Source organism: Carcharodon carcharias, chromosome 5 (genome assembly GCF_017639515.1).
Source record: "Carcharodon carcharias isolate sCarCar2 chromosome 5, sCarCar2.pri, whole genome shotgun sequence".
In the NCBI taxonomy this organism is placed as follows: Eukaryota; Metazoa; Chordata; class Chondrichthyes; order Lamniformes; family Lamnidae; genus Carcharodon; species Carcharodon carcharias.
This window is the reverse complement of record NC_054471.1, coordinates 67,134,083-67,278,261: the sequence shown is the minus strand read 5'-3', so window position 1 is coordinate 67,278,261 and position 144,179 is coordinate 67,134,083. Positions and strand designations below refer to the sequence as shown.

Genomic DNA, 144,179 nt, shown 5'->3' with positions numbered 1-144,179 from the left:
GCCAGTGCACCCAGCTTTAGAGACCCTACACTTTGTTTTTATCTCCATTTTTCTCTGTTACTGTCCTAAATAGGTTCAATGGCACCTCAGGCACCAGCGAGGCTGTAACCATGAAGACTTTTTACAGAGATAAATGTGGCCGTCCAGTTTGTTTTGTTGTCCATTGTAGGGTTACAAATCAGGAGATGGGTCATTGCCACTTTAAATGACTTTCTTTGCAGTAGCTCGACTGAACTGCATTTCTTATTTTAACAAATCACAAGACGGAGAAATGTTACTGAGGTAGCTGTCATTGGCTTAATCCTGTCTAGTACCTTATCTAAGTAGCCATTCTTTATGAGAGACAAGAGGTAAGGCCTTCAGAGTTAGCAGGCAAGTCCATGTATAGGAAGCAACACAGCCAAGCTTGATACTGTCCATGCATGATGTTCACACACACATAAACTCTTCCAGGAGGAGTTGATGATTACTAGCAGGGCATGACTGAATTTTTACCCCTTGTTAGTGCAGGTGTGTTGACATTTGTTGGGATTCAGCTAAACATCTTGGCCTGCACAGCCTCATTCCATACTGGGCAGTATACATTCCAACTGTGGCACTGAGAGGGTAAAGAGTTGCTGCTGTCCTTCAAAGCTGTTGGCTCGGAACCACTACAAAATAATTGCAGTACAGGTTTGTATTTAGCATTGAGATTCCTGAGTACAAGTTGAGTTGAGACCATGGAATGGAGCTACCTCCATTTACCTCTCCCTGCCCTGGATTGTAAGGAGGATCTCTCAGAGGTGAGTACTTCATAAGGTACCGGGGCTCCAATACCCTGTTTTTTTTTTACTGAAACCAAAGAGTACAAATGCTGTAAAACTAAGCAGAAGCCTGGTCCTTTTTGAGTGACTAGTACTGACATGTGACAATGCGCTATGTTTACTATGCTGTTTATCAATTGGATGTCAAGTCTATTATGTAGCTGGCTATTTTTATTTTTTTGTTCTGGCTGAAAAAGTAAAATAATATGCTGATTTTAAAAAACAACAGACTCATTTGTGGCTCTAATAAGAAAATAATGTATTTCTGAAATGCTGAAAATATTTTGCACTCCATTTTGCACAGACACAACCACTCACAAAATGAAACAGAAGCAGGACTTTTGCCAAGTATACCAACATGCATGCCCAACCCAAGACAGGCAAACTAGAAGCCCACCTACATGCATGTCTCGCCCTTTGCTCAAGGCACACCTGAGCCCAGTTGTAATGCTTGACAATAAATTTAAACAATTGAAACTGATTCAGTAGATCTGAAACTCTTCCAGCAAAGGATACTGTTGTTCATTTTTGCTTCTCTACCTTGTTCCTCTATTTTTGTTTCTTTGTACACTTACACTTCTGATTTTTCTCCCTTTTCTTCCTCTTCTCTCCTACTTTTTCATCCTCCCTCCAATTTTGTTTCTCTTCAATGTTGTCTCTCTCCCTTCACTTTTCACACCTTTTTTTATCTTTTCCTTTCCTATTTATCTTTTCAGCCTCTGGAATGGTTTTTCATGGTTCCCTCAGTCTCGACAACAGGTCACTCTCTCTGCAGGTATTTTCTTTCTTCTTCCATCTTTCCTGCATCTCCACTGGAGTCAGGGTTTTCTGCCTAACACACAAGGCTCTTGCAGTCAAAATTTCCTGCTGTGTCTCTGTCCCAGTCCTGCTTCTCAGCCTTTCTTACATTCATCCTCCCTTCCCTAGTTCCAACTCTCTCCACTCATCTTAGAGTTTCTCCCCTAGCACTTTTCAGCTTTATATTTCTTTCCCTCCTTGAGTCATTGCTGATGCTTCATTTTATCATTTATTTTTCCAATGTGGAATTTCCTTTGCATGTCTATGATTTCTCAAACAGTTGTACCAATTGTCCCTGACTGATTCCTGCAATCTTTGCTCCTCTCTTTCTCCACCCTCTCCCCCAAAGCTTTTTATGTCTGCCTTTAGGTTGTGCAGAGGGAATGTTTTTCCTGTTAATGTTTGTCTGTAAATAATATCTCTCAAAAATAAATGAACAGATTTGAACAAAATTTGATATATAATAATAAATGGCCCAAGGAAAAACTGGTCCATTAACATTGGGAGATAGGGTGAATTGACTTTTTTTTATCTCCACCACTGAAGGTGAGCTGAAGTAATGTTTTCGCCCCTGTTTGTTAGTTTGTTTGTCTGTAAGAAATTTATCTAAAAAATTAATGGATGGACTTCAATGAAATTTGGTACAGAGATAAGGATGGCCCAAAGAAGAGCTGAGTAGTTTATGATGAAGACACGTATCCAAATCCAGATCCTGGAATATATTTCGCATCAACATTGGGAAAAGGGACAAATTGACTTTTTCCTTTTAGAAATTTGTGGGTTGCTTGAATTAGAATATTGTTGATTGTTTTAGAATGTTGTTGGTTGTCTCAGCTGCTGTGGTGGAATTTGTCACACAAAATGTGATCAGAGTTTTCTGAGCAGGTGGTTGGACGTGGATTGACCTGGAGCCTCTTCAGTGAGATCGAAGCTCTTAATATAAGATTTATTTTTTGAGCTTTGTAATTACAGAGCATCAGCCAGGCAGGGAAAAGCTCAAGGAAGAGCTGCGTAATTGTAATAACGGTGAATTAACACAGCCTGGTGAAGGTATGCGCCCTACCTAGTGCCATCTCTACTTGTCTGTTGATGTTCTCCCCATGCAGGTTCTGCCTCTTGGGTAGGAAGAGTATCCAGACAAATTTGAATCATTTTAACCCTCATGCTAAATGTTGGGGGCAATTTCCCTGACCATCCCGATTGGTGGTTGCACCACTGCCATTTTGTGTGGTGTTAGATTGGGCTCCAGTTTTTTGACATTGCAGTATTGCGCATGTGACTGAGTCTTGAAATATTATTTACATGTTGCATTTTTTCAATAAATAAAATGTCATTTGAACTTGGGAGAATTCCGACTTCGGCTACAGTCAAACTAAACACTTAGACTGTCCTTTCCGTTGCCTCATGGCACATGGGCAGACAAAGCAAATGCTGTTTTCATGGCTAGTTAATGAAAATACTAAATTAGGGAGGTGGCTAGCAAATGTTAAGAGTGGGGCTCTACCTTAAATTTTCTCAGCACTAGATTGCTTGTCAGACATGTTCTACATACCAGGTGGATTTTTATTATTTCAATGAGGAAGCACAAAGTGTGCTTGAAGTCATTACTGTAAGGCAAAGAAATAAAGGAAACCAAGAATCTGTAATTGATTTTAAAAATCTCAAGCTTAGTAGCTATCATTTTGTTGCTTTCAGGATACCCAACAGAAAGGAATAAAGGTAGAAAATGCTGCAAAAGCTCAGCATGTCTGACAGCATCTGTGGAGAGAGAAACAGAGTTAATGTTTCAAGTCCATATGAGTCTTCAGAACTAAAGCGAAGTAGAAATGTGATGGAATTTATACTGTTTAGGGGGGGTGGAGCTGGTGAAGCTGGATAGAAGGTCAGTGATAGGTGGGGGCTAAGGAGAGATTGACAAAGATGTAATGGACACAAGACAAAGGGAGTGTCAATGGTAGTGGTAAGGGCTAAAGAAGGTACTGATAGTGGCATAAAGGTAAGAAAACAGAAAATGTTAATAGCAGAACAAGAGTAAGCACTCTGTGAAAGAACAACATGGAACAAGTAATAGATGGCCCTTTTGGGGCTGGAGTCTGGGAAGGGAGCAGTAGTTGGGGAAAAGGATAGAAACAGGGATGAAACAATGGATAAATGAATAAAAATAAGTAAATAAAAATAAATTTTAAAAAAATTAAAAAAGGGGTGAAGATAGAGGAATAAGTTCATGGTCTGAAGTTGTTGAACTCAATGTTAAGGCTGGAAGGCTGTATAGTACTTAATCGGGAGATGAGGTGCTCTTCCTCCAGTTTGCGTTGGACTTCACTGTGGAACATTGCAGCAGGCCAAGGACAGACATGTGGGCATGAGAGCAGGATGGCATGTTGAAATAGCAAACAACAGGAAGGTCTGGGTTATGCTTGCGGGCAGAGGGAAAGTGTTCCGCAAAGTGGTCACCCAGTCTGCGGTTGGTCTCTCCAATATAGAGGAGACCGCATTGGGAGCAGCGAATGCAGGAGACCAAATTGAAGGAGGTGCAAGTAAGTGAAGCACTATTTCACCTGAAAGGAGTGCTTGGGCCCTTGGACAATGAGGAGGGAGGAGGTAAAGGGGCAGGTGTTGCACCTTCTGCGATTGCATGGGAAGGTGCTGTGGGAAGTGTATGAGGTGTTGGGGTGAATGGACCAGGGTGCCCTGGAGGGAACTGGTGGAATGCTGACGGGAGGGGGTGAGGAGATGTGTTTGGTGGTGGAATCATGCTGGAGTTGGCGTAAATGGTGGAGGATGATCCTTTGAAATGCAGAGGCTGGTGGGGGTGAAAAGTGAAGACAAGGGGGACCCTATCATAGTTCTGGGAGGGAGATAGGGGAAGGTGTGAGGGCAGAGGTGTGGGAGATGGGGCCCACACGGTTGAGGGCCCCGACAATCACCGGGGTGGGGGTGGGGGACCTCGATTAAGGAAGAAGGAAGACATGACAAAGTGTTTTTATTTCAGATTTCCAGCATCTGCAGTATTTTGCTTTGATGAAAGTTACAAAAATTGCTAAAACGTTAGCTTCCGAAAAAAAGTTCCAGGTTATCCATCCAACCCTGCATATTGAATTAAGCAACCCTGGCTAGTTACTTTGAAGGCATCATTACCATCTCAGCAGTTCATTCTACAATTTCGGCAGCCTGACTATAACTTAGTACTTCAAATTCTCTTCTGTTTTGGGTTGGAAAGCTTTTGACACATTACGGGTCGGGGCTCACACGCTCGGAGATGTTCGACCTCGATGTCTTTTTCCGTTAAATTTGTATTTCCGCTCGGTTTTTTAACATATATTTGACGACTTTTATCTGGGGAAAGAGGGCGTTGAATCAAAAGTGATCATGCCGCAGCTACAAGCGTCAGTCATTGTGACTGTCAACCTTGATTTTGCATTTACAAAACGCGACCCGTGAGCATGCTCGTGTATCAAATGCAGCTCTATGCTCTTGAATGGTCTGGGTATACCCGGAAAGTTCTTTCTGGAGCTGGATCCCAATTGATTCAGGTCTTGCTGGACGAGCGCCGCGCTCTCTTCCTGTTCGCTTCTCATTGGAGGAAACGGGGCGGGAGGTGGGCGTGGAGGTCTGCGCCGGATCCACCAAGTTACTGCCACGTCACAAAAGGTCAAACATCCGCTCGCGCTCCGCGGGGCGAGTTTGCGAGTGGGCTCTTCAAGAGCTGGGCGCGGGGTCAGTACGGGATTGGGGTGGGTGCGTGAGACGCTGCAGTGTCCGCGAGCGCAGGGGGGTGTGTGTGACGTTGCAGTGTCCGCGAGTCGAAGCCGGTGAAGCGGCCGGAGCGCCGTGAACAACGACACCAACAACATGGAGGGTCAGTACAACCTGAGGAACCCGGGTGAGTGACACATCGACACCGGAATCTGGAAAACCGAATCTCATTCTCTCTTCCCCACCACCCCTCTTTCTGAATCCGATCCAGGAGCATAGCTGCTGGGCTGGGCCCGGCCCCGGCCCTCTGCTGCTCTGAAGCCCAGTCTGGTGTCTCTGACTGACTGTCTCTGCCCTCCCCCCCCGGATGCTGTAATCTGTACTCAGCGGCTGCGCCCGGGTCCCTCACTGTGACTGGTGACAAGTGGCTCTCTTACTTTCTGCCCACGTATTGAAGGCCCGACTTGCGCCCTATTCCCAGCAATGCCTCCAGAATCCTTTTGCTGTTGTTGGATAACCTGGTCAGTGTCTCCCCTTCCTCGGCCGAATGAAACACTGATCTTTAACTTGCCTTGGGGGGGGGGGGGGGGGGTGGTTACGGATCAGTCCTTGGCCTTTTTGCTCATTTACAGGCTCCCCTTAAGATGTAAAAAGGCGCTGACAACACCTAGCTCTATCTCAATGCCACCTCTCCAGTACTTTGGTGCCATCATCTTGGAATAGTTAAACATCGGGAAGACCAAAGCTATGCTCCTTGGAACCACTTCTCATTACTAGCATTCCCTTCTGTGGTAACTGTCTCAGTTTAAAGTAGACTGCTCACAACCTATTCAACTGTAAGCTGAAATTCTGACTCCGTATGTCATCCATTACAAAAAAAAAGTTTCTACCTCTCACATAACCTACCTCAGTCCTTAAACCCTCATCTGTGCCTTTGTTACCTCCAGACTGAACTATTTGTGTGTTCAGACCTGACTCAAGGTCATTGACCTGAATGTTAACATTACTTTCCTCTCTCTGCAAATGCTACCTGACCTGCTGAGTGCTTTCAGAAATACCTGTTTATTTTTGATTTCCAGCAGTGCAATACTTTACTGTCATGTTTTATTTCAGTGTTGCCCTGGCTGGCATTTTCTCCTTCACTCTCTGTCAACATCAGCATTCAAAATTCTGCTACCCTTGCTTCCCGTACCAAATCCCACTCACCCTGTTCTTGTCAGTTTTAAAATTCTGATCCATGTCTAGCTTCCCATGAATATCTCTGAAATTTCCTTGTGAACCATGCCAAGCACCCAAAACAAATCCTTTTTTTAAACTACAGACATGAAGTGTGCTAGATTCCAGGTGGGGTACAATCCAGCATTCTGTCTAAAAAGGAGCGGTGCAATGCTTTGAGACATACATGAAACTGTCAAGGACAGTTCAAGATGGGCAACAAATGGTGGTCTTGCAGAGAAATCCACGCTCCACGAGAGCCTTTTTTTTATTCCATGTAACAAAAAATAAGTTGATACATGTGATTGCTGGTGGAAGGTTTGCATTGTTCTTTGCGGATATCTTCCCCATGCTGTCAATCTTCACTCTTCAGTTAAAGTTGACATTTTGTTTTAAAAGAAATTCAATAGACTGAGTGCAATTTCTCATCAGCTTTGTGCATCAATTAATAAACTTGAAGGAACTGCATAGTTATTAATTATTCATTCTGGATGAAGGCAATCAGTATGTGTCTTAATGACCACTGGATAGTGGGTACTAGAATACTGGCCTTTGCCAGGAAAATATAATAATTTTCATAATGCTATTGGAATTTATTGTAAGGTAGGAATAGTGTGTGTGTGACTTAATTGAATTAAAGGCAGCTGGTCTGAAGGCTTTGATATATCAGAAGATAAGCTAGCTTTGTGATGTTAAATAGGTAAACATGGATGAAGTTTTAGAATGAGAGGTGTAAAGAGAAAATGTGCATTTTTAGATGAACCAAAGTAATTTTAATTTCAAAAGAGATGGTGAAATGTTACACTTAGCCAGAAGAAGCTAAACAGTGTATTTATTTTTCCCAAAGCTTCCTGATAAAAATCTTTCATAATACCAATTTTATTAGAAAAGTAGAGTTGAACAGACATTAGAACAATGGGATTTACATTAAAAAGGGAGAAACCTGCATAAAAGAGATGAGGTTACATGTAAGAGGAAGGCATTCTAAGGTCCAAAAAGTGTGAAAGCCTTCAGCCTCTAAGCCTCAAGTTGTTGTCTACACGAACTGAAGTGAAGAAACCTCACTTTGAATTAACTGCTCAGGGTATCGTGTTACTTTGCCTGGGTCTTTTAAAACCTGTGTTTTGCTATTGCCTTAACGGAGGTGTAACTAGGAGTTAGATTAACATGCAGAGCTAGGAGTTATCATAGTAAATTGTAAACCTATTTATGTGCTTAAAATCATTTTTTTAATAAAGGATTTAGTTTTGTAAGAAACCTATAAGATTCAGTGGTATTATTATTGAATTCAAGGCACGCATCTCGAAATAAATACAAATTGTAAAATAGTTGTGGCAGTTGTTTCAAGTTTCTGGAATTTGAACAGCTCAGCATTTACCATCTGCTGTACCATAACACCTTTGGAACTAGTTTTTGACCACCCAGGGATTTGATTTGTAAGCCAATGAATCCATTGCCAATAAGAGCAGTAGGATGGAGGACAGCAGGTGTTAATATTCTTAATCTTAATATTGTGTATATGAGAATGTGGTGGAAAACAGTTGAGCAGTTTTATGTTTTTATGGTTTGGTGCAGTTTAGTAGTGTTACTGCTGACATCTCACTTGTTGCTATGGTAGCAATGTAAAATATTTTTTCTTAAATTTGCCAGCTGAAATGCCAGCCATTTATTTTAATGGTTGACACAGAGTGTGCAAAACTTTGTGGAGTTGTTGGCATTCTAAGAGTGTTTTGATCATGGAGCTTGGAACTAATTTAGGATCATATATTAAGGGAATCCCTGTGCATTTTGTTGTGGTTGTTTACTGTTTACTTGTAAGTGGCAATTCTGTTCAGATAAGGGCTGGATTGTAGCTAAGTTCAGAAATAGCTTTCATTGGTAAACCAAGTTAACACGTTAAAGGAAGTTTTATCGTCTGGAATTAATGTTTGCATGGATTGTCAAATAGGTAACAATTCAAAAGCAAAATATTGGGGATGCTGGAAATCTAAAAGAAAAACGGAAAATGCTGGTAATACTTCGCAGGTCAGGCAGCATCTGTGGAGAGAAAAACAGAGTTACCATTTCAGGTTTGTGACCATCCATCAGGATTGCTTCTGACAGAAGATCATAGACCTGAAATGTTAAATTGGTTTTTCTCTCCACAGATGCTGCTTGACCTGAGTATATCCATCATTGTCTGTAGATAACTGTTCAAGTGGATGAAATAAGTGTCATATGTGAATTTTCATGGTGTCAACGTAAATTGTGATGCACTGTCATGATCATAAATTTGGATTTGCATTTACTACTCAAAAGTTAAACTTTTTAAAAACGAATTTACTGTAGGATTATTGAACACAAACTAAATGAGTTCACTTTTATCAATTAGTTTGCTTTTGTATAAGACTTTTTTTAGTTTCGTTTGAAAATATGAATTTCTTTAGCCTTACTTAGGCTAGAAGCACAGCGACATTATACAATGTAAAATAATTTACCTTTATAAGCAACAAAACTCATGTTGAAATGCATGCATATGTCATTTACTGTTAAGGTTGCTTATTGGAATCCTGGCTTTGTCTAACAAGCCAACTGAAATGGAGGTATTATAGAATCACTGTGTGCAGCACTTAGAGCTAAAGCATTCAGCTTTACAACTTCACAAAAGAGAGGTGGGTGCAGGAGTCAATGTGTGAATTATCTAAGAATCATTGTTTTTAAAAAGTTAAAATTTGCTTTATTTGCACCTTGCTTAGAGCTGTTCCAGTTTGCGGTAACTTCTAATACTTGCAACTGTTGTGAAAATAGAAGTCAGGCCTGAGAGTCAGTTACATGGGTACATTAAATTTGCCCTGGTTAGGATAAATTTGGCATATAGAGAGTGAAAAAGGGAAGTGTGTTACAGCTTGTGCTTTGTGTGTCTTAAAATATATTAGAGAGATGTGCCTGTCTTATTCATCATAAATGCTTGAAGTTGATTGGGTTTCATTTTGATTTTTAACAACAACAAATGACAATCTAAACAAATAGAGGACATGTGAATAAAGCCCAAGGAAAGCAGGCTTTTACATTTCTAATGAGAAACTATTAAGGATGTATGAAAACATCTCAAGCCCCAGTAGCCTGCAAAGTTTACTAATAAAATAATAGAAACAATGGACTTTGTCATTTTTTCCCAAAAAGATGAGCATTTACTAATTGTAAATAAGGTCTGTAATATACAACAGGTTAAAAAAAATTGATATACAAGATTATTAAACTTAAGAATACTGTTTTTATAGTGTCTAGTTTCTTTAGATTGGCTTCTCGGCTTATCCCAACATTGCAGTTTTACAAAGCACTGGCAGACCCTGGGAGTCTGAACTGCAAGGAATGAGAGTCCAGAAGCTGGATTCTTAGCACATTCCTTCCATTGCTCGGAAGCAAAAGAAATCCCCATACTTGCCACCATTAGATCACATCAAATTGGCATCACAGCAGAATTTATGGATATAGTCTGCTGAACTCAGCATATTGTTTCACTTTTGGCACAGAGTTCCTACTTTGCTATTTTTGTGGCTTCATTCAGATATCTGAACAACTCAACATTTTATAGTAAAGAATACTTTGAATTATCAGGAGTGTTTTTCTCTTAAACTGTTTAATAGAGCTCTTTAGATGCAATATTTTTCCCATTGTATAAAAATTGAACTAAAGTGCACTGGATTAAGTGAAATGCATAAACAGTAAACTTGTTCACCTGAGTCAAAATACAAAAGGAAAATACCATCTTAATAGATTTGCTACTATTCTTTGGAACTGGAAGTATATATCATACAAGACTATCTGAATTATTTTTGTAAAGTGAGCAATCTTATTGAAAGACTAGGTGTGTTCCATTGAGAGTGGTGGCTTGCATGCCGCCTTGTCTGTGACCTGATCTTGTTTCATAGGCAGTATGTGGTACAAGGGCAGATCTGATGGGCTATATGACATCTGCCACTACCTGACTTGTATAGAAACAGACATTAGAAGGGAAAGAGTACACTCTCTTTAAGAACAGTGTGGTTGCTGTTAATTTTTTTTTAAGAACCACTGAACTGGTTGCAAATTGCAAGTTTTGTCAGGGCACAGTTCGATTTCTAGGAATAGTGATGGATAACCTGTTAAAATAAATCATGAAACAATGAAGAAATAGAAGGGTGGGGGGAGAAGACTGCCCATCAGAAATAGTGTTTAACTAAAGCTGCTTATTAAGAACAGTAATAGCAGTAAACCAATCTTGGAACCTGTGTACCTTTAGTGTAACATTGAAATGTTTGTGTTATAGTGCATGAGATAAAAATTGGCCTGCCCAAAGAATCAATAGTTGGCTTGAGTTGCCACCAAGTTACGGCTTAAAAATAACTTCAGTAATACTGCTATGTACTTGTTTAGGGAGAGACCCTGGTGATGTGGATAACATGAGAAAATTACGTTTATGAGAAAATGATGTGTATGAGAGGCCTCTGGTGACCTACAGCTGGAGCAATGCAGGCACATGATATACAAGCCAGCCAAGGAATGGAACTTTGTTTTATAGATTAACATATCCTGTTGTTCCTGGTTTTACTCTTTGTTCCACACCTTAATGACAGCTGTGAATGATGAGAACATTAGTTTCCATTAAAGTTAATTTTAGTTGCACTTTAGTTACATTCCTTACAGCCACAAGGTGTGTAGAGATGAGGCTATTTCTGCTATTGCATCCTGAAAGAACTTGTATTTCCTCCATTTTCAAGTTTTTGCTCCAGCAAGAAGTCTGTTCTGATGATGTTGATCAGTTTTTGTACAACTTCCTTGCGTTTATCCTAAAAATTCCTTTCATAATTTTAACTTGTCCCTGCCTCTTTTTATCCATTTGCCACATTTTAATTGAAAATGTTCCAGTGACTGAAGTCAGACCATCTGTCAGGCACCTCCTTTGCTGAAGACAACGTTTCTCAAGTCTTTGCTCACTGTTTTCAGTTGCAGTCATGTGTGTTTTCTTAGCATGAATTGATGCTTACAATTTTTTCCCAACAATATACTTTATTCATAAAATTTCTAAAGGCACATTAGAGAACATTTCAACTTGCACATTACAGGAAGTGCCATTATAGCTCAGCTTTCCTCCATACAGTGTCTTCCATGTTTTGGTGCGATACTTGCTTATCTTCCATTGTGTTCATTTGACACAGTACACAGTATGGCCTGGCCAATGCACTACTCAGTTTAACTACGTCGCCTCTACTGTTTTACTTATGTTGTTAAGTGTTCGGTTTGTTGAGTTATTGGGCATATTTAATAACACGACCTCTAAATCTCATCAACCTTCGCCTTTTCAAAATCATTCATGAGTATGTATATATTTTTAAAAGTGTTCAGTACTAAAGGAAAGATAGAATAGCATTTAGAGTGTTTTCATGGCCTCAGGTTGTCCTAAAATGCTTGATACCCACTGAAGCTCTTTTAAAGTGTGGTCACTGTTGTATCATAGGAAACATGTAGCCAGTTTACACACAGCAAGGTGCAACAAAGGGCCCTCTGTTTTTTTTATTTTGGATGAGGTATAAATATTTGCCTAGATAGGTGCAGCTTCCCTGCTCTTATTAGAATGGGACACTTCACATCCGTCCAGGAGCAAAAAGGGCCTTGGTTTAACACTGCATCTGAAAGATGCCACCTTCAGTGGTGCAGCACTCAGCACTGTACTGAAGTATCATTCTAGATTGTGCTCAATTCTCTGGAGTGGAGATTAAACCCACAGCTCTGCCATAACTGCTTTTTGCATGCCAACTTATGACAATCTAGTTTTGTAATAGGGAACATTAAAGCATCACCATTAAAAGTTAATCAGCTACATAGCTGATTGGAGGTGAGACTGAATTGAAGTTTACACTTGTCTGTTCTGTCCATCCAAATAGTTTCTGGGAGATATTAAAATTCCTATTATTACTCTGGAGTAGGCCTCTGTTACTTTATAAAAGTTTGCCTGAATACAGTTTGCAGTATGAATGATTGTAACAAAGTGGGAACATCGCAGTAGGAAAAGTAGCCTAAGGCCGCATTACGACAGAAATGCCTGTAAAGGATTGTCTAATTTATGTGTGCTTTACAATAGTATTCAAAATAGGGGAAAGTGCCTTTGAAGATTTAGAATAGATATAAACAAAAGAGTTTCTCAGCTAGGGGGAATATTTCTGCATAGCTGATTTTTTTTCTTAACTGGTGTTTTAAGCTTTGCCTGGGAGAACATTGGCTATAGAGAGAGGTTCCTTTTAAAGTTGATAATTAGTGAAATGAATTTCCTGCTACAGATCACTTTTATATTTTCAGATGTGTTCTAGTTTTTAGAACACTTTAGTTGGAGAAATGGTGGGTCTTGTCAGTCTGTCAAGGTTTTTTACAATTACGTGATTGAAATCGATAATTCAGGCCAAACAAGAAAAAGACAAAATATAGCGGATGCTGGAAATCTGAAATATAAATAGAAAATGCTGGGAAAACTCAGCAGGTCTGGCAGCATCTGTGGAGAGAGAAATAGTTAACTTTTCGAGTCTATATGACTCCTCTTCAATCTCTGCTGGAAATTGTTGAGGGCTATGTCTTTGTTTTAGTTAAATTAAAGTAATTAAGCATATCTGATGCTAACTGTTTGCATATATGAAGTTAACTGGACCATGTCCCCACCACTGAACATCAGGCCATTGTTTCCAGGACTGTCATCTTCCCCTCATCTTCCGACTAGGCACTTTACAGCCTTCCGGACTGAATATTGAATTCAACAACTTTAGGTCGTGAGCTCCCTCCCCCATCCCCACCCCCTTTCTGTTTCCCCCTTCCTTTTTTTTCCAATAAATTATATAGATTTTTCTTTTCCCACCTATTTCCATTATTTTTAAATATCTTAAAATCTTTTATGCTCTGCCCACCCCCACTAGAGCTATACCTTGAGTGCCCTACCATCCATTCTTAATTAGCACATTCGTTTAGATAATATCACCAACTTTAACACCTATGTGTTCTATTGTTGTTGACATCTTTTGATGATCTTCTATCACTGCTTGTTTGTCCCTACAACCACACACCCCCTTCCACTTCTCTCTCTCTCTCTCTCTCTCTCTCTCTCTCTCTCTCTCTCTCTCTCTCTCTCTCTCTCTCTCCACGCCCCCCCACACACCTTAAACCAGCTTATATTTCAACTCTTTCTTGGACTCGAACTCAAGTTCTGTCGAAGGGTCATGAGGACTCGAAACGTCAACTCTTTTCTTCTCCGCCGATGCTGCCACACCTGCTGAGTTTTTCCAGGTAATTCTGTTTTTGTTTTGAAGTTCATCAATGTTGCCAGACCTGAGTATTTCCAGCATTTTCTGTAGAAATTCCATTATTGTACAAAAATGACTTTGTAAAGAGTACACTCGAAGCCAAATAAGTTCAACTTTTTGCACTACATTTTAGCTACCTTTGAAGCTTCCCTCAAAGAGAGACTTGTATGTTAATGCCTTGCAACAGTTAGCAACAACAAACAATATTTGTGATAAAAGCAATATTTGTGGATTGGGATAATGGAAAAATGAGGTGTTAGTGTGGAAAAACAGATGGATCTCTTCTAAATGTAATGCATCCAACTGACTGGCAGAAATCTAATTGTTTTTATTTTATACTTTTTGTAACTGGATTGCTTCTCATACTGCTAACATATTTACGCCTGTGACAATATTAGCCAAAAGCAATTTTTTTTTACACACCTCTTTAAGGAAACACTTTCAACCTCTGAGAGTTAGGGTCCCAGTTAGGCTTTTATTTCCTTATGGAAATTTTATGTGGGAGCACAATAGCTATATTTGATCCTTACTGCTCTGATATTCTGTTGCAACATTTGCAGCAGTGTTATATTTGTCTTATAATTAACTTCAAACAAATTTTCTGCCATGGTTTTTAAATTAGCCTTTGTTAACTGTTGCAATGCATTAACATACAAGTCTCTCTTTGAGGAAAGCTTCAGCAATTGACATAGCCATTTTAACCTTTAAATGCAGCAAACGTCGCTTTGAAATCTTATTTGTTTAAAACTCTAGACAAATCCACTGTATTCATGCAGGGCATTCTGAAGGGGAAGGGTCGCCAGAGGTCGTGGTCAATGTTGGGACCAATGGCATAGGAAGAAATAGAAATAAGGCCTTACAAGCAGAGTTTAGGGAGTTGGGTAGGAAATTGTAAAGCAGTACTTCAAAGGTAATATTCTCTGAATTACTCCCGGTGCCACGCAGTAGTGAGTATAGAAGGATAAAGCAGATGAATGTGTGGCTGGAGAGATGGTGCAGGAGGGAGGGCTTTAGATTCCTGGGGCATTGGGAAGGTTTCTGGGGGAGGTGGGACCTGTACAAGTTGGACGGGTTACATCTGATCAGGAATGGGACCAACATCCTCGTGGGAGGTTTGCCAATGCTGTTGGGACGGATTTAAACTAAATTAGTGAGGACATGGGATCCTGAAAAGTAGTTCAGAGAGGAGAGAAGCTATGATGGAATTAGAAGTTAAAATGCTAGTAAGTAAAGGCAAAAGAAATATAGGCCAGATAAGAAAGAAGTGAGTTTAGCAAGACTAAATGGAATATATTTTAATGCAAGGAACTTGAGGAATGAGACAGATGAGCTGAGGGCATAGATAAGCATGTGGGCGTATGATATAGCTATGCCCAAGACTTTGATTAAAAGGGCAAGATTGGCAGCTCAACATTCCTGGTTATAGGGTATACAGACGAGATAGAGAGGGGGATGGGGGGGGGTGCGGGGATTGATCAAGGAATCAATTATAGCAGTGAGGAGGGATGATATCTTGGAAGCCTCATCAAATGAGGCCATATGGGTAGAAGTAAAAAGCATAAAAGGGGCATGAGTACTCTTGGCCCCCAAACAGTAAAGGGAGAGAGCAGTTCAAATATGTAATCAAATTTCAGGGAAGTTTAAGAAAAATAAGGCATTAATAATAGGGGATTTTAACTACCCCAATATTAACTGGGATAGTTTGCGTGCAAGGGAGGGAAAGAGCAAAATTCTTTAAGTTGCATCCAGGAGAACTTTTTTTAGCCAGTACGTAGAAAGCCCAGCAAGGGAGGTGGCAGTTCTGGGCCTAATATTTGGAAATGAGCCCAAGGAGCTGAAAGGCTTATCAGTGGGGGAGCATCTTGGAGATAGTGACTATAACTCAATTAAGAGTTAGGATAGTTATGGGAAAGGATAAGGTTAGGCCAGGAATAAAAGTTCTAAACTGGAGAAAGTCTAATTTTACTAAGATGAGATAGGATTTGGACTGGGAGCAGCTACTTGCAGATAAAATTGTGTCAGAGCAGTGGGAGGCGTTCCAGGAGGAAATAGCGAGAGTACAGGGCAAATATGTTCCCGTAAAGACAAAGGGTAGGGAGGGGGGAATCCAAGTCCAGACAACCTTGGATGTCAAGGGACATAAAGGTTAGTATTAAGGAAAAAAGAGAAACGTATGGCCGACACCCTGGGCTCAATATGGCCGACACCCTGGGCTCAATATGGCCGACACCCTGGGCTAGAAAAAAAAGTGTAGAGGGAACTTAGAAAGGAAATTAGGAAAGCTAAGAGAGTGCATGAGAAAGCATTGGTGGGTAAATAAAGGAAAATCCAAAGGGGATTTTTAAATATATAAAGAGCAAATGAATAACTAGGGAAGGAATGGGGCCAATTATGGACCATAGAGGTAATCTTTGTGTGGACGCGGAAGACGTGGGAACAGTCCTCAATGCTTTGCGTCAGTCTTCACAATGGAAAAGGACTACCCAGGTCTAGACATCAAGACAGAGGACTGAAATATTAGAGGAAATTAACATAGAGGAGGTACAAGCGGGTTTAGTGGCCGTAAAAGTGGATAAATCCGCAGGCCTGGATGAGATGTATCCCAGAATTACCTGGAAAAACTCAGCAGGTCTGGCAGCATCGGCGGAGAAGAAAAGAGTTGACGTTTCGAGTCCTCATGACCCTTCAAAAGTCATGAGGACTCGAAACGTCAACTCTTTTCGTCTCCGCCGATGCTGCCAGACCTGCTGAGTTTTTCCAGGTAATTCTGTTTTAGTTTTGGATTTCCAGCATCCGCAGTTTTTTGTTTTTATCTGAGATGTATCCCAGGCTGTTGAGGAAGGTAAAGGAAGAAATATCGGGCCCTGGCAGTAATTTTCAAATCCTCTCTGGTCACAGGTGAGGTGCCAGAGGACTGGAGGACTGCTAACATTGTCCCATTATTTAAAAAAAGGAGGAAGAAATTGATTACAGGCCAGTCAGTCTAACCTCAGTTACTACAAAGAATTCTGAAGGACAGAATATATCTGCACTTGAAGAGCCCCTAATTAATCTGGGATAGTTAGTATGGATTTGTTAAGGGAAGGTTGTGTTTGATTAATTTAATTTTTTGAGGAGCTAACCAGGAGTGTTGATGTGGGTAATGCATTTGATGTCTAAATGGACTTTAGCAAGGCTTTTGATAAGGTCCCTCATGGCAGACTGGTCAAGAAAGTAAAAGCCCATGGGAAAGCCTTGAATTAGCTGAGAGACAGGATGATGATAGACTGATGTTTCTGTGACTGGAAGTCTGTTTCCAGTGGGGTTCCGCAGGGCTTGGTGCTGGGGCCCTTGCTGTTTGTGGTGTACATAAATGATTTGAACTCCTATCCCCTACATTTGATCAAGAAGTTTGCGGATGACATGAAAATTGATAGGGTAAATAGTGAGGAGGATAGCCGTAAACTGCAGGAGGATATCAATGGACTGGTAAGGTGGGCAGAGAAGTGGCAAATGGAATTCAACTCGGGAAAAGTTTGAGGTAATGCACTTGGGGAGGGCTAACAAGGCAAGGGACTACACTATGAACGGTAGGAGCCTGGAAAGTACTGACGATCAGAGGGTCATTTAGTGTGCAAATCCACAGATCCCTGAAGGTAGCAGGACAGCAAATAAGGTGGTTAAGAAGGCAAATGGGATACTTGTATTTATTAGACTAGGCATAGAATACAGTAGCAGAGGGGTTATGCTGGAACTGTGTAAAACACTGGTTGGGCCACAGCTAGAGTACTACGTGCAGTCCTGGTCACCATATTATAGGAAGAATGAGATTGCACTGGAGGGTGAGAGATTTACCAAGATGCTGCCTGAGCTGGAGGGTCTGAGCTATGAGCAAAGATTGGATAGGGTGGGGTTGTTTTGCTTGGAGCAGCGAAGTCTGAGAGGGGACCTGATAAAGGTATATAAGATTGAGGGGCATAGATAGGATGGATAAGAAGGCACTTTTTCCATTAGTAGTGAGGTCAGTAGCCGGTGGGCATAGATTTAAGGTAAGAGGAAGAAGGTTATGAGTGGCATTGAGAAATTTTTTCACCCAGAGGGTAGTGGGAGTCTGGAACTCACTGCCTGAAAAGGTGGTTGAGTCAGAAACTCTCGTAACATTTAAGTATTTAGATATTCGCTTGCATTGCCATAGCCTCCACGGCAAAGTGCTGGAACATTGGATTAGTATAATCAGAATCAGTTCAAAATGATTCTTAGCTCCTGAAGGTTTACTTCCGATCATTTTTCTTCCCAGCCTGGGAACTTTTAACTTCAGAACTGTGTTTCACAGTGTGAGTTCTCCTGGAGACTTCTCCCTCTTGCCTGCCTGTGATATTCAGTGATAGGAAAGTTTGTAACCTGATATCTCGATTGTTTCCTCTGAAACCCTCCCATCTCAAAGTTCATCACCACTGGTTGGGCCACAACTGGAGTACTGCATGGCAATGTTAATCATATGGGCCTTGTATTCTTGAGATCCCAAAAGTCTCAGGGAAGGGTTATCTTTCCACTGGCATCCCGGCTGCCTTTGCCATTATCTGCAAATATGAATATCTTGCACCCTTTCCTTAGTAAAACAGTCTAGGTTTTCTTTTAATCTTTAGCAGCCCCATCGCCCAGGCTTGTTGTCAGGTAGTTGCTGGTGGGACAAAGGCAGCAGCACCTGCATTTGCAGTGATTAAACTACTAGTCTCCAAAACCCCAGGAAGGTGTTGCGAATGTCGGATTGTAAACATTTATTCTTAAAATGTCCATTTACTTCCAAGATAGAACAGAATTGGGGCCTAAAGAATAGCTAAACAGTATTTCTAACTGGATACAAGGCCCATGTGATTCACATTGCCATGGAGATGAGCTTTGAGAGGAGAAAGATTTCTGAGAAATCTTAAGCAGACAAAGGCACTCTGTCAGGGAGAAAGGGAGCAGCAAGGAACTGACCACCGCACAGGAATGTGGATGGGAGCTTGCACTCAGATTAAAAGGACCAAATTCATGAGGGTTTGAAATGATGCTGGAAGATTTGCCAAGCTTGAAATTGAGGGAGAATCTCCAGAAAGAACACTCATGTTGAAAGGCAGTTCTGGGGTAAAAGCCGCTGGGCTGGGAATGGAAAAGAATGGAAGTAAATCCTCGGTAACCATGATTCACTTTGGATTGGTAAACTTCCAATCTGATACTGAAGTTTAAAAATTATATTTTTGTTTTAACAGCTGTCAAACGTTTAATGAAAGAAGCACAAGAACTGAAAGACCCAACAGAACAATACCATGCGCAGCCTTTGGAGGTAAGACTAGAAGTAACTTCAAGTTGAAACAGAGAATTGTTTGGAATGTATGTTTTTGCTGATGGAATGGAGAAATGAAAGCCCACATCATTTCTGTGTTGTCCAGCAGGTATCGTTTTTCTTCAATCCTCAGGGCACTGCTCACTTGAGTTTTTAACATGCATTTTGATGTTTTCTCCTTCCCTTCCCTCACCTTGGGTGGAATCTTGTATCCACCCTGTGGCAGGAGGTGCATTTAATCAGGCTGGAAGGTGGCAGGTGGGGACCTCACCACCTTCCTGCTTCCACCCCAGTTAAGTCTGTGGCAGGAAGACCATCCACAGGCTTCCTGCTACAGATTTAGAGAGGAAGCAGGAAGGTGGTGGGGAGTGAAGACTGTCCATAGGCTTCCTGCCTGCTGCCATTTGAGACCTTAAGTGGGCAATTAATGCCCCCTTAAGGGCCCCAACCCACTGCTGTTATTAACTCATTATTAACCCTGTCATGTTTGTTTGTGGGCTCTCGGTGGCCGGAGGTCTATTGTTCAACAGCGTGCTGTGCCTGAAGGAAGCAACATTGGGATGTAGGGGGGACATTGAGAGCCAACCCCTGCCCTGCTGCCTCTACCTCCCCTGTGTCCCTCACCCTGTGAACTTCTTCCTGCCCTCCTTCACCTGTGCCAGGGGCCCTCCTTGATATGAGACCTTGGGTGGGTGTAATACTGGAAGCAGCCGCCACCTCTGTGGTTGCACTGCCAAGTTCAGAAGAGAGCAGCTGTCCTCTGATTTGCCAGCAGCTCTCAGTGGGCGGGACATCAGCCCCCAGTGTCCTTGAGCTCAGTGGTTTGGGGGGGGTGGTGGTGGAAGGCCCACCTTTGGCCTGTCATGTACCCAGGTGGCACAAGGTGCAGCAGGCCTTCTCAAAGAGGCAACATAGTTGTATTGCCAGTTCTCTAGCTGGCAGCTCAGACTCCCTTCACCATTGCAAGATTCCTTTCCCCCACCCATTTCTACCATGGAAATGTTTTGCCTCCATCTAGTGTTTTGGTTTTTTTGTCATTTTCAAACTCCCCCCATGAATAGATTGGTTAATATGAGAAAGTTGCCATGGAATGAATTACAGACAATATTTTCTTGAAATTAAAGCTTGTTGAAATCTGATGCATTGTGTATGTATTTAAAATGAAATTGGTGAAAGGTGAGATTCTAATAGCAGTAACCAATTCTTTTTGTTTAGTGGCTTAATGAGATAGGAGTTGTGGCCAATCTATCTCAGTTGTGCATCAAACCATCTGCAGTGATCCTGTCATTTTTTTTTCCCATATGAAAGGTGGTATATAATGCCACAGATGAGGATAGTTAGGGTATTAATGAAAGTAGGAAAGGAATTATGATACTTTGTGGAAATCTGGGTAGGTGGTGTAGCCAACCAATCATCTATTTATCATATGTTGCTCATGTTGAAGAGTTGAAATAAAATGAACTGTAATAGTCATGAACTGTAGTAACTAATAACCGTGGTGAACTATAAATGAGTGGTCAAAGGGCTAGTAGGATTACAAGGGGAAGTTGGAATACTAATTTCATTCCAGATGCTCTCTTATTGAAGGGTATGCTGGTTAGAACAAACATCTACCTTGAGTGATTCAATGTATAACCATGCTATTTAGACTTGCTATCATAAGGATACAGGATGCTTTGGAGGAAACATGGTGTCTTTGATGAGAACATAAGAAATAGGAATAGAAAGGGCCTTTGACCCTGCGCCACCATTCAGAATTGACCAAGTCATAAGGGAGGTCAAAGGAATTGGTCTTGAAGTCAATCCGCCTGACAATGCCATATAGGGTGTGTTACTTTTGTAGCAAACAACATGTATAAATATAGGAATGAGAGATTAATCCCCCTTGTTCCTACTACCTGTTTTAATGTTACCCTTGCATTGTATAGATTGATGTGCAATAAACTCTGTTCTGTACACTCAATTGTCTGTTTTGTGTTTACTCAGCATGTTGTTGTGAGTTATAGAATGGAGGTGATTAACATCATGACATCTTTAGTATATTATTTTGAATATCCAAAGCCTTTAGTGCTGAATACCACCATTGTAGATGATTATGTAGATCTATTAATAGGATAAAAGTTTAAGATGTTTAATTTGTTGAAGTCAAATTAATGAGCAGATTATAACTTGATGCACATCCCTTTATTCCAGAATTATCACATTAGATTGGAAAAATGCTAACGTTGCTCCATTATTTAAGAAGCGTGAAGAGAGAAACAAGGAAATTATAGATTTACTAGCCTAATGTTTGTTGTGCAGAAATTACTAGAATCTGTTACAAGGGACAGTGTAGCTGAGCACTTGGACAACTATGAACTGATCAAAGAGAGCCATCTGTGTTTTGTGAAAGATAAGTTATATCCAGCAAACCTAGTTGAATTTTTTGTGGAGGTTACTAACAATGTAGATGAGGAAGTGTCTATATTGGTTAAATGGACATCCAGAAGATTTTTAATAAGATTCTAAACAGGAGACTGTTAACAAAAATTAAAATGCATGGAATTGGAGGCAACCAATTTACATGGCTAGGAAATTAGCTTGGAGGTAGAAGACAGAGTAGGGATAACAAACATGTACTACAGGTGGCAAGATGTGATGGGTGATGTCCCCCCAGTGATCTGTACTGAGGCCTTATCTTTTCGCTATATTGAGTAATAGCTTTCATTGAAGATACTTTTTTAAAAAAAATTCTCCCTCCTGCTCCATATTCTTGCCAGTACTACTCTGAAGCAAATTGAATCAATCTAAGAGAGAGCAGCCTCAGTTTGATTCTTATTCCCTTGATCAGTGCTACTTGGGGTCATCTTCCCATGGCAGTAAAGCTGATGCCAAAAATCGTTCTAGACATAGTCTTGCACTGCAATACCATGCACTGATGAATTATCACTTTTTTTTGGGGTTTATTGTACTGTACTTGCTGGCAAGTACCCTATTGATCAGTTGTTGTTATGGCTATATAAAATATGGACAAGATAATGTAATATTAATGGCGAGCTATCAGCATCTGGCGTCTGCACACCCAATATAGAAGTTGCTGTCACAGATATCCTGTTCCTCGACATCAAAAACTTAGCACTAAAACCACTGTAGTGCTGAGAGTTTCAGGCACTTGCCCATTAGTTCTGTATTAAAGACAGCTAGAAACGTTAGGGCTGGAGCATTTCAGAATAATTGTGTTTCTAGCAGCAAAATAAGTGATAATTACTGCTGAACACCCTCTGTGGGGGTTCTGAAAGTTAATATTACAAATTATAATTTTTAGTGTTTGTTTGTCCATTATCTTTTTCTCTCTCTCTCTCTCTCTCTCTCTCCCTTTTGATCCCATGTGTATTTATCAAGCATTATTTTGCTTTCTCTACATCATTTAAATCAAATTTATAGTTCCCATTTATAGTTCTGGATTTAGCCTCTGTCTCAATAAAGATACTTCAGTCTGATTAATTGGTTGAAGAGCCTTGCTTTTGCTTTCCCTATTCGGACACCACAGATACCTTGTAGAGGCTGGAAAAGATGCCAGATTTGTGGAAACCTCCATGAAAAGTCTGGACAGTTGTTAGTGAAGTGAATGGCAAAAGGTATTCCTTCACTGCTGAGAACAAAATCTGGTCCATTGTAACCCAGTATTGGTTTTGTAAAGGTTAGGGTAGAGATCACACATCTCCTTCAACAGGTATATGCTTATATATTGCACATAAATGGCATGCATACTTAATGGCATATACTTTGTGACTTAGCTTTGCTTTTTAAGATTCAGCCTCCTAATTTAACCAAAATGGTCAGATTTCTAATTAGATTTTAAACAGTTTTTGTATTTCTTGTCACTTTTAGGATAATCTCTTTGAATGGCATTTCACTGTCCGGGGTCCTCCAGACTCTGATTTTGACGGTGGCGTTTACCATGGCCGAATTGTGCTTCCGCCAGAATATCCCATGAAACCACCCAGCATTATTCTCCTAACGGTAAGAGCTTTTTAAGTTTAAGCATTGTGATATTGAGGTTGTATCAATACACAACAGTGGAACCCTTGAATGAAAGCAGCCCTTACTTTTACATTTCAGTTAGGAAACAATTGTGATTTTGATTGTTGCATTCTGTTTCATTATTTTGTTCCCATCACGTAAAATTTACTCAGGTCTCAGGTTTGAATTTACCATTTTGTATGTATGTTTCTTGGTCAGGATCTTCTCCCTGAGAAGGTAAAAGTCTGTCATTCTTAGAGAACTCTGTTATGCTTCTTCTAACTGGCTACTATATTCTGTATAACAGTTTTAAAATTCCTTTTCAAAAGAGAGAGTTATGATCCTAGGCCTCACCACCCCCATTCTCTTCCCCTGCCACCCCCCCCCCCCCAAGTTTTTGGAATGATCTGATTAGGGACCAATAACATTTTGTTTACAGTAAACAAAATTTGAGATTCAAGATACTTGTTCGGTGAATAAAGCCACAAGATTCCACAGATTTTGAACAAACAAAAATAAACTTTACCGTAGAAGGTCAGAAAGATGAAACAATTTACAGTGTCTATCTTTAACGTTCATTTGAGGTACGAGTGAATTAATAGACAAACTGTGATTGTGTTATGACACAGCAGTTGTAAAGGTGGAGTTGTTTAAACCCCAGAGGGAAACTTGAACAACTGTCATAACTTATATTTTCAATTGGTACGTTTGAAATGCAGCTCTGAACTCAGGAAGAAGACCACCGAGCCTCGAGGTTTTTTTATATAAAACTAAAGTAAACATTTATTAATTTACAACAAATTAAATACTTGCACATGTCTACAAATTACTTCCATAATAACTTCTAAACAACTCCCCAAATTAATCACTCCCAGGAAAATCTCTACCAAGGCAACAGTAAACCATAGGCCAGAATCTTCCATTTGGCGTGTGGGGGAAGGGCTCGCATAAAATGACATGAGTTGACATCAGGTGTGTGCCATGACGTCACTGCGCGTCATTCCGATCTTCAGGTTGTGGGCGTACACCGGTGTCGTCTGTGCGCCCACCGAACTGTCAAAGGCTTGTTAAGGTAATTAATTAACTAATTAAACTGATTGTCAGGGTTGCCTGTCCAACCTTGAGGTTGGCGGGCAGGCAAATTGCCCAGGCAGCCTTCGCATTTTTCATGAAACCTCAGCCACGGGCAGGATGAGATTTCATGAAGTGTTTATTAATTAAATAAAATGTCTTCTGAAAATTCTTAAACATGTCTCAGCTCATGTGACAATGTCACGAGGGGATATGCCTGAGTATTTTTTTCTTTTTTGCAACGTCTTATTAAATTAATCTCCCCTGAGGCAGCTCCATCCCTCAGATTTCTGCGCTATTTCGCGCACGTGCGTGAAAGAGTGCGTGCCCCAACTCTTCCCCCCCCCCCCCCACCCCCCCCAAACACAGGTAGTGCTGAGCGTTTCCAGGTGCATGTCATGCTAGACGGGCCTTAATTAGCCAGCCCACACAAAATGGCGGCATGCAGCCAATCACAGGCAACAATCGGCTCCACACCCGCTCCCGAACCGCATGCCTGAGGGGGTGAAAATTCTCCGTAGACTTTAAACAGACACCAGACAAATCACGTTTGACCGTACGAATTCAAAATGAGGTTCCTCGCAATTTGGTTCCTTTGCAGACACAGTTGTAAGCTTACAGGCTGGTTAGATCTTAAATCCCTCTGCCTTACACACAACTCCTTTCTGTTTTATACCTAGCTTTTCCTTTTGAATGTAAATTTTCAGTTGTATTACTAGGCTTTTAACGTTACATCTCCTAACAATATCCTTTCATTCCACCAATTTTATTAGTATTATAAACACATTACTTGGCATCTCCCAGCTAGGAGCAAGGTTTTACTCCCACTCTTGAATGCTTTATTCAACAAATGCAAATTTACACTTTACCTTTTAACTTCCTTACTGTTTATCTAATTAACATCTCAAAAACTACTATACATCAAAGCACCCAGACTAGCTGGCTTTAATCCAATTAAGACACACAAATAGATACAGACCCCACTACAATTCCATTTTAAAAATAATTTCCAGTAACATTATTGACATTACTATCCCTTCATGACGGGTTGAATGCACAGTCCTACACAATAAATGGCAGATGTGATCAAGATAGATCCCACAGATTTCTCAGTAACTCACCCAGACTTTCAAAGATAAGCCTCTGAATTCCCTCAAAACTGCTCCAACTCAGACTGCCTCAGTGACTGCATACCTCCAAATTTTCAGTCTCATCTCCTAAGACTCTGTTCCCTTGAATTCCTGAGTCTGCACTCCAGCCTCTACTTGTGCAATTTCAGCCCTTCAGTAGCCAGCTAGCTTCACTGGGCTCCAATCTTCCCAGCTACACCAAGCTATAAATGACTCCTAGGGCTGCTTCTGAGCCCTAACCCTTTCCAGCATGGAGACAGTGACCTTCCACCTTCCAGCTCCCCAGGACTTCTCCTGAACCCTAACTGCATGGAGTTATCAAATGGCTCTTGGGACTTCTCCTGAGCCCCAACTACATTGAGCCTGCTACCAACAACACTTTTTGCTACCTGGAGCCTGCTAACAGCAACACCTTTTGTGGTATGGCCTTTTCCCTTTGCTGCAGAACACTCACTTCCCCAGCAAACACAGATAAATTTTTTTGACCTTTTTAGAACCTTTTTGACCTCCACCCATCTCCACAACGATATAGCCTTCCAGGGCACACTGAAAGTTTTTTAAACCGTTTGAAGGTCTAACTACAAAAACAAACAACTCTCTGAGCTGTATTTCTTTGCAAGCAGTATAGACACCTGTTCTCCAATTCTCCATCAAAGTAAGCCCACCTGCTGTTTTATAATCTTAACCTTAGCTGTTAACCCTTTAGGTCAACATGGCCCCAGCCTTTTAAGTGGGATAGTCTTCAAGCTGCTTTACTTGCATCTATCTTATTTTCTACAGTTAAGGTTTAATCTTCCCAGAACTAAAAAATATCTCTAAAGTATTACTATGAGCCATGAACTAGGTATTTATAACGAGTTACGTGATGATGATGCTGACATCAAAATTAACATCCATCAAGTCTGTTAGGCACTCATCGATTTGAGGGGCAAAAAGGCTTTTCCCCTTGAACTTGTGGGTTTTGACCATCAATTTGAGCAGACTGTCAGTTATTTAAATGCCAATAATTGGGGGAGGAAGTGCTGTAGCGTAACAAGGAAGTACTAAGGAAATTTGTGGCAGATTGTGCATATTGTAAGGGTATTTTAACACTCCTTGCATGCGTTTAGTAATCAATCAATTTAGTGATCTTTTTATAATAATCCACCTTGTTCTGCCTTTCACCAGTAGATAAGGTTAAATAGTAAAGCCTCAGTTTCCGGAGCTGCAGATATAAGCTTAATCTGTCCCAGTTGTATTCTGCTGTTTTCTCAATTAGTGCTGTTGAAATGCAGATGAGCTGATCTATATTTCTGCTTATTCTCCCTAATATGTGAAAATGTTAATTTTATAAGCCTTCAAATCCACAGGCACAATCAATTTATTTTTAAGTCTTGTATTTATCAAACATATTATGACATTTTGGGATATTTCAACATGCTTCACAGCCATTGAATTGCTTTTGAACTAAGTTATATAGACACATGGCAATGCCCCACAAATGACAGGCAGAATATACTGCCAGTAATTTTTTTTTACTGCTTTGGGTAGGTGATAAATATTGGCTAGAGCATTTGGCAAACTCTTGATTCCTCTTCAGAGAGTGCCAGGGTATATTTTATGTTCAATTGAACGGGTAGGGTGGATCTCCCATTTGATGCCCCATCCAAAAGACGACAGCTCCAGCAATGTCAATACTGCACTGAAGTGTTGATGTAGGTTATAAGAACATAAATAGGAGCAGGAGTACACCAAATTGCTCCTCAAAACTGCACCACCATACATAGCTGATCTTATGCCTCAATATCCCATATGTTTGCAGGTGTTGTGTAATGCCTGATTTGTTCATAGGATGTGGGTGTCGTTGGCTAGGCCAGCATTTATTGCCCATCCCTAATTGCCCTTGTTCAGAGTGCATTTAAGAATCAACCACATTGCTGGTGATCTGGAGTCGCATGTAGGCCAGACCAGGTAAGGACAGCAGATTTTCTTCCCTAAAGGACATGAGTGAACTGTGACATTCGGCAATGTGGTTAGACTTTTAATTCCAGATTTTTATTGAATTCAAATTTTCACCATCTGCCTTGGTGGGATTTAAACCTGGGTCTCTGGAATACTAATCCAGTGATAATACCACTATGCCACCAACTCCCCATGCAGCCTTGGATGATGATATTGCTGTCATCTAAGGCTAAAGGTTATGTAATCAAGCTCGTGCGAGGCATCCTGATGAGTGCAAGATGAAAAGCTTAGGCATGTCTTTTTTTCAGCAACACTCAAGTTCTGTACTACCAAATGACAACCTGTTACCTTGTTTTTACGAGGGCAGGTATGTTGAATTATGTTTTTCCCTGCTTTAAAATGGGGGGTAATAGGGAAGGAAGATGAATCTTTCCCTACCTAACAATTTTCCTTTTCCAAAGAACACTTTCCCTATTGTGCGGCTTAATTGTTCCTACCAATCTTTTTTATAACAAGAGCACCAAATTTATTCACTAGTGTGTTACATAATTGTCATTGCTAAGAACAGCTTTGAGAGTTTCCAAACTTTCGTTTAAACTTGTTTTTCATAATATCCAAAATGACTGGATTGTGAAATGGAACAAATTTAATGCACAAGTACATTTTGTCCTTCACGTGGTTTGTTCTTGTCAACTGTACTTTCACAGGGATACACTGAATGAAGACAGTACAGTTTTGTGTCCACAAACCATCCCCTCTCCATAATTCTGGCTCTAAGAGGGAAGGAAAGTCAGTTATCTGAAGCACCCCTGCATATTTCCTAGGACCTGATTGTAAAGTATAATTGGCTAAGGCTCAGGAATAGGTACATAGTCCATACCATTAGCTGTCAAAGTTAATGTATGTGACGTGGAAAGATTTTAGGATGTGCAAGAATTAGCTTTCCCTTAAAGAGATGCATAAGATGCGCTTAGCTTGGCATGCTTGCTTTGCCCAGACATTCTTTATAAAGAAATTGGAACAAGCAAGTAATCTGAAACATTTTGGTAATTCACATACAATTATTTAGGAAATATTGAGGGTAGTTGGAAACTAGCAGGAATTTCATACCCAGCCATCTGTTTGCTAAAAGTTTATTTACTATTTAGTACTGCTACTTGAACAGGTCTTTTTGTTTCAGCCTAATGGAAGGTTTGAAGTAGGAAAAAAGATATGTTTGAGCATCTCAGGACATCACCCTGAAACTTGGCAACCCTCCTGGAGCAGTGAGTATCACCCAGAATTCTGATCATAAACCTGAACCATCATCTAATAGCTGTAGCATTAAAACAAAACAATTTGCATTTATATAGTGCTTTTCATGACCACCAGATGTCTCGAAGTGCTTACAGCAATGCAGTAATTTTGAAGTATAGTCACTGTTGTAACGTTAAGAAACGGGGCAGCTAATTTGTGCTCGGCAAACTCCCAAAAACAGCAATATGATAATGACCAGGTAATCTATTGTTTTTGTAGAGGGATAAATATTAGCCAGGACACTGGAGATACTGTTCTTCTTTGAATTAGTATCATCAGTTCACACAAGCAGGCACTCCAACTGTGCAGCATTCCCTCAGCGCTGTACTGTAGTGTCAGCCTTGAATTTTGTGTTCAAGCCCTTGAGCAGGACTTGAACCTGGAACCTTGTGATTTAGAGGAGAATGTGCTACCAACTGAGCCAGGGCTGACACCTATTAACACGTTGGTTACTGGAAATAGCATTGTGTTGACTTGTGTGGGGTAACAGTTTTAATTCCAGTACAATCTACTATGGAGTGATAAATACAGGGTTACATGTGATTCTTTGGAAAGTTTCCAACTTGAACTATGCCACAGTAGGAAGGTTCTGAATAGGTACCAGGTTGATTCTTCTCTTCCTACTTCACTCACTCCCTTGGGTACAAGAAGCAAGGTTAAACAAAATTGCAGTTGTGCACTTCTTAAATTAGCAATGGAGCTTTTCAATCTGTTGTCTAATCTGTTCTCTTAGCTGTTATGTTGCTTAGTGCATATATGGACCCCTAGAGGGAAAGTGGGAAACAAAAATAGCTTACAAAAAAAGCAGTTTTAAATTATGTTATATTTATTCCTAGTACGGACAGCATTGTTGGCCATTATTGGGTTCATGCCAACAAAGGGAGAAGGAGCCATTGGTTCTCTGGATTACACTCCTGATGAGAGGAAAGCACTAGCCAAAAAGTAAGATTTTGTTTTATCTATTTACATTAAGCAGAAAGATAGTTCCTTGTTATTTGGAGGATATTATGTTTCCCTTCCTTTCTCTCCAAAAAATAATGTAAGAAGAAAATAGACATTTGCTAAAATCTGTAATATCAGAACAATGCTTAATCCTGCATATTATGCAGGAAGCATGGGATTAAAGATTTCCAATAAGTAATATATTAGAGTATCAAATTATCTCAATTGGGTTTCAATTTAACCAAGCCAATTGGTTAAACAGTGTACACGAAAGCTAGACAAGGTAACAGATTGCTATATACCAGGGCTATTCAGGATGATTTTGAACAAAGACGTATTAACTCTCTACTTTGCTTAACATCTATATCATCATTGATATCATCCTAATAATGATTGAAGTAAAGTAATTGGCTGCTGCTTTCAAACAACAGAATTTAAGTCCTCATAGCCACAACATTAATAAACGTATCAAAAATTTAAAATGTTTTCATAATTTAGGTCACAAGATTTTAACTGTGAAATTTGTGGCTCTCACATGAGGACAGCCCTGCTTCCATGCACAGCAAGTAGCATTCCAAGTCTGGCTGATGTGGAGGCGAAAGAATTGGCAAAACAAATCAATTTTAAGGTATGTTGGTTTGTGTATTGTTAGTTGAGCCTATCCATTTTAGCTCATAAACCAAAAGAGTGGATGGCTTGCATGATCTTCGGAAAACTTCATGATGTTGTAAGCTGTACTATTCTTTGAAACATTCTAGTGACAAAGGAAAGGATTAACTTGCATTAAATTAGTATTTAAATGCATCCCAATTGTTTAACTTCAAATTAATTGCTTTTGGAGTATTGTTACTGTTACTTGGTGGCCAATTTGCATGCAGCAAGATCCAGGCAGAAAATGATGTAAGGGGTCATTTAATTTATTTTTAGTATTAATTGAGGGAGAAATGTTGGCCAGGGCTGGCTTTTACGTTTGATGGGCAGACAGGGTCTTGGTTTACTGTCTCATTTGAAAGATGGCACTTGGTAATGCAGCATTCCTTTAATGTGTTGAAATGTTGGCCTAGACTATATAGTGTGTGATGCAGTTAAAACCATAACTCCAGAATCAGAGACAAGTAGATTGCCAACAATTGAGCCAAGCTAACTGTCTTTCAAGTTTATAACTGCATCATTTATTTTTCATTAGGCAGAGACAAGTGCTGCTACCATTGCTGCTGAACCTGCTCCAGCACCGACGCTTATAAAAAGTGCAAACCAAGAAACTCAAGTTCCTAATCAGCTTCCATTCACTCAAAACAATCCAGAAACTGAAGATGTAAGAGTGGTGTGTAATCCAATTTGTCTCCTATCTTTATAACCTTACCTGCACATTGAATTTTTGTTGGAACAGATCTATTTTCATGGAGACTAATAATTCATGAGATGTTTCTATTTAGCTGGAGAGCTGAGGGCAACTATTCATATTAACTTAATCCTAATCTGTCTTTTAGAACATGGATTATCAGGAAATGTCAATGTCGTAACATATTTTAATGCCTTTTATATTAACATTCAAGTTCCCAGACACTACCTCACCAATTGCTTTTTTTCATCTTTTAGTTGCCATTATATAGATTAATTTTGCCCTCAAGGTTGAGGACATCATCGCCTTAGGGTGGTTCACTTAATCCAATCTTTGGAACCAAAGCATAAAATGTTGATTAATTTGTTGAAGTCAAATTGATGAGCAGATTGTAACTTGATAAGGCGTGTCAGATGTCTTGCATATCTTTTGATTCAGGAATTAATCCTACTGGATTAGAAAATTGCTAATGTCACTCCATTATTTAGAAGCACAGAAGAAATAAACCAAGAAATTATAGACTTGCTAGCCTAGTGCTTGTTGTGGGGAAATAACTTCACATTTGAGTGGCACCAAAATAAATATCCTGACATTATTTGTACATTTGCATGCACAATTGGGTTGCTGCTATATGATCTGACTTGATCCTATTTGAATTTTTTTTAAATTGGTTCTCGTCCTGGAAACAGTTTCAGAAATGTTTGGTTTGCCATGTATATAATGACAAATAGATGTTGTTTTGTTTGGTGCGATACAATGCCAATTCGGATCAAACACTGTCTTAGCTCAAACATTTCTCTAAACAAATAGCATTACTAATATGTGACTGATAATTATAAATAAAACTTATTTTCTATGCACATCTAAATTGATAAGTGCTAAATTAACGTAAAGCAGTTCTGTATATTTATATTTACAGGAGAGAGCACTTGTTTTGATGTCTCATTTAATGTCTACCTGGATGATTTTCTCTGGTCCCTTGTCTTTTCTGTTCATTGAGAATGGCCATCATCCTTTTTTACTGACTTGAATCTAGGCCTCTCTGGTCTGATAGTTTTCCGTTCACGGATCCAATCCTGCCGTCATAAAAGGGGGTGCCATTCTTTAGTTCAAAGATCTGACTTCACTTCAGCTGTATTGATGATTGTTGATGCTTTTCTGTAATTGTTCTGATTCCAGAATTTCATTCACTGCTCCTAAATCTGGTCCATCTATTACCTTGTTTAACGTGGTCCATTCTTTGATTCTTTTTCTTCCCATCCTGAACTTATTTCAATGCTTAAATGTTTATATAATGCACATTATCAAAAGCCCACTGACTCTATCTTCTGCCTAAATTATCATTCTTTTCTCTCTCTATTTCATTTTTCTCTGATTCGACTTTCTACAAAGCTTTTGACTGCCCTCCTAAAGATATCCTTACTCATTCTCACACATCTGAATTATTGGTTCTTTTCTTGGCACCACTGCAACACCTGTTCTGTTTGTTATTCTTTTTCTCAACTGAGGTTCAACCTCCATGGTGGACAACAGGAACCTCGACCAACACATTTTCCCAAGCCTATGTTTTTATTTCCACCCCCCCATCAGGATACTACTTACCTTCACCTTCCACCACCACCACCAGCCTTTACATTTGTCCAATCATTTTGTGCCATCTACTGTATGATCTTGGCACCAGGCATAGCTCCTCCCTTCCCTTCCCCGCTTTTCAGAGGAACTGCCCTCCTAAGATATCCTTGCCCATTCTCACGTATCAGAATTAGTGGATCTTTTCTTGACACCATTGCATCACTGGTCCATTTACCTCCTCCCATGTCACGTCATCCAGGCTGAAAGTTCTCTCTTCATAGAAGGCAGCATTTCAATGTACTCTTTGAAATCTAGTATGCTGTATTTGTTGCTCTTTACAGTGTGGAGACCAAGTTCAAATTGCATGACCATTTTAGCAAAACACCTCTTCTATCCACATGTGTGACTCTGACCCCCCCTGTTCACTGCTTTTAGTTGGGTTTCCCCATTCATTGTTCTCTAGGCCAGTCTGAAATCCTCTGGTCTGAGTATTGACTGTAGTAGCCTTAGATTTTAGTTACACTTTGGTAAATCGCTGAGCTATTTTAAATGTGTACTATTCTAAATGTATACAATCCTCATCCAAGGGTCTACTGTCTACAGGAATGCAGTTAACTCTGAAGTAGTTGTAATATTCTGTGCCGGCTGCATATGCCGCAAAAGGATATTTTTGACACATGCTGTCCTTCATGCTAGTTAACACTTAATGCTTTTTGCTCATGTCAAGTTTCCTAGCTTAGTCATTTTAGCCATTACCCCAAAAACGTATAGTTAGTTCAAGAATTATTTAAGCGACTATTTGTCCCATTGAACTTCTGAACTCTTTTATCTGGATGTATTCCTTAAAATATCGTTCAGTTTTACACAACCATATAGCGTGTTTATAAACCAAATGAATGCCACTTTAACTTAAAAAAAAAACATGTATTAACCAGGATCATAAACCGTTGAATTTCCATCGTTCTAATATTATGAATTTCGACAGACTTGGAATGTTTTTGGCATTTTTTTAAATGAACGGGCTAAATTCATTCGAATTAGTGTATGAAATATATAGTAAGTTCTCCAATATTGGTATACTGTAATTATTTATTGGATTGAGTATTTATGTAACACTCATCCGTTATGAAAGACTGTGGCCTGGAGCTCAGCCAAGATGGGTTTGGTGGTAGGATGCTTCAGCTCGAATTTGCAGATAAATTGTGGTCAAAATCCAGGATAAGCTGTGGTTCAGAAATGACGAAGACTGGAGATTGTTTTAGCAAAAACAAATCCAGTAACGTTGGTCCATCTGCTCATCTTCAGAGAAAGTGAAGGTAGGAAAGCTAAACTGAATCAACAACTGGTACCAGGAAATTCTGCCTAGTTAAGCGCTTGTGTGTTTTACTTTCTAATTAGTTTAATCTATTTTGTACCTTCACAATTGGGTAGTCTACAGTATCAGCACTTACATTGTTTTGAACGTGGGGGTAAGTAGTTCTGCAAAAAAATACTCGCTCCCCCCAAAAAATAGCAATTAAAGCTTTCTAATGTTAATTAATATTAACACAGCTGCCTTTACCTAAGAAGCTTTTAAAGTAAGGTCTTATGGAAGATGGTTCTCATTACTGTTAACCATATTATTGAAATGTATTTTTTGCTCTGTTTTGCTGTCTGAGTACTTTATTTTCTCTCTCCGCATTAACTCTGTCTCACTGTGCAAGTCAAATAAGACTTGATTTTGTATTAATGTTATCTATGTTGCTTGATGGGCTTATTCTCTCTGCAATGGCTGAGAGTCATAGACTGTTCAGTGGCCACTTTGTCTCCTTTAGCATGAAATTGAGTCATCTGATAGTGGGGTATGTGGCAATGAACTTCACAGTAGCTAAGTGTGAAATCTTGCATTTTGGTAAGGGTAAATAAGGTCTTGTGTTAGTTGGAAAATAAGAGGCTTAATAGGGATTGAAGTACCAATACATCATAAAGTAGCAGCACTGGTTAACAGGACCATGAGAAAGGCTAAACGTACACTGGTGCTTATTACTGATAATTTTTTTAAATGGACAATAGCATTAGAAAATAGAGATGTTATATAAATTTGTATTGAATCTTGTATCAAATCTTGATTGTAACGCACTTGATGTACTGTTAAAATTCTGGCCACTATACCCTAAAAAGGGAATGAAGGCACTGGGGAATAGGATGCAAAAAAGATTTACAGGGATTATACCAGCATTGTTAGGTTATACCTGTCAGGAAAGTGTGAATAGTCTGGGTTTTTTTTTTTCTTGAAAAGCAAAGGTTGAGATGTGACATAATAGTTTTTAACATTGACATGTTTTGATAGAGTAGACATTGTGTTTGAACTTGTGCGTAACAGCAAAACTAGGGACCATAATGGCTGCAGAGATAGTGGAGACATTGGTCAAAATATCCCAGAGCTCACTGGATTACGAGAGGGCCCCAGCGGATTGGAAAACCACTAATGTGACGCCCCTGTTCAAGAAGGGAGGGAGACAAAAAGCAGGAGACTATAGGCTAGTCAGCCTAACATCTGTTGTTGAGAAAATGCTAGAGTCAAAGAAAATTAAAGAAAAAATAGGGCATTTAGAAAAGTTTAATGCAATCAAACAGAGTCAACATGGTTTTGTGAAAGAGAAATTATGTTTGACAAATTTGCTAGAGTACTTTGAGAATATAAAAGCAGAGTTGATAAAGGAGAACCAGTAGATGTAGTGTATTTGGATTTCCGGAAGGCATACGATAAGGCGCCACATAAAATGTTATTGCACAAGATAGGAGCTCACGGTATTGGGAATAATGTATTAGCATGGATTGAGGATTGGTTAACATGCAAAAGACAGAGTCAGGATTAATGGGTCTCTTTCAAATTGGAAAGATGAAACTAGTGGAGTGCCACAAGGATCAGTTCTAGGGCCTCAATTATTTACTATCTATATTAATGACTTGGAGGAGGGGGCAGAGTGTAATGTATCCACATTTGCTGACATTACAAAAATAGGTGGAAAGGCATGTTGTGATGAGGGCATAAGAAATCTGCAAGGGGATATAGATAGGTTGAGTGAGTGGGCAAAATCTTGGCAGATGGAGTGTAATGTAGGAAAGTGTGAGGCCATGCATTTAGGTAGGAAGAATCAAAAGGCAGACTATTATTTAAATGGAGAGACTCCAAAAAAGTGCAGCATAGAGGGATCTGGGTGTTCCTGTGCATGAAACACAAAACATTAGCCTGCAGATGCAGCAAGTAATTAAGAAGCAAATTAAATTTTGGCGTGTATTGCTAGGGAGTTGGAGTTTAAAAATAGGGAAGCCTTGTTACAACTGTACAGGGTATTGGTGAGGCCACACCTGGAGTACTGTATACAATTTTGGTTCCCGTATTTAAGAAAGGATATACTGGCATTGGAGGCAGTTCAAAAGAGATTCACGAGGCTGATTCTTGGGCTGAAGGGATTGACTTATCAAGAACGGCTAAACAGGTTAGGCCTTCATTCATTAGAGTTTAGAAGAATGAGGGGTGATCTTATTGAAACGTACAAGATTCTGAGGAGGCTTGACAAGGTAGATGTTGAGAAGATTTTTCCACTGTGAGGGAATCTCGAACTAGGGGACATAGTTACAGAATAAGGCGACACTCATTTAAAACTGAGATGCAAATAAATTTCTTCTGAGGGCAGTGAATGTCTGGAATTCTCTACCCCAGACAGTTGTGGAGGCTAGATCTCTGAAAGTATTTAAAGAGGAGGTAGATAGATTTTTGAAATATCGGGGAGTTGAGTGCTATGAGAATCTGGTACGAAAGCTGAGTTGAGGCCTGGGGCAGATCAGCATATTATTATTGAATGGTGGGGCAGGCTTGAGGGGCCGAATGGCCTACTCTTACTATTTCTTATGTTCTTGTCAATATAGGATAGTCACCAAGAAATTGAAAAGGTAATTTAGCAGAAACTTTTTTACCCAGAGTAATGAGAGCATAGAATTTGCTACCATAGTACTTCTGATGAAGAGTCATACGGACTCGAAACCTTAACTGTATTCCTCTCCGCAGATGCTGTTAGACCGGCTGAGTTTTTCCAGCTATTTTTTGTATTTGTTGCCACCACAGTAGTTGAGGCAAATAGTATAGATGCACTTAAGGGGTGACTAGATAAGCATATGAGGGAGAAGAGAATAGAGGATGCTGATAACTTAGTAAGAAAAGACTGGAGGAGGCACGAATGGACCATAAACACCAGCATGGACTAATTCAGAATTTAGCAATGATGCATCTGTTTGCCATCTATGGAACTTATTCTTGAAAAAGACAGGAAGGACTAGTAAAAGATAGTATGGGTTACTTGCTCAGCTTGTCTGATCATTTAGTTAGATTGGATACCTCAAAATTTGCCTTGAAACAGTTTTGATCTTTTATAGACTGATGGAGATGACACTCAAACTGGGATTCGGGAACCTCCGCAAAGCAGACCCAATACTACAAGCTTAAGTCCTAGACAGCGGCGTACTCAACAGCAACGACGTGCTCAGCAGCAGCAACAGGCGAGGCATCCAGTTTCGCCATCATACACTCAAGTTCGTCGACCAGCTAATACTAATCAAATAGGATCCACTGTCCTAATTGTCATCCTCACATTAGCACTGGCTGCTCTCATTTTTCGAAGGATTTACATGTCCAATGAATACAGATTTGACTATGAATTATAATGATCAGTTGCTTTGCATAGCTATAGACTGGATTTATTATACATCATATCATGTGTTTTGACGTTCATCCCCATATTAATGGCCAGGATATGCAAGGGCTTTGAATAACCAACCCAAAAGGGAAGTATTTCAGAATGCAAGGCTTATGTGTAATTATTATCCTTGGGTGATAAATAGAGGCATTTTCCAAAATTTGATACTGCAGGGAAACCCATTCAGGCATATTTTTGATCAAACTCTTGTTAAATTCAATTTATCTCTGGTAGAATTGAGTTGTTTTTGTTGAGACTATGCTGTTGAAAAATGTCTGTAATTTTGAGGGTGCTACTAACCTGTTTACTGAAGTTTCTGTGGACCACTATAAAGGTCATTGGGCTCATAACCTGGGTGTTTGGGGTTGTATGCAATTTTATCTTTTTGAAATGGGTCCTATTTATACAACTAACAAATGCCTTAACCTGTCAGGAAGAGTGTGAACATTCACTTCATTTGGATTTGAATACATAGTCAGGATTTTCAGTACTGTCTGTAGCAAATCTAAAATCCAAATTATGAGCTTTCAACGCTGCTATATGAAGTTGTTGGGGGCTCAGATATCATGCTAGTTTCATGGCACAAGATTAGCAATGTTTTAATAAATACCCTAAAATAAATTTTTAAAATGTATAAATCTTAAAACAAAGATCAACCTGAGAATTGGTATAAAATTCTCAAAAATAAATCTAAGATCAATCGGTGGTGTTAAGTCAAAGGAACCAGATTTGTAACAAAAAGGTTGAGATACTGGTTTTCGGTGTAGTGTTTGGTTAAATTCCTTGAGCTTAAGTCAAACAAAATAATCAAATATCGAATTTTCTGGCAAGTGATGGAAAGACGTCCCTTCTGCAGTACTCCTGGTGATTTATTTTCTTTAACCAAGTTATGCACGCTGTAGCATGTCAGTTGGTGATTGTAATGTGTGTATGTGTAAATACATATATATTACAAAATTGAACTTTTCATTGCAAGTTGCAAAATGCTTTTAATTTTCATGTATAGGATGCTACACATTTACACTTTTGATTATCTAAACAATGAGAGTAAATATTGTCTGCATAACTGAGTAGACAGCAGTATTTTTTTGTTTGCTGGATGCCTTATGAACAATGAATTTTGCCAATGTAAAGTTGTGGTTTCATATTTGAAACTGACAAGAACAAGCTATCTCATGCAGATGTGAATGTTTAATATTCTATATTTTTTCTGCTCATTTATTTTGTGGGACCTTGAATACTTTGCACAAACAGTGCCACCGCACTTTACAGTTAAGGGAACAATGCAGTTACCATGCAGTCACTCTCCTAACTTTCTAATGCGTCATTGTCATGAAATTGCTCAAGGTGGATATTTGATGAAAAGCCTGTTGTTTTTGTTTTGTGAAATACTTTACCTTTCTTGGGTTCAGAAGAAAATTGGCATATCAGCCTGGCATCTTAAAAAATAGAGTGCTTTCCTGTCACGCATGCCAGACACATTACTGCAGGATTTTTATACCAAAGTTCATTCAGCATGGCGTTCGAAGCACTGTTCTGCCACAGCACAACAATGGAAGGTCACTAAAACAAGAGTACTTCTTTCATTGAGTTTTTCCAGGTAATTCTGTTTTTGTTTTGGATTTCCAGCATCCGCAGTTTTTTTTGTTTTTATTAGTACTTCTTCAGTATTGTTTATACTTCAGTTTTCTGGCATGGAACAAATAAATGACTTTTTTCATTCAGGTGTTTTATCAGTAATGGTCTGTGCAGTTGAACTTAAGAGACCCTTGCAGCTGGAAGTATAGAAATTGAAACTAATGCATTTATCAAACAACATAAATTACATAAATTTAAAATGAAAAGCATCTAAAATTTACTTCGCTACCATAAAATGTTCTTGTATGTAGTGAGTTTTTTGAACAACTAGAAAAGGGAAAAATTGCAGGGCTACAGGGAAAGACCATGGGAGTGGGACTAATTAGCTCTTGCAAAGAGTGGGCACACATACAGTGGACAGACTGACCAGCTTCTGTGTTGTATGATCCTATGTACAAATAGTTGATGTTTAATGTTTGCAGACTTAAAGCCTTCATTTTCTTGCGACATTAAGAGTCCACTTTATTTACACAATCAAAAGATAAAATGTCAGAAACACACATCAGGCAGTGAACAGTGAAGTTAGCACTTGCTATTCCATTAGCATAATTAACTAACCTTATTACAGACATTGATTCACCAGTATATGTCCAGCATTTACATTTTCTTGTGTTAACACTTAGTTAAATCATAATTAGAGGATTTAGGTACTTGGCCTTCTCTGCTTTCTATTGCCATGCATTTTTCTGCAAGTGACTGAAGTCCTAGGTTTACTGTAAGAAAATATAAATATGTAAAATATTTTTAAATGAAATGTATGTTTCAATGTTTGTAATGAATAACATACTGTAGTGCAAGCAATGGATCTAAACTATTCAGTTTGTATATTGTAATTCCTTGCAGCAGCCCTCTGTCCATTTAGTGCTTTTCTCATAATCCTTTTGACGTTTTGCATCAATGAAACCAGAATTCGTTCTTTCAAGCTGTTCTGTTCTGTTATCTGCATTCCAAAGTTGATGAATTCTTGATTATCCTCTGTGCTGAGATCACAAGGGCAGGGGAGCATCACTAAAACGGATCCTAAAGAGGAAATTCAAAAATATCTTGTAATCTGCTTAGATTTCAATAACAATAAAAATCTCGTCAACCCACATTACTTGGTCTCCTGTTGTCATGTTTGGCCTTCCTTTTTTTTGCTAACATTTTCTCCAAATGAATGTATATATGGCAATTAATAATGCAAAATGCATATGCAAACATAGGGCACAGGCTTTGATCTTCCCAATGTATTCTGTGCAACCAATTTCTTACTTCGTTTCAACCAAACTGTTTGCAAGTTGGGAATCCTGTTTGTCCCGGAGTTGAGTTAGTGGCTTTATAGCATGCGTGCAGTTCCACCTTCATGATATTACCCATCTTTAAAGCTCGTCCATTCTCCTACATATCTTTATCACCTCCAGGTTCAACTATTCCAATAATCTGCTAGCCTGCCCCCCCCATCCTCCTCCTTTCATAAATTTGAGCTCCTCTGAACTCTGGCTGTATTTAACCCTCACCAATTCTTGCTCACATCACCCCTGTGCATGTTAACATTCAATGGCTTCTGATCTCCTAGCACCTCTGTTATGTTCAAATCCTCATGGCCTTGTCCCTCCCTATCTTTGCTTCCAAGAGCTATTAGAAAGCAAAATACTGTGGATGATGGAAATAGATCTGGCAGCATCTGTGGAGCTTTGAGATGGATGAAACAGTGCTGCTGGAGAGAGGGGTCGACTGTGTGCCTGTGATGGCACAATATCTCAGATAACAGTATCCTGGGTGGATTTGAAACATGAAGAATGGAACTTCAGTTGGAATCCACACAAATCATAATTAGAGACAGTTGCTGAGGAAGGGGATGTGGCTGTGAAAGCGAGCTTCCATAGATGCCATATCAAACACTAGGAGGGAAATAGAAAGCAACGAAGGTGAAATCCCGTTAGAAGAGCAGAACTTCAAGGTAGGCATTCCTGGAAATGGCAGTGAGTTTAACACTGAATTAAAAGCAAAATATTGACTTCTTGAGTTTTATTCAACTCAACATAAATTCGGTTTCGGTCCACGGATGCTGCCAGAGGTGCTGGATATTTCTAGCACTATCTGTTTTTACTTCCAAGAACTTTGCCTTCCTCAAACTCAGGCCTTCTCTGTATCCTAAGATCCCTGCACTTCACCACTGATGGCAGTGCTGTTCAGGCCCCAAGCACCGTTGTACCATTCCGAAAACTTTCTGACTTTCTACCTCCCTCTCCTTTTAAGATACTTGTTAAAGTTTACCTCTGACCAGGCTTTTAGTCACATTTTCTATTTTTTTTACTCTCGTTTTTGTTGATCATGCTTCGGTGAAGAACCTTGGAATAAAAACGAAGTGGTGGAAAATCCCAGCAGGTCTGGCAGTATCTGTGGAGAGAGAAACAGTTAATGTTTTGAGTCTGTATGACTCCTCTTCACAGCCTCTTCAGAGTACCTTGGAATATTTTTTGCATGAAGGATGCTAAATCAATGAATCAAACCTGATTCCTGAGCTGTCATCAGAAGTCATCTGGGTTGTGTTGTGCATGGTGATAAAGACCTTTCAAGCCTTGCAAAGATGTTAGTTGCCTGCAGTGTTCAGGTTTTATATTTTTTTGCTTTTGGTAAATGAAATCTGAGCTGAGGCTGGTGCTTGCTCAGTCAATGTGTACAGCACTTCATATTACTGCAAGTGATTGACTTTTATATCTGATTTAAGCTTGAGATTAGCTCAAATGGCTATCTTTATGTGCAGCACTCTATTGTGTTTTGAAAGTGGTTTATTGTGTTAAGAATCCATGCAATATCAAGATACTAGGAAGTATCCAGTGTTACACTTCTAAATTCAGTGTTTCATGGTTAATTAAGTGATATATGTATCCTAAAGGTTAACAAACCCAGTTTAACTGATCAAGCAGTTGACTAACTGGCCATGTCTTTCTTCAGTGATGGGGTAGTTAAACACTAGATTAACTAGTTGCACCAGTAAGAACTTTAGAAAGCTTTCAGAGGCTGAAATTTAATCTTTGGACCATGGTGAGTAAATACATCTCTATATCATCTGAAAGCCACCCTTAGATCACTGTCTATATTTCAGTGGTGCAAGCTCATATGACCCACATATACGAATATAAAACCTCCCATCAATTGAGGTTACAGTGCAGTTCTGCATTAAATCCATATATTTTTCACATCATACTGGCTAATTAGAACTGAAAGCAAATAAAAATGGAGTGATTGCACCACAGAAGGATGCCATTCAGCCCATCATCTCAATGCCAGTTCTCTACAAGAGCAACTTAGCTAGTCCTATTCCCCTGCCTTTTCCCTGTAGCCCTGCAAATGTTTCTCTTTTGAAGGCCACGATTGAATCTGCCTCTCAGGGATTGCATTCCAGATCCTAATCACTAGTCAGTGGCCAAAATAATATTTTGTATAAAAGCAAAGTACTGAGGATGCTGTAAATCTGATCTGAGAGAAACAGAGTTAAAGTTTCGGCTCCGTATGACTTCTTCAGAGCTCTTTTTATCTCTCCACAGGTGCTGTCAGACTTGCTGAGTTTTTCCAGCATTTTCTGTTTCATAATACGTTGTACCACTTGTTTAGAAACAAAGTCTATCACCTTAAAATTATGTAAGCTCATATCCGCAGCGTGTATGTGGAAAGTGACCGGTTTTCTTCTTGTATTCTGATTTGATCTCTAAAGAAAGTGTCAGCACTCCGGATAACTCGCCAGGCTGCGATTGCTGACTTAATGTATAATGGTCGCCTGTCAATCACAAAGCAGCGCCGACACTGAAGTTGCTCCAGTGGTTTGGAGAACAGTCGGTAGTGTGACGAGCCCGAGATCAGTCCGAACGCGAACCTAACACGTGCAGGAGCATCAGCCGCGCCATCAGCCAGGCAATGCTGCCGGAGTGAACAAAAAAAATCGATTCAATGTTTAAACGAGAAGTGATTCACACTGCAGGGTTTAACAGGACTATTGCTGGGATTATTTCGATTTTGCAAATCATGCCTTATTTTTTAAAGACTGTCCTAATACTCTGCTGCCTGACGATAGCTACTGAAAGCAGGAAACACAGGAAGAAAAGATGGGCATCTCAGGTAGAACACCCCAAACAGGGCAGGTAAGGAGGCTAGGCAGAAAAAAGTATTCTTAATGAGAGAAAACTAGTTAATTTACGTGTAAGTTGTGATTGATGAAAATCAATTATTTTGTAAGTACAAGGATACACAGAATTAGTTTTTCACTGGTAGGTGAGTGGAAAATGAAAATTAGGAACCTATTTTCATTTAAAAAAGTCAAATGCAAACATCAACGCTACGTGAAGACTTTCCCTAGTGCATCCCACAACAATCTCGTCATCTTTTCTTGTTCGGTTGGTTTCTGTAACACTGGGATGATCCAAATTCAGAATTAATTTTCTAGAGTTGGGCGGATTTGGAAATTAAAAAATGGATACTTTTTGAGAATCCTGCTTGATGCGTGACTTCCCAGATGCTGGAAGAATTGTATTAGCTATTCATGAATTATTAGCTCGGGGCGTTCATTTTGTTTACATTTTTCAGGTTCTTTGAGTAGGTAACAGTAAGCTTGAAATATTGGCAAAAGTTGCCTCAACTCTTGTTTTCCCCAGAGTAAATGCAATGTTTAATATACGTATTTCTAGACTATAGAAGGTATGCTATGGTCAAATATAGTTTAGAACCATAGAACACTAGAGCACTGAAAACAGGCCATTCGGCCCTTCTAGTCTGTGCCGAAATATTATTCTGCTAGTCCCATTGACCTGCACCTAGTTTATAACCCTCCAGACCTCTCCCATCCATGTATCTATCTAAGTTATTCTTAAAACTTAAGAGTGAGCCCGCATTTACCACGTCAGGTGGTAGTTCTTTCCACACTCTCACCACTCTCTGAGTGAAGAAGTTCCCCCTTCTGTTCCCCCTAAACCGTTCCCCTTTCCCCTTTCACAAGTTTATGCAGCCAATGTAATGGAAAATTTTATAGTATGTTGCGTTTATACTATTTTTCTTTGAATAATTTGCAGACGTGAAACATAAAGGATTTTATGTATCCAATTAAATGCATCTTAGTTACTTTGTAAATAGATACTTAAAAGTGGTGACTGACAGGCAAGGAGAAACCAGAGGCATGGTTCACTTCAGGACCGCTGGGACATCTGCTTTAGTTCTTGAATTCATACATCGTCAGGTTTCAAATACGTTTTTGAATATTTGCAGAGATTCCAGTAATCATCTACATCTGATAATTTGAAGTCATTTTCTGTGTTAAAGTTTTGAATTAATTAATACATTGAAGTAAGAATGCTGAATGCTAAAAAATAGAATTCCATTAAGCAGCATTGAACTAAGAGTGGTCTTAAAATAGATTGGACAGAATGGGATTGGTTAATCACTACTGCAAAGAGCTGTGGTGTTTTGTTAAAGTACTTATTTTAAGAAGGTCTTTTTTACAGGAATTCATTTCATGTATCACTCTGGCAAAACATTTTAGAATACTTCCATTACAAAAACAAAGAATACTATTGAATTTAAACATGAAAGGTACAATGTCCAGACTATACACTCAGTGCGTGTAATCATTTAACTGCTGAAATTTCTAAAACACGTCACTCTCTTTGGAAGTTTCTGCTAAGATTTCTGAAAATATTGTTTGTGACTGAGATCCCAAGTAATATCATTAGATCAACAAATTGCAAAATTCAGATTGACTTATTTCAGAAAGATACCATAAAACAGTTTTTAAAAAATGCCTTGTTGGGATAGAGAACAAAATTCTTCTTAAATCTATATCGTCGCATACCATGAGTTGGGTAAATAGTGCAAATTGAAAAGCACAGGGATTCTTGGCCCCCTTCAAGTGATGTTTACAGTCAGATCTGTCTGAATTGTCCTTTGTGTGATATATCAGTACGTCATGTGAGATTTTCATTTCTCTTCTGTCGCCCTTGGCATTAGTTTCATTTGCACTGGTGTAGTTTGTGTGAGAGAAGTCTGTTTCTGAACATATAACAAATTTTCCAGCCTGATCATAACAGCAGGAAGCATAAAAAGATACTTTATACTCTGTTCTTTCTAAGTGTGCTATCTGAGGTCTGAGATTGGTTCACATGGTATTTGACTTTATGTCAAATCTCCATTTTGAACTTTGTAGTTGCTTACCTCTCTAATCAACAGCCATACCAACCCTTTCAAAACTACAAGAGATCACCATGACTGTGATTACTGATTTACAGGGTTGTAAATATAAGTAGCACAGTTTTGGAAAACAAGGTTCTTGTTAACGCACCCATAGTATGGAAAAAAGACAAGAAACATCTTGCATTTATGTCTGTAGGATATCCCAAAATGGTTTCGGCCAATAAATTACTTGGGAAGAGTAGTCACTGTTGTTAAGTAAACCAATTCAGCTGCCAATTTGTACACATCAAGGTTCCACCAATAGCTACATGATCAGTGAACACTTTTTCAAAGATAATAACAGAAAATGCTGGAAAAGCTCAGCAGGTCTGGCAGCACCTGTGGAGAGAGAAACAGAGTTAACGTTTTGAGCCCATTTGACTCTTCTCCAGAGCAGTCATACGGACTCAAAATGTTAGCTCCGTTTCTCTCTCCACAGATGCTGCCACACCTGCTGAGTTTTTCCAGCATTTTCTGTTTTTATTTCAGATTTCCAGCATCCACAATATTTTGTTTTTACTTTTTCAAAGGTGTTGCTTGAGGGATAATCTTTGGCCAGAAGACATTTCCTGCTGCTTTTCAAATAGTGTGGGATCTTTTACATTTGCTCAGACAGAACCCCAGTTTAACATCTCATCCAAAAGATGACATCAACAATACAGTACCTACTCATTACCACTCTGAAGTGTCACCCTAGATTATGTGCTTCCATCCTCAATGGGATTTGAACCTAAATCCCCCTGACTCATAGTGAAAATGAAACCAAAGAACCAGGATGACATTTAGGAAATTTAAGGTATTGGGTTCAGAACATCAACTAAAAGCTTATCAAAGGGGTATGTGAAAGGTAGGAGTGAATTTACCCTTAAAATACCTCCAGGTCTCCTACTTGCCTTCTATTAACAGCTATCTGGAATTGACCAGGAAAAATAGAAAGATGTTTCTTGTTCTCCCAACACTGCTACAGTGAGATTCTTTATTTATACTTATTCAACTCCCCACATTGGTAGTCATGACTCAGACTGCTTTCTGGGAATCTCAAGTTGAAACTGGTAGTTACTTTGAAAATAGCGATTTCTGATTGCTTCAGAGGGAGACATTTTATAACAAAACTGTTCCAAAGTGAATCAAGGAAGGAGAATACCCGTCTCAATATGTTAAACCAACAGTTTTATGATCCCGGGTGTTTAAATACAATATGTAGGACTAGATATTCAGCAAGATGAACTCAGTGCAGGGAAGGATCCCTGTGTCTGATTGAGTAGGCACAGGGCTTAAATTAGAATGGAGAACTTTAAGGATGTTTTAAAAAGTTGAATTTATTTCAGCAGCCATGGTATTGAGTAATGATTTAGAGGATAAAGTTTCAGTCTAATCTAAATTATGCTGTTTCCTCCTCTTACTCTTTCCTATTCTAATAGAATCATAGAATGGCTACAGCATTGAAGGAGGCCATTCAGTCCATCATGTCTGTGCCAGTTCTCTGCAAGAGCAATTCTGCTGGTCCCGTTCCCCTTTGCTTCTTCACACACATTAAAAATAAACACAATTGGTCATGAGAATGTGAATATTAATCCTATTAAAATTAACAGAAATAAAACCTGTTGTTACCTTCAAAAAGCTTTGCCAGTAGTTGTCATGTTCATTGTTTAAAATTAAAAAAAGAACAGGCAGTATTGCGGAATGACACAATGTGACGAAGCATGATAGGTCAATGGCTCGCTCCTGCTAATTCTCTTGCCACTAAATCCCAGACCAAAGCTAAGTGTTTTCGATACACCTGCTGTTTCATCTATGGGAGAAGGAAAAATCAGTAAAAAAGCCAAGACCAAGCTACTTCTTACAGCCAGTGGTGCTGTTTGAGGTGCAGGAGTTCTTAAGAAAATGTGTTAGCCGCATCATTTGTAAATCTACTATTACACTGTTTTCCTATATATTAATCATTTGAGCCCCCAAAATCAGTAAAACTATATTTAAAGTGAAAAATATTCGTACCTGTAGGCATTTTATTTTGAACCATGTGGTATTTTGAATCATTAGCCTGTAGCATAGCTAGAATTTCATTATGCGGCAGTTAAATTATTTAATTCAAAACTATTAAAAACTTGAATTATGCAAAGCTTTACTTACTTCTTACTGGGGGATGGTATATAGAGGGGGACGCTGCTTTTTTTAATTTATATTTATAACCGAGACCTGGGTGTACAGGGCACAATTTCAAAATTTGAAGATGATGCAAGACTTGGAAGTATTGTGAACTGTGTGGTGGATAGTGATGGACTTCACTATGAAGCTGAAGGTTACCCTGATAGTGTAAAGGAAACACAGGAGCAGAGGGACCTGGGTCTATAGTGCATAAATTATTGAATGTAGCAGGGTAGGTTGAGAAGGCAGTTAATAAATTATACTGAATCCTGGGTTTATAAATAGGGGCACAGAGTACAAAAGCAAGCTATAAACCTTCATAAAACACTGGTTCAGCCTCAACAGGAAGGATGTGAAGGTTTTAGAAAGGGCACAGGAAATATTTATAAGAATGGTTCCAAGGATGAGAGACTTCAGTTATTGGATAGATTGGCAAAGCTGGGCTGTTCTCCTTGGAGAAGAGATAATTGAGAGGACATTTGTTAGACATGTTCAAAATCATGAGGGGTATGGATAGTGTAAATGAGGAGGAACTGTTGCCATCGGCAGAAGGTTGGGAACCCTAAGGTGATTAACAAAACAACCAGAGGCAACATCAGAAAAAGCTTCTTTATGCAACAAGTGGTTTGGATCTGGAATACACTGCCTGAGTGTGTGGTGGAGACAGATTCAGTTGCAGTTTTCAGAAGGGAACTGGATAATTATCTGAAGAGAAAAGATTTTACAGGGCTACAGGAAAAAAGTCAAGAGATGGGACCAGCTGAGTTGCCTATAGCAGAGAACTGACACAAAGACAATGTGCTGAATGGCCTCTTCCTGTGCTGTATCCATTCTATGATTCTAATATAGATACATTCAAGGAAGTTGATAAACACATGAGGAAGAAAGAAGCTGAAGATTACCCTGATACTGTGATCAAGAAGGGTGAGAGGAGGCTTGTGTGGAACATAAACACCAACATAGATGGGATGGGCCAAATGGCCTGTTTCTGTGCTGTAAATTCCATATAAAGTTGTCAGCAGGGAATCCAAACATTATACTGCGTTTCATATTTGCAGACCATCACTGCCAAGGGGTTTATGTGAATCACTCTCTCCCTACATTTTCTCTCCCTCCCACACTCTCTCAAACCCCCAAACAATCTCTCTCCCCCCCACACTCTCTCCCCCCCAATACTCTCTCCCCCCCCCAACACTCTCTCCCCACTGTCTCCCTCTCACAATCACCCCACACCCCCTTGCATTCACTTTCCCCCCACCCCCTCACACTCTCTCTCCACCCCCCCAGCCCTACACACACACTCTTTCACACAGTCTCCAGTCACTCACTTACGCAGGTGCTGGTGGGCCCAGTTGCTTCGGCTGCCCCGCCTGGGCCCCACTGCTCCGGCTGCCTCGCCTGGGTACCTGCAGCTCCGGCTGCCTCATTTGGACTCCACTGCTCCGGCTGCCTCACCTTGGCCCCTGCTGCCTCTCCTGGGCCCCCACTGCTCCAGCCCCTGGAATTTACCTTCAAAACATATCTTCCCACTCTTTTCTGCTCATCCAATCACAGGCTGGTTTCACTAGTGAGCCTATCAGTGGCAAATACAGGGAGGAACCAACCTGTGGTAGGACGAGCAGCTTTACAGCATTTTTCAAAAGACGTCCCTTGAATGTTCAACAAGTCTGCATTGAGCTGGACAAATCTGCTTTAAATGGAAGGTGCTGGAGTGGCACTCCGTTGCACTCTGGCAACACTGCACCACTACTTTTAGCTCTCTTTTGGAGTAGCATGGGCAGAGATGGAGCTCTCACTCAGAGGTGATACGTGGCATGGGATGAAGAGAAAGTAATTTGAATAAAGGAAGGTACTTGCTTTCAGTAAAAGTGAATACATGTTAATATTATACACTGGTTATAAATAAATTGTTTAATAAAATGCTCCATTAAATGATCTGGTGTTAACACATTGGCATATTGTTCATGATATATTTCTGAGGACAGTGGAAATGATCAGATGTTTTGCTCCCCTGCAGTCCCATATTAAGGAGAATTCCAGATTTAACCAAAATTCGAACAACGAAGTCCGAACACCTGCTCAGAGTGGATGAGCATGATTTCACAATGAGACCGGCATTTGGTGGTACGAATTTATTTTATAAATTCTATCGACAATTAAACTTCTAATGCATAATTTTCTGAGTGTATTGTTCTGTCTTCTAGTTTCTCGATTCAAAGCTACGATTTTAGTGTCTATAAGCAATTCATTTGATGTGGTAACATTTCCAGCATTTAAAGGGAAAGGAACATAAAGCAAAAAAGATGGTTGGTGAAGAATGACAAGTACTGCAGAATCACATTATATGCTTGAACATTTTATGGAAGAACAACCAATATAGAATACATTAGAATTAATTCATACTGATGGAAGACATGTTCTGGAACTCTGCCAGAATTGAAGGCAGATGTGGAATAAGCCTGCAAAATATTTAGACGAGCACATTGAAATGAAATATTAATGTTGGGAACACGTTATCCAATGTATTTTTAGCATTAACAGCTATGCTGGGCAATGGGGATGCCAATGTGCCCCTGGCATCCAGCATTGCTAAGGCAGTGAGCAGAGCTTTAAAAATGGTATTGCCCAATGCAGTTGATCACAGAGTGACGTTTTCTCAGCCTGTGCCACTGACCATGCTGTGCTGCTGTGGTGTCACTCCAACTCCCATCCACTTCCCCACCCTACTCAAGATAGGTGACCAGTTGGGACTGGGAACCTGCCAAAGGATATCAAAATAAGTCTAGCCCTGAAATATCCATCTGCTGAGATGGGTGAGTAAAGGCTGCACTGCCACCCAGCCACTAGAACAGAATATCCATAGAAACACTTTAAAGGACCATTGATATTGCTTGGTGGGGGTGGAGGGGGGTGGCAGAGTGGGGTGGGGAGCTGAGGATAGAATACATTGGTTTTATCACTTTTATTTTTGCTAAATATTTTGGATTTCAATTGTAGCTTCCCATTTTTGCATGTTCAGCAACACTAACCTGGATGTATCTGGTCCGAGGAGCTTGATCTGTTAACAATTTTGTAATTCTGTGCACTATTGTATAAACATTGGTCTTGTGGAATTTCACAAATATGGCAGAATTCAATGATTAAATTTTACATTCAGTTTGAGGGAGAGAAGAGTGGGTCCAAGACTAGCATTTTAAACTTAAACAAGGGAAATTATGAGGGCATGAAAGCAGAGCTAGGTAAAGTGAACTGTCAATTGCGGTTAAGGGGTAGGTCCATAGAGATGCAGTGGCAGACTTTTAAAGGAATATTTCAGAATACACAGAATAGATACATTCCAATGAGAAAGAAAACTTTCAAGGCGAGGACCCACCATCCATGGTTAACTAAAAAAGCTAAAGACAATATCAAACTTAAAGGAAAAGCAAATAATTGCGCAAAAATGGGTGGCAGGTCAAAAGATTGGACAGAATATAAAGAACAGCAAAGAATGTCAAAAAGATTACTGAGGAGGGAAAAATGTATGAGAGAAAGTTAGCTAGTAATATAAAGATGGATATTAAGAGTTTCTTTAGATATTTAAATAAGAAAAGAGTTAACAAAGTGAGCGTTGGTCCTTTAGAGAATGAGTCTAGAGAATTAATAATGGAAAGTAGGGAGATGGCAGATGAATTGAGCAGGTATTTTGCTTTGGTTTTCACTATAGAGGATACAATTAACACTTCAGAAATGGCTGTAAATCATGAAATGGAAGGGAGAGAGGAACTCAGGAAATTACAATTACCAGAGAAGTGGTATTGAGCTGTGGGTTGACAAATACCCAGATCCTGATGGATTCACCCTAGGGTCCTGAAAGAAGTGGCTAGTGAGAAAGTTGAAGCATTGGTTTCAATTTTCCCAAATTCCTTATATTCGGGGAAGGCTCCATTAGATTGGAAAATATAAACAAACGTAACTCTTTTATTCAAAAAGAGAGGGAGACGGAAAGCAGGGAGCTATAGGCCAGTTGGTGGTAGTGTAGTGGTATTGCCACTGGACTTGTAATCCAGAGACCAGGGTAATGCTCTGGGGACCAGGGTTCAAATCCCATCATGGGATGGTGAAATTTAAATCTGGAATTAAAAAGCCTAATGATGGAGCCATTGTTGATTGTCATTAAAAACCCATCTGGTTCAATAATGCCCTTTAGGGAAGGAAATCTGCTGTCTTCACCTGGTCTGACCTACATATGACTCCAGAACCACAGCAATGTGGTTGACTCTGAAATGCAAGCCATTCAGTTGTATCAAACTGCTGAAAACCCAATAAAAAGGTACCTAGGCACTGGAAATGACAATGGCAAACACATTCGCAACAAACTTCAGCCAGAAGTGCCGAGTGGATGATTCATCTCGGCCTCCTTCAGAGGTCCCCAGCATCACAGATGCCAGTCTTCAGCCAATTCAATTCACTCCACGTGGTATCAAGAAACAGCTGAAGGCACTGGGTACTGCAAAGGCTATGAGCCCTGACAATATTCCAGAAATAGCACTGAAGACTTGTGCTCCAGAACTTGCCGCGCCCCTAGCCAAGCTGTTCCAGTACAGCTACAGCACTGGCATCTACCCGGCAATGTGTAAAATTGCCCAGGTATGTCCTGTACACAAAAAGCAGGACAAATCTAATCTGGCCAATTACAGGCCCATCAGCCTTCTCATGAGCATCAGTAAAGTGATAGAAGGGGTCATCAACAGTGCTATCAAGAGCCACTTGCTTAGCAATGACCTGCTCACTGATACTCAGTTTGGGTTCTGCCAGGGTCCCTTGGCTCCTGACCTCATTACAGCCTTGGTTCAAACATGGACAAAAGAGCTGAATTCCAGAGGTGAAGTGATAATGACTGCCTTTGACATCAAGGCAGCATTTGACTGAGTGTGGCGTCAAGGAGCCCTTGCAAAACTGGAGTCAATGGGAATCAGGGGAAAAACTCTCCGCTGGTTGGAGTCATACCTAGCACCTAGAAAGATGGTTGTGGTTGTTGGAGGTCAATCATCCCAGTTCGAGGACATCACTGCAAGAGTTCCCCAGGGCAGTGTCCTAGGCCCAACCATCTTCAGCTGTTCCATCAATGACCTTCCTTCCATCATAAGATCAGAAATGGGGATGTTTGCTGATGATTGCACAATGTTCAGCACCATTCGTGACTCCTCAGATATTGAAGCAGTCCATGTCCAAATGCAGCAAGACCTGGACAATATCCAGGCTTGGGCTAACAAGTGGCAAGTAACATTCGCACCGCACAAGCACCCGGCAATGACCATCTCCAATAAGAGAGAATCCATCCATGGCCCCTTGACATTCAATCGCATTACCATCGCTGAATCCCCCACTATCAACATCTTGGGGGTTACTATTGACCAGAAACAGAACTTGACTAGCCATACAAATACTGTTGCTACAAGAGCAGGTCAGAGGCTAAGAATCCTGCAGTGAGTAACTCACCTCCTGACTCCCCAAAGGCTGTCCACCATCTACAAGGCACAAGTCAGGAGTGTGATGGAATACTCCCCACTTGCCTGGATGAGTGCAGCCCCAACAACACTCAAGAACCTTGACACCATCCAGGACAAAGCAGCCCGCTTGATTGGCGCCACACCCAAAAACACTCACTCCCTCCACCACCGACGAGCAGTGGCAGCAGTGTGTACCATCTACAAGATGTACTGCAGGACCTCACCAAGATTCCTTAGGCAGCACCTTCCAAAACCACGACCACTACCATCTAGAAGGACAAGGGCAGCAAACACATGGGAACACCTTGACATGGAAGCTCCCCTCCATGCCATTCACCATTCTGACTTGCAAATACATTGCCCTTCCTTCACTGTCGCTGGGTTAAAATCTTAGAATTCCCTTCCTAACAGCACTGTGGGTGTACCTACACCACATAGATTGCAGCGGTTCTAGAAGGCAGCTCACCACTCTTCTCAAAGGCAATTAGGGATGGGCAATAGGCCTAGCCAGCAAAGCACACATCCCATAAATGAATAAAGAAAACACATCTGTCATAGGGAAAATGTTAGAAATTGTTATTAAAGATGTTATAGCAGAGCACTTAGAAAAGCTTAAGGCAAGCAGGCAGAGTCAACATGGTTTTGTGAAAGGGAAATCATGTTTAACCAATTTATTGCAGCTCTTTGAAGGAGTCACATGTGCTGTGGATAAAGAGGAAGCGCTGGATGTACGATTTCCAGAAGGTATTTGATAAGATCCCACATCAAAGGTTATTGGGGAAAATAAAGCTCATAGTGTAGGGGGTAACATACTGGTATGGATAAAAGATTGGCTAGCTAACAGGAAACAGAGGGTACCCATAAATGGGTCGTTTTCTGCGTGGTGGGATGTAACGAGTGGTGTGCCACAGGGATTAGTTTATATAAGTGACTTTGATGAAGGGCTCTGAAGAAGAGTCATATGGACTCGAAATGTAAACTCTGTTTTTCTCTCCACAAATGCTGTTAAACCTGCTGAGTTTTTCCAGCATTTTCTGTTTATGTTCCAGATTTCCATCATCCATAGTATTTTGCTTTTGTGTTGTTGACGAAGGGACAGATGGTATGGTTGCTAAATTTGCTGATGACACAAAGAAAGGTAGGAAAGTAAGTTGTGAAGAGGATGTAAGGAGGCCACAAAGTGACTTAGATAGATTAAGTGAGTGGGCAAAGATCTGACAAATGAAGTGAAATGTGGCAAATGTGAAATTGTCCATTTTGACAGAAAAAATAAAAAAGAAGCATACTATCTAAATGGTGAGAGATTGCAGACCTCTGAGATTCAGAAGGATCTGGGTGTCCTAGTGCATGAATTACAAAAGGCTATTATGCAGATACTGCAAGTAATTAGGAAAGCTAATAGAATTTTATTGTTTATTGTGAGGGGAGTTAATTACAAAAGTAGGGAGGTTATGCTTCAGTTGTATAGGGCATTGGTGGGACATCAGGAGCACTGTGTACAGTATTAATGTTTCGAGTCCAGATGACTCTTCTTCAGAACTAAAGGAAGAAGAGCCATCTGGACTCGAAACGTTAACTCTCACTTTCTCCCCACAGATGCTGCTAGACCTGCTGAAGTTTTCTAGCAATTTTTGTTTTTGTTTCAAATTTCAAGCATCCGCAGTATTTTGCTTTTATTAGAGCGCTGTGTACAGTATTGGTCTCCTTATTGAAGGAAAGATGTAAGTGCGTTAGAAGCAGTTCAGTGAAGGTTTACTAGACTAATACCAGGAATGAGGAAAGGTTGGACAGGTGAGGCTTGTATCCACTGGAGTTTAGAAGAGTAAGAGGGAGAATGGCACAAAGGGAATTGTTCATTTGGAGAGCCGATGCAGACACAATGAGCAGAATGGCCTCCTTCTGTGCTGTAATGATTCTGTGATTTTACTGAAGCAAGTAATTCAGACAAACTCATTAGCTGCAAATATATTCAAACTAAATTTAATCATAGTCACAAGAACAATCCAATTGTATTCCAATTGCAGGTTCTGGGATTAATATGGATCATTTTTCTAATTATTGATAGTTTTTTGAAGTGAGCAATAGATGGAGAGAGAAAAGTTGAACCTTCACCTTACCAACTGGTTGTTACAATGCAGAAGGACCTCATTCTGCGCATTGTGCCTGCATAGGCTCTCCAAATGGACAATTCCCTTTGTGCTATTCTCCCGCCTTTTCCTCATAACCCCGCACATTCTTCCTTTTCAGATAGTCTAATTCCCTTTTGAATGCCTCAATTGAACCTGCCCTCACCACACTCTCAGGCAGTCCAATTCAAACCTTAACCACTCAATGCGTGAAAAAGTTCTTTCTCATATCGCTTTTGCTCCTTTTGCCAATTATATTAAATCTGTGTCCTCTCATTCTCAATCCTTTCATGAGTGGGAACAGTTTTTCCCTCTCTACTCTGTCCACAATCATCATGATTTTGAATACCTTTATCAAGTCTCGTCTCAGCCTTCTTTTCTCCAAGGAAAACAGTCCCAACTTCCTCAATTTATTTTAATAACCATTCTTGTGAATCTTTTCTGCACTTTCCCCAATACCTTCACATCCTTCCTAAAGTGCAGCACCCAGAACTAGATGCAATACTCCAGCTGAGGTTGAACTTGTGTCTTTTACAAGTTCAATATAACCTCCTTGTTCTTGAACTCTGTGCCCCTATTGATAAAACCTAAGATATTGTAGGTTTTATTAACCACTTTATAAACCTTTCCTGCCAACTTCAAGGATTTATGCACATATACACCCAGGTCCCTCTGCTCCTGCATCCCCTTTAGAATTGTGCCCTTTGTTTTAAATTTCCTGTCCATGTTCTTCCTACCAAAATGAATCACTGCACATTTTTCTGCATTGAACTTCACCTGCCACCTGTTCACCCATTCCATCAACTTCTCCATGTCCTTTTGAAGTTCTGCACTATCCTCCTCACTGTTCACAATGTTTCCAAGTTTAGTATCATCCACAAATTTTAAAATTGTGCTCTGTACACTAAGGTTTAGGTCATTCATATATATCAGGAAAAGCAAGGATCCCAACACTGATCCCCAGGAAACTCACCACAACTCTTCCTCCAGCCCAACAAACATCCATTAACCACTACTCTCTGCTTTCTGTTACTCAGCCAATTTTCTATCCATGTCTCTTTTACTCTACAAGCTACAACTTTGCCCACAAGTCTTTTGTGCAACACTATATCAAATGCCTTTTGGAAGCCCATGTACACCACAACAACAGCATTACCCTCATCAACCCCCTCTGCTACCTCGTCAGCAAACTCCATCGTTAGTTAAACATAATTTTCCATTAAGGTATCCATGCTGGTGTTCTGTAATTATCCTGAATATGTCCATGTGACTTTAATTTTGTCCCAAATTATCATTTGTAGAAGTTTCCCCACCACTGAAGTTAAACCAACTGGCCCACAGTTATTGGACTTATCCCTACACCCTTTTTTGAACAAGGGTGTAACACTTGCAATTCTCTAGTCCTCAGACACCACCCCTGAGTCAAAGGAAAATTGAAAAATTATGGCCAGTGCCTCCGTCATTTCCACTGTCACTTCCTTCAGTATTGTTGGATGCATGTTATCTGGTCCTGGTGCCTTATAATCTTTAAGTACAGACAGCCTATCCAGTACCTCTTCCTTATCAATTTTAAACCCTTCTAGTATCTGAATTATCTCCTTTTTCCCCCTGACTTGGGTAGCATCTTCTTCCTTGGTAAAGAGAGCCACAAAGTATTAATTTAATACCTCAGCTATGCCCTCTACCTCCATGCATAAATCCCCTTTTTGGTCCATAATCAGCCCGACTCCTCCTCTTACCATTTTTTTACTATTTATATGTCTACAGAAGACTTTGAGATTCCATTTTATGTTGGCTGCCATTGTCTTTTCATACTCTCTCTTTGCTTCTCTTATTTGCTTTTTTACCTTCACTATTAAGTATTAAATTATTCTTCTCTGTTTCTTGCCCTGTTTATTGGGACGAAAGCCCCAGTGACAGCTACTACTAAATAGACATCCCATTGATGGTGCATAACCAGGGGCAGTAACCTGTCTCCAGGTGACATCACATATAGTTGTCTGTTTGTATGAAGACAGGTTGTATGAAAAGTCAGTGTTTAACATCGTTATTCCAATCTGTTATTTAATAATGTAGAGCAGATTTTTATTTAATGTAATTTCGTTTCATTCTTAGATTGATTTGTTCATTTTAATTTTATCCTTTTGTGTATATTGAGTACCCTTACTAGTTACTCATTTACTGTTGCCCCTTGGCTTAAATTATTCAGCAACTCCTTCTCCCTCAGCACCGAGCTCCCACCTTCTGTTCTTTCTGAGTGTGGTGGCCAACACTGTATGCACCCCTCCAGAGAGTGTAACCATACCTTTATACAACTCTAGACTAATTTCCACCCCTTTGTGTTCTAGTCCTTTTAAGATAAGGGTTAACATTCCATTCACTTCCTTATTTATTTTTTCTACCTATCTGCTGGTTTTTAGTGACTTCTGTACATATGGGCCCCTAAGCCTCTTTGCTCCTCCACAGTTCCAAGGTTCCCACCATGTGTAGAACTCAGGCCACACACATAGTAGGGCAATTCAAGGCTTCAACCCTGGCTTGTGCTAAGAGAACCACCCTCCTGGTGTAGTACCAAACCCTTGGACTGTGCACTGAACGATTGCAAATATGTGTATTGCTGTGATCTAAAAGGAACTAGGCCTTGGACATTACGTGTATAGATACTCGCACAATAATTACATTACTAATTCAGATTGACATATCCTTTATCTGTCTTTATTCACTTATCTGTTGTGAATAGAAGAAGCAAAATTGTGCCACCTCAAGTAGACCTCTGTGCTGCTCGTAGCTAAAAGGGTATGATGCATGTATGTAGAGAGGCTGGTCAAAATCAATCAAAATCCTTGTGGTGTTCTGGACTGCTTCTTAGAAGAATTGAAGATAAGGTTACTTGTGCAGTGGCTACAGTCCCTTCAGTGCCTGCCTGTTAGGGAGAGATGGAAGTTGTAGAATTCTTGAGGGGTTTGATACGTTTAATATATTTTTCTGACTTGGCTGCATGTAATGGTTGTCTGGGTTAGTCTCAGCACTTCTTACTGCTCTTTCTGAAGACTATAGCCAGGGTCTGATTTTTAAGAACCTTTTAGATTTTCTCCTGTCAAATTAAGGTCAATATATTGCAGAAAGAGAGTTTACACAGCAATTTATTCTAGGTTGTAAAATGTATTGTTTTATTGACTTTTGAGTCAAACAAGTTTGGAGAGTGTGCAAGTGGTTAATCTTTGAATGATGTTGAATTTGTTAGCCAGTTACTGCAGGATTTCACCTTTTCATTATGCTTTTTCCCTTACTGCTATGGCAATTGCGTTGAGGAATTACTGTTGGTAGCAAATTAGGAACAGGCTGATACTTCAGTTCTTTAGCAGTATGATAATATGCTGTTATGCTGCATGGGGAAAGGGGTACCTTTGTCATAGGCATCACTGGTCCTGGTATTTTTGCTCTCTTACCCAATTTTTATTTGCAGTATCCTTCAGCTGATTTTTAAAGATTCATTTACAGGATGTGGGCGTCACTAGCTGGGCCAGTATTTATTGCCCATCCCTAATTACCTTTGAGAAGGTGGTGGTGAGGCGGCTTCTTGAACCGCTGCAGCTCAAATGGTGTAGGTACACCCACAATGCTGTTAGGGAGGGAATTCCAGGATTTGACCCAGCGACACTGAAGGAACAACGATATATTTCCAAGCCAGGATGGTGAGTTGCTTTGAGGGGAACTTCCAGCCGGTGGTGTTCCCAAGTATCTGCTTCCTTTTAGATGGTAGGGATCGTGTTTTTGGAAGGTGCTGCCTAAGGAGCCTTGGTGAGTTTCTGCAGTGTATCTTGTAGATGGTACACAGTGGAGGGAGTGAATGTTTGTGGAAGTGGTGCCAATCAATCTGACTGCTTTGTCCTGGATGGTGTCAAGCTCCTTGTTGTTGGAGCTGCACACGTCCAGGGAAGTGGAGAGTATTCCATCACACTCCTGATTTGTGTCTTGTAGATGATGGACAGGCTTTGGGAAGTCAGGAGGTGGGTTACTCATCACATAATTCCTAGCCTCGACCTGCTCTTGTAGCCATAGTATTTATATGGCTAATCCAGTTCAGTTTCTGGTCAATGGCAAGCCCCAGGACGCTGATAGTGAGGGATTCAGCGATGGTAATGCCATTGAATGTCAATGGATGATGGTTAGATTCTCTCTTGTTGGAGATGGTCATTGCCTGCGGTGCGAATGTTACTTGTCACTTGTCAGCCCAAGCCTGGATATTGTCCAGGTCTCGCTGCATTTGGACATGGGCCGTTTCAGTATCTGCATGGCCATGAACATTCTGCAATCATCAGCGACTATCCCCCACTTCTGAGGAACTCCTGCAGTGATGTCCTGGAACTGAGATGATTGACCTTCAACAACCACAACCATCTTCCTTTGTGCTAGGTATGACTCTGACCATCAGAGAGTTTCCCCCCCTGTTCCCTATTGACTCCAGTTTTGCTAGGGCTCCTTGATGCCAGACTCGATCAAATGCTGCCTTGATGTCAAGGACAGTCACTCTCACCTCACCCCTGGAGTTCAGCTCTTTTGTCCATGTTTGAACCAAGGTTGTAATGAGGTCAGAAGTTGAGTGACCCTGGCGGAACCAGTGAGCAGGTTATTGCTAAGCATGTGCCTCTTGGTAGCACTGTTGATGACAACTTCCATCACTTTACTGATGATGGAGAGTAGACTGATGGGACAGTAATTGGCCGAGTTGGATTTGTACTGCTTTTTGTGTACCGCAGTTTTCCACATCGCCGGGTAGATGCCTGTGTTGTAGCTGTACCGGAATAGCTTGGCTGGGGGCACGGCAAGTTCTGGAGCACAAGTCTTCAGTACCATTGCCAGAATATTGTCAGGGCTCAGAACCTTTGCAGTATCCAGTGCCTTCAGCCATTTCTTGATATCACGTGGATTGAATCGAATTGGCCGAAGACTGGCATCTGTGATGCTGGGAACCTCTGGAGGAGACCAAGAAGAATCATCCACTCTGCATTTCTGGCTGAAGTTTGTTGCAAATGCTTCAGCCATATCTTTTGCACTGATGTGTGCTGGGCTCCTCCATCATTGAGGATGGGGATATTTGTGAAACCTCCTCCTCCAGTGACCTGTTCAATTGTCCACCACCATTCACAATGTGGATGTGGCAGGACTGCAGAGCTTAGATATGATCCGTTGGTTCTGGAATCGCTTAGCTCTGTCTATCACTTGCTGCTTAAGAAATTTGGCACGCAAGTAGTCTGTGTTGTAGCTTCACCAGGTTGACACCTCATTTTTAGGTATGCCTGGAGCTGGTCCTGGCATGCCCTCCTGCACTCTTCATTGAACTAGGGTTGATCCCCTGGCTTGGTAGTAATGGGGGTATACTGGGCCATGAGGTTACAGATTGTGGTTGAGAACAATTCTGCTGCTGCTGATGGCCCACAGTGCCTCATGGTTGCCCAGTTCGAAATCTATCCAATTTAGCATGGTGGTAGTGCCACACAGACGATTGAGGGTATCCTTAATGTGAAGACAGGACTTAATCTCCACAGGACTGTGCTATGGCCACTCCTGATACTATTATGGATAGATGCATCTGCGGCAGGCAGGTTGGGGAGGATGAAGTCAAGTATGATTTTCCCTCTTGTTGATTACCTCACCACCTGCCGCAGACCCAGTCTAGCAGTTGTGTCCTTTAGAACTCAGCCAGCTTGGTCTGTGGTGGTGCTACCGAGCTACTCTTGGTGATGGACATTGAAGTCTCCCACCCAGCGTACATTCTGCACCCTTGCCACCCTCAGTGCCTCATCCAAATAGTTTTCAACATGGAGGAGCTTTGATTCATCAGCTGAAGGGGGGAGAGTACGTGGTAATCAGCCAGAGGTTTCCTTGTCCATGTTTGACCTGACGCCATGAGACTTCATGGGGTCTGGAGTCGGTGTTGAGGACTCCCAGGGCAACTCCCTCCCAACTGTATATCACTGTGCTGACGGGTCTGTGGTTGAGGACATATGCGGGGATGATGATGGTGGTGTCTGGCACATTATCCATAAAGTATGATTCCATGAGGATGACTGTTGCTGGACTAGCCTGTGATACTGCTTTCCCAAATTTCACACAAGCCTCCAGATGTTCGTAAGGAGGACTTTGCAGGGTTGACAGGGCTGAGTTTGCTGTTGTCATTTCCGGTGCCTAGACCCATCCGGTTTCATTCCTTTTTTGAGGCTTTATAGCAGTTTGTTACAACTGAGTGGTTTGCTGGACCACTTCCGAGGACAGTCAAGAATCAACCCACATTGCTGCGGAGTCTGAAGTCACATGTAGGCCAGACCAGGTAAGGGCAGCAGATCTCCTTCCCTAAAGGACATTCGTGAACCAGATGGGTTTTTATGACAATTTCATAGTCATCATTAAACTTTTGATTCCAGATTTTTTTGAATTCAAATTCCACTATCTGGTATGTTGGGATTCAAACCCAAGTCCCCAGTGCATTACCCTGGGTCTCTGGATTACCAGTTCAATGACAATACCATTACACCACCGCCTTTTTCTCTGCTCCATGCTGTTGTGCAATGTGGGTCAGGCAAGCCTCAGTGGCAACCCTCCCACTGCACAGCCAACACACAGCTACATATGAGTAGGCAAAATGCAGTTGAAGAAGGGTACACATCTCCAAAAAGCACAAGCACTGCAGGCAGAAATAGTTGCTCTCCAGTTAGGAACAAAGGAATTAATGCTACTGGCTGTCTAGCCATTAGTGGATATCACTCGCTTGTGTCTTTTTCCACTTCAAGTGCCTTCTGGCTTCCATTCCCCTCATCCTTCCTTGCCATTGCCTCCACGTCAATCTTATCTGATTGCTGCTGCTATTGTAAGAAGTAATTCCCTTTGACAGTATTCAGGTGTGAGAATCGCTTCCATTAACATTGAGAACATTATTAAGGAGAGAGGGGTACAGTCCAGGTAGGTCAGGCTGTACCAGAGGTGCTTTTGCACCTATTTCTCAGCATTTGAGCAGCAGGATCTGCAGGCAGAGATCAGGTGTTTAGTGCTTAAGAACGCTCTTACTTTGAAGCAAGGTTGACAACAGGCCCGATGACATGGATGTGTGCATAACTGTTATGCTGACTGGCTCTCTAGAAGCATCCTAATCAGAATGGTATGTCAGCAATACTCCATGAAAGAAGAATACCAGGGTGATCTTGTTCTAATTAGAAAAGCCTGATTAGTTGCATCTTCGAAGATGCAATCAACCATATTCACTGGTACCCCCATTCTTACCTTGGAATAACTGCGGAGAACTGTTTTCAAGGTTGCTTTAACATTCAGATCATACTATTCAAAGAGGTGAGGATGGGAACACCTTCGAAGCCCTGAACTTGCGGCAAAATGGAGATGGGCAACCTGGAAGGGACCACTAAATGGAGATGCAATGCCCACACTCCTCATTACCTCAGGACTTGTATCTGGACACGTCAGAAGTTAATATTATAAGTGTCCATTGCTGCATCCGCTTCACAAGGCAGGTTGCCATGGGCTTGGGTTATCTGTTGCTGATAACCTGCACTTGACATCCAGATGTGTGCCATGCTTTCTGATCACAGGCTTTGTGCCTGTACTTGTAACCTATTCAAAAATGGAATGCCAGGCATAAATTGAGAAATCTGGCCTGTTACAGGTTTAGATAGGTCCACACCGCAGTCACCCTGAGTCCCAAATTTGAAAGATTGTTTTTATATATTTTGTATTAAACATTAAGAATTGTTAGCTGCAAGCTAGAAATTCCTGTGATTCCTCTGGAAAATTCACCATTCACCAGACTGCGAAAGTGAGAAGTCAGAGATCTGAACAGTTATGACTTTGTTACTAGGACTTGTAATAAACAGCTTTGTTAGTCAAATTTGTGGCTTTGTAATTAAAAGATGTAAAAAATCTTTTCTATTTCCTTTGTGTTACCATGGACTATAATGCCTTGATAACAGTAGCATTCTTCTGGAGAATAGGAGGAGTCATTTATTATCCTTAAGTTTAGATTGGTTTCTTTAGGAAGTTACTGTAACTTTAAAGCTCTCTATTTCTCCCACACAGTGGCTCCGCAGCTATGTTCATTTGCACATAAATGTTTTTTTGGATTTTGTATCTTTACTGCTTAGTGCAAGCCCCATTGGCTGTGGAATTTGACTAAGCATCTGGAAGCTCAGTGACTGCACAAAGTGAGGATTAACTAGCTCAGCTCCTGATGACCATGTGGATTAGAGGAAGCAGCAATTTGTGCTCTGTGTTTGTGTGTGTGCCTGTAGAACAACTGCCTACCTATCTATCTTGGGAAACACAGCGTACACAACATGTATGATAAGTTGCTTGCAAAGTATTCCCCAGGGAGTGATTCCTCCTGTGGAACATGCAACTTGTTCAAATTTCTAAAATAAACATCCATCTAAAACAGAGTTTATACTGGGGCATACTTAATTTTAGAATTATATAATTTTGTGTATCATATAGATGGCTTAAAGATAATGCAAAGCTGTATTAACTCAATGTATTTGTGAAATGCTTTATACAGCAATGATGTAATATCACATAGGCCAATTCATGCACTTGAAGGGGATGTAAGCAGTTTCTTACTACAATAGAGTTAAAAGCACACTGGTCAAAGGTCAAAGTTCTGAAGGAAACCCGTCAGCAAGTTTGCTGTTCATATGTAATGAGAGAATGAGGAAGGAAGTTGCTGTCTTAGGAGAGGAAATGCACTCTCTCCACAATTTTCTTCCAAGTAAACATTTTTCCTTATTTTTCTTTACCTTGTAAACTGAGTAAGTGTGTTTCCTGTGGATTAACTTTTCAATAATTTCCACCTCACCCAGATGGACAGATTTCCTTGTGTTCATTTGCTTCTTCGGGTGTCTTAACAGGGTAATTCCATCATGCCAGCTCACAAAACCATGCTCACATGAGAAGAGGATGTGGGAGAGAATGTGCCTTTATATAATGCCTTTCACGACCTCAAAATGTCACAGAACGCTTCACTGTCAATGAAGTACGTTGATGATGATAGGATTGTGGGAATGGGATGGTTGGGTCAAATGAAGTGCACTTGGATGAGCTGCTGCATGAGAATTCTAGGAGCTGTGGGGCACTAGTGGTCATTGCCCTTCCTGCTCCTCCTCCTCTTCATACTGCTCTTCCTTCTCTTCAAACTGCTCTTCCTTCTCTTCACATTGCCCCTCCCCCACTTCATAGTGTTCCTCCTCCTCGTCATATTGCCCTTCCTTCTCTTCATACTGCTCCTCCACCTGCTGCACTTCTTGTTGTCCAGGTGGTGGTGAGATCTGGTTCCTCAATAGTGGTAAAGTTATGGAGAATTCAACACATGAGCACAGATCTAGGTGCTTGCTCAGGGCTGTTCTGCAATGTTCTTCCAAAATGGTCCAGGCAGCAGACATGTTGGTTTAGTGTAGTGATTGTCTGGTGGTGGCATGACTTTTGCTGTTGGACAGCTCTGGAGCTGTGCCCAGTTACCTGATGAGACTTATGAGGCAAGTCTCAATGGTATCCTAGTCACCTAGCAGCCAGCCAATGACCTGATGGGTTTCTTGGAATAAAGGCAGCACAGAAGATTGTGTATACTGAATGCATCATGACTGAGGCTAGAAACTGGACATGGACTTGTATGATATGCTGCTTCTGGTAACAACCCAGCTAGACATCAAAGGAGTGGAACCCTCTTTCTGTTGAAAAAGATGCCAGGTGGGTTATGAGGAGAATGTGAGGTGATGTGGGCGCAATCTATGGCACCTTAGACCTGGGGAAAGCCTTCCATGTAGATAGAGCCTGGCTCTCTCCCGTCATGTTCTGTCCATTGGGAAAAGAGATGCAGCGTTCCTGCCAGTATAGAAAGCCTCATTGATGTCCCTTATAGAGCAGTGGGTGAAAACTGTAAGATATTGAAGGCAAATATTACCTGCTGCCACCTGGAAGGAGCCTGTTGCATAACATTTTAAGGGTTTTGATAAAAGTGGATGGTGTTGACCGTGCCTGGGTTTGAGGCTTGATACATGACTGTAGCAAGTGACACATTTGCAGCTTTCTTTATGAAACCCCTCAGACATTGCTCCTCTGAGAGGTCTGAGGGGAAGTGCCCCTGGAAGATCCTGCATGTATGGCCTCCTGTGTGTCCTCTTCATTCTTGCTCATGTCCCAGCTGTGCCTGCACTATCCTGTCTTCTTCTGCTCCGCCTCATCCTTCAGCCCACCGGACTCCCCTTAACTGCAGTAAAACTGTGTTGAAGGTAGCCAAAAACATGGGAACAGGAGGAGGCCATTCTGGCCCTCGAGACTGTTCTGCCATTCAGTGAGACCATGGCTGATCTACAGCCTAACTCCACCCACCCGTCTTGGCTCGATAACTCTGAATGCTATTGGCTAGCAAAAAATCTACTGATCGCAGATTCAAAGTCATTAGTTGAACTAGCCTCTGTTTTTTGTGGAAGAGAATTCTGCACTTTACCACCCTTTATGTGAAAAAGTGTTTCCTAATTCCATTCCTGAATGGCCTGGCTATGACTTTAAGGTTATGATCCTTTGTCCTAGACTCACCCACTGATATACCCTTTCTCAGGTGCATTGCCCAGACCTGTACACAGTACTTCAGATGTGGTCTAACTAGGGCTTTGTAAGCTGTAATGATTATTAAGACTAAAAAATTGCGAAGGCACAAGCAAATACAACTTCTCAGAAGTCAGAATTTTGTTTTGTTAGGCAGAAAACCGACCAAAAACTCCCAAAAGTTAATGAGTAGCCCAAAGCTAAACTGTATGTAGTGAATGAACTCTTTAAATAGTGCTGCTGAAGACTCCTCCTCGCCTGTTATTGGCACAAGTTGCTGAGCGAGTTTATCATGTGTTAAGCCAGGCAGTGGGACAGGTCAGTATCACAAAAAAGTCTTCCAACAAGTTTAGGATCCCTTATTTAAATGTCTTATTGATTGTTTAAGATACTTCTATTATGGAAGGAGCGCATGCTTAATGCCCATCATAGATGCTCGTTTTGCACATAAAAAATGGAAGTGCACCAGCAAATTTCTAGACTACTGCCCCATTAAAAAAATGAGTTGGGATTGAAAAATCAATGCCATATTCTTGTTGTTGTGTTAGTTTGAATTATTCGACAAACTTGTCATTTCTAAACATGTTTATGGATTTGTTAAAATTAACACTGAAGTAAAACATTGACATCTGCCTTGTTCCCTCTCCTTAGTTTGTCCCTCCGCTCTCAACAATTCCATTTACTAACAAACCTAGAGATGATCTTGCCCTTGCAGTCATTTTCTTTTTAACCAGCAAGCTTTGTTCTCCGTAAGTAAACTGATTACATTTATCCTACAGCCCATGAATCATTCAAATGTTACATAACCAGCTGCTGCTGCATACCATGTTCCACATCATGCAGAGGCCATGTTTGCATTATTGCTATGGGAAAAGAGATTTAACGTTCAGATGGTTCAATCTCATCCCTGTTGCCCTGATTGGGTCTCTGAGAGGAGATCAGCTCAGATAGATGGCACACTGCCCAGGTGTTCACGAATGAATGATTATGTTTTCTCAATTTAAACTAATGAAAAACAGCCTCTATCCAGTTCCTCCTGGACTTAGATCCACAGCACAAAGCTGCCCCTGTGTCAGTGCTAAGTATCATTAAACTGACAGGCTTATAGGATAGCTGGCGTGGGATATAAGGCATGTCATTGGGCAGAGTAGAAACAACATGAGATGACCAAAACGAAGTTTCCATTTCCCAGCAACAACAATAGCATATTTATGTATGGCTTTATTGTAATAAAACATCCCAAGGCGCTTCACAGGAGCGTTATTAAAAAAAATTGACACCGAGCCATGTAGTAGATATTGGGCTGAATTTTACCAGCCCCCAGGAGGTGGGGTGGTGGTTTTTGGTTTGGGGGTGGGGGGGGGTGTAGGCCTTGTTAAAGCTCTTTTCACTGTGCTGTTGGCATTTTGCTGATGGTGGATTGATCCCACCCACCACCACCACCACCACCCCCTGCCCGCCCCACACACACACACGTAAGGAGGCTTCCAGTGAGGCGGCTTCCCAGCAGCAGCCCAGGGGGAGAGGAAGGATTTCTCAAGTGAAAGGGGGGTTGTGAGCATAGAAGGCAGCACCTATGGCCCCAGCGAGACCCGCAAAGGGGTTTTCCCCTCCAGTACTCCGGCCCTGCAATTGTTTTAAATTTTTTTGCCTACTTTCTGTAGGCTGCCCCAGCAGTGGCCCACTGCTCCTGGTGCTACTGTTGAGGCTGCTGAGCTGACGGCCCACTGATTGGGCTGGTAATTCTCGGGGGTGGGTGACCATCCTGAATAAACAGCAGCCCCACTGGCAGCTGCTTAATTGGCTGCTGCCTGTAAATTGCAGAGTTGCCCGTGCATGTTGGCAATGAGCATTTCCTGCCAATGTCGGGCTGTCTGCCCAATTGGCAAAATTCAGGATCGGTCACGGGATCAAAAGCGTGGTCGACAAGGTAGGATTTAAGGAGTGACTCAAAGGAGGAAAGTAAGGTAGAGAAGCGGAGAGGTGTAGGGAGAAAATTCCAGAGCTTAGGGCCGAAGGTGACAAATAGTGGACCAATTAAAATTGAGGATCGCACAGAGTCATAGGATTGTTCTAGCACAGAAGGAGGCCATTCAGCCCAACATGTCTGCACTGGCTCTCCGAATGAGCTATTCACCTAGTGCCATTCTCCCACCCTCTCCCCAAAACCCCGCACATTAATTCTTTTCACGTAACAGTCTAATTTCTTTTTGAATGCCTTGATTGAACCTGCCTCCACCCGTTTCAGGCAGTGTGTTCCAGCTCTTAACCACTCGCTGCTTGAAAGTCCTTTTCCTCATGCATCTTTTGCTTCTTTTAGTGATTACTTTAAACTTGTGCCCTCTCGTGCTTGATCCTTTCACGAGGGGAAACAGTTTCTCCTTGTCAACTCTGTCCAGATCCCTCATGATTTTGAACACCTCTATCAAATCTCCAGTCAGTCTTCTTTTCTCTAAGGAAAACAGTTCCAACTCCTCCAATCTATCTTCATAGCTGAAGTTTCTCATCCCTGGAACCATTCTCATGAATCTTCTATGCACTCCTTCCAAAGCTTTCACATCCTTCCTAAAGTGCAACACTCAGAACTGGATGCAGTACTCCAGCTGAGACTGAACTGGTGTCTAATACAAATTCACCATAACCTCCCTGTTCTTGTACTCTGTGCCCCTACCTTAAAGCCCAGGATACTGTATACTTTACCAACCACGCTTTCAACCTGTCCTACCACCTTCAATGACTTATGCACATATACATCCAGGTCCCTCTGCTCTTGCACCCTCTTTAGAATTGTACCCTTTATCTTATATTGTCTTTCCGCATTCTTCCTAACAAAATGAATCACATTGAACTTCAGTTGCCACTTGCCCACCCGTTCCACCAACTTGCCTATGTCCTTTTGAAGTTTTACACTATCCTCCTCACAATGCTTCCAAGTTTCATATCATCCACAAATTTTAAAATTGTGCCCTGTACATCAAGGTCTAGGTCATTAATACATATCAGAGAAAGTAAGGTCCCAACAATGACCCCTGGGGTACTGCACTACAAATCTTCCTCCAGTCTGAAAAACATCCATTAGCCACTACTCTGTTTCCTGTCACTCAGCCAATTTTGTATCCATGTTGCTGCTGCCTCTTTTATAACTTTGCTCACAAGTCTGTTGGGTGGCACTGTATCAAATGCCTTTTGGAAGTCAATGTACACCACATCAACCCTTGTCATCCCTCTCTGTTGCCTCTTTAAAAAAACTCCAGCAAACTAATGATTTTCCCTTTACAGATCTGCTCTGGCTTTCCTTAATTAACCAGCATTTGTCCACATGACTATTAATTTGGTCCCAATTTTATTTTAATTCATTTATGGGATGTGGACATCACTGGCTAGGCCAACATTTATTGCCCATCCTTAATTGCCCATGTTCACATTGCTGTGGGTTTGGAGTCACATGTAGGCCAGACCAGGTAAGAACAGCAGATTTCCTGCCCCAAAAGACATTAGTGAACCAGATGGGTTTATACAACAATCGGCAATGGTTTCGGGGTCATCATCAGACTTGTAATTCCAGGTTCTTTATTGAATTCAAATTTCACCAACTGCCGATGAATTACATTAGGCCTCTGGAATACAAGTCCAGTGACAATACCACAATTCCACCACCTCCCCCATCTTGTTTCTAGAAGTGTCCTCAACATTGAAATTAAACTGGCTGGCCTGAAGTTGCTGGGCTTATCTTTACATCCTTTCTTGAACAAGGGTGTGAGATTTCCACTCTCCAGACTTCAGGGGCCATCCCCGATTCTAAGGAAGACTGAAAAATTATGGCCAGTGCCTCCGCAATTTCCACTCTCACTTCCCTCAGTATCCTTGGTTGCATCTCATCCATTCTGGTGCTTTATCAACTTTAATCATAGACAGCCTATCCAATACCTCCTCTTATCAATTTTAAACCCTTCTAGTGTCTGCATTACCTCTTCTTTCACTACAGCCTGGGTAGCATCTTCTTCCTTGATAAAGACAGATACAAAGTATTTATTTAATACCTCAGCTATGCCTTCTGCCTCCATGCGTAAATCCTCTTTTTGGTCCCTAATTAGCCCAAGCCCCTTTTACCAACCTTTTACTATTTATATCCCTATAGAACACTCTGAAATTCCCTTTTATGTGACTGCCGGTCTCTTTTCATACTCCCTCTTCACTTCTCTTATTTGATGCTCAAAAGGTCAGAAATTGATAAGCGCAGATGTCTCAGAGAGTTGTGGGGCTAAAGGAGATTACAGAGGTGAGGAAGGCTGAGGCCATGGAGAGATTTGGAAACAAGGAAAAGAATTTTAAAATCAAGGCATTGCTTAATTGGGAGTCAATGTAGACACAGTGAGTACAGGGGTGATTGGGGAATGGGACTGGGTGTTAATTAAAACTGGGTGTTAATTAAAACTTGGGCAGCAGAGTTTTGGATGATGTCAAGCTCATGATGGTACAACATGAGAAGGTGACCAGGAGAGAATTAGAAGAGCAATTAGAGTGTAGAGGTGAAAAAGAGATAAATGAGGGTTTCAGCAAAAGGCGAGCTTAGGTGGGGTGGCATCAGACATTGTTATAGGGGTAGAAATAGTGATGGTGTGGACATGTGGTCAGGAGCTCATCTTAGGGTCAAATAGGATTCCAAGATTGTGATCATTTTGGTTCAGCCTCAAACAGTTGCCAGGGAGACTGTTGGAGTTGGTGGTCGGGACCGAAGACAATGGGCTAGCTTTTATGGGCCACCTGTTGGTGCAAAAGCAGGTGGGCACCCCCCGCCCCTCCTCCCCGCAATTTTACAAGCAGCAGGGCAACTGGCTGAACTGCCTGCCTGTGGCCCAATTGAGGTCCTTAAGTGAGCAATTAATGCCTGCTTAAGGATTTCAAGCCACCGCCACTCAGATTTAATGGACAGTGGGGGAGGCCTGCACCCATCAGGTTTAACCTTGTGGTCTGCTGGTTAGTGGAAGGGGATGTGCCTCTTTTCTTTTCCAGATCTTGGGTGCCAATTGGAGGCCTCTCTCCCATCACAGTTTTCCCTCCCCTTCTGCCCTGCTGAACATGCCCTCTTACCACTCTTGCTAGGATCTGCCAGCAGGCACTGGCGAGATCCCGGACTTACGTGGGTTCCGGGGCATCCACAGTTGTTCTTCCTCCCAGGCCGCCTGCAGTACCAACAGTGGCCACCGCTCATGGTGGCACTGCCATTACTGCAGAGCTGCCGTCCTCCGATTGGCCAGTAGCTCCATGAGATGGGACAATTGCCTGGAGAGTGGCAGACGCCTTGCATCACGATACTTAAAGGCCGGTCAGCCGAAAAATTAAAGCGGGATGCAGCAGACAAGTCGAGGCGGGCTCACACCCGACATTTAGGCTGGGGTGCAGGGAGCCCACCTTCATTGTATAATCCAGCTATGTGGCTTTGATTTTTCCAATATTTGGTTGGAGGAAATTTCTGATCATCTTGCGCTTGATGTCGGAAAGGCAGTGTGGCAATTTAGAGATATTGAAGCGGATTGAGAGAGATGGTGGTGAGGTAGAACTAGATGTTGTCAGTATAAATGTGAAAAATGGTGCTGTGTTTTAGATGTCATTGAGGGACAGCAGTTAGTTGAGAAAAAGGAGGGGGCCAAGGATAAACCCTTGAGAGACACCAGAGGTAACAGAACAGGAATGGAAAGAAGAGCCACTGGCTATGATTAGATGAATAAGAATGGAACCAGGCGAGTGCAGTCTCACTCATCAGGAGGACAGTCAAGAGGTGTTGGAGAAAATGATGTGGCTAAATATGTCAAAGGTTGTGTAGTATAAAGGGTTAACAAATGGGATATGCTAATGTATGACATGGATGATGATGCACCACTGACATTAGTCAATCATGTATTAGACTTGAGAGAGAGAGAGAGAAGTTGGAACACCATGCCTAAGAGCAATATGTCCATTGCCCATTGGAGAGAAGTGTAGTTCTCTTACCACTGCCTACAGAAAGAAGACAGTCTTCCCGAAATATCATTGGAAAATCATTTCTTCTTAGTTTCTTGACAGTCTTACAGGAGTTGGTTGCTTTTCCCTTCACTGTCTAAGTTCATTGAAATCTCATATCTTCAATGCCTTTTCAGTCTTTGATCTAGCAGTGGATGATACAGTTGTGATAGTCTTCCCTGGAGTTGAAGATCATTCCTCTTCTGAAACTCTTCCCCTGTGTGTTCAAGTTTGTTGGAGTATCCTGAGTACTTTTCTTCTCATCCCAGAGAGTCTAAAGGTTGATTCTCTTCAGTCTTCTCTTTTGGATCAGTCTTTCTTTGAAGAGTCTTTGTTGTCTTTGCAGTTCAGTCATCCTGAAACCTACACTCTGCTTCCCAGCAATGTTGATACTTGGTGTTCTATTCTGCAGATGATGATGTCCTACCAGATGCAGAAGAAAACCCTCATGTCTCCACGACATCTTCCCTAAGGTCCGAGAATACCGAGGGAGATTGAATCCCCCAGAACTGTGACTTGGGGAGGGGGAGAGTCGGAGTTGGAATTGGGTAAAATCTGTAGTTGTAAAAAAAAAATGGAGTTACAGAAATACTACATAAATAGTTAAAGGCATAGGCTGGGATTTTCCGCTCCCGATCATGACGAGCATGTTCGGTGGCAAGATCGGAGAATTTCGCATTTGCCGACGACCTAAATCCAGGACGCAATTGTCCACTGCCCCCGTCAATGGCAGGCCGTGTTTCCTGCCATCGAATGTCGGGAGCTTAATTATTGTGGGCATATGCCGGAATCATCTACCCACATCAAATTTAAAGCCCACGTTTTCGGAGTGATTTACAACTGCCTTTAAAAGGTGTGAACCTGGAGACCTCAACTTCAAGGGGAACTTGGAGGTGAGCACGCACAACTTTGTGCAGCGCTTGCAATGATCCCAGTAGCTACGCAGATTCATGAGGGCACAGGCAAGTCTCTGCAGCAACTTCTTTGTGGCTGGCTTGTGGTGCTTGGGCAAGGACAACAGTGCAAAGAGGGAAGGGGGAGAAGGCAACTACGGGGAAAGGGTGACAGTGGTCAGGGGAGGGGTTGCTTATGGCAGTAGACTGAAGTTTGAGCATCAGCACATGCAGATGGTGTTAGCAGGGCTGGGATGTGGGGGGTGAATGCGATACGGGGGCTGCAGGGAGAAGTAAACGGTCGAGCTAATGGCAAAGCATGTCAAAGATGAGAACTCCACCGCAGCTGAGAGCATGTAGCTTGAGCTCAATTGACATGCTTGTGGTCAGCCTAGTCAAGCAACTGTGCCCACTCAAGCTGCACCAATTCCTCACAGCCAATGGTTGCTCCTCTACTATTAGCCCCTTGCATGCACGCTTCAAACTGGAATGAGTGCTATGGTCCTTGCACAACTGGGCAAGCCTGAGGGTCCTGTTGGGTAGGTGGCCATCGAACACTAACGGAGGAGTGTGCTCCTGTTATTATGTTTCAGTTGACATTGAAAAGTCACCCTCATGGTACAAGCAAACTGCAAAGCCTTGGAGTGCAGGTTAAGAAAATGCCTGTCCTGAGATGAGAGTTCAGGATGCAGTCGAGTAACCAAAGCTACTGCCACTCGGTTATGTGGTGTGGGGCAGTGCTGGGTGTAGACACAGTGAGCCATCATCTACACTAAACACTGGGAATCCATGTGGTGGCCTGGACTCTCCGGCATGTGTTAAGGGGCCTTGGGAGGCAGCTGCAGGTGAAGACTTGACTAAGAATGGTCCTTAGAGACAATTGCTGACCCTTGTGTCTCTCTTTGATACTGCAGTGAGGAGACCATCAGGAACATGGAGTCTGGTGATCTCCCTGTCTGCCTCATGGCTTACAGGCAGGAGAGAAGATGGAGAAGAATGCAATGGAGGTGCCTGGCTCGCCAAAGGGAGGAGCAGAACCCTGAAGACCAAGGGATGGCACAGCCTCCTCTGCACGCAGAGCGACCACGGAGCAGTCGTTTGTAGGCACATCTCTAGTCCCAGTGTCATTAGATGTAGCATGTGTTACCTGAGCGAGAACCAGACCTGAGCGAGAACCAGTGTTTCCAAAGTCTGTGCACGTCAAGGGACTGGTCACGCACATATGCCATCTCTGCAGGCTTTGAAACCAAAGGGACTCAGAAGAATCCACTGCCAGTGGCAGTTAATTACTGCCGTGCTCAATTTCTACAGCAGTGACTCCTTCCAGGGCTCCACTGGATCTTACAAGCCTCCACCCACAAGTGTACCCAGGAAGTCACAGACACCCTCTTTGCCAAGGCACACAACTTTGTCAATTTTGACAGGGATCTGGCAAGCCAGGAAGCATGAGCGCTGGGATTTACTGAGATTTCCAGATTCCCAAAGGTGCAGGGTGCCATTGACTACACTCATGAGGCTCTTAAATCTCTCCGGCAACAAGCAGCCAGTATGTGAACTGCAAGGGCTTCCACTCTCCCAATGTTTAGCTGGTCTGCATCAGCCTCAGACTCCTGGTGAGAGAAGGTAAAACGAGGCTCATGCCATAACATGGAGTTTGGTTGACCACACCATTGGCATCCTGAAAATGAGGTTCTGGTGCCTGGACAGGTCTGGTGGAGCGCTCCAGTACACTATCCAGAGGGTGTCATGCATCATAGTGGCTTGCTGTGCACTACACAACCTGGCGAGGCAAACCGGGGAAGACCTGGATGATGAGGAGATGCAAGAACAGCATATCGCCACCAATGAGGAGGAAGTCGAAGGGGATGATAGTGAAGGTCTTGAAAGGCGACAATGCAGGCGATGAGGCCATTGCACTGGCCAGATGAGGCAGGCATGCTCGTGAGGTTCTCATTCCCTCAAGATTCCAGGAGGATGATGATGAGTGAGGACATTCCTGAGATCTTCATATTGCATCTGGGAACGTCTGACGCCTGGCTGAGGACAGTAGGCATACACTTTGTGACGAGGCTCATATTATGGAGATGCTGCTGCGATACAGCGGCCACATGGACTTTAACAGCACTTGATCCATTGGCAGACTTCATCACCTTTAGCACCACGCCTTCACCTGTTAAGAATGGTGTCTGGACGGGGGGGTGCAGCCCCGCCTCAAAGGTGTTGAGAGAACACAGAGAACATCACGGAACACAGTGACCCTTGGGTATGAGATACTTGCAGCAAACACAAGTCACATGGAGGTGTACGTATCACTAATCTGGACAGTGACTTTGAAACTGCACAATCACTGTGCTCAAAAGGTTACAAACTGCACAGGGGAGAGGCCCTGGACTGCAACACTGGCCTTCGTTTTGTGCAGGAAACAAGGTTCCACATCTGATTGACACAAACACTGCTCAGCATAACAAGGAGACATAGACAAGGAGACATTCTTGAGAGTGTATTTACAATGGCCAACATTAAGTACAAGTGATTAACACATTGGCAACTAAATTGTTTTGACCTTTCTAACCCTACCGCTACGTCTTAGTGCCCCCCGACAACCACAGCGGAGATGGAAGTGGTCCGCTGACTGCTACACCCTATTGTTTGTGATGACCTTGGCGGGCGTCCTCGGGAGGGCTAGACCTGGAGGGTCCTGGCCTGCTTTCAGGGTTGTGCTGTGTAGCAGTGTCACCCTCCTAGGCCTGTGGGGTTGGTGTTAATGGGGTCACAGGAAGAGGGGACTCAGATGGACTGGTCACTCCCAGTGTCACCTGGGTGGATGGCCCCGGAGTGGCACATGCTGGTGCTCCTCCCTATTAGTGTCCAAGGGCAGAGAGGAAGGGTCAGCTGGAGTGAGCTTGAGATGCCCCACATTCGTCTCGCATTGACACTGATGGATACCTGCAAGTGCCACAGCGATGGAGTGCAGCTGAAGCAGTGTAGGACCAATGTCTTGAACCAAAGTCTCCATGGCAGCTGCCTCCTACCAGTGTTGACCTCGGTGCATTGGCATGCTGGTGCTAGCCTCAGACTGAAGGCGTGCCTTGCAATCTGAGGAGTGTAGCAGACATCCTTCCCTGATGTTCTCAAGCTTGCCTTTGCAGCTCCAGCAACTGAGATATCACCAAGTCCAGAGGCTCCTGATCTGACTCTGGCTCAGCAAATTTCTGGCCACCAGCAGTCCTCCCAAGTGCTGGAAACCTGGGAATTCCCTGCTGCTGCCTGCTGTGGATCAGACAGTTCGACGTGTTCACCAGATTGTGACCCTGAGGCTACCCTAGAACTATGTCCCACTGAGGTGTGTCTCTACATTGGTGGAGGGTGTGGGTGAGCGCTGTGATGGGTCTTCAATGTCGGTGTCTGTAGATTTCTCTTCTGTGGAGGTCCTCAGGACTGGAGTCGAGGACCTGACACGTCGATCCCTTCAGCTGCTTCCCAGATGTGCCTGCAAAAGTGAGGAGAAACAATTAGTGCATGGCAGGGGACTGTGGAACAGAGGAACTGACTCACAGCATGGTCGTCTGATGGATGCTGCACTGCTGGATCCTCACTTGGCTGAACACCGCTGGCCTAACATCAGCACAGGAACAGTCCAGATCCTCACCGGCCAGCTGGATGGCTCTGTTTTCAAAGTCGGTGAGGACCTTGATGTCAGGCATTCCTCCAACGGTCTGCGACCTCTCCCTTTTGTTGTGTGCTAGCTTGTCCTGCATGAAGACAGATGGAGAGTGTGTAAGCAGGACACCTGCCATATTTTGATAAGTATGCCTGGCATGTGTGGATGGTGAATGGTGCCATGGATGGGATGAGGACAATGAAGGTAAGTGTGAGAGGATGAATGGTGATGTCCCTTGAACTAGCAGTTAGTGAGATCCCTGTGAATGCTTGATGGGTTTATGAGTGTGTGAGTTGAGAACGATGAGAAGAGTGACTTACCCTGATGGAATGGAGGAGATCATTCATCCTGTTTCGGCACTGGGTGGTTGTCCTGTTTTAGAGGGCTTTGGCGCTGACCACTGCTATCACTGCCTCCCATGCTGGATTGGTAATCTTGCTTGCTGGTCTTCACCCAGAGTGGGGGTAGAGGACTTCACGGTGGGCCTCCACTGTGTCCAGTAGGCGCTCAAGGGAGGCTTTGCTAAATTTGGGGGCAGTATGTTTCCTCCCTTTGGCAGCCATGACTTTCCACCAGCTTCCGAATCCTTAGAGAGAGTTAGCTCTGTGCAGGGATGCCCTTTAAATATGGCAGCCGGAGTACTGAATGCCTGAGGTGACAGCGGGGAAGGTGAATCAGAGGCCTCCCCACCAGTGATCTGGGTGAAACCGGTGCCTCTGCATTTTTTCAACAAAGTACCCCACGATACGACGGAAAAAGCCATCATTGCCGTCGGCGGGTCAGACGCCACTTTGCCCGCCTGACATTGGACTTTGCCAACATCTGGGACGATTCCACCCATAGTTTCATGTTGTTGTTGAAAATGAGACAGTATACTTGGGTGGTGGTGTAGTATTTTTGAGATATGCTAATATATGACATACATGATGACGTATCATTGACATCAGTCAGTCATGTGTTGACTCTCTCTGTCCCTCTCTCTCAAGAGAGAGGGAAAGATTGGAACGCCATGCCTAGGAGCAACATGTCTACTCTGTAACCTGCTTAGATGTCGTATTAATAAACAAGTGTTAAGCAGATACCAGAGTATGTCTATAGTCAATCTACTGACCAAGTCCCACACCTAGGGCAGGACTTTGTTGCTGAGCATAAAATAGCAGGTGGTGACATCGGTGAGTGTCCTGTTGTCATCGCGCACTTGTGCAATGTTTCAGTTGATGGGTGTGAGTGGGAGTTGGGGCTGTGCCTGTCATTCATTAAGGAGCTAGTTAAGGCTATTAAAAAGGCATTTGATGCTGATTTGATGTTGTCTGTGCAATTTTGCACTCGTTACACAAACAAAACAGGCAGCCAGCCAGCCGAAAATTTGCAAAACCTCATCCACAGTCAGGATAAAAAGGGTTAGCAGCATTGCCAGTGTGAGTAGTAAGGAGTTTGGTAGATACTTTGCTGCTGGTGACTTTTTGGTTCTTGGCAGCTTCATCCCTGGTTTGCGGCTTCATTCTTAGCATTTCCAGGCTTTTCAGATCTCCTTGGTGCCTCCCAAGGACCCTGGAGAATTGTGTGGACTCTTCCAGGTAACAGACAGCCTTCTGTAAACCTGGTAATGGGGATTGTGGTCTCCGCTGGAGGCATCTCCTCTGAAGAGGAAGAGAGGGGCAGAAGGGAAAGGAGGCCAGGTGTCCCAATGCAGCTTCCAGGGGAGTGACTGGTGGGAGGAGAGACGCAGGCACAAGGGGCGCAGGGCCAGCAGGAAGTTCAAGGCGTTAGGGGCTGCAGTAAATGCAACTATCCTGCTTCCAGGGTTTATAGGCAGCGATGCAGCTACCTCAATATGTCCAAGGTGCAATGCTAAAGGAGACTTCACCTCTGAAGCGTGACAGTGACCTCCATTTTTCAGATGATTGGGCCTGAGATCACTTCCAACTGTGTGGGTGGACACCCCATGCCAGTGGCTCTGAAGGTTACAGTAGCTCTCAGCTTCTAGGCATCCGGCTCTTTCCAGGGTCAGTGGGGGATTTGTATGGAGTCTCCCAATCAACTGTCCTCAATTGTGTCAAGCTGGTGACAGAAGCTCTGTTCAGGCGGGTATTGACTTTCATTCATTTCCGTATGGACGAGGCCAGCCGCATGTTGGGTTCCGCCGCATCCAGGGTACCATTGACTGCACACATGTGGCCATCAAGACACCAGTGGGTCAGCCCGGTGCCTTCGTTAACTTGAAGGGCTTCCACTCCATGAACGTGCAGGTAGTGTGTGACCACAGGATGCAGATTCTGCAAGTCTGTGCCAGGTACTCTGGCAGCTCCCATGACGCATACGTCCTGAGACACTCCCAGGTGCCGAGGCTCTTCAGTGCTCCAGCCCGACTGGATGAATGGCTGCTGGGTGACAAGGGCTATCCATTGAAAAAGTGGTTTATGATGCCTCTCTGTCAGCCAAGGGCAAAGGCAGAGCAGCAGTATAACAGGAGCCACACCTCCACAAGGGCGATGATAGAGAGAGCCATAGGACTTCTGAAGACTTGCTTCCGATGCCTGGACTGTTCAGGGGAATCACTACAATACCCGCAGAGGGTATCACTGATAGTGGTTGCATGCTGTGCTCCCCACAATCTGGCACTGGCAAGAGGGGACCTACTGGAGGAAGAGAATCTTGATGCAGCTGCACAGGCCACAGAGGATGAATCCAGTAGTGAGTCCGAAGAGGAGCACAGTGAGGAGAATGCTGAGGGTGTCAAGGCAGACTCTGTAAACTCCAGGGAGGCAGGGACACCTTGATCCAACACTCCTTCAGCTAGGCAGCCAAATAAGCACTACCAGCTCATGTCACGGCTGCCGCCTCCATACCAGATGTCTGAAATAACCCTTTACTTTGATTCCCAAAGTCCAGTCAGTGCCTGTGCAATAAATTTTAGAGCCACTCACGTCCAGCATTACAAACTGGCGTACCCTGCATCACATTAAATAAAAAAGGAGAAGCATACTCAGGCCATTATGACAGAAGAAAATTTATCTCATTTTGAGGGTCAAAAGAAATTAGCAGAACCTTCTCTGGTCTCAACTCCAGACCAGTTAAAATAAACAAAACATTGCACAAGAGACGATCACCCATGACCAGTCCCCCTTGTGCTCATGGTGCTTTAAACTTACATTTCCGGGTGCTAGGTCTTGGTGCTCCCCCATTGTTGGCAGCAGCAATGGAGACAACCTGTTGTCCCATTGGCCTTGATGACCTTGGCGGTTGTGCTCTAGCCATTGGGGCCTGCGCTGCCACCACCATCCCCCCCCCCCCCACCACCGGAGGGAGCAGCCAGTGCTATGGCTGGCATCTCCCCAGTCGCCGCAGTCTCATCAGATGCCACGGTCACTGGCAGAGGGCAGAGAAACTGTTGCTGTCATCCAGAGCGGCCTGAGAGGAGCCCACAGAGACAAGAACAGCTTGTGCACCAGCATGAGGTTGCTCTGGACCTCCTTGCTCGTCATTGATGGACGGGCAACTAGCTGGGATACTGGGTACTTCATCCATCTCCCACACTGACACTGACCACCTGAGGTCAGTGCCTGAGTGAGGGCTTGCAGCTCTGAGCACAGCCCCAGGAACCCCTGATTCTGTCCCTGGAGCAGCCTCTCCATGAGAGTCGCCACTCTCTCAATGGAGGAGTCTGTGCATTCGGCCATGAGTGTCAACACAGAGCTCATGCTCTTCATGGACTCCTCCATAATGGAGACCATGGCACGCAGACCCTCATGGATCTCCACCAGATCCTCCCACACATCTTGCTGGACATCCAGCATCTGACACCTAATGGACAACTCCAGAGGCTCATCATCTGCCTTTGACTCAGCATCGCCCTGGTCTCCAGCAGTCCTCCGACTGCAGGCGTCCTGGGCACTCTCTGCCTCTGCCTGCACTTCAAGTGAGTGTGGAGTGCCCTCACCAATGTGCACCGACATTCTAGCCACCAATTTAATGCCCACCAAGGTGCTGGTATCTGTGCTGGTGCCTGGTTCAGGGAGCGGGTGTGATGCTTCTCAAGCCTGACGGTCCTCTGGCGTCAGGGGGGACTCTTCGAGGCTTTGTGATTTTGTGCGTGGTGGCAAATCTAAGGGAGAACAATGACATGTCATAGTTTAAGTCATCACACTATCACTGTGCATTCCAGGCACCCTGGTGAGACCATGGAAATCTGCATCATGGTGCTATTGTCTTTTAATGATGAATGGGGAATCCAGTTTTGAGGCTCCCATCAATGATGAGTCTACACAAGAATGTTTGCATCATCTGAAACTCTCACCTCTATGCACTGCACTCTCACCTTCATCTGGCACCCCAGCCTCTCCACAACCGGCTGACTGTGGTGCATGCCGGCTCTCCATCTCCAAGGTATCCTGCTCATACCTCATGAGGATTAGGAGGTCTTGGGGGCATCTGCCGGTCTGCAACCTCTCAATGTTGTTATGGGTCGTCTTCTCCTGAAAGGACAGAGGAGCATTGATTAGTCCATTCTCCACCTGCAGCGCCATTGCAGCCTGGCCAACCCCAGCTGAGGAACACCTGGCAGGGCACATCTGAGCCATGGTCCTCAAGCAGCAAGGCACTCAGTCCAAGCAGCCAGAGCTCACCCCTTGGTCAAGCTCAGCATCATTGACATAAAAGCAAAATACTGTGGATGCTGGAAATCTGAAACAAAAACAGAAAATGCAGGAAAAACTCAGCAGGTCTGACAGTTTCTATGGAGAGAGAAAGAGAGTTAATGTTTTGAGTCCATGTGACCCTTGTTCAGCTATCATATGCAATCTAGTAACCAAAATCTCTGAAGAGAAGTGATTTGACAGATTAGGCCTACATTTCAGAGAGCAAGGAGTTGTCTGAAGAATGGCAGAAGGGTTTTGAGTGTTGGAAGCAACAAAGATATTTATTTTAATATTCATGGGATATTATGGATTAATGTGGAACTGCAATTGTACAACATCTGCTTTCATGTCATGACTAGCAGCAGGGGTTAAATCAGTTTTTTAATATAGTGCATATTTGACCTTTATGCATAATTGGAAGATTCTGTGTAAAAACCCACATAGCTGTCACATTGTAAAAGAAATCTACTGGTTTTGTTTGAATAAGGTGAAAAGCTTTTTTCCCTCCTGTACAGCACTAGCATCTAAGAATTAAACTTATTATTTTACAACAAAGTTTATTTTATTGCATTAAGAGCTATTTCCAAGTGCAGGGATTAATTATGTTTTGCTCTGCCAGGCCCAGCAATACCTGTTGGAGTCGATGTGATGGTGGAAAGCCTGGACAGTATTTCTGAGGTGGATATGGTAAGTGATCAAACTGAGCTTCACTGTAACAAAAACAAAAAATGCTGGAAAAACTCAACAGGTCTGAGCATCTGTGGAGAGAAAGACAGAGTTTAACTTTCAAGTCCGTATGACTTCTTCAGAGCTAATGGGAAGTAGAATTGTGGTGAAATATATACTGTTTAAGGGGGTGGGACAGGTGAAGCTGGATAGAAGGCCAGCGATAGGTGGAGGCAAAGGAGAGATTGCGAAAGATGTCACAAACAAAAGGTCAAAGGGGTTAATGGTGGTGATACTGCCTACAGGAGGTGATAATAGTGATTTTCAGAGTAGAAAGCAGAATGTGATAATGGCAGGACCAGTGTAAGCACTCTGAAAAGTGATAGATGACCCTAGTGGGGGTGGGGTGGGGGGAGGGGACGGTGGTGGGTAAAAAGATCGAAAAGGCTAAAAGCTGGGGATAAAACAATGAATAAAAATAGAAATAAATTTAAAGATAATAATAATGAAAATAAGTGGGGGGAAAATAAATAAATAAAATTACAAATGAATATAGAAAAAAGAGAGGGATCAAAAAGGGGTGGAGATGGAGGAGAGAGTTCATGCTCTGAAGTTGTTGAACTCAATGTTGAGTCCGGAAGGCTGTAAAGTGCTTAATTTGAAGATGAGATGCCTTGACTACAGCTCCTCAGACCCTGCTTCCTTTAAGGACTCCATCCCATTCTCTCAGTTCCTTCTCCTCCGTCGCATCTGTTCCGATGATGCCACTTTCCAAAACAGTACTTCTGACATATCTTCCTTCTTCCTTAACCATGTTTTCCCACCCACAGTGGTTGACAGGGCCCTCAACCGTGTCCGACCCATCTCCCGCGCCTCTGCCCTCACACCTTCCTCTCCCTCCCAGAACCATGATAGGGTCCCCTTTGTCCTCACTTTTCACCCCACCAGCCTCCGCATTCAAAGGATCATCCTCCGCCATTTATGCCAACTCCAGCATGATGCCCCACCAAACACATCTTCCCTTCAACCCCCCCAGCGGCTTTCCTTAGGGACCGTTCCCTCTGGAACACCCTGGTCCACTCCTCCAACACCCCCAACACCTCAACCTCCTCCCACAGCACCTTCCCATGCAACCACAGAAGGTGCAACACCTGCCCCTTTACTTCCCCCCTCCTAAACACCCAAGAGCCCAAACACTCCTCTCACGTGAAGCAGCGTTTCACTTGCACTTCCCTCAAATTAGTCTACTGCATTTGCTGCTCCCAATGCGGTCTCCTCTACATTGGAGAGACCAAACACAGACTGGGTGACTGCTTTGCTGAACACCTTTGGTCTGTCCACAAGCATGATCCAGACCTTCCTGTCACTTGCCATTTCAACACACCACCTTGCTCTCAAGCCCACATGTCCGGCCTTAGCCTGCTGCAAAGTTCCAGTGAACCCCAACGCAAACTGGAAGAACAGCACCTCATCTTCCAACTAGGCACTTTACAGCCTTGCAGCCTTAACATTGAGTTCAACAACTTCAGATCATGAACTCTCTCCTCCATCCCCACCCCTTTTTGATCCCCCCCTTTTTTCTATATTCATTTTTATTTTATTTATTTATTTCCCCCCACTTATTTTCATTATTATTATTTTTTAAAATTTATTTCCATTTTTATTCACTGCTTTATCCCCAGCTTTTAGCCTTTTTTTATCTTTTTTTCCCACCAACGTCCCCTCCCCCCACCCCACCCCCACTTGGACCATCTGTCACTTTCCAAAGTGTTCACCCTGGTCCTGCCAGTATCACATTCTGCTTTCTACTCTTAATGTCACCATTAGCTCCTCCTTTAGCCAGTACTGCCATCATTAACACCCCTTTGACCTTTTGTTTGTGACATCTTTCGCAATCTCTCCTTTGCCTCCACCTATCGCTGGCCTTCTATCCAGCTTCACCTGTCCCACCCCCCTTAAACAGTATATATTTCACCACATTTCTACTTCTCTTTAGCTCTGAAGGAGAGTCATACAGACTCAAATCGTTAACTCTGCCTTTCTCTCCACAGATGCTGTCAGACCTGTTGAGCTTTTCCAGCATTTTTTGTTTTTGTTTCAGATTTCCAGCATCTGCAGTATTTGCCTTTAGCCTTGAGCTTCACTTTATACATTCAGGACCAAATGACCATTTTTGTTTTGGATATCACGCTAGACCAGACACAAAGCAGTTTGTTCCAACCTACCTGCTTGTGTCTATAATACCTGTGCCATAATCTCTCATAGACAAAAACAGGGAGCTCAACCAGATTTTTGTGTGTGTGTGCATGTATATATATATATGTGTGTGTGTGTGTGTGTGTGTGTAGATGTATATGTGTATGTATATATATATTATATATGTACACACATATAATATATATATACACACAGCTATATACATACATGCTGTATACATATGTGTGTATACATACATATAGATGTGCATATATATATACATTTATTTTATTTGTTCTTGGGATGTGGCTATCACTAGGCAGCATTTATTGCCCATCCCTAATTGCTTTTGTTTCCAGGGCATTTTAAGAGTCAACCACATTGCTGTGGGTCTGGAGTCACATGTAGGCCAGAACAGGTAAGGGTGGCAGGTTTCCTTCCCTAAAGGACACTAGTGAACCAGATGGGTATTTATGACAATCGGCAATGGTTTCATGGTCATCATTAGACTTTTAATTCCAGATGGTGGTGGGATTCGAACCCAGGTCCCCAGAGCATTACCCTGGGTCTCTGGATTGTCAGTCCAGTGACAATACCACTATGTGCGTGCGTGTGCATGTATAATTAGTTCTGATGATTTCCCTTTTCTGTGTTTGTTCCCTTCTGGCTTGCCAAAGCAATATACAACTTGGAGCTGAAGAGAGTATGACAAATGGAGCTCAGTTCTCAGCCAATTGCTCTGAGATCTGTGGGGTTGAGGACCTTTTCTCTTATTTTTCCCACCCTCCTAGTCAAGGGGAATAACAGTGACTTGACTAAGATCAATGATGGGGATACTGAAACTGGCTGCCTTGTATTCTGGGGGTCCTTATATTGATGGGCCTCCTGATTCTAAGTGAAGTGAGTGCCCATGTATATATTGGCAATAATATGTGGTAAAGATTGTAGAAACTATTGTTTGATGTCTTAGAAACACTGAAATTGATACTGCTGCTTCCAGCTGAAACTTTTCCTTCAATTATTACACTTTCTAAAAGCCTAAAATATTTGGACTTTCAATTTAATTGTAAGAAGTTGTTCTCCTAAGTATTAATTTTTCAACAGTTAGAATGAAACTGCAATGTCTGTAGGGCGGACCAAACTCTATTAACTGTACTCCCATCATCCCTTTGACTGAGATCTGCCAATTTAGCGCAAACCAGGGATTTGACCTGGGAATTTATTGATCTGCATGCGTAAACTGATTTTAAAAAGAGAAAGGTATAGCACCTATGATATTATCCAGAAGCGTCTCTAAGTGCTCCGCATGTAACTAATTACTTTGAGGTGTGGTGACTATTGTTTGAGTCAAAGATGGGCAGCCCTTGTGCGCACAGGAAAATCCCTCAGACAGCAATAAGATAAATCGCCAGTATATCCATTTTTTTATGGTCTTGGTTGTAGTAGGAATGTTGGCCTGCACATGGGGATAATTCTTTGCTCTTGAAACAATGCCATAGGATCTTTGGTAGCTACTTCAACCACTGAAGCAGACAGATGGGGCCTTGCTATAATATCTCATGCACAGGACAGCACTGCGCTGGAATGGCAACCCTAGTTCTGGAGTGGGGCTTGAACTCCCAACTTTCTGATATAAAAGCACGAGTCAAACTGAAAAACATAAACCTACAGATCAATCCTTCCTCAAACATGTGGCCTGTCTGTCACATTTCATACTTCACATATAATTCTCCCATGGTGAATATTCTGCTGCTTGCGTTTGAGAACAGGGTTATTCCTGGAAGTAACTTGATCAACGTACAGAAGGTATTCAGTTCTTTCTTTTGTTTTGAGAGTTTTTTGTAGAAAGGTATCACCAGCAAGCCTATGGAGACCTGAGACCTCCATCACAAATGATTTCCAGAGAGTGAAAAGAGGGATCCAAGTGGAGTGGGAGTTGGGGGCAGGAAGGGCAATTGAATTGTATTGCAACGATTTAAAATAATGAAATATGTTTATATTTTTATGTAACATATCTCAAGCAGTACAACTTTCAGAAATAATTCGTAAGGCACGAAATAATCATGGGCCTGAATTTTACCCTTGGCAGGTGAGTGTGATTGGTGGGCCCGGGACCGGTCGGGAAACTGGCCTCTGACTGGGATCGGCCCACGACCTCAAGTTCACGCTGGCTGGCCAATTAAGGCCCACCCAGTGTAAAACACGTCTTCCCCGTGGTCGGGACGGGCCGGGCGAGGACGGGGGTCTGTCAGGCGCTGGGTCCAATAGCGACCTGGTGAGCGGTTTAAAAACGGCACAGGCAGCTCCTTGAAGACTGCCGGGCAAGAACATATCTTCTGCGTTCTGGAGACCAAAACTATGGCTTCAACTGTGGCAGGAGATGCCAGGCCGGAGGGTAGATCAGGTGGGCACTCACCATCCCCCCGTGTGCCCCCCCACCCCCAGTTTTTAGGCGAGTACCTCCCGGTGCTCTTGGTGGAGGTGGCTGCCTGGAGGAACAGCCACCTGGATCCTTGGTAGCTACTTCAACCACTGAAGCAGACAGATGGGGCCTTGCTATAATATCTCATTGCACAGGACAGCACTGCGCTGGAATGGCAACCCTAGTTCTGGCGTGGGGCTTGAACTCCCAACTTTCTGATATAAAAGCACGAGTCAAACTGAAAAACATAAACCTACAGATCAATCCTTCCTCAAACATTTGGCCTGTCTGTCACATTTCATACTTCACATATAATTCTCCCATGGTCTCCACAGATGGAAGGAGGAGGCCATCGCACTAGACAAAAGAAGCTTTGGAGGGGGTGACAGCCCGGGTCAGCAGCCATGAGGTTGTGCGGCGCAGATGGGTGCAGTGCCGCAAAAGGTTCAACAACCTGCTGCGCTCAGTAAGGCTGCATGCTGTGCTGGCATGGATCAATGTGGTGAAGTGTTAAGGTCTGGCCGTCACCCTGTAGAGCTCAGGGGTGTTAGAGTCTAAGTGCCAAATGTCAATGACACTGGAGCTGGCCAAGAGGGTGAGCCCTGGCTGCTTGGACTGGGTGCCTTGCGGCTCGAGGACCACAACTCGGATGAGCCCTGCCAGGTGTTCCTCAGGTGGGGTTGGCCAGGCTGCAATGACGTTGCAGCTAGAGAGTGGACTAATCCATGCTCCTCTGTCCTTTTAGGAGAAGATGGCTGATAACAACATTGAAGGTCACAGACAGGCAGAGATCCCCGAAACCTCCTAATCCTGACAAGATTTGACCAGGATGCCTTGGAGCTGGAGAGGCGCCACACCTCGGTCAGCCGGTCGTGGAGAGGCTGAGGCGTCAGGTAAGGGTGCAGTGCAGAGGTGAGAGTTTCGGATGGTGCAAACAATCTTGTGTAGCCTCTTCATTGATGGGAGCTCAAAACTGGATTCCCCATTGATCATTGAAAGATGATGTCACCATGATGCAGATTTCCATTGTGTCACCAGGGTGCCTGGTATACACAGTGACAGGGTGATGACTTAAACTAATGACATATCATTGTTCTCCCTTAGATTCACCAGCACGCACTCATTCGCAGGACCCCAAAGAGCCACCCCTGACACCAGAGGACTGCTGAGTTTCAGCTGCACCTGCGTCATAACCGCTCTCTGAACCAGGCAACAGCGCAGATACCAACACCTCAGTGGGCGTTATATCTTCAGCTACAATGTCAGAGCACAGCGGTGAGGGCACGTCACACTCACTTGAGGAGCAGGCGGAGGCAGAGAGCACCCATGGCGCCAGCAGTTGGAGCATTGCTGGAGACCAGGATGATGCTGAGTCAAAAGCAGATGATGAACCTCTGGAGTCATCTATTAGGATCAGATGCTGGATGTCCAGTGGAATGTGCGGGAGGATCTGGCAGAGATCCATGAGGGTCTGCGTGCCATGGTCTCTGTTGTGGAATCCATGTGGAATATGAGCACTGCATTGACCCTCATGGCCGGGTGCACAGGCTCCTCCATTGAGAGAGTGGCGACTCTCATGGAGAGACAGCTCCAGGGACAGAATGAGGGGCTCGTGGGGTTGCGCTCGGACCTGCAAGCCCTCACACAGGCACTGACCTCAGGTGGTTAGCGCCAACGTGGGAGATTGATGAGGCACCCAGTATCCCAGGTAGGTGCCCATACATCAGTGGCGAGCAGGAAAGTCCACAGCAACCTCACGTTGACGCACAAGCTGTTTGTCATCTCTGTGGGCTCCTCTTAAGGTGCTCTGGATGATGGCAGCAGCTTCTCTGCCCCTCTGCCAGTGACTGTGGCATCTGATGAGGCTGCGATGACTGGAGAGATGCCAGCTGTGGCACTGGCTGCTCCTTCCCAGGCGGGGCCAGCACAGGCTCCACTGGCCAGAGGATGACCGCCAAGGTCATCAAGGCCAATAAGACAGCAGAGTCAGCAGGTTGTCTCCAATGCCACTGCCAGTGAGGGACTGGGGGGTGGGGGGGGCACCAAGACATAGCACTCGCAAACATAAGTTTAAGGCACCATAAGCACAAGAGGGACTATTTACATTACAGGTGATCTTCTGTTCTGTAATGTTTTGTTTACGTTTGCTGGTGTGGGGATGAACACCGGAGATGGTTATGTTAATTTGTTTTGATTGTGAAGATTATATAAATTATGTTTTTGTTGTAATGGCCTGAGTATGCTTCATCTTATTTTTTGGTGCAAGGTATGCCAGTATGTAATGCTGGACGTGGGTGGCTGTAAACTTTATTGCACAGGCATTGAGTGGACTTTGGGGTCATAGGAAAGGGTCATTTCAGACATCTGGGATGGAGGCGGCATGAGGTGGGAGTGGATCTTTGGCAGACTAGCTGAAGGAATGTTGAATCAAGGCGTCCCTGGTGTCCCTGACTCCCTGGAGGATACAGAGGTCTGGCTCCACTCACTCAGTGTTCTACTCACCCTGCTCCTCTTCGGATTCACCACTGGATTCATCCTCTGTGGCCTGTCAGCTGCATCAAGATCCTCTTCCTCCAGTGGGTTCTCCCTTGCCAGTGCCAAATTGTGGAGAGCACAGCAAGCAACCATGATCAGTGGCACCCACTCTGGGGAGTATTATAGTGCACCCCTGAACGGTCCAGGCATCAGAAGCGAATCTTCAGAGGACCTATGGTTCTCTCTATTGCCACCCTTGTGGAGGCCAGGCTCCTGTTATACCACTGCTCTGCCTCTGTTCTTGGGTGGTGGAGAAGCGTCATAAGCCACCTTGTCAAGGGATAGCCCTTGTCACCCAGCAACCATCCATCCAGTCGGGCTGGAGCACCTCGGAATAGCCTCGGCACCTGGGAGTGTCTCAGGATATAAGCTTCATGGGAGCTGCCAGGGTACCTTGGACAGACTTGTAGAATCAGCATCCTGTGGTCACACACTATCTGCACATTCATGGAGTGGAATCCCTTCCTGTTGACAAAGGCACCGGGATCACCTGTTGGTGCCTTGATGGCCACATGCGTACAGTCTATTGTACTCTGGATGCGGGGAACTCAGCAATTGCTGCAAACCTTCCAGCTCACTCAGCCTGGCTGGCCTCGTCCGTACGGAAATGAATAAATGTCATTACCCACCTGAACAGAGCTTCTGTCACCAGCTCAACACAACTGTGGACAGCTGATTGGGACACTCCACACAGATTCCCCACTGACCCCTGGCAAGAGCTAGAGGCATATAAGTTGAAGGCCATACTGACATTCAGAGCCACTGGTATGGGGTTTTCACCCACACAATTGAAGGTGATCTCAGGCCCAATCATCTGACAAATGGAGGTCACTGTTTCCCTGGAGAGGCAGAGCCTCCTTTGGCATTGCACCTCAAACATATTGAGGTAACTGCATTGCCGCCTGTAAACCCTGGCAGCAGGATAGTGGTGTCTTCTGCAGCCCCTTCTGCCTTGGACTACCTGCTGGTCCTGCGCCCCTTATTCCAGCGTCTCTCTTGCCACAGGTCCCTCCCCTGGAAGCTGCATTGGGACACCTGGCCTCCTCTCCCTTCTGTCCCTCCCTTCCTCCTCAGAGGAGGTGCCTCCAGCAGAGAGCACAATCTCCATTAACTGGGTTACAGAAGGCTGTCTGATACCTGGAAGGTCCACATGGTCAAAATCCTCTGGGGCCTTGGAGACACCAATGAGTCCTGAAATGAAGCCTGGAAATGCTAAGAATGAAGTTCAGAACTGAGATGAAGCTGCCAAGTTCAAACAAGCAACCAGCAGTAAGCTATCTCCTAAACTCCTCACTACTCACAATGGCAATGCTACTGACCCTTTTTATCCTGCCCTTGGATGAGGTTTTGCAAAACGTGGGCTGCCCGCTTGCCCGTTTTGCCCATGCGACGAGCGCAAGATTGCACAGGCAACGTAAAATCGGGATTAATTGAGATTTTAGTGGACTTTTAATTGATGGCGGGCATGGCTCCAACCCCTGCGCACGCCCGCCAACCTGAAAATAGTGCGCATGCTGGGGCCGGCGTCAGGGTACTCGCCCAACGCCTTCTCGTGCTGTTTTAAGATCAATTGGGTCGGGCACGCATCCGCCCGCAAGGTGTCAAATTCTGCCTATGGATTAGTTTTAAAATGAGAGGCCTAAGTGAAAGCCGACATCTGATAGAGTAGTGTGGTCCAAAGGTTAAAGGAGTATGACCGAGAATAAGAAAAACTCTGGTGATGTTAAACTTGGTTTGTAAAAGCCTGTGCATTGTGTGGTTAAGTGTATCTAAATACCATACTATGTAAGGGTGGTTAAGTCTGCACCTTCTGTGTAATATTATCTTTATCGGAATGCACAAAGCATAGTTGATGTACTGGAAGACCATAAGCTCATTGTAACATTGCCCTACCTCGCTGTTGTATGTGATGAACTTGAGAATTCAGTCCTTGATTTCTGTTTTCTGCAGGATTTCACAATGACTCTATATTTGCGCAATTACTGGAAAGATGAGCGGCTTTCATTTCCCAGCACCACCAACAGAAGTATGACATTTGATGGCAGGCTCGTCAAAAAGATTTGGGCACCTGACGTGTTTTTTGTTCACTCGAAAAGGTCGTTTATCCATGACACAACCACAGATAACGTAATGTTACGCATCTTTCCTGATGGAAATGTGCTGTATAGTATAAGGTAAGTGTAGGTCCTGCACTGTTTCTTCTCCAGAAAATCTACTGGGACTTCTACCATATTAGAGTAACCCCTGTTATATTTTCCATTTCCCATACCAGTTATCCATGCAGCTTCTCTAAGTGCGTTTGCCAATTAATGTAGTTTTGTGCTGAGAAGCAATGTCCAATGAGAACTGGGTTGAGGCTAAGCAAACTCATTTAGGACTCCTAATGCTAGCAAAGACAGCTTTCAACCCATCAATGTGAATTGGTTATATCTGTGTTCCCTGAGGAAAGACAATGACAATATACTCATTGGTTGTGATACCTGGTCCCAGACTAAGGCTTTCAAAATATTTTTGCTATTAGATATTCATAGAAACATAGAAAATAGGAGCAGGAGTAGGTCATTTGGCCCTTCGAGCCTGCTCTGCCATTCAGTATGATCGTGGCTGATCCTCTATCTCAACGCTGTACTCCCGCGCTCTCCCCATACCCCTTGACGCCTTTAGAGTCTAGAAATCTGCCTATTTCCTTCTTAAATATATTCAGTGACTTGGCCTCCACAGCCTTCTGTGGTAGAGAATTCCACAGGTTCACCACCCTCTGAGTGACGAAATTTATCCTCATCTCAGTCTTAAATGGTCTACCCCCTATCCTGAGATTGTGACCCCTTGTTCTAGGCCTCCCCCCAGCCAGAGGAAACATCATCCCTGCATTCAGTCTGTCCAGCCCTATCAGAATTTTATACATTTCAATGAGATCCCTTCTCATTATTCTAAACTCCAGTGAATACAGGCCTAGTCAACTGAATCTCTACTCGTACAACAATCCTGATATCCCAGGAATCAGTCTGGTGAACCTTTGCTGGACTCCCTCTATGGCAATTATATCCTTTCTTAGGTAAGAAGACCAAAATTGCACACAACCCTCCAGGTTTTCTCTCACCAAGGCTCTGTACAGCTGCAGTAAGACATCCTTACTCCACTACCATCAAAAGGACAAGGGCAGCAGATAGATGGGAACAAGACCACCTGGAAGTTCCCCACCAAGTCACTCACCATCCTGACTTGGAAATATATCGCCATTCCTTCACTGTCTCTGGGTCAAAATCCTGGAACTCCCTTGCTAACAGCACTGTGGATGTACCTACACCACGTGAACTGCAACGGTTCAAGAAGGCAGCTCACTACCACCTTCTTAAGGGTAACTAAGGATGGACAGTAAATGCTGGCCCAACCAGTGAAGCCCACATCCCGTGAATGAATAATTTAAAAAAATTGAGAGAAGACTGATGGAAACGTGCTGTACAGTATAAGATAAGTGTAGGTGCTGCACTGTTTCTTCTCCAGAAAATCTACTAGATGGTAGTGGTCGTGGGTTTGGAAGGTGCTGTCTAAGGAACCTTGGTGAATCCCTGCAATGCATCTTGTAGATGGTACACACTGCTGCTACTGTGCATCTATGGTGGAGGGAGTGAATGTTTGTGCCAATATGGTGCCAATCAGTCAAGCAGGACTGTTTTGTCCTGGATGGTGTCCAGATTCTTGAGTGTTGTGAGAGCTGTACTCATCCAGGCAAGTGGGGAGTATTCCATCACACTCCTGACTTGTGCCTTGTAGATAGTGGTCAGGCTTTGGGGAGTCAGGAGGTGAGTTACTCATTGCAGGATTCCTTGCCTCTGACCTGCACTCTTAGGTAGTATTTATATGGTTAGTAAAAGCTCAGTTTGTGGTCAATGGTAACCCCCCAGGATGTTGATAGTGGGGGATTCAGTGATGTTAATGCTCTTGAATGTCAAGGGGCGATAGTTAGATTCTCTCCTGCTGGAGATGGTCTTTGCCTGACACTTGTGTGGCACGAACGTTACTTGCTACTTGTCAGCCCAAGCCTGAATATTGTCCAGGTCTTGCTGCATTTGGACATGGACTGCTTCAGTATCTGAGGAGTTGCAAATGGTGCTGAACATTGTGCAATCATCAGCGAACACCCCCACTTCTGACCTTATGATGTAAGGAAGGTCATTGATGAAGCAGCTGAAGATGGTTGGGCTGAGGACACTATCCTGAGGAACTCCTGCAGTGATGTCCTGGAACTGAGATGACTGACCTCCAACAACCACAACCATCTTCCTTTGTGCTAGGCATGACTCCAATCAGTGGAGAGCTTTCCCCCTGATTCCCATTGTCTCCAGTTTTGCTAGGGCTCCTTGATGCCACATTCGGTCAAATGCTGCCTTGATGTCAAGGGCAGTCATTCTCACCTCACCTCGGGAGCTCAGCTCTTTTGTCCATGTTTGAACCAATGAGGTCAGGAGCTGAGTGGCCCTGTCGGAACCCAACTGGGCGTCAGTGAGCAGGTTATTGCTAAGCAAGTGCTGCTTGATGCACTGTTGATGACCCCTTCCATTACTTTACTGACCATTGAGAATAGACTGGATTTGTCCTGCTTTTTGTGTACAAGACATACCTGGGCAATTTTCCACATAGCTGGGTAGATGCCAGTGTTGTAGCTGTACTGGAACAGCTTGGCTAGGGGCACCTCCTGAGGTTGACACCTCATTTTTAGGTATGCCTGGTGCTGCTCCTGGCATGCCCTCCTGCACTCTTCATTGAACCAGAGTCTTCAGTACTATTGCTGGAATGTTGTCAGGGCCCAGAGCCTTTGCAGTATGCAGTGTCTTCAGACGTTTCTTGATATCACATGGAGTGAATCGAATTGGCTGAAGACTGGCATCTGTGATGCTGGGAACCTCCAGAGGAGGCCGAGATGGATCATCCACTTGGTACTTCTGGCTAAAGATTGTAGCAAATGCTTCAGCCTTATCTTTTGCACTGATGTGCTGGGCTCCTCCATCATTAGGGATGGAAATATTTGTGGAGCCTCCTCCTCCAGTGAGTTGTTTAATTGTTCACCACCATTCACGACTGGATGTGGCAGGACTGCAGAGCTTAGATCTGATCTGTTGCTTGTGGGATCGCTTAGCTCTGTCTATCACTTGCTGCTTATGCTGTTTGACCCACAAGTAGTCCTGTGCTATAGTTTCACCAGGTTGACACCTCATTTTTAGGTATGCCTGGTGCTGCTCCTCACATGCTCTCCTGCACTCTTCATTGAACCAGGGTTGATCCCCTGGCTTGATGGTAATGGCAGATTGGGGGATATGCCAGGCCATGAGGTTACAGATTGTGTTTGAGTACATTTCTGCTGCTGCTGATGGCCCATTGCGCCTCATGGATATCCAGTCTTGAGTTGCTAGGGATCAGGAAAATCTCCCCGGGCATGGTTTCCTATTTTAGGAGGAAGTTACTTTAACCTTTTTGCCTATGGCGATCCCCCACAGGCCCTTGGGAATTATGACACCAGAAATCAAAGAAAAGATCCAATCATTTCCATCCTGCAGATATGAAGAGGTCAGATAAACCTATTGGAACACTAGATTGATGTTTACTTTGCAGTGGTGGTCAGAGCAGGGTTTTTATTCAATGTGTCACTTTGACAGTTACTGGACAACATAACAGGTAATCTGTTTGATTTGCAGGGTTACGGTAACAGCGATGTGCAACATGGATTTCAGCCGCTTCCCCCTTGACACACAGACCTGTTCCCTGGAGATAGAAAGCTGTAAGTCATATAAGTCATATGCACCATGGGCTTGTTCAGTGTATTCTCAGTCCACTCTGGGCTTGTCTAAGGAAATACTTAAGCCCTCTTTTCCACTTAGCTAAACGCCTTCCAGGATGTGTGTGAAATGCACTGTAGTTAGATATGTTTTTGCAAAACATCTATCTAGCCAGCGTTCTTGTTACCGTATCATATAAAAATTGGCTAAACTGATGGATTTTCACCCCAGACAGACATGGACTGATTAATTGGGAGAAAAGGAACCAAACCTAGATTTCCATCATTATTGACACCCCCAAGATTATCATCAAATTCTTTTTATTCCATCATCCGTTATAATGGAGAAGGCTCACTAAGATATGGGGTTTGATTTTTAGCCCTCACTGAGGCCAGGAATGGAAGCTGGCCAGGGAAGTAGTTTGTGCCCCTGGCCTGTGTCCCAGTTCCCCGGCTCTAATGCCCTGGCCATTTTCCAAAGATGGGTGGGGGGAGTGGCAGCAAAGTGAACCCACCTATAAGTGGTCTGCTGCATATAAGTGGGAGTCAGATACGAGACTGCGGGCAAAGGGGCACACAGGCATGGGAAAGTGGTGTAAGGCATATCATGAGTGTAATAATGGGGGGAGGTATCTTTATTTATTTCAAGGCAGCCTCTGCTTTTGTGACTTCTCCAGAATCTCATTATGGAATGGCACAATCAAATAAATGAAGGCCTGTAGAATCTATTGCACACTTGTGTTTTAGCACTGGGGAGCCTCATGCACCTCAGATTCTTGGCCCTGTGGGTTGGGTTGGATTGGATGAGGTCTTCTGAGAGCATTCACCGACCACCCCCTTGCCCCATCCACATGTTTTGTAACAGGTCCACTTGCTGCTTGTCCTGATTTTTTGAGGCTGCTGCTCCTCATCTTACTTCAACCGTTCTTCCATCTAAAGAAGTGATGCAAAAATTGCTCCCATGATAAGCTGTGAAAGCTTGGTTAGGGCGAGTAGGTTGAAATAAAAAACCAAGCAACCTCCAAATTCCAAAATGTATTCGAAGTTCATTAAACCCAAGAGGACACAAAGCCCTATGAGTGCTCCTTTAAATAGCACTGTCAGTCAGTGCCTGAGGTCACACCCATGAGATTTTAATCAATAGGTTGGCTACTGGGCAAGGGCTTCAAGGTCCTAACTATATTATTGGATTCTGATTGGCTTGGCATTCATGGGGCACCTGCCTGCTTGTGGCAGGCACCTCAGCTACATGAATGAAGCCTGCAGTTGAAATGGCAGTCAACATGGTTAAAGTGAGGAAGGGGCAGTAAATCAAATTGATACTCTAAAGGCTTCCCAACCCTGTTCCTGAGGGCAGGACAATTTAAAATCAACCCCAACAAATAATTATAGTGGTGTCAATCTGCTTGCATAATTTATCTTCAGTCTGTGACAAACCTATCAGGAGGTTGTTGTGGAAAAAGTTTAATGATCAAATCTAACCTAAACCAGCAATCTCTTTTTTCGATTGAATACTTTGAATCTGAAATGGAGGTGCTGTGCTGGTTGATGAAGGTGCAAGGGGGTACAATCATTGAGTACATTACATCGGATTTTGAATTTCATGTAATAGGTGATTTTGTACCTAAGATTAATGTTACAGTATTATTTGTTCACCAGAGGCTGACTTTTCAATATCAATGTCACAATTAAACTCAGCTCTATCTCTATCGTGGCAGATGCTTACACTGAAGATGATCTTATGCTATATTGGAAGGATGAGAAAGAAGCATTGAAGACAGATGAGAAGGTCTCTTTGTCTCAGTTTCTCATTCAAAAATTTCACACTACCTCCAAATTGGCTTTCTATAGCAGCACAGGTAAGTGTTCCCATGTGACACATGAACTGCAATTTCACCCAGTTTATTTGGTACTTAGAGAGATTATGAAATAGCTGAATAGCTGTGCTGCCCTGGTGTGTTCATCCCTCAATTTTAGTCCTTCCTCATGGGGCAGCTCCTCGCTTCCTTTCAGGATGCTCCTTGGTGACCTCCCTGAAATCAGCATCCCTCCAGGTAGAGAATCACACATGAAATGTAAACCTTACAGTGCAGTTGATACTGCACAGTCCAAGTCGCTGTGCTGCCATAGATTATTTTGCTTAAAGAAAATACTGTATTCAGCTAAAAAAAAGTAGCTGAACGTGGAATGTTGACAAAAAGAAAGAAGCGACTTCAGAATGTGAAACTTAATCGGGGGTCGTTGCAGGGAACTTAGGTGAGGAATGGATGTCAGTAATAAATATATAATCAGATCGACAATAAGATATATTTCGATGGATAAATGTGAATCTGGGAGCCAGGAAGGAATTTTGGGTTGAATTTCCTGTGCCGGTTGGTGTCGGGCATGCTCGGTGGCGTGAGCCGACAATATGGTGAGAAGGCCAAAAATCAGTTTCACGACGTCGTGAAACCAGTTTTAAAACGTCTGCACGAAACCAGTTTTCAAGTGTCGATGGTGGGCTGAGTGTCCCACCATCGGACATCAGGAACCTCACTGTAATATGTCTGCATATCATTATAAGGCCAGCCCGCCGGAATCATCCCCCAACACTGGATCATCTGCACACATCGGTGGGAAAACACGCTGGGGAAGAACACGTCATCAACTGTGAGGTGCCAAAGTCAGGACTTACCGCCAGGGCCTTGCTCACATCATGGACATTCGAGGAGCAGGAGATGCTAGAGCCTGACAGCATTGGGACCCTATAGGATCATCCATGTCATTCTCATGGACATGGCTCCACCATGAAGTAGCTCACAGAAGGTGGAAGGTAGAAAGTCACCTTTGAAGGTCAGCACACAACAGATGATCACTGAGGGGATGGAGAGGAGGCTATGTTTGGAAGAGGGAGATATACCAGCAGGTGGGAGACGAAGTTTTAAAGTTTTAAGATTGACTGGGAGAGGAAGAGATGTTTGGGGGTTGGTGGGTGGGGGTTGGGGGCGGGGGGGTGGGTGGGGGGGGGGTGCGGGGGGGACACGGGACAGTGGTTGCAGAGGGTGAGGTAGGGAGGGAGCATAACAAAGTTGTCAGGGGGTGAGGTTCAGAGGGTGGAAATTAAGGTGTCAGGGGTTGAGCTTGGGAGGGGGGAACGAAGGTATCATTGGGGGGAGGTGAAGGGTCTATGGGAGGAGGGGGAGGTAGTGGGGAGAAGACAGCAACTGGAGAGGTAGGTGTAAGAGGGGTTGGAAGATGTAAGGGAAGGAGTCCACAGGCGGTAGGTGAAGAAAGGAGTCCAGAGGGGGGAAAGAATCCGGGTGAGGGAGGAGGAATCCGGTGGGGGGGGAATTGTCCAGGTGAACATACAAGGAAGGGCTCTGAGTCCATGACTGTGTCCTGGGGAGCAAACTGAGGGTAGGTGTGATATGAGGGAATGGTGAGAATGACCAAAGGCAGAGTGAGGCGATAATCTGGGAGGGTGAGGATGCAACGGTATCAGTAGAAGGGATGGCAAGGGTGGTTGGTGGGCACTCGGAGGCAGACACAGACCTTGGGGGTGGGAAGGAGGAGATCGGGGAGGTTAAGGTGGATGGGGGTGGGATTTTTGGGAAGGAAGGGAACGTGCATGTTCACCTGGATATTCCCGAAAGATAATGCTGGTAGGTCATGGAGGGGAGGTAGAAGGTGATGCCAGGGGGATTGACAGCGATGGAGGAAAGGAAATGGGTGACTGGAGGAGTAGAAAGGATAGGAGAGCGCAAGAAAACCTGTAGCGTTGCCATTCTAGCTCGATCGAAAGTGAAACAAGAGACGTGGCCGGTGAGATCAGGTGCTGCATGGGAGTGTGATCAATGGGTGGACGGAGAAGCAGGTCAGCTCAGGTGGACAACGAAAGTGAACCCCAGCAGGCAGCATGGAAAATGCTCAGGACATTGAGATGTGTGTCATGTGGAAAGGATCCGTGTGCATGAGAGAGTGCTTGCACGAGTCTCCGAAAGGCCCTGCCACACTTGCATTTCTCCCCCCAGAATCACTCGGGGCTGGCTGTATACAACTGAACTGCGAGTGGGTGGGGGTTGCAGTGGGAGGAATCACAAAGTCTGTCAATGAAGCTGAAAGACACTATTACATATTATTCAGTGAAAATGAATATATTTCCAGATTGTAAAGTGACAAAATGTGTTCACCCGTGCAACCAACTGTGATCAAAATCTCTTAACTTTCGAACGACTTAGACTTCTAGGTGCTGCCTTGACACCCGCAGCAGGGGTGGAGACAGCCTGTGCAATGGTTGGCCCTGTTGCCTCTGATGCCTTCAGTGTGGATCCTCTAGAGAGCCGAGGCCTTGGGTATCCCGGCTTGCTTTGGCTGTCCTCCTGTGAGCCAATAGTTCCCTCTGCGGTGACAGAGGACGAGGTTGAGGGGGTCACAGGCAAAGGGGACTCGGAGGGAGCGGACAGCCTCTGAGATTCCTGAGTGAATGACCCAGCAGTGTCCAGCTGCTGCTCCTCCTCCTTTCGGATGCCCGAGGGCCCTGGCCTGACCTCTTGAGGGGCAGGAGCGACTGGGGGGATGTTGAGGTGCCCCATTCCCCTCTTGCTTTGACATTGCAGGAATTCACCCATGGCTACTGTAGTGAAGTGCAGGTCTGTACATCTGTACACATCTCCGCGTTCTGCTGGACCACGGTCTCCATGGTGTCCTCCATCCTCCCCATACATGCGCACGTCAGAGAGCAGGCAGACGCACTCCTCTGACTCGTGTGCCACTCTGTTGAGGACTTCCAACAGTTCTGCGTGATGTTCCCCCACTCTCTGCTGATCCTCCAGGATGAGTTAGAAGACCAACTCCAGAGGCTTGTCATCTGACTCAGACCCCACAGATGCCTCTTCCCCAGCAGTCCTCCAAGTGCCGGGGGGCTCAGCTGAACCTGCCACTTCCCGCTGCGATCACGTTTCCATGTGGGGACCACCAGATTGTGAACCCGAGCCTGCTCTAGATCTAGGCCCCACCAAGGTGTGTGTCTCTGTGCTGGTGGAGGAAGTGGGTAAGCACTGTGACGGGTCTTCCAGGCTGCTTATTTGCAGCTCTGTTTTCAGGATACATCAGTGCAATTATGTAAAGCATTTTCAATTCAGCTGGATCTTTATCAGGTGAGAGGAAAGTGAAAAACCGTGTTTTCACATGTGGATTCATTAAGAGCAAAATTGGGTATCAATTAGGGACAAAATTGTTTTGATTTTGAAGGACAATTTGTGAAAACTCTTAACACAGCTGGAGTTCCTGAAGTTAATGGTCATTTACTCTGACAAATTCATTGCGGATTAAAAATATTCTGAGACACCCAAAATTGTCAAACACTCTATTTGTTGATGAAAGCAAAATACTGCGGATGCTGGAAGTCTGAAATAAAAACATAAAATGCAGGGAAAATTCATCAGGTCTGGCAGCATCTATGGAGGGAGGAACAGAGTTAATGTTCCAAGCCCATATGACTCTTCAGTCATACAGACTTGAAACGTTGACCATGTTTGTTGAACCAATTGATTATTTTGTCATTTGTTTTCATTTTGAATGAACTGTTGATTCTTCTGTAATATGGCAAGTCACACAGTTTCTTAGTAATTAAATATAATAGCAGAGCTTCCCTGTGATACAATTTGTAATTCATTAACTGTGTCAAAGTACTTCATCATACAGTTGAGCATCAGGGCTCTGAAATACTGTGGGGTTTCTCCAAGTGGAAGACCATCAGAATCCTCAGAGAAGCAGTGTAAATGGTTGAAAACAGCTGATTATGCCACATCCCTGGTGAATTTGCCAGTCTCCCATTGGATTTACAGCAAGAGATTTGAAATCCTAATGGGATTTCAGGGGGAACAGCATCTCTTATTTTTTAATTCCTGAAATCTGCAGTTCTTTTGGGTCAAGCTGAACATTTCCTTGTTGAATAGGTTTTTGGAATATTTGAGCATGACTTGCTCTTCAATCTTTTGTGTTTAGTAGTTTATTTATTTTCCCCCAACTCATCACTATATATTTAAAAGACCATTCACTGGCTGGATTTCACTGCGGGGAGGTTGGGGGGGCGTGTATTGTTTGCTCCCCCACCCATTGCAAGAGTCGGCTGGTAGCTGATGTACCTGAAAGAAGCCTGCCTCGCAGCCATAACACATTGCTGGTGACCTAAACGTGCAGAGCGTGGGACTTCTGTCACTCAGTGGGAGGAAGTCCCCCCCCTCCATCGAGACCTGCCAGCCACTCTGGCTACAACTCTAGCAATCCCAGCAGCACCAGAGCTCAGTGGTGAGTGCTGCTGGGACTCCTAGAAGGCCCACAGATGGAGAAAACATGGATCCCCTGGACCTGGAGAGAGGTGAGTTGAGGGGAGGGACTGGAAGGGATCAGGGAGCGCAGGGAGGGGGTTTGGGGATGGGTTTTGGAGGCCATGTCTTGAGGAACTAAAGATAGGGGGATCATTAAAGGGGGATGTGCCCAATTCGCACAGGGCACCCCTGAAGATGTACCCCCACTTCATTCCCACCTTTTAAGAAGATTCCTTGAAAAAAACAGCTTGCCCACTGCCACCTGCCTGCCCGTTCCAGCCATTTTATGGTGTGGGCATCGTATTATTCTGGTCATTTGGCTTAGTAACAAGCTCAATTAACCGTTAATTATTTATTTAAAATTGGCGGACAGGTTGCTGATTTCGGCGTATGCCCACCTACCAAGTCATGGAGGACAGCTCGGGGATGGGCGGTAGGATGGTAGGCTTGCCACCCCTCATATTTTATGTGCCTTCTCCCCCCCCACCACCACCAAAAACACTCTGTGGAATTAATATCTGTGTGAGATGCTGCATTAACATTTCCAGCTGGCTTGATAGAATTGCTGAATTATTCTTAAAGGGTTATGATGGACCTATTGGTATTAAAGGATTGCCTCTGTTTAAAACCCTACAATATGCTTAGCGTGCGGAATTCATGTCAGAATACCTCCCCTACTCCCAAATGTAGGATCAAATTTCTTTGTTGAGCTTTTAAATTTTATCATAATATGGGTTTGGCTTAGTCTTAAATGGATTTTAAACCAAAATTAACCTCACTTTTAGGTACGTTTTACCCCTTCATTTTTATCCAATGTTTTTTAGAAGATGTCTTTGTCACTTTGTCAGCCTGCTGATTCTTCAACCTGACTCTCCCAAGAGCGAGAGAGTAATCTTGTAAGCATAGTAACATCTCCTCTCCGGCGGCTAGTTTCTGATTAAAGGCTCCACATTGAACAACTCATTCCTAGGAGCTTCCACTGCTTCTCAAAAGCAGTGTGGTACCTGGAACCATGGCTTAAGACTCAATGTCACATTTTTGTACCCAGCCTCAGGAGTAGGAGCAAAACTCCAGGTCCAGATGAAATACCCCTCTGTGTTTTAAAGTTAACAGCTGATGAACTGGCTCCAATATTGACCAATCTCTTTTAAGACCCGATCAATACCGGTTACTCACCAGACCCGCAGAGGCAAGCTGACATCTGTGGCATATTCGAAAAAGAGATAAAAGTCAACCAGACAGCTACAGAACCGGTATCTCTCACCACTGTCATTTGCACATTGCTCAAACATAATGTTCATTCTCATGTCTTGGAGCACTTAGAAGCTCACAATATCCTGGTTTTCGGTCAAAAAGATCTATTGAAACACAGCTTTTACAGACTGTTGGTGAACTGGCATTAAGTCTCGAGAACACTAACCTACTCATATTAGATTTCTCAAACACCTTTGACAAAGTTCCTGTGAAAAGCTCTTGTCCAAGGGTTCACCTTAAAAACAATCTTCATTGGGGATTGCACATTCAGCAGATCACATCCAAAGCAAACAGGGTTCTTGGAGTTCTGAGGAGGAATTATTAGCATTACATAAAAAATATCAGAATTATAGCTTACCAAACTTTTTTTTAATTCATTCATGGGATGTAGGGGTTGCAGGCTAGGCCAGCATTTATTCGCCCAATCCTGGAGTATGCAAGTTATGTGTATATAGGATCCTTATATGGTGCACAAAAGGTGAGTGACAGGCCAGATGATTGGGTAGAACATAAAGAATGGCAGAGAATGACTAAAAGGTTAATCAGGAGAAAGAAATTACAGTATGAGAGGAAGCTCGCTAGAAATGTAAAAATGGATAGCAAGTATTTCTACAGGTACTTAAAAAGGAAAAGAGTAAGAAAAGTGAGTGTTGGGCCCCTAGAGAGTGACAGTATGGAGTTAATAGTAGATAATATGGAAATGGCGGAAGAAATTAACAAATATTTTACTTCTGCCTTCACTATAGAAGATACAAAAATCATTCCAGTAATAGCTGTAAATCATGAAGTGGAAGGGAGAGGGGAACTTGGTGAAATTACAATCACTAGGGAAGTGGCACTGAGCAAACTGATGGAGCTGCGGGCTGACAAGTCTCTGGGAACTGATGGACTACATCCTAGGGTCTCAAAAGAGATGGCCGATGAGGTAGTAGATGCGTTGGTGTTAATTTTACAAAATTCCCTAGATCCTGGAAAGGTTCTATCAGACTGGAAAGTAGCAAATATAACCCTTTTATTCAAGAAGGGAGAGAAGCAGAAGACAGTAAACTATAGGCCAGTTAGCTTGATGTCTGTCGTGGGGAATTAAGGAGGTTATAGCTGGACACTTAGAGACTCAAGGTAATTGGAAAGAGTCAGCATGATTTTGTTAAAAGAAAATCATGTTTAACCAATTTATTGGAGCTCTTTGGAAGGATTAACATGCACTATGGATAAAAGGGAGCCTGTAGACTGTACCTGTACTTGGATTTCCAGAAGGCATTTGATAAGGTGCAACATCAAAGGTTATTGTGGAAAATTAAAGCTCAGGGTGTAGGGGGTAACATATTAGCATGGTTAGAAGATTGACTGGCTGGCAAAAAGCAGAGAGTATGCATAAATGGGTCTTTTTCAGATTGGCAGGATGTGACGGGTGGAGTCCCACAGAGGTCTGTGCTGGGGCCTCAACCATTTACGATTTATATCAATAACTTAGATGAGGGGAGCAAAGGCATGGTAGCTAAATTTACAGATGGCACAAAGGTAGGTGGGAAATTATGTTGTGAGAAGGATATAAGGAGGTTGCAGACGGGTATAGATAGGTTGAGTGAGTGGGAAAAAATATGGCAAATGGATTATAATGTCGGAAAATGTGAAGTTGTTCACTTTGGCAGGAAGAATAAAAAAACAGAGTATTACTTATACTGAGAAAGGCTGCAGAATTCTGAGGGGCTAATGGAATGCTATCCTTTATTATGAGAGGAATTGAACATAAAAGTAAGGATGTTATGCTTCAGTTATACAGGGCATTGGTGAGACATCATCTCGGATACCATGTGCAGTTTTTGCCTCTTTATTTACGGAAGGATGTAAATGCATTGGAGGCGGTTCAAAGGAGGTTTACTAGATTGATACCTGAAATAAGCGGGTTGTCTTATGAGGATAGGTTAGACAGACAGAGTTTAGAAGAGTGAGGGGTGACTTGATTGAAGTATATGTGATCCTGAATAGTTTTGACAAGGTGGATGTTGAGAGGATCTTTCTTCTTGTGGGCGTTGTTTTAAAATTAGGGGTTGCCCTTTTAAGACAGAGATGAGGAGAAATTTTTTCTCTCAAAGGGTTGTGCGACTTTGGAACTCTGCTTCAGAAGGCGGTGGAGGCGGGGTCACTGAATATTTTTAAGGCGGAGGGAGGTAGATTCTTGTTAGGCAATGGAGTCAAAGGTTATCGGAGGTAAATTTGAATGTGGAACTCGAAACACAAGAAGATCAGCCATGATCTTAGTGAAATGGCAGAGCAGGCTTGAGGGGCTGAATGGGCTACTTCTCTTATTTTGTATGAGAGAGATAAATAATATTGATGCAATGCAAAAGATGTGCGGCATGATTCAGGACAAATTTGAATAAAAAATACACATCCTTGATCATAGATTTGGAATGGATATCACTGCAGCAAAAGAAGGAGTAACATAGACCGCCCATATTCCATAAAATATTGGAATGGACTGGTGGGAATTGAGAGATGCCCTCCAGCAATGACAAAACATGAGGTAGTGATCCACACAAACTACAAAGACCATTTTTGCATCAACAATCTTTATTCGCCAAGGTCCATCCCACAATGGAATAAGCAGCCAAAGGAAATAGTCACTGTCCCATCACTTGAAATCTTCAAGACCCATCTTTAGATTATTTCCATCTAGAAGTTTTCACTATCAGGACTACCAACTCAGCAGGGACGCATGGTTTAGCTAGTGTGACCCATAAAAACGTTGGTGGAATGCGGATATTAGTCTGTGATGCCAATACAACTAAAGCAAAAACAGAAGGAGGAGGCAGTCCCAGGCAAGTCGGGCACTACCTGGTAAAATTCTTCTTAAAAATACAGCAACCTTATCCCAATGGTTCAGCTAGCGAGTTCGCTGCATAGTCTGGAATTAATTGGTATACAGACATGGCAGTAATATAGATCTGTTTCAAGTGTTATGAGGCTTACATTGTAGAACCTTTAGTGGATCCTTCATAAATGTCAGGTGCTTTTCAGGTCCAACAATACAACATTTGTGTTTGGGATAAATGCACGAGGAATGTGTACTGACAAACATCTGCTTTCACAAATAGGCTGGTACAACCGTCTGTACATTAACTTCACTTTGCGTCGCCACATTTTCTTCTTTTTGCTACAAACCTACTTCCCAGCGACTCTGATGGTCATGCTGTCCTGGGTGTCATTCTGGATTGATCGCCGAGCTGTACCAGCCAGAGTTTCATTAGGTAAGCAAAGATTTAATTTGAATAATGCCAATTAACTTTTGTATAATTATGTATATCAGTAAATAAGTTAAAAGCACAGTTACAAACAGAAGCAATCAGTTGACAGGCAGAGGCAATTACCACTTTTCTCTTCACCATAGGGATTTAAAAGGAGCTTGGAGGATTGATTCAGTTGACTTTGATCCAGTTTTAGTCACAGTTTTATCACTACGTAACCTGCTCTAAAAAGCAAATCCCTCCTGCGATTCATAGCTCAACTCCTACTTTGATCCAAGACCAAATCCATCAATTTTTTTTTGCAACCTGGTTTGTCATAGTCATAGTCATAGAGTCTACAGCATAGAAAAAGGCCCTTCGGCCCATCGTGTCCACGCCCGTCATCAAGCCCCTATCTACTCTAATCCCATTTTCCAGTGCTTGGCCCATAGCCTTGTATATTTTGGCGTTTCAGATGTTCATCTAAATATTTCTTAAATGTGAGGGTTCCTGCCTCTACCACCCTTTCATGCAGTGAGTTCCAGATACTCTCCACTTTCTGGATGAAAACATTTTTCCTCAAATCCCCTCTAAACCTCCTGCCTTACCTTAAATCTATGCCCCCTGGTTACTGACCCCTCCAATAAGGGGAAAAATTTCTTCCTATCTCCCCTACCTATGCCGTTAATAATTTTGCATACGTCAGTCATGTCCCCCTCAGCCTTCTCTGCTCCAAGGGAAACAACCCCAACCTATCCAATCTCTCTTCATAGCTGAAACGCTCCAGCCCAGGCAGCATCCTGGTGAATCTCCTTTGCATCCTCTCCAGTGCAATCACATCCTTCCTATACTGTGGCAACCAGAACTGCACACAGTATTCCAGATGTGGCCTAACTAACATTTTATACAGCTCCAACATAACCTCCCTGCTCTTGTTTTCAGTGCCTCGACTAATAAAGGCAAGTATCCCATATGCCTTCTTAACCACCTTGTCCACCTGTCCTACAGCCTTCAAGGATTTGTGGACATGGACACCAAGGTACCTCTGATCCTCTGTACTTCCTAAGTTCCTACCATTCATTGTGTTCTCATGCTTTTCAGGATTAAATTCCATTTGCCACTGTTCTGCCCATCTAACTAGTTAGGGGCCAGTAACTTTTGTTTCAAAGTAGATGAAATTAGAAATCCCAGTTACTTACTAAGAGAAGAAAGTCACAAGACTCCATGATTTCAAACAAACAGAAGAAATTTCATATACAAGAGTCAACAAAATCAATACCATCTATCCTGTAATCTTAACGTACAGAATTAACATGAGGGAAACATGAGTTAACAGATAAACTGCAATCGAACACACCACAAATTGCGCATTAAATGGCACACCCAACCAAGACAGGCCTCCTGAATTTCTTATCAACCCACCCAAACATCAGTCATCACTGTGAGGCATAAAAATTCTTTCAAGTTCTGTCTCCCTCACAAGAAATTTCAGCTCCTTTCCTTCAAAGAGCTAGTCTGATCCCCAGCTGACAGCAGCTTTACTCTACCCAAGTTCCATGGGTATAATCCTCACCCAAAAGGCACACCATTCAAGATTTCTTTCAAGTCTGCTCTCAGGTCCAGCCTTCTTCATCTTCTTTTCCAGATGAGCTGACCCACTAGTGAGACTGCATCCCCTTGTGTTGGCCAGGCTACACGCCAGCGTCTAAACTCACACATGGTCCCAGCTTCTCAGCCACGCTGCTGCCAGCAACTGCTTCTGGGATTCCCCAAGCCTCAGTCTTCCCTGCTGCGCTGAGCAATTACTACTCCTGGGCCTCCGTGAGCCCCTACTCCCAGCTGCTCCCAGCTGTCACCCAGCCCCCTCAGCAGCACAGAGCAAATGGCAACACCACAGCTGCACGGAGCCAGTCTTTCTCTCCATTTGCTCCGGGTTGACCTTTCGCGGGGGCCCATTTTTACGCCATAAAGGCCCGGTCCCATGGCCGAGTTTGCGCCCTCTCTGTGTAGGTCGTCCTTGCATATGCACGGCCTGTCTTTCTTTGCCATTCCTGCCTGAACTCCCAGGCTTGCCAGGAATTGTAGTCCTTGGCCTCCCCCTGGAAAACCCACAAACCCAACAATACAGATTCCCTCGCACAGCCCTGGAGGAATGATTCCGTTTATTTTGATCCAATTTTAGCCATGGTTTTATTAGTACACACAAAAGAAAATCTCTCCTGCGATTCATTTGCAATTTGAAAGCTCAAACTCCGAGGGGCAGTAATTCGTCTCAGGCAGTGGCACAGAATAGGCAGTATCGGATTGGTTGCTGGTTATACACAGTGCCCGATATTTAATTCCATTGCAGTTAATGGAATTAAATATCAGGCACTGTGTAGAATGGGTGACCAACCTGATACCATCTGTTTTGACCCACCACCTGAGATGAATTTCTACCCCTGAATGTTTTACTTTGCTTCCCCCGAAACAAAATTAAAATCTTACCTAGCCTCGATCAAAGATAATCGGTGTCCTAATCCTTACTTCATTGTGGAAAATGAGATTTATTCCCAAAATTATGCATTCTCCTACTTCAAAAGATTTAGAAATTGGTGTTTTTATAAAACGTGGATGAGGTAGGGGTAAGATATGTTCCACCAGTAAGGATGATTCTAATTTCTTGGGAAACATATACAATTATTTTTTTTTTAATTAAGTTAACAACTATTTTAAGTTGTTTTCCAAGTAGAATGGCACAATATTTTTCAAGTTTTCTGTAATTCCAGGTATAACGACAGTTTTAACTATGTCCACCATCATCACGGGCGTGAATGCTTCCATGCCAAGGGTGTCGTATATTAAAGCTGTGGACATTTACCTGTGGGTTAGTTTTGTGTTTGTCTTTCTCTCAGTGTTGGAGTACGCAGCTGTGAATTACCTAACTACAGTGCAAGAGAGGAAAGAAAGGAAACTCTTGCAAAAGGTGAGATCAACCAGCAACCCATCTGTATAATTAACAGCGTTTCACCTGTAGTGAGCAAAAGCTTCGCACATTTTTTTATTTGCAATGACAGGTTTTTACCTTTTGTGTATAATCGGCTGCCTACATCCTGCTCCGGACTAAGGCCCGTTAACCCCTCACTGCTATTCTTGCCAACCATCACTGGCTCTTTATCCTGTGATGCACTGAATTCATAATCCTTGACGTTGCTTACAAATCCCTCCATGACCTTGTCCCACTCTAACTCTGCCCGTGTTTATTTCTATCACTATTGTGCTCTGATGATGCACAGACGTTTCAGAGCTTAGAAGGTCTTTTTTTAAGGCAAGTATGCAGATTTGGCAATAAGTAGATTTTCCTGCCATCCCTGTGACCTGTGCTAAAATCTTGTGCTGTGCAGAACACTTAAGACCAGAAATTGAATGAATAATTGGAGTGCACGCAACTCAGTCTGAATTCTGGTGGGGGATTTAGGTGGCACCCAGTGTCTGCCTCTCTTTAAATGCTGAGCAAATCATGCACCGCACCAGGCAGGTGGGCTCTTCTGCCCAGTCCTTTTACAGTTTTCTTAGAGTTTAGGACATTTCCAGGGGTGATCTCAGGCTTCAACTAATTCCACCAGCCTGAGAGACCCAGTGGAATTTATATGTGCTGCGAGCATGTGTAGGTGATGGATTGCAATTTAAGAAGATTTGTGCTTCTTTTGCCTTTGCCCGATCAGGAGCTGGGGCTCTCTCTCTGACTGGCAGAGTTCTGACATAAACACTGATTGTTCCTAGATCCGCTGCTCCTGTGGATGAATGACTCCAGTCAGAATTTTGAGCCCCCACCCCAACTGAAAAGTCGGGGGTGAGGCCACCTGTGCTTGGCTGAGTGGTCACCCTGCAGCCATTTAACCACCATCAGGCTGCTAAAGGGCTCAGCGCAAGACGCCCACACCTAGCTGGGAGGGAGCCCTGTCTCTAAGACTTGCTGGTCGATCAAATGATCAGAAGCTGTCCAGTCCCAGAAGGAACAATGGTCACTGCTGGGACTACAGACAGTACCACCACAGAGGAGCCTTGGAGCCCGATACTGAGGTAAGTCTGAGGTTTTGCTGGGGCAAGGCTGGAAGGCCTCAGTTGTGGTGGGGTGGGGGTGGGGTGCAGTGTGCGGCACTGGGTGCTGAGTTTGGGGGTAGGTAGTACCATTGTGGGGGTGGCTTTTGTTGGGAACATGGTACCCAAGCAGGAGGGAGAACACCCACCACCCCCACCGCCAAACCCTGCCCTCAGCCTGGCAGCCCACGTGACATCTATACCTCCTGCTGCTGGCTAAATCCCAACAATTGGCCCAAGGACAGGCGGGCCACCCAATGCCTCCTTGCCACTGGTAAAAATACCAGCAGTCAGGCAGACAGTGGGCTGCTGCCATGGCACCTAATTTTATGCCCATCCTGCCTGCCAGCACACTCTCTGGGGTGAATGAGGTCTGTGTGTAAAATCCCACCATTTGTTTCACCACTGTGGGTGTGAGTGCCTGCACCGACTGTTTAAGCAAATCTGACCTCCAGTTTTGGATGAAAGTGATCGGCACAGTTAATGTAACGAATAGAAAATCATTACCATCCCTAAGGAATCCAGCACATCAAAAAAAAATTGCCTCATTGGATTTCTCTGGAAAAAGCGGGGACGTTAGTCTAGATTTTCCAACAGGCATTGTTTCACATTCACAGTAACTCATTCATTGTAAACAGTTGGTGGTACAGCAACATCAGTTCAAAATATCCAAGCTTATCCAAGTATCTCAAAGTCACAAGGAATGGGGGGAAAACTTTCCCCTTGATTCTTTTCCAGAAGCACAGAGACATAAACAGAGCTCAGCACCATCAGGCTCCTCTGGTGCATCAACTCGATGGAAATTCCTCCACTTTCTCTCTGCACTCACTGAAATGTCTGACATATGTATTTTTGTGCATGCCCAAATTCAGGTTCCAGTGGTACACAAAAAAAAAGTCACAGCACAAAGCTGATGTAAGCTGGCAAAATTTTCAATTCCACTCAGAGGGCTGAATTTGCCTGGCTCCATAGAGAAAGCTTTGAAGGCAAGGTGGGCGAAAGCAACAAAAAAACTCAACACTGTCCCACCTCCAAACAACATTCCCAGCATGGGGGTGTTGGGGTGAAGGAGGGGGGTGGGGCTGTTGCCGTGGGAATTGGCAGCCTGCTCCACTGAAGTGGATAGGCAACAAAATCACAAGGCCAAATGTAGGGCTATTTTCCCCCAGCAATGCAATTTTCCCAGTGTCTCACAGTGTCTCCCCGCTGTGTCAGGAGCCGCACAACACTGCAGAGTCACCCTCTTGCTGTGACATCAGCAGGCCATGGGTGGCTGAATTAATTGGCAGGATCAGGGAGCCACAATGCTCACAGGGATCCAGGAGAGGCCTGGGGAACAATTGCCTTAAAAGGGAGGGAGTTCCAGAGCTTAGGATCTAGTCAACTGAAGGCCAATAGTCAAGCGGTTAAAATTGTGGATCCACAAGAGGCTAAAATTGGAGGAGTGTGGAGATCTTGAAGGTTTGAGAAGCTGGAGGAGGCTACAAGGTTAGGGAACATAGGAGCAGAAGTGGGCTATTCGGCTGCTCGGGTCCACACCGCCATTTAACTAGATCATGGCTGAATCTTCTACCTCAACGCCATCTTCCCGCACTATCCCGGTATCCCTTAGTGTCATTGGTATCTAGAAACCTGTCAATCTCGGCTTTAAACATACTCATTGGCTGAGCCTCCCCAGTCCTCTGGTGTAGAGAATTCCAAAGACTTACCACCCTTTGATTAAAGAAGTTCCCACTCATCTTGGTCCTAAATGCCTACCTCTTATTCTGAAACACTGTCCCCAGTTCTAGACCCACCCCCGCCCCCCCAAACCAGGGGAAAAATCCTTTCTGCATCTACCCTGTCAAGCCCTGTAAGAATTTTGTACAGAACAATGAGATCACCTCCCATTCTTCTAAACTGTAGAGAATATGGGCCCAGTCCCCTCAATCTTTCTTCAGGAAAACCCCACCATCACTGGGATTAGTCTGGTGAAACTTTGTTGCATTCCCTCTATGACCAGTATACTCTTCCTTAGGTAAGGAGATCAAAACTGCACATACTATTCTAGGTGTGTGGAGGGGTTTGAAAACAAGAATGAGAATTTTAAAACTTTTGTGGGACCGTGAGCCAATGTAGATCTGTAAACACAGGGACGATGGATGAACAGGGCTTGGTGCAAGATTCTCCATTAGTCTCTCAAATATCTGTATTAAATTTCAGACATATCTTACTTTTTAGAAAGCTTCAGAATTAACCCGTATCTTTTTAAGTTATCCCATATTATGGCCTCCAGATATTATGTTGACTGGTCTACAGGTTTTCTCTGTTTATGAACAGAGATGTTACATTGGTAGCTTTCCTCTATGTCTATTTACAAGGAATTTGAAAGATTATGGTCAGAGCCTTGGTTCAAGAAGGCAGCTCACTGTCACCTTCCCTAGGGCAATTATGGTTGGGAAATAAATGCAGGCTTTTCCAGTGCCATTCATATCCCACGAAAGAGTAAAGAAATATTCCAGTTGGGAAAACTTGATGCCAACAATGGAGGGCCAAAGTGGTAGAAGTGTTTCATTTCTTGGTAATGTAATCTTTTGCACTGTAATGATGATTTAAAGTATCACCAAAATTAGTTTGGTTGAAAATACAATAATGCATTTAAATTTACTGCACGTATTACTACTAAACCGTTCAGGTCGTGCATATAATTCCAGGATTCCTGTTTGCACTTGAAGCACTGGAGCTTTCTTTTCTCTTTTCCCAGTTTCCCTGCACATGTGGAATTACCAGCACCAAGGACTTAATGTTCGATGGTACCTTTAGTGAAGCAGATGTCAACAGCCTGGCTGGATATACCAGAACTCCGATAATTACTGATGACAGGGTCAAGCAGGACAGGATGATAGTTCACTTATCCATTGGTGGAGAATCCAATTTGCACAAAAAGAGACGCCTTAGGGAGCTTGTTGGCATGCAGATCATTAAGAATACTCACGCAATTGATAAATATTCCAGAATGATATTTCCAGCGTCTTATATATTTTTTAACTTGGTATATTGGTCTGTATATTTATAGATGCTATTTTGAACAAGCTTTTCCCCTTTAAAACCAAAACAAATATGATATGTGCACACACACACACAAATTAATGCACTATGTACAATATTACTGCATTAGGTAAGGAATTATTTTGGCTCATAACTTGTTTATCAAATGAGTTGCCGTGATGTCCATTTTACATCTGCAGCAGCCTGAATATAAATACCTATTTTTTCTGCAAAAGAAAATCGGTTTAAATTGAATCCTGTGAGGAACTGGGTTAGACATTGACCTTTCACCTCTGGAACCTGGGGTCAAAATCAGCCCGGAATAATGTGATGGAAGTTTCCTCTGCCAGGTTGTAATGATCCAATGTAGAACAAGCTTGGATAACTAATTTCTAGTGGGCTTGGGCAGCACAAAACTATTCCCAATTTGGCATAATTGGGAGGCCACAAGATGGTTGCTGTGGAAAAAAAAGTCACTCTGGCGGTGTAGGGGGTTTTCTTCTGAGACCTGGCCTGGGAATTATTGTGGGGGCAGAGAAGACGGAGCTTTACTCTGCATCCAGCCAAACTATACCTGACCTAGCAGTGCTTGCTATTGATAGTGGGCACATGTTCTGGAATATACTCCATTTTGCAACTAATTATTATACAAATGCTTAATTAATTTACCTGAAATTCTGCTTGACTACAGGCATTCACCAATGCAAAATACAAACTGACACACTCATTGCAGGAAGAGGAATTTCATCTACTGTAGTCCTATGAATATAATTTCAAGATTGCACAGTTTGAATTTTTTTAATATTTAAAGTTGTGATTTTTTTTAAAGTATTTTTTAATCTATAATGGGTATAACATGGGGTAAAATGGCTTACTTTTTCTGGTTTAGTTATAGGGAGTGGATCTTGTTGAATGACCATGTTAAATGGTAATACATAAAGTCTACTTATTGTTGCATATTTGTTGCATATTTTCAAATAAACACAAAATATTGTAATAAAGAGAAAGGAAAATGAATTGCGAGGACTTAACTCGCTTGTATAAGAATAAAAGTGTGTTCCTTCTTCAATCTCCTCTCATCTCAGTCCCAAATGTGAGCTTTGCACGAGGCTCGGATTGCCCTTATAATCAAATCTGCAGTAGTAATTCCAATCAGCTTATTATAGCATTTTTAATGTAGAGAAATGTCCCAAGATCTTTCACAGAGGAAGAAAAGAAACACCAGATCCCTTTGAGAGGGCTAGGAAGCTGACCAAAGACTTGCTCTGAGGGATAAATTCTAAGGAAGGTTTAAGAATTGAAGAGAGCAGTACAAAGTCTTGGGGAATAGGGAGAGAGTTCTAGAGATGTGGGCCACTAAAGGTTGGAGTGAGGACGGGAAAGTACAGAAGGCCAGTGGCAGTTAACCTGGGGGCTTGGCGAGGTCATAAGGCTGGAGAAGATTGAGAAGGTTAATTTGGGAAGGCCATGGAGGGGCAATGGCAGATGAGAATTAATGCAAATGAGTGTAAAGAGCTGGATGTAAAAGAGAGAAAAAGGTGTAAGGCTCGTACCTTATGGATCATGTTGAAGTGCCAAGGGTTAAACTGAAACTAAACTAAGGGCAGAATTTTCTGCCTACCGGGTGGGTGGGCCCGACCCAATCTCCGGTGGCTGGGGAGCCGATTCCCACCACCATTTTATGTGGGCGGGCCAATTAAGGCCCAACCAGCGTGACATCCGGCGGGAAGCGCTATGCTCTTCCTGTATGGGTGGGGGGAGATGGGACTCCCCATGAAAGAGCGCACATCTCCCTGAGGCTAAGTGCAGCCTCAGGGAGATCGCTGACAGTTCTAAAAACATTAAAAATAGAAAAAAAATCCTTAATGAGACCCTTTCATGTGACAATGCCACATGAGATGGGACATGTACATAATTTACACTTAAACCTTATTAAACTTTTTAAATCCCTACAGGAAACGTCACCCCACTGGTGGATGAGTTTTCATGTTTTCTCTATTTGCCGCCGGGGTTCCTGGCCTGCCCGCCAACCTTAAGGTTGGACGGGCAGGTCCTTTAATTGTTTTAATGATCCTGTCAATGGCCTCAATTGGCCATTGGCAGGTCGGCGGGCCCACAGCTGATTTTGCTGGGCCCCCACCTTCCTGAAGATTTAAATGGGGTGGGATGATGTCGGGGGTTCCCGCTGAAGTCATCCCGCATCATTTTATGCGTCAGCGAGCGGGCCCCACCCCCTGCTCGCCGATAGCAAAATTCAGCCCTAAGAGTTGAGTCAGTGGAGAGCAGCAATCAATAAAGCCAATAGAATGTCCAATTATAGCTAAACGTAGTAGAATGCAAGTCAAAATAAGTCACGCCTGAATTGTATTGTGCTTTGGTCTGGCCATACTTTGGATACCACATCTTGCTGTGGTCATCAAGATATGGGTGACATTCAAGCACTAATTTATGACCCACCCCCCAGGTGAGGTTCCCCCAAAGTTGCTGAACCAGGTGAGACCTCTCAATTTGTCACCATCTGGCTGGGACACACCCAAATTGTTATGCCCTGGGTGAGGAAGGTTGAACTGGCCCCTCGTCTTTATTCAGCTCCCCTCCCCCTGTTGGTCACAACAAGACTTAATCTAAAAAGGATCCCTTTCGCAGATACTTTTCCCCCCAGACCTAATCGTTCTCGTTTTGAAGGAGCCAATTTGATCAGACTTTCTTAACTTAAAGGTAAGTTTAAGTTTATTAACTACTATAGGCGAGAAAGGGTAAAACACCTGCATATGTGGTCATACAGGTTAAAAGTAAGAATTTAGCTTGAAGTAAGTGAATATATATATATATATATAAGGTCTTTGGAGCAGTCCTTGTCTCATTGAGTGTTGTGGCCGTTGCATTTCGAGATTCCAGTAGAACTGACTGCAGTAGATGAATAGTCGATTTCGAGGTTCCAGCAGAGTTGAATTCAGTAGACGGAGAGAGAGATTGGGATACCTGAAAAATGGCGATTTGCAGGGATACTGTGTGTGGCTGTTACTTATGAGTCAAACTTCCAGCACTTGCTCTCTTTCAGAACACCCACCAATAGAGAGACACTGGAGCAGCTTTTCAGCTCACTTTTAACCCCTTCTTTGTATTTTCCAAATGGGAAGCGAATTCACAAATCTGTCTGAGCATTGCTCACAGGATTTCTTGATGAGATGATACTCATCTCCCATTATGTCACATTGTCTCTACCAGAGGGAGCAATTAGTTTCTGGATATCTTTAGAAGTACCTTGTCTGGCAACAGTGTAGGGTTCCATTACCTCTTAGGGAGTCACCCTGCAGCATTCCAGCAGTGGCTTGTGTGCAGTTTTAAAATCTCAGGTCTTGTTTTAAATGCCAATATTTCCAGACACAATTCAGTGTTTTTCTTTCATTATCATGCCACTGCCCCTCCTCGCCGGAATGAAATGATATTCATTTTCATTTCGTTACAAAAAAGGGAAAAACTTATAAACAACAAAACACTCTCATATACATATCCATTCTTTTAGCAATGGTCAATTTATCGTTTCCAGTTCTAACGGGCCTCCTTTAAATTCTGGTTAGGGCGTCCACAATCACATTCAATTTCCCAGGAATGTGGGTGATTTTTAAATGGTACATCCGGAGGAACAAACTTCAACGGAATAACCTGGCATTCTGAGTCTTAGACCTTGCCACAAAAGTTAATGGATTGTGGTCGGTATAGACTGTGGTCTCTATATGCCCATTTCGGACATATTTCTCAATGTGTCCGAAGGCCAGTAATAAACCGGTCTCCTCTACTGTGGAGTACTGTTTCTGATGCTTTTTGAGCTTTTTAGAGAAGTAACTAATTGGTCTCTCTATTCCGGATTCGTCCGCCAGTAGGAGAACAGCTGCTGCCCTGATGTCAGTCGCATCAATGGCTACTTAAAATGACTGATTAAAGTCCGGGGCTGCAATCACGGGCTCGCCTATTAAAATGGTCTTCAGCTTTTCGAAAGCTGTCTGGCATTCCTCGGTCCATGCTACCTTTGCTTTTTTCTGTAGTAGATCTGTCAGCAGAGAGGCCACTGTGCTAAAATTTGGGACGATCTTGTGGTAGAACCCACACATTCCCAAGAACCTCATGATTTCCCATTTTGTAGTGGGAATGGGGAACTGGACCACGGCTTGTACCTTGGCAGCCCTGGGCAGTAGCCATCCTTGACCTACTACGTGTCCTAGATAGGTCACTTTAGCCTTAGCAAACTCACTCTTTGCGAGATTGACCACTAGGTCAACTGACTGTACTGTCTGGAAGATGGCTTCCAGTTGCTCTATGTGGTTTCCCAGGTATCACTGTGCACTAGGAGGTCATCTAGGTACATGACGCAATTGGGCAAACCCGCCACTACCTGGTTCATCAACCTTTGGAAGGTAGCTGGGGAATTTTGGAATCCAATGGGCGTAACCTGACACTGATATAACCCATCTGGAGTTACGAAGGTGGAGATTTCCTTCACATGGGCTGCCAAGGGAACCTGACAGTATCCCTTGATTAAATCTATCTTCGTTAAAAAGGCTGCTTTATCTACCCTATCTATGCAGTCATCCAGTGGGGTATCAGGTAGGAGTCAGCTCTAATCACTGCATTTACTTTCCAGTAACCAATACAGAACCTTATGGAGCCGTCCAGCTTGGGCATGACAACAACTGGGGAGCTCCAGCTACTGTTACTAGACTCTATTGGTTGGTGCTTCAACATGTAGTTAATCTCCTCCTGGACCTGGGCCAGCTTCTCAGGGTCTAGCCAGTAGGAGTGTTGCCTTGTGGGAGGGGCCTTTCCAACATCCACATCATGTAGGTCTAGAGTGGTGCAGCCTGGCTTGTCTCTGCACAAACCTTTAAATGCAGTGAGCAGCCTCATCAGCTCTGCTCACTGTTCTGTGCCTAGGTGGGAGAGCAAGAAGTCTAAGTTGGCTAGTATTTTGGTATTGGTTAGCCGGGTAATAGGAGGTTCAATGTGGGCCTCATGCACTTTTCCCTCCAATTCTTCCCCACTGCTACCCTTCTCCTCTAGGTCGGTTGGAATGGGACAGACCACTACTTGCTTGTCCCCTTCTCGGCTGTGATATCCTTTTATTATGTTGACATGACACAGCCTTTGATTTTTCCCCTGATCTGGGTCTCAATTAGATAGTTCACTTCCCCAAGTTGCTTTGTTACTGTGTACGGGCCACTGAACCGGGCCTGTAAGGGTTCACCTGGTATTGATAGGAGCCCTAACACATAGTCTCCGGGCTGAAAGGTTCGGGTCCTGGCATGTCCGTCGGCCTGTTTTTCCATAGCTATCTGGGAGATTTCCAAGTGCTCGCAGGCTCTCATAAACCACTCCCGGAACACAGCTACGTAATCCAACATGGAGAGTCCTCCTTCTGCTCTAAAAACCTCTCCTTGATTAGTTTCAGAGGCCCTCTCACTTGGTGCCTGTAAAATAATTAAAATGGTGTAAATCTGGTGGACTCATTTGGTGAGTCCCTGGTAGCGAACAGAAGGAAACTAAGTCCTTTATCCCAGTCATGGGGGCACTCGTGGCTGTATGCCCTGATCATTGTCTTTAGAATTTGGTGGTACCATTCTAGCACCCCCTTGGGCTGCGGGTGATGCGCTGAAGATTTAAGTTGGGTCACGCCCAGGTTGCCCATGACTCCCTGGAATACTTCGGACATGAAATTTGAGCTCTGATCGCACTGGATCTCAGTGGGTAGACCATATCTGGTAAAGAATTGGGTCAATTCTCTCACCACTGTTTTGGCAGATATGGTTCTCAAGGGAACTGCCTCTGGGAAATGAGTAGGGTAAGGATATACCTGTAGCCCCCTTTTCTTTTGGGTAGGGATCCCGTATGGTCCACTAACACCTTGCTGAATCGTTCCCCGAAAGCTGGCATGGAAATCAAAAGCAGCAAGACCGCAAAACCTGGATTATATCCAGGCTTGGGCTGACAAGTGGCAATTAACATTCATGCCACATAATTGTCAGGCAATGACGATCCCCAACAAGAGAGAATCCAACAATCGCTCCTTGATGTTCAATGGTATTACCATCACTGAATCCCCCACTATCGACATCCTGGGGGTTACCATTGACCAGAAACTAAACTGGACTAGCCATATAAATACTGTGGCTACAAGAGCAGTCAAAGGTTAGGAATCGTGCAGCAAGTAACTCACCTCCTGACTCCCCAAAGCCTGTCCACCATCTACAAGGCACAAGTCAGGAGGGTGATGGAATACTCCCCACTTGCCTTGATGAGTGCAGCTCCCACAATACTCAAGAATCTTGACACTGTCCAGGATAAAGCAGCCCGCTTGATTGGGACCACATCCACAAACATTCACTCCCTCCACCACTGAAGCACTGTAGCAGTAGTGTGTACCATCTCCAAAATGCACTGCAGGAATTCACCAAGGATCCTTCAACAGCACCTTCCAAACCCACAACCAGTACCATCTAGAAGGACAAGGGCAGCAGATAGATGGGAACACCACCACTCAGAAGGTCCCCTCCACTCACCATCCTGACTTGGAAATATATTGCTGTTCCTTCACTATCACTGGGTCAAAATCCTGGAACTCCCTTCCTAACAGCACTGTGGGTGTACCTCCACCACATGGACTGCAGCAGTTCAAGAAGGCAGCTCACCACCACCTTCTCAAGGATAACTGGGGGTGAGCAATAAGTGCTGGCCCAGCCAGTGAAGCCCACATCCCATGAACGAATGAAAAAAAGATCATATTGCTGCATAGGGTTTTCCATAACCTGGCACGTGGCAAGTCCTGCAAAACCTTACTATATCCCTGTGGAGGTGCGACCAGTAGAAATGTTCGCTGATGCAGGCTTGAGTTTTACGTATACCGACATGCCCAGCCATCGGAATTTCATGACCTTGCCACAGGATTTCCCCATGGTACCTCGATGGCACCACCACCTGGTAGATCACTGACAACTCATTTGCCGGTCTGTGAGGGGGTTGCTATTTCCTCATCAGCACATTATTGTTAATGTAGTAGCATTTAGGGACTGCTTCTGCCTCAGCTTCATTGTGAGCAGCCTGAGTGAATGTTTTTAACTGTGGGTCAGCTTGCTGGGCCGCTACCAAGAAAGGTTTATTTGTCAGTTCCATAGGGTTTTCTAGGCTCCCGAAAAAGGTTTCAAATAACCGGACTGGAAGGTCTTCTGTCAGCAGTGCCACTTCAGCTTCCTCTGCTGGAGCTTGTCAGGCCATAGACCAGGTTACCACACAGTCAGGGAAAATGCCAGGCATTTTTTCCTGCAGTTGTTCGGTCTCCTTGACCTCAATGGGCTTCTCTGAGACCACTGGAGATGCCATTACCTTTGATCTCGCCAGGTCATTGCCGAAGAGCAGGTCGACTCCATCCACTGGCAAACTGGGGACAACTTCCACGGTCACTGGCCCTGATGCAAGGTCGCACCCCAGATGTACTGGTACAGGGGAATGGGCTTGTATCCTTCAATCCCCTTTACCAGCACCTTGGCACTTATGGCACTCTCTGGTGGGAAGGTCATACCTTTTCCCAGCAGTAGAGTCTGGCTGGCCTCTGTTTCCCTCAGTATTACCACAGGCTTAATCGCCTCACCCTTTTTCAGATACAAAATCCCGGTAACTCTCAGGGATTTATTTAACCTCATCCACATTGTCAGGAGTGCCCCTACAGGGATTCGCAGCCACAGTCAGAGCCACAGCCTGGTCTGCTATGCTCTCTGACTAACTCCATTATCTGCACAGGGTGTATGTGCCCCATTAAATCCCATTGGATTTTCCTGTGGCCTCCAGCAGTTTGCCCTTCCTTTTCGCAGTTAAAACACAAAGGCTTCTTGGCTTCACTTTTCATTTCAGCACTACCCTTTCTATCTTGAGGAGGGCCCCCAGCATTTCCCTCTCTCCCATGGGTGCTCAGTTTCCTATCACTCTCCCCTCCCCTCTATCCTTTCCAGTTGGTTGGGGGTGACTAGGGGACGGTCTCTTCTGGAGCCAGGGTTTGTGGCTCAGTCCATAATCATCAGCCAGCGTGGCTGCCTGCCTGGCCTGTTACTCTCTGTTCCTCTAGGTTTGTTCTTATTGGGAAGGGTGTGGAGTTTTTAAACTCCTAAGGGAGAATTATTTCATGGAGGTTTTCGTAAGTGGCTTCTGTTCAAGTGCCCGCAGCCACTGATCAAAAGCAAGTTGTTTAAGCCTTTCAGATTCCAGGTACCTCTAGACAGGCTGTTTCCTGAGGGTGCAGTGTTACTGATGGTACACCCCTGGCACTAACTGGTACGCATTTAATATAGCCCTTTTTACTGGCTCATTGTCAGTCACACTTTCCTCAGGCAAGAGCGAGTAAACCTTGTGAGCCTTCACTGAAAGTTTACTCTTCAGTAATAGAGACCACTGTTGGACTGGCCACTTTAACTGCTGTGCTAACCACTCGAAAGATATAAAGAAGGTTTCCACCTCTGCTTCATCAAATTTAGCAATGAAGTTAGCAAACCGGGTTGCTTCAATCTTGAAATCCGTGCTAGTGGTGTTTTCAAGGGACCCAGCGAGATGCCTGCTCCTCAGTTCAAGCTGTTTTAGTTGAAACTCTCTTTCCTCTCTCTTTTCTCCTGAAATTCTCTATCTTCCCTTCGTGCCCTTTCCTGAAATTCCCTTCCCTTTTCTCTCTCCTGAAATTTTACTTTTCACCTTTCCAATTTTAATCTCTTTACTGCTATGCTATCCGTTTCATTGACCCCAATTTCCACCTGTAGACCATCGGCCACCCCTTTGAAAATTTCAGCTTTCCTGCCTTTCAGCAGAAATTCGAATCCTAAACGCTTCACAAACTCTTTAAACTGTTCGAGGGACAGAACTTTTAGATCCTCAAAAGTAACTGCTTCTGGTTCTGCTAGAAAGGTACTAGCATCAGAAGTGGACATTTTAACACTTCAATAGTATAGACTCAAGAAAGTCATTTTGCAGTTTCTAAAAGATTGATTTCAAAAGGGCAATTTACTTTCCCCACTCTAATTCATTTGTTTTATCTGTGGGAAAAATATTCCAGACTTCAAGCCCCCAGTTTGTTCAAATCCTAGACGAATGCTCCAATTTGTTACGACCCACCCCCAGGCAAGGTTCCCCAAAGTTGTTGCTCCGGATGCAACCCCTCGATTTGTCACCATCCGTTATGCCCCAGGTGAAGAGGGATGAGCTGGCTCCCTGTCTTTATTCAGCCACCACCCCCACACCACTCCCCACCATGTCGGTCACAACAAGATTTAATCTAAAAAATATCCCTTTTGTGGACCTTTTTCCCAGACCCAATCGTTCTGGTTTTGAAGGAGTCAATTTGATCAGACTTTCTTGAGTTAAAGGTAAGAGTAAGGTTATTAAATACTAGAGGTAAGAAAGGATAAAACACATGCATATACAGTCATACAGGTTAAAAGTAAGAATTTAGATTGATACATATAGATATATATATAATATATATACATATATATAAAGAAAGGTATATGGAACAGTCGTTCACTCGCCGCGAGAAGGTGATGGAGCTGTTGCGATTTGAGATTCCAATAGAACTGACTCCGGTAGATGAATAGTTGGCTTCAAGGTTCCAGTAGAGTTGACTCTGGTAGATGAATAATCGGTTTTGAGGTTCTAGCAGAGTTGAATTTGGTAGAGAGGGAGAGAGATTGGGATACCTGAAAAATGGCAATTTGCAGGGGCGCTGTGTGTAGCTGTTATTTATGACTCAAACTTCCAGAGCTTGCTCTCTCTCAGAACACCCACCAACAGACAGACACCGGGGAAATTTTCAGCTCACTTTTAACCCCTTAAAGGGATATATTCCAAGTGGGAAGCGAATTCACAAACCTGTCTGGGCATTGCTCACAGGATTTCTTGATCAGATGATACTCATCTCCCATTATGTTCCATTGTCTCTACCAGAGGAAGCAATTAGTTTCTGGATGCCTTCTCTAATGTCTGGAAACAGGGTGGGGTTCCATTACCTCTTAGGGAGAGAGCCTGCAGCATTCCAGCAGTGGCTTGTGTGCAGGCTTGGGGCATCCATTTAAAGTCTAATATTTCCGGATGCAATTTGGTGTTTTTCTTTCATTATCATGACAAGAGGCAGTGCAGAGAAAAGTGACAACACTAATTCCAAGAGGTGGATTCTACCATGGGGTTCAGGACCCTAAGATCAGGACCAAATGGATGTCCCAAGCCTGCACTTGCTAGCAACGATCACCTTTGGGAGTCGGCCTCGTCATTGGTCACTTCCAAGCTCACGGGTGGCTCCCAATTCTGCAGGCACAATTAAGAGGGCTGGCAGCATTACATCCTTACTTTTACATTCAATTCCTCTCATAATAAAGGATAGCATTCCTTTAGCCTTCTTAATTACTTGCTCTACCTGCATACTAGCCTTTTGTGACTCATGCACTAGAACACCTAGATCCCTCTGCACCTTAGGATTCTGCAGCCATTCTCTGTTTAAGTAATACTCTGCTTTTTTATTCTTCCTGCCAAAGTGAACAACTTCACATTTTCTTACATTATACTCCATCTGCCAGGTTCTTGCCAACTCACTCAACCTATCTATATCCGTCTGCAATCTCCTTATGTCCTCTTCACAACATACTTCCCTACCTATCTTTGTATCATCTGCAAATTTAGCTACAATGTCTTCACTCCCCTCATCTGTATCATTGCTATAAACTGTAAAAAGTTGAGGCCCTAGCCCTGTGGGACTCCACTCGTCACATCTTGCTAATTTGAAAAAGAATCATTTATACATACTCTGTTTTCTGCCAGCCAATGAATCTTATTTTCCATGCTAATATGTTACCCACTACACCATGAGCTTTTATTTTTGTAATAACCTTTTATGTGGTACCTTATCAAATGCCTTCTGGAAATCTAAGTGCAGCATGTCTACTGGCTCCCCTTTTTCCATAGCATATACTATTCCTTCAAAGGATTCTAATAAATTGGTTAAACATGATTTCCCTTTCACAAAATTGGGCTGACTCTTCCCAATTACCTTGAGTTTCTCTAATGTCCAGCTATAACCTCTTTAATGATCAATTCTAACCCATTCCCCATGACAGACATTAAGCTAACTGGCCTATACTTTCCTCTTTTCTGCTTCCTTCCCTTCTTCAATAGAAGGGTTATATTTGCTAATTTCCAGTCTGATGGTACCTTTCCAGAATCAAGCAAATTTTGGAAAATTAACACCAACGCACCTACTAGCTCATTAACCACCTCTTATAAGACCCTAGGCTGAAGTCCATCGGGACCAGGAGACTTGTCAGCCCACAGCTTCATCAGTTTGCTCAGTATCACTTCCATAGAGATTGTAATTTCACCAAGTTCCCCTCTCACTTCCATCTCCTGATTTACAACTATTGCTGAAATGTTTTTTGTATTCTCTATAGTGAAGACAGAAGCAAAATATTTATTCATTTCATCCACCATTCCCTTATTATCTCCTATTATTGTCACTCCCTAAGGGGACCAACATTCACTTTACTTACCTTCACTAATGAGGCATTACCCACCTTCTCAAGGGCATTTAGGGATGGGCAACAAAACTGCCAGCCTAGCCAGTGATGCCCACATCCCATAAAAGAATAAACATTTTTTTTTGACAATACCAGCCTTTCCCTTAAAACAAATAGGACTGAAGTAACAAGTTGGTAATCGGTTTCCCCAGGCTTTTATGGTGGCAGTTTGCCTCTAACTTATACTCAGCCCTATTTGAGGAAATTTGGGTATAGAGCCATCTGACACTCATTTGCATGAAATTTACGTTGGGCCGGATCTCCTGAGGAGCGGCAATCATCGCCGGATTGCTGCTCCACTTGACCATTCCCCCAACTCAACACTTCTCTGCATTTCTTGCCGGGTCTTTGGAACCCGGCTTTACCAGAAATGTGGTGCACAGCATCCCATGGAGAGCCCTGTAAGAGCAGAGTAGAGTTGGGGGGAGGACAGGACATGCCCCCTTTATATGACACTAGCTGCTGTATGTTAAGTTTAAAAATCCAGTTTGAATGTTAGTGAATGGGTAGAGTGGTAGGGTGGTTAGGTGGATGAGCTAAATGGGTAGGGTGAGTGACGTAGGTGGATGAGGTGGTAGGTGGGTGAATTAAGTGGGTAGAGTGGGTGAGGTAGTGGGTAAATGTGGTAGGTGGGTGAGCTAAGTAGGTAGGGTGGGTGAGGTGGTACGTAGATGAGGTGGTAAATGGTTGAGGTAGTAGGTGAATGAGGTGGTAGGTGAGTGAGGTAATAGGTGGGTGAGGTGGTAGGCGGATGAGGTGGCAGGTGGGTGAATTAGTAGTGATGAGGTGGCAGGTGAGTGAGGTAGTAGGTGAGTGAGGTAGGTGGGTAAATTAGTCGGTGGGTGAGGTGGTAGGTGGGTGAATTAGTAGGTGGGTGAGGTGGTAGGTGGGTGATGTGTAGATGGGTGAATTAGTAGGTGGGTGAGGTGGTAGGTGGGTGGATTAGCAGGTGGGTGAGGTGGTAGGTGGGTGAATTAGGTGGGTGAGGTGGTAGGTGGGTGATGTGTAGATGGGTGAATTAGTAGGTGGGTGAGGTGGTAGGTGGGTGAATTAGCAGGTGGGTGAGGTGATAGGTGGGTGAATTAGTAGGTGAGTGAGGTGGTAGGTGGGTGAATTAGTAGGTGGGTGAGGTGGTAGTTGGATGAATTAGTAGGTGGGTGAGGTGGTAGGTGGGTGAATTAGTATGTGGGTGAGGTGGTAGGTGGGTGATGTGTAGGTAGGTGAGGTAGTGGGTCGGGTGGAGGTAGGTAAAATTCTAAACTTTTCTTTGTACAGTAGTTGATGTGGCTCATGAGGGACAATTCACAGATTCTCCAAAAGCCATACCAATAATTATGAAACAAATGTCGCCCACACAATAGGAATCAAATAAATGTGTCATCTATTATTGACCTTGTTGGTTGCCTTTAGTCTTTAAAGTTACAAAACTCAGAAGTGAGTGTTAATGCCGGACAGCTAGTGAACACAAATCTCCTGGCTACTTCCCACTACCAACTGTCCCTCAATGTCCTGATCTTTTGCTCACTTGTGAACATTCTTCATTTTCTTCTAAGAATTAACTTGAAAAAACTGCATGTAAGTCACATCGTCAGAAGCTCTCTTCCACTTTGACCATTCTAATTTCATTATTGTAATGCTACGGGGAATATGAAAATAATTTGTAGGGAGATCAGCATCTTTTCTGAAGTTTACTCTGGTTCTCAGCCAAGAATGGCCCTTGATCAGGCCTATTTTGAACTGTGCTTTAATCTCACACTCACAATGTAGTCAAGTAACACAATGATCACGTTATCATATTTAGGGAACAATGGCATAATGTTTATGTTACTGGGCTATAGTGTAGAGGCCTGAAATATTGGTCCAGAAAATTGTTGAAAAAAGAGACGTGCTTTTGAAGCCTTCTGTCTTGCACTCATCAAGACAGATTTGCAAGAGTACCAAATCTCAAAGGGAATAATGACTTACATGCATGAGAAGAGGATGCTGATTGGTTGGCAGGTGGACTCTTATTGGTAGAAGCATTGCCATGGAGAATCCACCAGGCAACAGTTAACTGTTCAGCTACTGACCGTACTTAACCAGCCCTTGCTTGCAAAACACAGAGCATAGTGTCCAACATGGGATGTGATTCCGTGATTGAACAACATTTGTTAAACGATCCTGATTGTGCTAAGAATTATGCTGACAACCAATTTAAGATTATCAGTCGGGCTCGTAGTGTGGCTCACTTACATGAGATGGAAGCGCAATATATTCACACACAAGACCCTGTCCTTTGTAAACAGGAAGAACATGTCCACGCATTGCTCTTTTTTCAACTGAACAAAAGCTTGGGGGACAGCCATTCCCTAGTTCATTCCTCGTGGCAATGCCTTGACCAATCAGAATTGACCTGTCTGGTTTGGAGTTAACAAAAACTTGCCAGTTAACTGTTCCTTGGTGCATTCTCGCTGGCAACACCTCTACCAATTACTACTTGCAAACCAATCAGCACTCTCTTCACATGCCGTATAAATTGATGTTCTCTTTGAGATTTGATATCCTTGTGAATCTGCCCTGATGTGCGTGATGAAAAGCTTCATCAACATGTCTCTTTTTACATCAATACTCAAGTTCTGTAGTACCAAGTGACTAATCCAGAAAATGTTAGTTCTAGTACCATGGCAGTTTGAGAAGTTGAATACAGTTTAAAAATTTGGCAAGTAAAAATCTGGTAGCAGCAGAACTAACAATGAAGCTTTTAGGTTGTTGTAAATACCTAACTGGTTCATTAATATCCTTTAGGGAAGCAAATCTGCCATCCTCACACAGCCTGAACGATATCTGACTCCAGTAATGTGACTCTTAACTGCCCACTTAAGTGGCCTAGCAAACCACTCCAAAGAAAAAGGCCCAACACCACCTTCTCAGAGCAACTAAGGATGGTAATAAATGTTTCCAGTGCCAGCAATGCTCACATCCTGAGAATGAATACAAAAAACACATGCACTGATGTTGACTCCTCATGGTATAGGCATGAAAACACTCAACCAAGAGGTGGTGCTGTTGTAGAAAGAAACAGGAGCTTGACTTTGTACTTCACACAATTTCTGTGCTTATTTCAAATTAAAATAGTGATACTGAATCTCACTTATCAGCAGTGCCCTTGTTACATGGAATACAAATCTGCACCTTATCAAACTAAAAGTGTCACAGAGAGCAGTTATTATTACATCAAATGTCAGCTTAATTCATTTGTTAATGCCTTCATCTCTGAGACAGATGTTTGAGGGTTCCAATGCCACTCTGTAACTTGAGCATGTGGTGGAGTTGCCGTCATTCCAATGGGGTGTTAAATTTGAGCCCTATCTACCTATTCAGGTAAATCCTGCGATACTATTGAAGAAGATGGAGCTCTTGCTTCCCCAGTGTCCAATAATGATTTCTCATCAACCACTAACATTAGATTAACTAACCATTCATCTGATTGCTGTTCATGGGAATTTGTTTGGCCAATATAACAACAGTGATTGGGCTTCAGAGTCAATCATTATATGTAAAGTGCCTTTGTATGCCCTAAGAAACATAACAAGATGCTACATAAATGCATGTTCTTTCTCTATCTGAAAGACTTCAATGGATGGGTTTCTTACTGAAAATTTATGACACGTGGAAAAGAAGATATATAATTGTACGGTTAGAACATGTGAATAATTAACTTTCACAATGGTTATAAAGAGCCTGCAGATTTAATTCTAAATGACACGATTAAAAGGTGCCTATATCAAACAATGGATTTTGGTGGTTTAAAAAAAACTTCCACTTTACATGTACTGGAGATGAGAATATTATAGCACAACCTGTTTGGTGGTGGGTGTTGTGGAGTACTGGAGGGTGAAGGGTGGCAGTGGCGGTGGAGGTGGTGATGACATAGTGATATTGTCACTGGACTACTAATCCAGAGACCCAGGGTAAAGCTCTAGGGACCCAGGTTCAAATCCCCCATGCTAGATGGTGAAATTTGAATTCAATAAAAACCTGGAATTAAAAGTCTAATGATGACAATGAAACCTTTGTTTATTGTTGTAAAAACCCATCTGGTTTATGAATGCCCTTTAGGGAAGGAAACTGCTATTCTTACCTAGTCCGGTCTACATGTGATGCCAGGCCCACAGCAATGACTCTTAAATGCCCTCAGAAATGGCTGAGCAAGCCAGTCGGTTGTATCAAACTGCTACAAAGTTTAAAAGGAATGAAACCAGACGCACCGCCCGGCATCAACCTAGGTACTGGAAATGACAACGGCAAAGGCTCAGCAAAGTCCTCCTTACTAACATCAAAAAGTGCCAAATTGGGAGAGCTGTCTCACAGATTAGTCAAGCAACAGCCTGACATAGTCATCCTTGCGGAATCATACCTTACAGATAATGTACTAGACTCCACCATCACCAGCCCTGGATATGTCCTGTCCCAACGGCAGGACAGGCCCAGCAGAGGTGGAGGCACAGTGGTATACAGTCAGGAGGGAGTTGCCCTGGGAGTCCTCAACATCGACTCCGGACCCCATGAAGTCTCATGGCATCAGGTCAAACATGGGCAAGAAAACATAGTGCTTCCCCCCCTCCCCCCCCACCACACCCACTGTTCAGTTGTTGAATCAGCACTTCTCCATATTGAACACCACTTAGAGGAAGCAGTGAGGGTGGCAAGGGCACAGAATGTACTCTGGGTGGGGGATTTCAATGTCCATTGCCAAGAGTGGCTCGGTAGCACAACTACTGGACGAGCTGGCCAAGTCCTAAAGGACATAGCTGCTAGACTGGGTCTGCGGCAGGTGGTGAGGGAACCAACAAGAGGAAAAAACATACTTGACCTCATCCTCACAAACCTGCCTGCCGCAGATGCACCTGTCCATGACAGTATAGGTAAGGGTGACCAAAGCACAGCCTTGTGGAGACCAAGTCCTGCCTTCACATTGAAGATACCCTCCATTGTGTTGTGGGGCACTATCACCATGCTAAGTGGGATAGATTTCAAACTGATTGAACAACTCAAGAGTGGACAACCATGAAGCCCTGTGGGCCATCAGCAGCAGCAGAATTATATATAGCCACAACGTATAACCTCATGGCCCAGCATATCCTGCACTCTACCATTAACCCCCAAGCCAGAGGATCAACGCTGGTTCAATGAAGTGTGCAGGAGGGCATGTGAGGAGCAGCACCAGGCATACCTAAAAAATGAGGTGTCAACCTGGTGAAGCTACAACACAGGACTAACTTGCATGTCAAACAGCATAAGCAGTAAATAATAGACAGAGCTAAGCAATCCCACAACCAACAGATCAGATCTAAGCTCTGCAGTCTTGCCACATCCAGTCGTGAATGGTGGTGGGTAATTAAACAACTCACTAGAGGAGGAGGCTCCACAAATATCCCCATCCTCAATGATGGTGGAGCCCGGCCTGTTAGTACAAAAGATAAGGCTGAAGCATTTGTTACAATCTTCAGTCAGAAGTGCTGAGTAGATGATCCACCTTGGCCTCCTCCAGAGGTCTCCAGCATCACAAGTGCCAATTCGATTCACTCCATGTGTTAGCAAGAAATGGCTGAAGGCACTGGATACTGCAAAGATTATAGTTCGAGACAATATTCCAGCAAAAGTACTGAAGATTTGTGCTCCAGAACTTGCACGCACCGAGCCAAGCTGTTCCAGTACAGCTACAACACTGGCATCCACCCAGCAATGTGGAATATTGCCCAGATATGACCTGTATACAAAAAGCAGGACAAATCAACCCAGCCAATTACCACCCCATCAGTATCCATCATTAATAAAGTGGTAAAAGGGGTCATCAACAGTGCTATCAAGCAGTACTTGATTAGCAATAACCTGCTCACTGATGCCCAGTTTGGGTTCTGCCAGGGCCACTCAGCTCCTGACTTCATTACAGCCTTGGTTCAAACATGGACAAAAGATCTGAACTCCCGAGGTGAAGAGACAGTGACAGTCCTTGACATCAAGGCAGCATTTGACAGAGTGTGGCATCAAGGAGCCCTAGCAAAACTAGAGACAATGGGAATGAGGGGGAAAACTCTGCTGACTGGAGTCATACCTAGCATAAAGGAAGATGGTTGTGGTTGTTGGAGGCCAATCATCTCAGTTTCGGTACATCATTGCAGGAGTTCCTCAGGGTAGTGTCCTAGGCCCCACTATCTTCAGCTGCTTCACAGGGTCATAATTGGGTATTTTCGTTGATGAATGCACAATGTTGAGCACTATTCATAACTCCTCCGATACCAAAGCAGTCCATATCAAATTGCAGCAAGACCTGGATAATATCCAAGCTTAGGCTGACAATTGGCAAGTAACACTCACGCCACAAAAATGACCATCTCCAACAAGATAGAATTTACCCATCTCCCCTTGACATTCAAAGGCATTACCATCACTAAATCCCCCATTATCAACATCCTGGGGGTTACCATTGACAAGAAACTGAACTGGACTAGCCATATAAATAGTATGGCTACGACAGCAGATCAGAGGCTAGGAATCCTACGGCGAGTAACTCACCTCCTGACTTCCCAAAGCCTTTCCACCATCTACATTCAGGAGTGTGTTGAAATACTTTCCACATGCCTGGATGAGTGCAGCTCCCACAACACTCAAGAAGCTCAACACCATCCAGGACAAAACAGCTCACTTTATATCCACCCCATCCCCAAACATTCACTCCTTCCACCATCAATGTACGGCGTGTACCATCTACAAGATGCACTGCAGAAACTCCTCAAGGCTCCTTAGACAGCATCTTCCAAACCCATGACCACTAGCATTTAGAAGGACAAGAGCAACAGACACATGGGAACACCACCACCTGGAAGTTCCCCTCTAAGCCACATAACATCCTGACTTGGAAATATATTCCTTCACTGTCGCTGGGTCAAAATCCTGGAGCTCCCTCCCTAACAGCACTGTCAATGTACTTACACCACACAGACTGCAATGGTTCAAGAAGGCAGCTCACCACCACCTTCTTAAAGGCAATTATAGGGATAGGCAATAAATGCTGGCCTAGCCAGCGATGACCAAATATCATAAATGAGTTTAAAAAAGCAGAGATTATTCAGAGAAATGACTGCAATTCATGAAAAGGGAGATTGCATTGGTGCTGACTTTCACATCTACAACTCCCTGGATATCTGTGCAAAGCAGGGGAAAATGTAACGGTTTGACAAAGTAGGTAAGGTATGAGAAGTCACCAGGGCTTGCAAGAATTCCTTTACGAATATAGATTATAGAGCTTACTTAGCAACTAGATATCTTTGGTTTAGACTCCCCTTTTCACAAAATGAAAATACCTGATTGGATCAATGAATAAAAGCAGGAACAATTCATTGTGCTGACAGTTTCATTTTCCTGTGATCTCTGTGGATGTAGCATGTGCAGCTAACAGAAATGCCCTAAATCTTTTAATCTCGGAAGCTCGTTATCACTGTTTATTATACCAAAATGTAGGGCAGCCTGGATGACAAGCCATTTCCTTTAGCTGCGTGATGCCTGAGTGAATAAGTGATATCCACTTGAGTTTTAACTGCAATAATATTTACATAAATACAGTATCCCACAGGCCAGTGTTTCAGATCCTGGGAGTTTAAAGAGAATAGAGAGAAATAACTTGTCTAATTTGCAGCTGTCCTTATAATCTGAAGACCCAACTAGGGATCTAATCTTCACATTTACCAAATTGCAAGTAGCTATAAATTCCAAAGCACACATCAAGTATGATCATTAGCTAAAAGGAAAAAATCTGAGGCTAAATGCAGATCTTATTTCATTTATTCTCAGGATGTGGATAATGCTGGTGTGGCCACATTTATTTCCTACCCTATTTGCCTCGAAGTGATTGTTTCATACTGGTTGCTTTACTGGGCAACTTCAAGATCCTTTATACCAGCGATGGGCAACCTAGGCTAGTGAGTGGTCACATGAGTGGCCCCTCCTTCATCTCAGCGGGCCGCAAGATTGAAATCAGGCATATGCACCAACCATGACACCACAAATAACATTAAATACATTTAATACAAGCCAAATATATCATAATGAGTTATAGAAAATGCTTAATCATTCATATATGAACAGAACTGTCATCAACTTCAAATGGTGAAAACAAAATAAACATTTATGCTTATCTTACTTAAATCATACTCAGTGCGACTTCTGGTTGGATTTGTCCTCCATAAGTGTTCTTAAATTAGGAGTCAGGGATGTGGAGACACTTTGCAGTTCAGCACTGAGGTTATCATCCATTAGTCTGTTGTGCTTCTTGCATTTGATGTGTTCCCTAGCAGAAAAAGTCTGCTTGTATGCAGCACTTTGATTTGAGTGCATGGCTCTCACAGTTAATATGGAAAAGTGTGAGGTGATGCATTTTGGTAGGAAGAACATGGACAGACAATAGAAAATAAGGGTGAAATATGGTTTGGGTCTGGAATGCACTACTTGGAAATGTGGTGGAGGCAGGTTCAATCAAGGCATTCAAGAGGGCATTAGATGATTATTTGAATAGAAACAATGTGCAGGGGTACGGGGAAAAGGCAGGTCAATGGCACTAGGTCATAATGTGCATTTAGAGAGCCAGTGCAGACATGATGGGCCGAATGGCCTCCTTCTGTGTCATTAAAACTCTGTGACTCTGTGTGCACATCTAACAACTGCCCAAAAAAGCCTGTACCTGAGCTCTTCCATTATATCTTTGTATTAACTGTACTAATATATATATCATATATATGCAAGCTGCCCATCAGTGACTCTCCCTTAGATAAATAAGATCGCAAAGACAAATATACATGAGGGAGGCCATTCAGTTCATATAGCTAATTGTTCTATTGTCACCCCACCCCCACCACCATTAGAACTCCATCTTTAATAAGTCCACTTTTGCTTCCACTATCCTACCTGGAAAACTATTTCAGCTATTGATACCTTGTTGTGAGATTACCAAGTGTTGAGATTAGCCACAAACTTGCCTCCTACTAGATCGTTCCTATATTCTGTTGTCCTGAGTTTGATTTAACTTGAAACAGGATTAACAATTTGTATTCCAATCAGTATTTTGATAGGTCTTATTCACCTATTTTCAAAGCTGAAGAGTCCAGGCTGATCTTACTTTTCTTCATAACTCAGTCATCAGGCACTAGGGATCATTCTTGCGGCCCCTCTCTGCATTGTTTCCAGGATATGGATGCTTCCATAGTCCAACAGTCAAGAGAAGAGAGTGCAATATTCAAGGAGGAAGACAAGAGCACTATATGGCTTCAGCACTGTGGCCACAGATTCATTCCTGACTTGTAAACCAGCATCTTCCATTAGCAACATAATGGAGATCAACAGCTCAGCAATATAGTGGATTGCAAGCACCAATCCATTTTATACCGTCACATATTTTATCCTGGGTGGGTTATCCTGCTCACATGCTACTTGTGATGAGTTTCCCATACCTTCTGTCAACCTAATGAAAGTTAAACCCCGTAACTTGGCAGTTGCATGGGTAACTAGTGACTATATTCTCTTCAAGGAGGAAGAAGGTTTTCGGAGTCTGTCAGTAAAGGTTTTGAAAGGGGTAGAAGAACAGGAAGAACATGATCTCAAATCTTTGGAAGTGGCAGCACAATTAACTAACACAAAGCAGTTAATAGACCATATGGGATCCTTATAAATAGAGTTATAGAGTACAAATGCCAAGTTATTCTAAACTGTTATTGCTTAGCCTTCATTGCAAGGGGGATAGCGTGCAAAAGTAGGGGAGTCTTGTTGCAACTGAACAGGGCATCGGGGAGACCACATCTAAAGTACTATTTACAGCTTTGGTCTCCTTAAATAAGGAGAGATATATTTGAATTGAAGTAGTTCAGGGAAGGTTCACTCAGTTGATTCCTTAGATGAAAGGATTGGCTTATGTGGAAAGGTTGAGCAAATTGGGCCGATGCACATTGGAAGTTTAGAATGAGAGGTGATCTTATTGAAACATATAACATTCTGAGGAGGTTCAACAGATTAAATGCTGAGAGGATTGCTTCCCTCATAGAGGAATCTGGAACTAGAGAATTTAGAGAAGTTTCAAAGGAAGGGGTTTCCCATTTAAGATGGAGATGAGGAGGAATTTCTTCCCTTAGAGAGTCATTAATCTTTGGAATTCACTGCCTCAGAGAGCAAAGGAGCCTGGATCATTGAATATATTCAAGGCTGAGTTAGACAGATTTTTAATTGACAAGGGAATCAAAGGTTATGGGAGGCAGGCAGGAAAGCAGAAGTAAAGCTGCAACAAATCAGCCATGATCTTATTGAATGGTAGGGCAGCCTCAAGGGGCCAAATAGCCTACTCCTGCTCCTATTTCTTAAACTCTATGTTGTGGTGAGACGGTGGTGTTACTAGACTAGTAATCCAGAGGCCCGGGCTAATCCCCTTCAGAATACGGGTTTGAATCCCACCATGGCAGCTGGTGGAATTTGAATTCAAATAATTAGTAAATTCAGTTGATTAATAAAAAATCTGGAATTGAAAAATTGTCTCAGTAATAATGCCATGAAGCTATTATTGATTGCTATAAAAATCCATCTGGTTCACTAATGTCCTTTAGGGAAGGAAATCTGCTGTCCTTACCTGGTCTGGCCAATGTATGACTCAAGACCCATACCCTCTGAAATAGCCTATGAAGCTACCTGGTTCAAGGACAATTAAAGATGGGCAACAAATTATGAAGACTTAGCTGCAGGATGACAAGGATTGGGTCCTGAATATTGAGGGGTATTTGACATTCAAGAAGAATAGGAAGTTAGGTAAAGGTGGAGGGGTAGCACTGTTAATCAAGGGTGGCATTTGTGCAATAGTTAGACATGACCTTGATTCAGGAGATCAGGATGTAGAATTGGTTTGGGTGGAGATGAGGAATAGTAGGGGAAAGAAGTCACTAGTGGGAGTGATCTACAGGCCTCCTAATAGTAACCACAATGTAGGACAAAGTATGCAAGAAGAAATATTGGGTGCTTGTGATAAAGGGACAGAAATAATCATGGGTGATTTTAATCTAGACATAAACTGGAAAAATCAGACTGACAGTAGCCTGGATGAGGAGTTCATAGAACGCTTTTGAGATAGTTTTTTAGAGCAGCACGCTCTGGAACCAACCAGACAGCAAGTTATATTAGACTTGGGCCAGGATTTCCCATGCCCACTGGCGTCGGGCATGCTCGGTGGCCTGAGTGAACAATATGGTGCAGTCGGTTTCACGACAGCGTGAATCCAGTTTGCGATCGTCTGCTCAGCCCGCCAATGGCAGGCAGTGCTTCCCACCATCGGACATTAGGAACCTCATTGTAGTACATCTGCATATCATTATTCAGCCTGCCCACCGGAATCATACCATCCTGCTGAATTGTCCGCTCACGTCAGCTGGAAAGCACGCTGACATGTTTCAGAACAGCATATAAAAGGCGTGCACTTGGCGGGCTGCACTTTGAGGGGATCTCGGAGGTGAGTGCACAGTAACATTGCACAGCACTCACCAGGGCTGCCTGTTGGACTTCAAATTTGAGGTGCGTTGGTGGGGGTGAGGGGCAAGGGGAGCCCTGCATTTGAGATGAGGTGGCAGTGGTCAAGGTCAGCCTGTGGTTGAGATGACTTAAGGGGGGATAGTTGGGGGGGTGCGGGGACAAGGCAGCCCTGCGGTTGAATGTAGCACACAAGCAGAGTGGAGGGTAGGGCGGGCGAGGGAAGCGGCCACACATTGGGACACTTATATAAAGTGACCATTCCCCTACAACTGAGACAGTTCAGGTGCAGCTATTGCAATGATTGGAGTCGGGCTTCTAGCTTATCCGCTCACTCAAGCAACACAGAGGCATCAAAGTGCCTCCAAGTGCTCGAGAGCTTTTCATGCCTTGAGCTCAGTCTGCAAAGTAATGAGCATTTTAGTGGATGACAGAACAGTTGGATGACTGGGCACATTGTACAATCTCCTTGCTAAAGCTGGTCATGGAGCAGCCACTGCTGGAGGCACTCACAGCCCCTTGCAATGTCATCATCCTGGTTTGGACTGTGGTTCAAGCTAACAGTGCAGCCTTACAGCGCAAGTTAGGAGAATGCCTGCCCTGAGCTGAGAGCACATTATGCAGTCCAATGGGAAATCAGTCAGGTGGAATGGGGTTTCAGTGGAGGTGGGTGGGGTTTCGGGCAGCCATACAGTGCACTAATCTCTGGCCATCCAAGTGGTGGCCAGCGCTCTCCGGGATGCATTAAGGGGCTATCACACTAAACTAGGACAGGTTCTTAGTACACCCATGCCAACATACTTGTCTTTCTCTTTCATCCTGCAGGAGGAGTACATCAGGATCATGGAGACTGGTGAATTATCTGAATGCCTTATGGCGTACAGACAGCAAAGATGACGGAGCAGATAATGACTAAGACACCTGGCTATGCAGCTGGAGGAGCAGCACCCTCTGGAAGAAGGGGCAGCTGGGGCTCCCACACATGATGCGAAGAGCCACAGCGAGCTGTCACTGGTTGGCACTTAGAGACATCCAGTGTCTGTAGACACCGCCTTTTATTCCTGCAGATGACCGAGAACCAGTGCGGCCAAAGACTGCGCATGTGTAGTGAACTGGTCAGTCACATCTGCTGGCTGCTGCAGGATTTGGCACCACAGGGACATGGAGGTGAAGTGGCAGCGGGGCTCAATTTCTATGCCAGTGGCTCCTTTCAGGGCTCCACAGGTGACCTCTGTGGGACATCACAAGCCTCCACCCACAAATGCAGCCATGAGGTCACAGATGCAATCTTTGCGAGCGCACACAACTTTGTGCATTTCACCCGGGACCAAGACAGCCAGGATGCAAGAGCGATTGGATTTTCCCAGATCTCAGGTTTCTCACAGGTGCAGGGTGCCATCGATGGTACTCGTGTGGCGTTCAGATCTTCAACGCAACACATGGTCAATTATGTCAGCCGCAAGGGATTCCATTCACTGAATGTGCAGCTGGTATGCAACCACCACAAACACATCCTGCAGGTATGCGCACAGTTTCCAGGGGGTGTGCACAACTCCTACATCCTCAGTCGGTCACTGGTCCCTGATATTCCAGGGTCCATCGAAGCTGTAGGGATGGCTCCTCGGGGACAAGGGCTACCCACAGAGGCCATGGCTGATGACACCCGTGCAGCGGCCTCAGACTGCAGCAGAGTGAAGTATAATGAGGCTCATGCTGTAACTTGCAACTTGGTGGAGCAGACCATCGGGATACTGAAAATGAGGTTCTGGTGTCTGGACTGGTCTGCTGGAGTCCTGCAATATGGTCCATAGAGGGTGTCACACATCATCGTCACCTGCTGAGCCCTTTACAACCTGGCGCTGCAATGTGGAAAGGAGCTGGTTGAGGAAGAGGTGGAGGAGCTAAGCTCTCTTCCGATGTGGTGGACGCTGATGGGGATGAGGGTGAGGAGGTCCTCAAAGGTGGCAATGACAGGAATGAAGCCCTTACACTGGCCAGGTGAGGCAGGCATGCTCGGGTGGCCCTGATAGCTGCTAGGTTTGTGGAGGATGATGACAACATGCCGTGAGGTGACCCCATAGATCCGCACATTACATATGTGAGTGCTTGACTCCAGTCTGGCTTATGGCAGCACGCATACCCTCTGTGAGAATGCTTCTGTCATGGAGACATAGTGGAGGCCCTAATAGTTGCTCAGTTACAGGAGGATGATGATGACATGCAGTGAGGACACTCCATAGATCTTCACATAGCCACTGAGAATGTTTGACTCCTGTCTGGCAAGGGCAGCTTGCTTGCGCTCTGTGATCAGGGTCACATCATAGAGACACAGCCATGAAACTTTAAATGCATCTGACCCCTTCACTGGTCACAGATGCTGATGAGATGGGTACCAGCGCCTCCATAAATGTGCTGAGAGCACTCAGGGAGAATGATGGAACTCTTTGATTCCTGCTCACTACATTCTGGCAGCAATGACAAGCACTGTCGAGGTGCAGGCATCGGTAATATGTCCAGAGAGTGTGAGGCTGGACCATCACTTTGGTCACCCACAATGCTGTAAGGAAGGGAATTCCAGGATTTTGAAGGAACAGCGATATATTTCCAAGTCAGGATGGTGAGTGACTTGGAGGGGAACTTCCAGGTGGTGGTACCTGGAAGTAATAGCTGTAAATCAGGAGGTGGAGGGGAGAGAGGAACTTAGTGAAATTACCATGACTAGGGAAGCAGTACTGAGCAAACTGTTGGACCTGTGGGCTGACAAATCTCCGGGTCCAGATGGACTTCATCCTAGGATCTTAAAAGAGGTAGCTAATGAGGTAGTAGATGCATTGGTGGTAATTTTCCAAAATTCTCTACATTCTAGAAATGTTCCAGCAGAGTGGAAAGTAGCAAATGTAACTTTTCTATTCAAAAGGAAGGAGGCAGAAAAGAGGAGCAGTTAGCTTGATGTCTGTTGTGGCAAAAGAGTTAGAATCATTCATTAAGGAAGTTATAGCTGGGCGCTGAGAAAAACTCAGGGTAATCAGGAAGAGTCAGCATGGTTTTGTGAAAGGGAAATCGTGGTTAACCAACTTATTCAAGTTCTTTAAAGGTGTAACATGTGCTGTGGATAAAGAGAGCCTGTATATGTACTGTACTTGGATTTCCAGAAAGCATTTGATAAGGTACCGCATCAAAGATTATTGCGGAAAATAAAAGCTCATGATGTAGGGGTTAGCATGGATACAGGTTCGGCTGGCTGGCAGAAAACAGTGCTTGCATAAATGGTTCTTTTTCTGATTGGCAGGACGTGACGAGTGGAGTCCCACAGGACTCTGTGCTGGGGCATCAACTTTTTACAATTTACATCAATGACTTAGATGAGGGGAGCAAAGACATGGTAGCTAAGTTTGCAGACGACTCAAAGATAGGTAGAAAAATATTTTCTGAAGAAGGCATAAGGAGTTTGCAGATAGAGATAGGTTGATAAATAGGTTGAGCAAAAATATGACAAGTGGGGTATAATGTGGGAAAATGTGAAGTTGTTCACTTTGGCAGGAAGGATAAAAAAGCATTGTTATGTAAATGGAAAACGACTGCAGAATTCCCAGGCGCAGAGGGATCCAGGTGTTCCCTTGCATGAATCACAAAAAGTTAGCATGCAGGTACAGCAAGTAATCAAGAAGGCCAATGGAATGCTATGTTTTATCACGAGAGGAATTGAACATAAAAGTAAGGATGTTATACTTCAGTTTTACAGGGCATTGGTGAGACCGCAACTTGAATGTGTGCAGTTTTGGTCTCTTTATTTAAGGAAGGATGTAAATGTGTTGGAGGTGGTACAGAGGAGGTTTACTAGATTGACAGCTGGAATGAGTGGGTTGCCTTATGAGGATAGGTTGGACAGACTGGGCTTGTTTCCATTGGAGCTTAGGAGAGTGAGGAGTGATTTGATTGAAGTGCACGGTCTTGACAAGGTGGGTGTCGAAAGGATGTTTCCTCTTGTGGGTGAATCCAGAACTAGGGGGCACTGTTTTAAAATTAGGGGTCACCCTTGTAGGACAGAGATGAGGGAAAATTTCTTTCTCTCAGATGGTTGTGCGACTTTGGGACTCTCTGTTTCAAAAAGTGGTGGAAGCGGGGTCATTGAATGTTCTTAAGGCAGAGATAAATAGATTCTTGCATGTCAAGGGAATCAAAGGTTATTGGGGGTAGATGGGAATGTGGAACTCGAAACACAAACTGATCAGTCATGATCTTATTGAATGGCGGAGCAGGCTCGAGGGGCCGAATGGCCCACTTCTGTTCCTATCTCATATGTCTGTATATAAATACTGGCCTTGCCAGTCACGCCCAGATCCCATGAAAGAATTTTAAAAATGTTTGTATGTAAACCTACATAAAACATTAGTTCGGACCCAGGGTAGTAAGTTCTATGCATGTAAATATGAGAATTGGTACACTCTTGCTGTATGCTCTGGATTGTGTTCATGCTCTGACCCTGAAAAGGTTCAAATGTACAAATGTACAAAATAAGTAAATGAATAATGGATTCTGTAAGATAGAAAGACACAAATTCTGATCTGTCATAGATGCTTTCTCAGGTTCAGTGACATCAGCCACTACCAAAAGTAATAATTTTACTTATACAAGTGTTGGCTCTCACTGCCCTATATCTATTATATAATGGTAATCCAAATAACCACTTTTGATATAGACTGGACTTTCCTGTCTTTCATATAAGGTCTTGTCTCACCCTGTTTTCTGGTTTGGTTGCAATATGAACCAAACTTTACAGGCTTAATTTTTAAAAGAACTTACATTAATACATTATGCTTTAAAAATAAGACTATAGATGATGGTCGACTACTATAGGCAGACCTGGATGTGCTTGGAAATTGAGCTTATGATGGGAATGTGGGTCAAGGGTGGGCCCAGGATCTGGCGGGGTTGGAGTTCAGGAGTGGAGGAGATTGAGGTTAGGGCAAAGAGAAAGGGAGACCAGGGGTGAGATCAGGAGATCAGGATCAGGCTGGGAGTGAATGAACTTAGAGATCAGGACCGAGAGAAGGAACAATAGTGGGAGGGAGCAGTGGCAGCAATTGGTTCCCTTAATGTGTGGTGGGACAAGCATTCCTACTCTTCCTGGTTCCTGCATTCACTGTGGGGCCTAGCAGGGTGATCCCTAGCCATGGTTTCCTTGCACTGGCTGCCTCAGGGCAAATCAAACCTTAAAGAAATATTAGACTCCTTATCTGCATATGCAAAGTGCGTGTTTCAGGTGTGGGTACAGGACTTTATTTTTATGTCCATAACCAATATTCTGGTTGGTACACTTTCCCCCAAAAATGTGCAAACAATTTCTGTGCACCATACTGGGGCCTCCATGTGGAGGGCCTCCTTCATGCCTTCCCCCAACTCCCTGAGTATCCCTGCATGTATCCCAAACCTGGCCATATTCTGACCTTTGTGCATTTTCTGATCTGAGCTGTAGTTCAGATTCCAGTTAGGCAAAACTCCCATTATATTGCTGAACTCCTCCCTGGCTGGTACTTTAACTCATTCAACAAAACTCTGAATTGGCTTAGGCAGATCAGTCACCCAAAGTTAGAAACTAAAACATTTATAGAGCAAGGATGAGAGAGCCTGTACTCTCCAAATTAAGGTCAAGTAGCCAGACAAGTTGCTGAGGGCTGGGATGATGTAATATAACTATCTGAACATTTGCAAACTAGGTTTGAGACCTCATCTCACAACCACCCACCTCCAACTGTCCTGTTAAAATAGCCTATCTCCAATACTTTTATAACTAAGAAATGAAAGTGTTCAAAGTAATTGAAAAGAACACATAACTTTTAAAATTCCCCAATAATCTTTCTCCCAGGTTACTCGCAGCAGTGTCCAGGAGACTAATCTGCAATTCCTGGTGACTCCAGGGCAATCCTGCAGGGTTGGCAACCCTATAAATGACACCATGCTGCACTGACTCCGTGTGATGTCAAATTGAAGTGATGTGAGTGAGGGAGATACACTGAGCTAAGCTTGGGGGGGTCAGATCAGGCTCTGATTCCTGAGTTGTGTTTGAATATAGCAGTCGTACAAAGGTAAAATGACCTTGTATTGATGCTAAGCTTGCATACTGATCACAATACATTTTCCAATATTAGAAATTACGAACAAAAGTTAACTTGATTCATTCCTTCCTAATAATTAACAAATAATATTTTTTTTGGATTCAATGGTGATTGATTGTGGCTATTCTTGGCCTGCGTTGCTTAAAATATCCTCACTGCCAATTCCCAATTGGCTTAAAGTGGACAGCAACAATGCTAACAATCTGACTATCATCCTCTCTGTACTGAGGAATTCTCAAAATCTCCAGCATGGTGCCACCAACGAACAAAGATAATTACTGGATCTCTGATCAGATATTTTGTTACAGGAAGGAGTCAGGTCTGGATTGGTAATTTACGTATATTTGTCATTGATGTACCAGCTAAAGGAGGTATCTTCAATCTCACATGTGTGGAATTAGATGTTAGCTGACTGAAAATCCTCTCATATGACTCAGTGGGATTTACTGGTTTAGTTCAAATTGCTATGACCACAGACCAGATTAAATGTTTTGTGATGTTTTTGAAACATTTGAGCCATCAGTCAGTGAGAACTGAAAGAGAATAGCAGGCATTGAAAAGAATTAGGATTGTGTGGCTTCTTTCTTCCTACTCTTCATTATTCTTTAGATTTCTAGCTGTCACCATGTGGTTTGGGGATCTCTTGCTCTTTTGTTGCTTTTTTTGGACTGTAGAAAGCAGGTCAGAAGGGCAGAAGAGAAAGGATCAATTGGAAGAATACAATCAGAACAGGTAAGAGAACCAGTAGCAACCAAAACTGATAGGAGAAACTGGATTAAGTATAATGTGAACCTATTCCATTCTTTGTACATTTTACTATTTGAGTGGTTTTGTCCTTAGCTATCTGAATGATGTGCTCTTTTGATTGATACGAGGAACTATTTAATGCATGTAAATATTTAAACTTTGTAAAATTTATATGGATCATTTGTTCATGCATTCTCTGTAGATGTATCTTTTATAGGAATGTATAATGCATAAACATATAGCTGTGTTACGATTTTAGCAGACCAGTGTATTATGGCTCAGTGGTAGCATTTCCACATCTGGGTCAGAAGGTTATTGGTTTGAGCCCAACAGCAGATAGCCCTGGAAAACAGATGTGGGAGTTCCAATTTGCGACTAATAAATTGACATTCATGAGACACTCGCCTGATGGAGGCAGAGAATATGCCACCACCCCTCCCACTCCCTCCATCTCCACCACATTTTACATCCAGCCAGCAGAAGACCTGGGATCTGTCTTCTGATATTCAATGGAGTACCTTCGTCCGATGGGAGTGGAATAATGATCTCCATCGCACCCCCCAACCTCCCTAACCCCGTCATTCTGTCAAGCTAATCTCCATGATCAGGCAAAGAATATAGCCACATAAAAAAGAGGTCTTTGCTCCGGAAACACCCAGAGCATGATGCGTTGGATGTAAAATTAATGGGGAAGATGCATATCTTTGCGTGCCTTTAAGCATGGAAGAAGTTACTAGATACAGAACATGCGAACAGACATCAAAGATGGCTAAACAAAGGGATACATAAAGGTTGAGAGAAAATAATAGCAAAGTAGATAGGTGTAAAAAAGATAGATAGATAATCACATTGACTTCGGAATTGTTTAATTGTTGTACTATGTTCTGCTTGTCAAAACGCTAACTTTAAATATTCTTTTGATAAACTCTTGGTCGCTTATCCAGTTTATGGGTATTTCACCAAACTGTAAAGTTGCTATGTGAACAAAAAATGAAGCTCCGAATCTAAGCAGAAATCTAGGTTATTGCCAACTCGAGTATAGTTTTTGTGGACAGAAATCTAAAATAACATCAAATCAGATGTAGCCTGTGCAAAGAGAAACATTGGTTACAATAAATGGAGTGAAAGACCATGGCAAATTGTTTAGTTTGTTATTTTTATCAAGAAAGACTATCAGGAAAGTGATACTTGTAACAAACATATTCACATGTTCAATGAAATTGCTTCATTTTTATTTCAATATAGTTTTGCCTTCTACTTTAAATGGCTTAAAGATTATGTTAAATAGTTCATTGAGGAATTCAAATTAATGTGCAATATCATTTATTACAAGCACTGCCAATGGCTATTTGATCCCAATGTTGCCTATTTCATTTAAAACATCAATGGTCACTAATAAAAGTAAGGAAGACATTCAGCCTGCATCCTGAAACACCCTCCTGTTCCCCGACATTCAACTATTTCTGAAAATAACAATTCCAGCACTATACCTAGAAGATCAGCTGGAGTTTTGTAAGCCCATTGGTGACAGGCTCGGAGGTGGCAAGGCTGGCAAAATTTTGCAGGAAGGCATCTAGTCCAATGCCTTCCTGCCGCCATCATTTTGCCAGTAATGGGAAAGGTGATAGCCGAGATGCCTGCCAGGAGCCCAACTGAACCACTTCAGTGGCCATTTAAGGGCCTCTTCCCACCTCCATGACAATGGCCACCCAGCAGCAACAGCATCGCCTAACGTCAGCAACCCTCCCCTGAACCACCCGCACCCCCCCTTCCACCCACCCCCCAACCATCATCAGGGCCTACCCAGACCTGATGAGCCCAGACCCTACTTACCTGCTCTTAAGGGTGCAAAACCATTGATGTGCCCTTATCCCCCAGGTACACAGCTGAGGTCATTGACCTGAAATGTTAACTCTGATTCGCTCTCCACAGATGTTGCCTGACCTGCTGAGCATTTCTGTTTTTATTTCAGATTTCCAGCATCTGCAGTATTTTGCTTTTGCCCTCAATAACATTTGTATTTGGTACTGAAATGCTGAGTATTCTGATATCATAAATCTAATACAAGCTATGGTTTTAAAACAAGACTATAGTCTTGTCTTGTCTTGTCTTATTTTTGCATGAAGGTGTGTCTGTGATATTTGCTACCATTAATTGACT

General features: G+C 43.3%; 3 protein-coding genes across 6 annotated transcripts in view; all 3 read left to right on the top strand.

Annotated features, from left to right (window-relative positions):
• The window catches only part of LOC121278407 (ras-related GTP-binding protein D-like), a 62,300-nt gene extending 61,274 nt beyond the window's left edge, over positions 1 to 1,026 (top strand). For all 3 annotated transcript variants that reach the window (XM_041188803.1, XM_041188802.1, XM_041188801.1), the window contains exon 7: positions 1 to 1,026. This exon is cut by the window's left edge and continues 490 nt beyond it. The gene's annotated coding sequence lies outside the window, so the exon portion shown is untranslated.
• Positions 1,027 to 5,261: 4,235 nt separating this feature from the next.
• ube2j1 (ubiquitin-conjugating enzyme E2, J1) lies at positions 5,262 to 39,884 on the top strand. Of its 2 annotated transcripts, none has more exons than XM_041188394.1 (8): positions 5,262 to 5,484; positions 19,048 to 19,121; positions 22,992 to 23,123; positions 28,446 to 28,530; positions 29,398 to 29,503; positions 30,002 to 30,131; positions 30,690 to 30,818; positions 36,834 to 39,884. In XM_041188394.1, exons 1-8 carry the CDS (start codon positions 5,454 to 5,456, stop codon positions 37,119 to 37,121), a joined length of 975 nt encoding a protein of 324 aa, XP_041044328.1. In that variant the 5' UTR covers positions 5,262 to 5,453; the 3' UTR covers positions 37,122 to 39,884. The 2 variants fall into 2 exon arrangements, with proteins under 2 accessions (XP_041044328.1, XP_041044327.1); XM_041188393.1 differs by having other exon boundaries at positions 5,264 to 5,484; positions 30,690 to 30,827.
• A 2,903-nt stretch (positions 39,885 to 42,787) lies between these two features.
• Positions 42,788 to 112,061, top strand: LOC121278051 (gamma-aminobutyric acid receptor subunit rho-2-like). The gene is made up of 9 exons (XM_041188085.1): positions 42,788 to 42,912; positions 49,152 to 49,258; positions 81,165 to 81,232; positions 90,315 to 90,538; positions 94,058 to 94,140; positions 95,856 to 95,996; positions 104,798 to 104,950; positions 107,695 to 107,891; positions 111,750 to 112,061. Exons 1-9 carry the CDS (start codon positions 42,797 to 42,799, stop codon positions 112,059 to 112,061), a joined length of 1,401 nt encoding a protein of 466 aa, XP_041044019.1. The 5' UTR covers positions 42,788 to 42,796.
• Positions 112,062 to 144,179: the final 32,118 nt, after the last annotated feature.

What these genes read in the sequence shown, in the direction of transcription:
- ube2j1 (XM_041188393.1), top strand. Translation starts at nt 5,454, where the DNA reads ATGGAGGGTCAGTACAACCTGAGGAACCCGG. An exon ending in GTACAACCTGAGGAACCCGG is followed by an intron (nt 5,485 to 19,047) that starts GTGAGTGACACA and finishes TTGTTTTAACAG; the next exon opens with CTGTCAAACGTTTAATGAAA. An exon ending in CAAAACAAATCAATTTTAAG is followed by an intron (nt 30,132 to 30,689) that starts GTATGTTGGTTT and finishes ATTTTTCATTAG; the next exon opens with GCAGAGACAAGTGCTGCTAC.
- LOC121278051 (XM_041188085.1), top strand. Translation starts at nt 42,797, where the DNA reads ATGCCTTATTTTTTAAAGACTGTCCTAATACTCTGCTGCCTGACGATA. An exon ending in GAACACCCCAAACAGGGCAG is followed by an intron (nt 42,913 to 49,151) that starts GTAAGGAGGCTA and finishes GCTCCCCTGCAG; the next exon opens with TCCCATATTAAGGAGAATTC. An exon ending in ACCAGCCAGAGTTTCATTAG is followed by an intron (nt 104,951 to 107,694) that starts GTAAGCAAAGAT and finishes CTGTAATTCCAG; the next exon opens with GTATAACGACAGTTTTAACT.